Source organism: Pecten maximus, chromosome 9 (assembly GCF_902652985.1).
Source record: "Pecten maximus chromosome 9, xPecMax1.1, whole genome shotgun sequence".
In the NCBI taxonomy this organism is placed as follows: Eukaryota; Metazoa; Mollusca; class Bivalvia; order Pectinida; family Pectinidae; genus Pecten; species Pecten maximus.
In genome coordinates, this window is record NC_047023.1 from 32,303,025 (window position 1) to 32,447,203 (window position 144,179).

Below are 144,179 nucleotides of genomic sequence, written 5' to 3' on the forward strand. Positions count from 1 at the left end.
AGGTTCTGTAGTTCTTAAACTAAACAACGTAACAATTTTCGTTACCGCAACAGATTTGTATTCCTGATGTCGTCACAAAAGACCACGTGACATACAGCACACAACAAAAGAGTAGTTCGGGTCAAAGTCCAAAAGCTCAACTAATCAAATTACCAGAATGTAATATATCACTAGTGGTATATCGATGTAGTCAATGGCCCAAGAGTGGAATAACACAGCGTATTGTGGTAGAAGTGTTAGACTAAGCTTATACATTATTGTAGTACAACATCCATGCCTCGTCTCTATAATCTTACAATAATACGTTTTCTTTGCCACGAACTTGTAGTTTACCTGATATTCACTACGATTCTCTGACGCAGCAGTCGTTAGTTAGTTGTCTCGTAAACATGCTGGCATGTCAGTGTATTCTCTGACGCGGCAGTCGTTAGTTAGTTGTCTCGTAAACATGCTGGCATGTCAGTGTATTTTTAGTATTTCGACCTCTCACTGAAATATGTAAAGGATTTTCTGATTTCGGTTCGGCAACGCTCGAAAATGTAGTCATGTTTCTAATTGTAGATTTGATATGTTGTTATATCAACACTAACGCATGGTATCGTTACAGTAGTTAATTGTAACTATATCTATATAGTTAATTTTCCATTGTTTGTACGCAGAATGCGGCTTTCTGATTGGTTGAGATTTTTTTTCATACCACGATGAAAAAAATTCCGAGAATGGCGCGAAAAATGTGACGTCACAATACGACAATTGACGTTGCGTATTGATTTGAGAAAAAGAATCCCATATAAAACCAGTAAAATTGTACATAAAACATGTTTTAAAATAGAAAATTATTTTCAAAAATGAATTATAAGCGTTGATATAAATTATATTTTAGTTTATTAGGGGTATGAAAAAAATTGTGTTTGCAAACTTCTGTAAGAATCCGCTACACGGATTCATACAGTTTGCAAACAATTTTTTTCATACCCCAATGAAAGTAAAAAAAATGACATCAATGCTTAAATAAAAAGACTATTTCAATTATCATTGATTGTTTAAAGAAATTCGGGTATATTGGGGCTTTAAGTCAAATTCTTAAAATGAGAACTTAGGTGATGACAATGGAACTACCAGGCATGCCAAGAATATCAGACACGCCTGACTTCATATCGCACAAGACAATAGGAAATTTCCCAATGAGACTATGACGTCATGATCTAGGAATGGGAATTTAAGAACATTAACATCAGTTTCTCTGTTGGTGAGTCTTTGATTTAATTGATTTCAAGATCTATAGAGTATGTATGGTTGACATGGTCAATATTGTTTTTGTTATATAAAGGTAACATATTTGTGAATATATAGGTAACAAACTAAAGAACTTTGCAAAGTCACTATTTTCTGTTCAGGTAAGTTCTTTATTAATCAGATTCGTAAGAAAACAGAAACAAATCGGCCAACAGAAGGGACACTCGGTTATCATTGGTATGTAAATTGTTTGTGTAAGGATTTTTGTCACCAAAATCAACTAAGAGGTTGTCGACCAGAAATTCAATAAATTCAGTTTTCAAGAATGATCATCTCGATAAGTTGTCCTCTCCTCCACACCCACAATCCAATATCATCTGTGTACGTGTTACATCATAGGGACCGTAGGCATAAGTGTCGAAATACGGGGACCATAAAGAAACAACTGGCATTTGGGAGTCAGAAAATAAAAAAAGGAAAACGGCAAACAATTCGCTAACAAACCCATGTGTTCCTGAAGGATCAAAACACTTACACATATAAGATATTTTTTTTTTATAATTCATTTTTTATTTTGAAATCATGGTGTATAATACATATACATGTATAATCACATACACATAACAACCAGCGACATATAAGATTTAGATAACCAACGATGTTTAGTTCTCTTGACGGCACCAGGTATTTTAGTCAGAGGGAGTTGAGTTATCTAGACGGCGCCAGGTATATATCGTCTGATGTTTGATTTGGTGCTCAGCCCATTTTAGGGCAAAACTATCTATCAAATATTAGTGTTCTCTGAAAAAAGATATAGAAAACATTAGTGATGTTTTATAATCACTCAGACATATTTTTCTTCTCTTCTTAATTAATAATCTATTGATAATTACCACATTCCTACGTGAGGTTCTCCTTAAATCATTAATGCATCATTAATTAAAATCTTTGCATTGTTTTCTTTCCTTTCAGAATTGTTATCTCTGTACACTACCGGACCGATTAATGGCAAGTATAGAGTGGCTTGTTTTCATTCCATAACTCTCTCAACAAGCTTATTTTTGGACTAGGTGTATCAAATACTTAAGTGTTTCATTTTCACTTTCGGATATATCGATATGTTGTATTTTTATAATATGACCACATCGGGGATACAGTTTTATAATGAAGCATACCTCTAATCGAACTTTGAAATGGAATAAAAAACAAGGATACTCACTTATTTCAGCCGTTCTTTGTTATTTTACTTGAAAAAACTTACCCCCCCCCCCAAAAAAAACCCCCCACCAGACGAAGCGCAACTAAGCTTAATGAAAAGTGCCAGTGTCAATGTCCACACCAATGGTCTGCACTTATTGTTATTATCACTATTTCGGTTGTAGGTGTCAACATGGAAAGCTTAATGACTATCACGTTCCATTGGTTAATTTAGTGGATAGTGATAACGAATATATCTGACGAGTGTGTGTGATATTTGGTACCAATATATTGCCCACACAAATAAAATATTAATGTTCTTAACGAAGCAATTATCAGCACCTTTTGACACTATCGATTTTTCGATGTCACTGATTTTGAAAAATGTAATCAAATGAAAATCACTCGTATGACAGAATATTTTTTTTTTTGTTTTTTTGTTTTTTCAAGGTAAATAGCTTTACTTGAAGGATACGTATACGACAAAACACTTTTTGATGACGTCATATCACGTAAAATACCGATCTGAGAGAAAAAATCCGGATGCTATGACCAAGTATGTTCCGTCATCACATTTTGTACACCCTAACTGTTTCGTCACTGAATCAAGTAAACATGAGCAGCACACAAGATAAACTGTTTAAATATCTAAAAATGTCTAAATTTTATACACCCAGTAAATAATACATGTAAATGGATCATATCTCCGTATGATACAGGGCCAGTCGGACACGGTCAGCGTGTTAATAAAGACACCTTCTGAACATCCAGGTAATCAATATCAAAACAATATCTCATTATCAATTACAGACGAAAGAAAACTGTCACGCACACTCTTACCGGACACTCTTTTTTTTTTTTTTTTTTTCAAACAAACATTTTATTCACTCAGATTTATAGCAATATATTTCAATATTTTTCACTTGTGCTTTGCACTCGTGAAAATATCGATATTCTGTCATACTCGTGAAATATAGATGATATGGAACGGGAAACCATTCAATATCCTCTATATAATTATAAGAACAATGTCACGATTAGAATATTCAAATTATGTACTATTCTGATTTACAAGTACACGTGGTCCTAATTAAATGTTTTTTCTTAACATTCACGTGGCGTCAAGATTTGTTAGAAAGTCGTCTGCTGCTAGGCTTGTTTTTTAAGAATAAAAACTGAAGGTGAGGCATCCTTAAGTGAAAGTTTCATTGACAATTTGAGAATACACGACGCATAAAAGCACAAATCTGTCTGAGCTGTGAAATTGCCATTGGCATCCACAAAGGACTTTTTCTTATTTTAGGTACATACCGGTATTTTCCTGAAGTAGAGTGGTGTCATTTCGCTTCTCGGTATTAAATATCATGACATTTTCAATTTAACCTCTTCAAATATCATACTATGCAAGCTCGTATATGATATATAAAAAACACCATATTTTATAGGAAGATTATTTTGAAACTTTTGGTACTTAAATATTCTAAAAGATTGTTCGTACACGAATTCTATTTTATGACGTTGCTGTGATAATATCGCCTGAAGGATTCATATTATTTACTGTAAAGCATCAATCACAGTCGTGTAAATAGACTACCATATGGTCATAACGCAATGACAACACATTTGCATCTTGGGCTTGAATCTGTATTTCCACATTCAAATCACGACGCATTCGCTGTGAATACCGGGGATAAAATACAGTTAGACAAACATTGACAACTCCTACTTAAATAAGAAAGCAATAAATACAATTTGACAGAAATGTTAAGAACATTAGATGTTAAGAAAGAGTATCTAGATGATTTTCTGGTACCACTAGTGTCTCTACAGATAAGGTTTGGCATGCAATGATTACATAAGCAGAATGCTGAATAACATGGTTTTGTTTTGAAAATATCAATAGTGTACTCTTGTTTTTCTCCCAAAGATATTAGGCGTGTGTCCTACAAGGATTCTACACAGATTTGTGAATATATACATTTTGTCGGTTACTGGTCTACTGAAGATTACAACACCAATAACCACCTTATCAGTGGCTATAGAAACACATGCGTGGCCATACACAATTTATAGTTTTCCGAAAGGCTTCTTAACTGCCAGTGTGCCGAACGTTATTCGCGTCTAAAAGGATTAATTGGTGTTTTTATAGTAAAAAGCATGGGAAATTCAAAAAATATATACTGAAGATAGAATTATTTCCCTGACGAAGGGAAACTTAAACTTAATCCTATGAATTTTAATTGGCAATTATGAGATAGTAGAATACCACGACTTGGCTGTTTGGTTTTTAGACTTTGTATTGTGTGATTATAACGCAACAACTGTAATTTCAGTGACGATAATAAGATATTGGAGAACAGCCTAACATTGGGAGGACGCTTTCTAGGCGAAACACCAGAGCGAGTATCCTGTATAATGTAGACATGTACGAAATGATAAAACATATATCATGTACATGTATGATGCAGATCATATTATAACAATGAAGAAATATGAAATATACTGTAAGTCAATTTACATTTAATTGAGTTTGAGAGTACTACTACGACATTGGTGACGAAATTCCGACCTAACAAGTATCACTGTGGTTTTATACAATAAAGAAACCTTAAGACGTACAGTAAATGGCCTGTATAAAACAGCACACACCTTGCACGATGTCCGAACATCATCAGTACCATCGGCTCGATACTGAACGGTGGCACACTTACTTGGTTGGTCACGATTACTGATAAAATATAAACGAACGGCCATGAGACAATGATTGCGCGGAAAAAAGTATTACAGATACAAAATCAAACATGTCATGAAACCTGCTTATATTATTCTTTAAAATTTGTGTAGGACCTTCTCGAATCACATTCGAATTCAGCCGTTAAAATGTTTCATGATAAAACACAGAGGTCAGGAGTCCCAGTGCACAATAACATACAGATAAACAGACGTATTCGTTTCAATATCTCATGATTTTTCCTGTCAAATTTTTGATGATAATTATAAACTTTATTGTTGTTAAGTTATATGCGGCTAATATTTTGCGTTTGTCCAATGAAGTTTATATTTCAACATTTATGAGGTCATAACAACATAGGCTTTCTGGAGATATTTACAATAAATCGAGTTGACATCGTGAATGTTGAAAAAATAAATGTCATTTCTTACATTTTGTATATTTACGTCATGGTTATAAAGTGTCAGACAGATCTTGACAAGGTCACAACCACTGACACAACAACAACACAAACAAAATGTAGTACATTTACAACACTTGTTCTGTTAGATATTTGGAAATCACTTTTATGTTATGAACATTAAGAAGACCGTCACAACATTGGTCCCTGACATTACTACACACTGTGATGAGACTAATGTTGTTATAAGAAATGAATACAATACTGTTTTCAAGCATACTAGATGCTGATATTCTACATCCGCTGGGAACTTGTCTTCTCGCGGACTTCACAGGGTTCTCCAGCGGTTGCTAGGGAACTGATAAATCAATCTCATACTGTGGGGTAAAGACATCTGACACGCGCTATATGACGCTGCTCACAATAACGTAACGTCATCATTTCTCGTTGAGTAACCATGTCTTAAATGATGACGTCATTAATTTTGCGGCACATTCCAAGGAGGATTGCAGATGGCGCGCTGAAAAACTTTCATAAAAGCTTACATTTGCTTGCAAGTACATTATATATGAGAAAAATAATCAAACATAGGTCTGTTCCGCGAACAAGGATATCTCAAGGTTTCACACAACTAATTCAGCCAATCAGCTGGTGTTTCACTTGAACCAAGTCCCTGAAGAAAATGTATTTCTTCGGTTTGTAGCTACAATGTATTTCCTGAGTAAATAACACACGCAATGGGTACTTTATATATACGAGAATAAAGAGTGGGGTCTTGAGATTTTAAAAATCAAAAATAGACTCCTGGTATAAATAGAAACGTGTAGGATTTCAGGTGTAAAAAAGCGGGAATTCCCCAGGTGGGGATTCCCCTGCCCGTTTTAAATATCAGGGTTACTGTTTTCCAAGTACTGGTGAGCTCTTATATGCTATTAAACCTATCCAATAACATAATTTTTCTGGTAGGGAAATCTTCAATCTTTAATTTGATATCAATTTCAAAATATTTGAACTTCAAAAGAGCGATTGAGGGGATGAAGTCATTGGTCATAACATATAGTGAAATAATTAGTTGTGTGATACCTTATATCAACCCTCGTGTAAGAGTTTGGCTGCCCAGCACTCGGCAATCCTCGTGCGGACTGGCCAAACTCTTCCACTCGGGTTGAGATATCCTTGTCCACTGAACAGACACATGCTAGATTAAATCATTCTCGCTATATTTAATGACCACAAATAAAGTGAAAGTAAGCTGCCCACGAATATTAAGAAAATGGATCAAACAACAGGCATAGCCTATGTTCTCTCTTAGAGGTAACAACTAGTATATGAATAATATAAATATATACATACATGTATAATATAATGGGATGTAATTAGAAATTTAAGCATAAAGCATAAACCGAACAGACATAAAATAAGTTTGAATATATGAACAATATCTGAAAATTTCAATTATATATTTTATCTAAACTTATATTTTTAATCAATGTTTTTCAAAACTATTAAATGTTTTAGCTTCGAATCCAGCATCCAAGAAATGATTCCCTCCACCCAGGGGATACAGACCAAAAATGTCCATACTGGCTTAACAGCCACTGGTCATTCACCCATGAGCTTTTGGGCCAGCCATGGATATTGCATTCTGCATTTTTGTGAAGTTAGTTAAACAAAAATGAAATAATTTGGGCAAGATTGATGTTTTTGGTGAGTTCAATACAAAATGTAACTAAGTATATTTCTATCAAGGATTTTACATTATTTTAGAAGGAGAAATACTATAAAGATGATGTCAACATAAAATAAAAAAATGGTCCACCATGCATAATAATGTTGTTTATATTCATAAATCATTCTTATTGATTGTTTTACATGTAGTTATTACCTTAACATCATAATATGATATTTAGTATGTACAAATAAGCAACATACACCGCACAAAGCATATGTCCATCAGATCTGATGGATAGCCATTTTTGGATTAATGGGTAATTATGATAGTTATAAATTATTGTCAGTTTGGAATATAAGATATATTTATAGTTCTGACAAACTCAATTGTACATTCAAAAATATTTATATTGGTTTGTACATAGTATTTGATGTTATAGGGAAGTCCATCAGCATTTACTGAAAAGGTGTTTAATCAAAATATTTGGAAACAACATTCATATACCACGTCAATATGCCACCACTTATGAACTAGGAATGAATTGTGTAAAATAAAAAAAAAAAACAAACAAAAAAACAAAACAAAAAAAACAACAACACTTAGTTTTGTTATTAAGCGATATTTTGAGATTAAGCCATGTTTTTATTCCTACATCCACTGGGTGTTATAGTCTAAGGCACTGGGTGTTATACGTGGCAACTGCCTCTAAGCATTGTGTCAATGGTAAAATGGCAAATGTAAATATTAAATTATGAATGACACATCTCTAATGATTATTGGTTTTGGTATGTAAAAATCAAAATTGATCAATAAAAAAAAAACAAAACAAAAAAAAAAAAAACGAAAATTGCAGTAATTAATAATTATTAGGAAGCTCTGTAAGAATTTCAGAGCATATCTCCTTCTGATAATCAAGAACACCATTGATGAGCAAATCTTAGACAGCTTTTCATAATCGAGAACTCTATTGACATTCGTTAGCTGCATCTGTTCACATCTGATAAAATCAGCAGTGTGTTGTTGAAATCACGTAAATGAACTTTTATCCATGGTTTGATAATACACATTAAATCTACATGATGATAAAAAAAGCTGAAGGTGTATATTCCTAGGGCATTCGAGGATAATAAACTCTAATGCTATACAGTGAACCAACCGGGATCAATTGAGATATATTTTTTAAAAACGTTTTCTGCTACTGACTAGACATCGAGTTGAAAGTTAGAATCTCAATGTCCACTGCGAATATGGTAATGAAGGTTATGTGCCTCTAAGAATGTATACCGTTGTCCTTCTGCATTGGTGATAAATTTGTGTCGTCGGTATGATAAGTAGAATACAGACATATCATATAATGTTACCTATATCTAAAAAAACAATAATTACAAGATATAATACAATTATTGACATTGTTAAGATGAGAAAGATGATATTCCCCGTTGCCGAATATTAACAATTCCCTGTGTTAAACTAAACAAAGTCAATGGCTGTTTTGTTATATGAAACGATACATTATATACATGTATGTAATACCGTATTTTTTGCAATATAATTTCAGAATTCAAGAATTACTAAGAATTTACAATATTCATATTTGTAGAAAATACACTTCTAATAAATATCTATATTCAGTATGCTTGAAAGCACTGGCAAAAATTGTATTCATGTTTACAACATTTAACGCGATTGATGGACTATGTCCAGAAGCCAATGTTGTTATGACCTCATGAATGTTGAAAACAAAAATTTCATTCCTTAAAATAATACCAACCACAAGAGAATATCATGTAGTGAACGGCATTAAATTGAAACTTTTCATTTACCATTACAGGAATGACTACTGTCATAACACATGTATCAGTTATCACATTAAATGAAAAGACTTTTGCATTAACTATTTTGATTTTCAAAGTTAACGTCATCACCTTTTTTTGGGAAATAATCCCGGAATACCTTCACAGAAACTCCTTGCCTATGTATGTTTACTGTAATATTTTGTAGATCGGTATCCGAAATACAATCAAGATGTTTTATGTCACGCCCCAAAGCAGTTTCGCCTGCCCTGTTGTTTTCAATGGTCAGAGCATGATGTTCGTGTGTGATTGGCACAAATACTGAAGACTCGGGGAATTTCATGTCGCTATTCCAGTCCAGTTTATCAATTTACGGTGATTACCTCTCTTACTGGAATTCGCCGGTTTCAGGTTAACATTGCATTTTGTCAAGACCTATCGGAGGTGTTCGACCATGCAGAAAACGGCAAAAATTACAGTTATATAATAAAATCGGTTGATGCACTTCCATTCTACATTTTATGAAAACGTGGCATTTGTTTGTGGCCAATTTTCAAACTTCTCCTCAGCCTATGCACAATGTTGACCAATAGTGCCACAGACACTGTGTAGCAGGTGTAGTTACATACTCATCATTCGGTGTTTTATGTATATGTTATCCCAGTGGACACAAAACGTTCGGAAAACGTTCGGAAAACGTCCTATTCAGGTCACAACGTCCGGGACCTTCCTACAACGTTGTGAGAACGTTTTATGTCAAACGTTAGTGCAACGTTAGCTTTTGACGTTGTAACAACGTTGTAACAAGGTTTTAATGCAAACTTTGTGTATTTGTTGTTAATTTTAAACGGCTTGCAAGTTTACACAAATGCCAAAGACATACGGAACGAAAACATCAAATTTCATGATAAAGATAAATTTAATTATCTAATTTGCTCGAAATTTTATTTGTCAATAATGAATATGTTTAGATTGGTTTAAAAGCAACCTACGTCGCCTATAATGTGCCCTAATGATATAATATCGATCATTGATCCTTTCCTGATCCAATTTTGCTGTAAGACCTCCTTTTATACAAATAAATGTGATCAAACGAACTTACAAGGTTACGATAACAAATCGGTGTTACCTCCCTTTATGTTGCAATATATATCCGCCAGGGGGCAATACAAACATTCACATTCATTTCAAAAACATTTTTTTTAAACGACTTTAATTTCAGTTTTAACTGCATGAAAATATCATGTTTTGGTTGAAATCGTTGCAATTTTTTTCGGGAAAAGAAATAGATTGAGAGAAGAAAAAAGAGTATTGATATTTGCGCGGTAATTTTAACTTCCGGTTCTTTGTTCTGCAAACACACGTGGGCCGTACACACACACATTTCAATCGGACTGTTGACTTGCTATACTGGATTATGTATTTGCTTTCAAAATAACATAAGGAATCAGCTTTCTTCCCGAATACAGATCAGTAATTCAAGGTAAGTTCTATATGATTCGTATTTTGTTTATTACACTGCGTTTGATTTTGACTTGTGTTTATTTACGAACAGATCGGGCATGTTATGATTTATCTTCATGTACGTACGTACAACGGATGTACGTTTTTGGTATCACCGGGCATAAGTTTAGTTTCACGCATATTTGTTAACCGAGCACGTTATGATATATTGCCGAAAAGTTTACGGTATATCAATAATAATTGTTTTGATTGTTTTTCTATTTACAGATTAAATGGTGATAACTGGATGCACCGAGATAATCAGAGACATCAGATAGGAGTGATGGGAGGAGTGCAAGCACATGGACACATGGAAATAAAGACATTAAAATAATGTTTAAAAAAAATTGAGTTTTTGTTGTACATAATAGGTAACAATAGTAGAAAATAAAATAATACAACGTTGTGACAACGTCTATACAACGTAAATAAAACGTTGCCACATCGTAACTCAGTAACGTTGTGGGAACGTTGTATGAAAACGATCCCCAAACTTTCATTTGCAACCTTACTACAACCTAAATGCAACGTTGCATCCTGACGTAACTGCAACGTTCTCCAGACGTTGTGTGCCCACTGGGATTAATCACGTATTGGAAAGCGCCAATGACTTTTGTGTCATTTGTACAACTCTTTGGGATTTTTCCAGCGTCAATTTGAGGTTACACAAGCATAATCTGCTTTCGCATAGACATTTATACCGCCGGGTACAAAGTCCTGCTGGTACAGTAATACTACATGTTGACAAGGACATGTTAAAACTAGCGTGTGAACAACCAGAGCCAATTAGTTATCCCGTCTGCTGATCAGGCATGAACACATGACAGGCCTGACAGTTCATTGACACCCTGGTGGCGGCTAACCGAACAGTAATCTACTGAAATCCTACAGACCCTTCCAGCGTAATTCTATTTCCATACTTCTGAGGCTGTGAACGACATAACACGGTGATTTTACACTATTTACATACAACCTACTCTACTACACAATCTGCACTTCCAAAGACGTATAATGATAATTCAAGATATATTTTACTTATTCAGACTATTTGTTAGTGTATTTCTTTTAACAATCCTTCTTTTGTTTGTCTTTTACCTTTGTATTGTCCTAAAAAGTAAATAATTGAATATAACGTGTTATTCTGAATTAAGTGTTCTAGTTCGACATATTGATCATTAACACTACATGACACTCAGTACATAGCAGCTTGTTAAATGATGTCCGAATAGGATTTTATTGCACAAATATTTGCATTATCACCACTACAAGTAATTATGATATATTGGTCTACATACACAATCAATCAATTATTAAGGACAAGTGAATTATATCACTTAGTAAGCTAGTTGTATATTTTAGATGTCATATCGATGTAAACCCACTATCAACAGGTTATCAATGGGTAACTATTATTTCTATTCAAGATATTTCAATTGGTTGAAATGTAAAAAAATTATATCTGTGTCAGTAACGAGGTAAATAAAATGCATCGTTATGGATATCGTTAAAAGCAAAGGCGCAGCAACAGAACGACTTGTTCTAATCCAAGTTGAAATCCAGGACAATCTGAATGGAAAAAAACCTCCTCTGTTTGGTAAACATACTAAATGTTATATCATCACTTGGTGCAGTAATAATATGATTTTAACATAAAAGTTATACCTGCTATTTCATTGCTGAATGTAGCAAATAGAATGAAAATAGTTCCTATACTGCAGAATGAAGAATTCTTTCCTATCTGTATATATGAGGACTTAAATGCCTCTTTCAGATATTTCTATTTTGCATCATTAGATATAAGTTTTAAGAATAAATCTTGAATATCCATCATAATGTCTAAACTGCAACGACCTAAATACACATTAGCATTGTATCCTAAAAAGATTAATAGGATTCTACTTAAAAATCACAAACCTGCTTCATAGGACGTTAACTATATAATGGTGTTAATAAGACTAGGATTATTAGAACAAGAGTAACTAGGACTTGGGTCATAATGAATAGCGTTATTAGGACTAGGGCTATTAGGACTAGCGTTATTAGGACTAGTGTTATTAGGACTAGAGTTATTAGGACAAGCGTAATTGGGACTAATGTTATTAGGACAAGCGTTATTAGGACTAGGGTAATTTGGACAAGCGTTTTGAGGACTAGGGTTATTGGGACTAGAGTTATTAAGACTAGCGTTATTAGGACTTGGGTTATTAGGCAATTTATTAGGATAGGGTTATTTGGACTAGGTATATTTTGAAGGAAAATAAAATACATCACTTAATAACTTTCAAATTCCCAATGTGTTGCAGTTGATCATATGGTGTGTTCTAATGAAAAGTTTTCTTTTTCAAACTCACCATTATTATTCACCAGACCACACTATGATGGGAAAGTCACACGGGGTACTACATTTGTATATCTTGTTGGTATCGTAATGTAACTAAAAATACAATGGAAATAACCGTAATGAAAACTGATTTACAAAAACACATATCGTCTTGATCGCTTTGTCTGTTATTCGTGATTTACAGCATCACAGCTAGTATTGGCATTCGATAACCACGCAACTACCCTGTGAAAGTTCCTAGGTCACAGATGTCATGGATTTACGCCCTTCCCTACTCCGAGTCGTCAGCTAATGTAAAATAATGCTATGGTCTTAGATTGAAAGGTTTCTCCCTTGCTCTGTATCAAATGGCAACTTTGCCCTTTATTCGGCTTCCTCGAGAGTGTCAAATGTCAACACATCATACCGGTATTGGCGCGGTAATGCCTGTGGATTGACAGTCGATATTTGAACGCCTCATATTTGTCGAGTGATGCTTGCCCATACGTTGTACCTAATCTCTTTAATTGGTACATTGTTAATACAAGGAGGATTTATACTAATTGGGTTAGAATAAAAAAAAATACGAGTTGCATCCGACGCCTTGTATTCTGAAATCAAGCTTTTAAGCTTTTATCCGGAGGCGTCTTGACTAGCAACAAAAGGAGTATTTAGATAATCGAAGGCAGAACGGTAGCTCTGTCCATTGGGGGATTATTACGCAATATCGCCTGACTTTTCGTCTTGAGACATCTATTAAATGACAATCAGTACTGTGCTTTGCCAGCCGTACAAATCGGTACATATTCGTTGGACAAGATGGCGAAATAATGAAGGGTGGAAAGTTTCGTCAATGAAGGGGAAAATCGTATCGGAAATATGTCTATCATTTCTCGCGCCTCTCTTAAGAAAAGTCCCTAAGTTTACGTGCAATATTGTCGATCACTTTTCCACACTTCCTTCCTAGAAAACGTCAATACAAGCCAGAAGAGATTTTCTGATAAAAACTGATGGCACGCAGTCGCTTGACATAATCTCAACGACGGATCAGACTTAGCGGTAAACGTTGTAGAGATCATATGGTTTAATTAAACTCACTCGCAATGTGGAGCCATCTGATATCAAGTACATACTGTGCATATGAGTTTCTTTACCAATTCATCAAGTCCCAAAATATGTATATTTAATAAATTGGCAACCTGCGTGGATCAGATTTGATATATAGACATTGACTGCAATTGCATCTCAAACCACCACTACAAGCAATGTCCAGTAAATCCACGGAAAATATTACTAAAATAACCTTTGGGAAAAAATCAGTAGTAATCAGAAGTTATTGTTAAGAAACATACATTTGTATATAGATATGACTTACTAAACAAGGTAGTTCACCAACGGATTTATTGCACAGTATGAAGTCGTAAGCTCGATGGTCATTGCCATACTTTGCAGTTCCGTTTTTACTACCCAGGATCTAGAACCTTACATAACCTGGTTTTGACTTTCATGTCCGTAGTCTTCTATGAAGCATAATGCGCCTACCATGCAGGAACATGCAAGGTCTTATTCTCCTTGTACATTTCAATGGCGCCCGTGTAAATGTATATCTAATAATCTTGTTCATATTGATGTCTCAATTTATCGGTTGTCTCGTTTCTTAATCAAACAATTAGCAAAGGATAGTAAAAAGTTCAAATATTGTCTCAATCCTCAAGAATTTCAAATAAAAAAAAATATTTCAGTGGATAAATTAGCTTTAGTGGATTCGAGGTACTTATTCATTATTTTACTTTTGCATTTAAAGCGAGATTCTATAGATTACAAACCACAATAATTAATTTTTCTTTGTTTTCATGGTAGATATTCAAATCTGATTGGTCGAAAAATTCTTTTCATTCTTCTATGAAAGAAAATCCGAAAATGGCGCGAAAAATGTGACGTCACAATACGACAATTGACGTTGCGTATTGATTTGAGAAAATAATCCCATTTAAAACCAGTAAAATTGTACATAAAACATGTTTTAAATTAGAAAATAATTTTCAAAAATTAATTATAAGCGTTGATGTCAATTATTTTTTAGTTTCATCGGGGTATGAAACAAATTTTGTTTGCAAACTTCTGTTAGAATCCGCTACGCGGATTCATACAGTTTGCAAACAAAATTTGTTTCATACCCCGATGAAACTGAAAAAAAAATGACATCAATGCTTAATTAAGGAGCACAAAATCTGCAGGATTTAATCACGCCTACTGCACAACATGACTTCTTCTTATAACTTAAAAAAAAAAAATCTTTATAACTTTTTATAACTTTTTAAGATCGCAAATGAACCCATTTGAAATTCATTTAAAAGATAAATATTACCTCTTAGATTAAACCTGCACATTTTGAGTGTCCCAGTGAAGATTAGATTTATAGTCTGTATTAAGGCAATGCGATCGAACTAATGTCCTTTGTACATCTTATCGGCGTAAACACGTCCATGATAAATGTCTATACATGGAGGCACGTATGAGTATTCGATTAATCATCACCGGTAATTAGATATCTACGATTTCTATGGTCTGATATTGATCACGTGACATTAGAATATGACATATTAAATAACCTTATTACAAGTTGATTAAAACAGATTGCGAGCAATATATTTCCTTAAACGTTTTCAATATAGGAAGTCATCAGGGTATTTTGATCAATCAAACAAGTATTCAATAGAAGAGCTTTTTCTGAAAGAGTGTGGTTGTTGCCACATAAATAACAAAATTAATGAAATGCCTGAATGGCAAAGAAACAAGTTCTATTAAGATTTTTAAAACTATGTAAATGAAATTTTTCGTTCAGAATAAAAATAGACACATTTGTGATAAAAATTACTACATGAATGTTCACTGACGTCAGCCATACGATATATATTCCAATGTGAGGATAATAACCTTTTATTTAAGTTATATTGTTTAATCGGGGTTTTAATCTGTGGCACGAGTTTTCGTGAAGTTAAACACATTTTTGTATTGACGTCATAGGACAAAACGACGTCATGAACATTGTTCTCCATATCACGACACCAATGGGAATTATGTGAGAATTATGATCTGACAATGCAGAGCGGAAAAAAAATCATCTCGTGGATAAGATTGATTCTTGCTTGGCAAACCTGAGGATTGACATTAAGATTCTCACCCTGAGGATTGAAATATCTTTATCACGCCCTTAGGAATAGAATGGTTCTTTTTCGCCAATCTATTTCTTTCATGTTCCCAAGCAATTCTACTGATGGTTTCTCTCCGTTTGTAAATGAGCCAATCACATTGCGCAGGATAATTTTCATAAATATGTCATTGCATTTCTCAAATTCTATACTTTTCGGTTGAAATTTTATATTGTAATAGAAACAGTATGAGTTTAAATCAGATTGGATATCGCCGTATCCACTTGTCAGAACATCTATCCTCAGATTGGATATCGCCGTATCCATTTGTCAGAACATCTATCCTCAGATTGGGTATCGCCGTATCCATTTGTCAGAACATCTATCCTCAGATTGGATATCGCCGTATCCAGTTGTCAGAAGATCTATCCTCAGATTGGATATCGCCGTATCCAGTTGTCAGAAGATATATCCTCAGATTGGATATCGCCGTATCCAGTTGTCAGAAGATCTATCCTCAGATTGGATATCGGCGTATCCATATTTGTCAGAACATGTATCCTCAGATTGGGTATCGCCGTATCCAGTTGTCAGAACATCTATCCTCAGATTGGATATCGTCGTATTTACTTGTCCGAACATCTATCCTCCGATTGGATATCGTCGTCTCTTCTGGTCAAAACATCTATCATCAGATTGGGTATCGGCGTGTCCACATGTTTGCTAAATGGAACATTTACCTTCGGGTTGTGCGTTTTATACCCTCCTTTTAACTGCATGAAACATTCATGTTCAGTTTTGATTGTCAAAGTATCCATACATTAACCCAAATTGATGTGTTTCTTAGTTCGTGTTTTTAATCCTAATTTGTCGAACATCTAAGTGGATACTGGACCATAATGTGAAGTTCTTATATATCACTAAATTACATCAATATAGCCGTGTCAAAGTGGTTCACTAATTATTACCTGTGGTTAAAGGGCCTTTAACAGGCAGCTAATAGATTTCATTAATACGATTTGTTTATTCTTGATGACATATTGAGTCAACGACTCGTCTTACATATGGTCAAGTAAAAGTGTACATTATTTACAACATCATTACAATATTGATCTCAATAGTTAAATACAAATACAACAGGTTAAGTTAAAATATTAATTGGATACATAAATATGTAATACATGTAGCTGTAAATAGTTCAGTAGTAATATAAGGATGGACAAATATCACAGTTATATAATTTGAGATTGGCATATGGCACTAATGTTCCAGTTTCCTTGTAGCCTGATCAATCATGCAGAGGGCTCTGCTTCTTAACTCCTTGAAGAACATAGAGCCAAAGCTGCTTACAAACAACATTCCTTGCACTGTCATACCATCCACTCCTGGACAGTTCAGGTGACTGGAACACAACGGAATAAAGTATCTTGTTTAAGGTACAGCACAGTGCCCGTGCCGGAATTACGTTACAGGGATACCTAATACCAACAGTAAGCTTCGGCTTTAGTTAAAAACTGCTAAATGCAATATCAGCAATTAATAAGTAAACATTGCAGAAAATATTCCACGTGACACCATTCGTAACGTGCAATACAGCTGATGACTATCGGATAAAAAATTAACATTTAAGAACATGAGCTCTGAACCATTGAACAATCTTATGAAATTTGATCAAATAAATCCGATCCGTGACGGAATCGACCCAGATTTTGCTATTTAGGTTATATGCAAATCTAGATGTTCTTACTCGATATGCAAGCACTGTTTATTGGTATTTTAAGTAAAATCCGTGCTAGGATATACTTATTCCCTAAAATTGTTTCTTAAATATACGTTCAATCGTATTGTTTGTCAAGGTAATAAACAGTTGAATATTGTTTGTTCCGGTAATAAATCAGGTCAATACTTTGCTGAATGTTTTGTTTTATAGCAGCATGTTTTAGTCACACTGATATTGCACGTTGCGACCAAGCAATTTCATATCAAGAAAATCATAACTTAGATTATTGATTATATCCTCACCATAAAATAAAAATGAGATCATAGTTTCAATTATTTTGGAATCGTTGAAGACATGACTAAATTGATTCGCCCGCCGTTACCTTAATTACTATCACAAATATGACTGAGAGCATTCCTCAAACTATTAATGAGATGGAACGTTGAAATGATTTATTGGTATTTTAAACGAAATGGGATCAATCTAGGACCTGATACAACCATCCTGAGGATTGATAGCATTGGAGATATCATTTAGCGAATATCACGTTTCCATTGCGGAGTGACATGTTTTAATCGTGTTAAATTTTATATGGTAAACTAAATAAAAAACAAATATATACATAATTACCAATTTATAAATGACGTTTGTAAAATATACAGGTATTCCTCCTTAACCAAGAGGATGCCATACTTACTGTTTAAAGGACGAAAATGAATAAATAAATAACTAATTAGATAGATAAGTTAAATGAAATATATATATATATATTGGTCCTGACCTGGTAGATCCTTGTCTTTTAAAAGAATCGGTAAATATCGTTTGTGTCCACTTAAATAATCTCTTTAACAAGTAAATGAGTACTGGGATACTCCCATTCATAGTGAAATCTGCTAACGTTACCCATGTTGGCAACATGGATAAAAAGATAACAGGTCTATATTAACTTACTACAGACCAACATGTATACCACTGATTTTGGTAATTGGAAAATCAATGGAAAGGTGTGTCTTGAAATATGTCTATGATTTTTTGCAAACTTACTCCCTCCTATCCCCGTTTCAATCTGGATTTAGTCGCGGTGATTCACCAACCAATCGATTACTTGCTATCATTCATGATATATAATGGTAAGGAAATACGAATGACCTTTTGTGATATTAGTAAAGCGTTAGATCGTGGTTGGTTAAAAAGGTTTTCCATGTAAATAAAACAGCTTTGAAAATTGAAATTCGTTTTAGTTTGGTTTGAAAATTATCTTTCCAATCGCACACAAAGAGTTGCCACCAATGGTAAAAATTCAAATCTGTTAAATGTTAATGCTGGTGTTCCACAGGGCTCGATTATTTGTCCTCTTTTATTATTGATATACATTAAAATGTTTAATCCTTAAAACAGTAACCCTACTCATTAGTAGAAAAAACATAAAATGTTCCCCCTTCCTTGAAATATTAACAAAACTTATCTCTGAAGTTATTTCTCATACATATTTTGATATATTTCTCTCTGAAAATGGTCAACAGAACGAGCGCATCAACTACGTGTATTCAATATCTCAGATTTCGCCGAAAATAAATATGTTAAAGAAATTAAAATGTTCTCTGTATAGTCTCCAAACTATGTACTTCACTCTCATTTGACAAATATTTGACTACGGCGATATCATTTGGGACTGTCTTACTAAAGCTCAATCACAGTAATTGGAAAAGTCTTCAATTAGAAGCAGCACGCATTATCACTGGTGGTGCTACACTAACCAGTAGAGTTAAACAATATACCTAAACAGGTTGGCTTCCCTTCGAGGAAAAACATAATCAACACAAACTTATTCTTTTCTGCAAAATGGTTCATGGTCTTTAACATCATCTCAATATTCTTCCTCCGCGGAATAGAAATTATCACAACCATGATACTCGCATGGGTAGTAATTTCCGTCCTCCAGTGTGTCACACGAGTCTGTGTGATATATTTTATCTGTAATCAGTATCTGGAACTCCATGCCAAATGACCCTTCAATTCCAAAACTTAAAACCTTTCTACGCACGGCAACTAAAAAAATTCTAATATTTTACTTTATTGACACCAGACTGGTTCAAATTCACCACGCAAGTGTAGTTCCCTAAAGATTTATCTATTCCAAAGAAACTTTATTGATAGTCCTCTTTGTGCATGCCTGCAAGCAATTGAAACAAACAAACATTATCAATTACATTTTTGTCTATTTTCTCAACTACGTACTCGCACATTAAACGAAATTAACTTTCAATAGATTTACTCTTGTTGAGGAAGGAGGAGCTTTCAAATGATGTAAATGTTTGAATGTTTTTCAGTTTTATAGAATTTCATTATTCTCTGCAACAGATTTGAATACGCACTTTTAATCTAACAAATGATCCTCTATTTTCATATCATTTATTCTTATGAGCACGGGCAACTTCTCTCCTGAACACACATATTGAATATTATCTTTTTCTTGTGTGTAGATTTTAATGCCATCATTTTAAAAAGGAACTCTAAATGAGAACATCTAAATACATAAAGAAAATCATCTTGAATCCCAGAACAATATTAAAGGCGACTATTGGTATTGGGACTCGTACTTCACATATTGGACGCGTCTAAGACCTTAGTCACTTTTCCATTAGCCCTTATATTGGCTGTCGTCTCGTTTCCAATTGATTACAGCAGTTGCTCGACAGACCTATTCACTGAGCAATACAGAGATACGAGTTTGCTTCGTTGGTCAGCACGGAGAGACTGACACACCACTAAGCAGAATGCAAAACGACTTAACAAAACCTTCAAATCCATTGGGAAGTCTTAGCTGGTTTCATGAGTTTATATTTCTTACTAAATATCGACGAGTTGTAAAATAGAAACACAAAATACTGACACAGCTCAGCTGTCTCTCCTCCTAGGACCTGTTGATGATATTAATTTCCTGAAGTATTGATAAGTGTCTGTGTGCGAAGGAAACAAAAAGTATGCCGCAAGAATTCGTTAGGTCAGAATACGCCAATTAGTCCATACCTTTTATAACTTTTGTTTTACATGTACAACGATTTATTGGTGTTTTTCTATTGGATAAAATGATAAGCATCATTATCTGAAATTTTTTTTAATTTTTGAAAAAGCATTGTTTAACAACTGTTACTGTAAGTTCAAATCATTCTTTGCTACGACATTTTCGGCTTATACTAATGACTATGAATCGTAATACTTTAGAAAATATAAGTTCACGTTTTTTCCTCCTTATCCCTTTACCCTTTTGCTTTAATTCTCTTTGAACCCCCTTCTCGCTTTCCCCCTTCCTTTGTTTTTTTTTCTCAATATCTTTCAAAACGCATTGAAACAAACTAAAAATCATATTAAGGATTTTGACCGGTATAGATTTTTGTTGTATATGTCTACGTGTTATAAAAATACATACAGCCATATCTTACGATGATACTCAAGTATATTATCTCCATATGTCCCGACCCGTGTTGTACAGCAGCGTGTGATAAATTAGGGGGCGGGTAACGCATGGCATATACGATCTTTATCTGTCAAATGAATTAGTTGATATGTTTCATTTCCCCATCCTTGCCCATAAATTAGTCATCCACTTCAACCAAATTGGCGATCATCTCCATTCAACAGCAACAGGTTTCTCATCAACACTTTATGCCCCTTATTTGAATAAACTGAAGTATTGATTTGGATCATTGAATCTCCACTGGTATCGTTTCCTACTTTGATAATGTTTGTATGACACAATCGATCCCCTTGAGTCTCTTCTTAACTAGAGCCACACTACAAACCCGCACGCTGGGAAGAGAACTCTTTTGTATTGGAGGTCAAGTCCAACAAGTTGGATAGTGTTTATTCGGAGGCCCTCTCTATGCATTCACAACAGAGCATTACAAGTGGCAATCGTAGTCCCCAGTTAGAGGGAGAGCGCCGATAGATTCCGTAATCACTAATATTCTAACTTATGGATCCTTAATTAAATCAATAAGGCTGTGCTGTTCTGTCCGACTCACGGACGGCCGTTAGAATTGATCGCTATGCCATGAGACTAGTTGACAGGTTGGTATCACAAGCTGTTCATTTTGGTGTAACTGTAATGAACTTTCCCTACAGAACGTGTAATAAAACTAATTTGGATGAGTGGACCGCGTGATTGGCTGTGACATTCTGGGTCAAACTTTCTAGGAAATAAAAGTAGGGAATTAAGTACAAATGAATCCTTAATTTGACATGAAACCACTGAAAAATCTCCCGGGAAACCTATTAAGCAAATTATGAAAATATTTGAAACAGAATGGCCAGTTTCAAGGGATAACAATAGCGGGGATACACTCTTTGATAGGCTGTAAGTAAGTGGTCATAATGTCTAGCATGAACATGAGTGGTAGTTCAGGAGTTATAAATGATTGTAACAGAAGATTGCTTTGACACATAAAAGTTGTTACATACAACAGTACAATGCTAGACTATCCGCCCGAGACCTATGCACTTTTGGTTAAGTATTTGACCCGCCGTAACCTTACTCTGAAGCCATATGTCTTTTTTATTCATTTGGTATTGGACTGGTGACCTTTCAAACAAAATAATTCAAGTGTTGACTCTCTCTGAACGATCAATGCCTACATACACAGGCATATTTTCCTCGAAATGAAGCGAATTGATTACAAAGATAGAGTTGATCATTGTCTTTGTTTAAATGTATTCTGGCATTACCAATACTTTCCTTCATCACACAGAGCCATCTGAATTCCTATTATATGTGTTCTCATATTTTGAACATTCTCTTCACGATGGATTCATAAATATCAGACTTTATTTGAGTACCGTAACATCTTTCCTGTTATCGTTATGGAATCCTGATAATGAAGTAGACTTCATCAAGGAAAAGACACAGAGAAAACTAGTATAAAATATCAGCACAAAAATGATTTACACTGACAGTCTTTAAAAGATAATATACCAAGAGTTCCGGAATGGTAAGCGTCGTTTTCGGCTTTATCACCGGCACTGGCACGTAAACACTGTGTAAAGTATGATATCTTTTAAACTATAAAATCATTACATGTATGGTATCCTATATTATTTCAAAGTGGGGCATGTATAGATCACAGTTTATTCTCAGGTTTCCCAAAGTTTCTGTTGTACTATTTGCTATTTGTACAGCTATATTTACACTCTGTGTTTATATCTTGCTAGTAAACCAAATTCATGAGAGTGTACAGTATATATACTACAACTTACATTGATTCGGTCAATGGAGGAATAAAGCTCAAGGTGTTAAACAATATAGGTTATATAGGTTAAAACAATAACCGCCAGTTATTTTCGGCTCCGAGAGCTTTCGAATGCTAGCATTTAATTGCATAAGTTACCACAAAAAATAAAGCTACTTCACAATCTATGAAAGTAAAATTCTATAATAAAAAACTGTCAACACAAAATTATTATAAGCACTAGAAATGCAAGACGCGACAACATTAAAAGTCCAGCATTCATAGATAAATCTCATGTGAAAAATCGACATGGTTTCCGGTTATGTATGTATACTGGACTTTAGTTGTGACGTCATTCATTGATGTCAAAGGCCTACCTTGCTCCAAAATCGAACCCCTGTGAAGTTAGCGACATTGATGTGACCGGCTAGACTGGAATCTGTTTCGAACGAAATATCCTTGGAATCGTTTTCACCTACTGCCAAGACGACTTTCATTTAGAATATAAAAGCTTGTATTTCTCTGAAATTAACGTAAATTCAGTCGATAGAAGCATAAGTGCTTCCGAGGAATCGAGTACAATACCCGTTCAACGCCGCATCATTTCTAAATGATAACCGTATATCATTGCGCAGAAAAACGATATCTACAAACGTATATAAACGTATATAAAATTTAAGATAAAGCCAAATTTGTGCAAAAATGTGTTTGCTATTAATAACGACAAAAGGGACTATATCATTCCTTCTGGAATTTTCGGCTGTCCGGTATCTGAACGTGATGACGTCAATGATAGGTAAGCGGCAAATTTAAACGCGTCAAAAGGTACCGTAAAAACAAATTAAAAAAAAAAAGAATAATAATATAAGCATTAAACATGTTACCAAATGGTAGTGTACAGTTGATATCAGTTCAGTTTTGGTGACAGACAAATATTTCATGTCATCCGTTAGGGCAACATTCTATTTATCTTATTCAGTTCAATGCTTAAATAAAGAAAAAATGACAAGTTCATTATCTAGGATATGAAACCATATATATGTATAAGCATACCACTACATGTTCAAAATGGGTATTATGTAGATACTTTACATATGATAACGTTCTCAGTTATGACTCCCGGCACACTGACATGGCGAATATCGGATCGGTAATCAGTGTGACGAACGTCAGAAGTTAATTGACCTATGTACTTGAATATATTGTCTGTGGGATAGTCTTGGTTAATTATTATTAAACAGGAATTGCCTAGGTTTGTGTTATAATTAAAGACATGATGATTTGTTTGCTGCTACAGTCAGTTAACCAAGAATCCTACACAATACAAGACTTTATCTGATGTTCGGTCGTAGCGCCTCAGAGTTAATTAAGTGAGTACTGTAATTTTACTGTGAGACAGCTATTCCATGCCAGTGTCGTCAGAATATCAGACAGACGGCTGTTTATTACTGTATCTTAATTAACGATTTCACATCCGCGTATTTTCAATTAAATTCTTGGAAAGTCTACGAGGGAGCTTAATATAGCCCCTGGGAAGGGCACTAAATGGCAGTGTCTCTGACGTGTACATAAGTTCACGTCGCTGTGCGACCAGTAGGATAAACCTTACTCAGCAATTGCACACTTGTTTCACATCATCAGGTAAATCTAGGTGATTTTGTTAGTTACACAATTACCAGTTGTATACGAGAATGATAAATTTGGTTGAAAATTATATATCCTCACCGGTAACATCAATACCAGCGATGAAGCTACCTTTGATATTGACCAATCAGAGCGATGATTCGTATTAACTGTGTTATTGGCCAATCAGAGCGATGATTTGTATTAACTGTGTTATTGACCAATCAGAGCGATGATTTGCTTTATCTGTATTATTAGAATCTGACAACAGTTAAGTTAAAAAGCTGATGATAATTACAAAAGTTGTTTGAACTGTTGATTTAGTTTTTATAAAGTTGATATCTTTAACAAAGGTAAAACTACAGCTTATTCTATTTACTTACGTTTATCAAAAACATATCTCCTCTTAAAACGTCAAGACTTCAACGACAGTTTAAACTTTTAAAACTGATCCGGAAAAGATAAAAAAACTCTCTAGTTTTCTTTTTCTTTCTTTTAATATTTTCCTGAAGTTTAGTGATTTTGACATATAAATAATAAAACAATGTCATGCATAAGAATCAATGAAATTTGTGAATCGATAGTTTGATTTTATTGAATCATCTATTTGACACGATTGCCCAGAGCGCACATTTCTAATAGAATTCTCAGGAGATGTAAATTATAAGGCATTCCAAAAAAGGATGAAAGATCAAGTAAACCATCATGCAAATATGCGCAATATTCAGTTTCAGTTGCCATGTTATCGATAGTATCCCGGCATTGTTAGAGGTTTTTGGTTTGCCCCTACAATCACATTTTTAGTTTTATTTAGGTAAGACAAAGTTGAAATCCTTTGTCATATGTTTTCATCATCATACTCTCTGTTATATTTAGATTACGATCCAGTTTGATGTCTTTCATACATGTATATTTAATTCATTTGAATCTTCGATCAGTAGTCCGTCCAGTAGTCCACAGTTTTGTTGTTTGTCTTTTACGAGGAATCATCTTTGTACTATATTAATGCTGAAGGTATTTTGAATAATAATTTATATATATACTGAACAACAACAGAAACTTAAGCATTAAACCATGGTTCACAAATAAATTTATTAGTTGGCAATCGAACAATACATTCCCTAGCTAACAATAATATCCGATTAGTTGTTTGTAGGTTTACTACATGATTAATCGTGTTTTCAAAAGGTACATTAAATCAGTGCGGTTTAACGATTTATAATTGGTTTCAGCCATTCATCTACTGTGTATTGGTATTTGGGTTTTGACGAAGTCTATTTGCCAATCACTTAGGCAAAAGATCGAGTGGTTAAGATGTCCCGGAACATTCTCACTAGCCCTCCGCATATGGATGGGACCAATCATCGTGTATTTATTTGGGTGTGAAATAAAACAATTCGTCCCCTTCCTATGTTATCACAATTCCACCCAGTATATATGTAGGTGTAAGCACTTTATTGGTCTTAAGAAATAGAAACAGACATTACAGACAGTAAAATATGGTTCCCGATTATTCAATCAACAGAGACACCTATACCATGGCATTAGAGGTTGGCCGGTACTAGTATGCTAATATATTTGAAAAATAACGTTATTGTTGGAATAGATCAGATCCTTGAAGAGTCGACTTTATCGATTAATGTAATATATAAGTCGAGACCAAAATGGGTACAAACCGACTTTGGAAGACACCAAAAACAAAGTTGGTACAAACAGACTTTAGATGTCACCAAAAACAAAATGGGTACAAACAGACTTTAAATGTCACCAAAAACAAAGTGGGTACAAACAGACTTTAAATGTCACCAAAAACAAAATGGGTACAAACAGACTTTAGATGTCACCAAAACAAATGGCGGAAAACTATATCATTCCTTCTGGAATTTTCGGCTGTCCGGTATCTGAACGTGATGACGTCAATGATAGGTAAGCGGCAAATTTAAACGCGTCAAAAGGTACCGTAAAAACAAATTAAAAAAAAAAAGAATAATAATATAAGCATTAAACATGTTACCAAATGGTAGTGTACAGTTGATATCAGTTCAGTTTTGGTGACAGACAAATATTTCATGTCATCCGTTAGGGCAACATTCTATTTATCTTATTCAGTTCAATGCTTAAATAAAGTAAAAAAATGACAAGATCATTATTTAGGATATGAAACCATATACTGTATAAGCATACCACTACATGTTCAAAATGGGTATTATCCATCGCTGTGTAAATACTTTACATATGATAACGTTCTCAGTTATGACTTCCGGTACACTGACATGGCGAATATCGGATCGGTAATCAGTGTGACGAACGTCAGAAGTTAATTGACCTATGTACTTGAATATATTGTCTGTGGAATATTCTTGGTTAATTATTATTAAACAGGAATTGCCAAGGTTTGTGTTATAATTAAAGACATGGTGATTTGTTTGCTGCTACAGTCAGTTAACCAAGAATCCTACACAATACAAGACTTTATCTGATGTTCGACCGTAGCGTCTCAGAGTTAATTAAGTGAGTACTGTAATTTTACTGTGAGACTGCTATTCTATGCCCGTGTCGTCAGAATATCAGACAGACGGCTGTTTATTACTGTATCTTAATTAACGATTTCACATCCGCGTATTTTCAATTAAATTCTTGGAAAGTCTACGAGGGAGCTTAATATAGCCCTTGGGAAGGGCACTAAATGGCAGTGTCTCTGACGTGTACATAGGTTCACGTCGCTGTGCGAGCAGTAGGATAAACCTTACTCAGCAATTGCACACTTGTTTCACACCATCAGGTAAATCTAGGTGATTTGTTTTAGTTACACAATTACCGGTTGTATACGAGAATGATAAATTTGGTTGAAAATTATATATCCTCACCGGTAACATCAACACCAGTGATGAAGCTACCTTTGATATTGACCAATCAGAGCGATGATTCGTATTATTTGTGTTATTGGCCAATCAGAGCGAGGATTTGTATTAACTGTGTTATTGACCAATCAGAGCGATGATTTGCATTGTCTGTGTTATTGGAATCCGACAACAGTTAAGTTAAAAAGCTGATGATAATTACAAAAGTTGTTTGAACTGTTGATTTAGTTTTTATAAAGTTGATATCTTTAACAAAGGTAAAACTACAGCTTATTCTATTTACTTACGTTTATCAAAAACATATCTCCTCTTAAAACGTCAAGACTGCAACGACAGTTTAAACTTTTAAAACTGATCCGGAAAAGATAAAAACCTCTCTAGTTTTCTTTTTTTTCCTTTTAATATTTTCCTGAAGTTTAGTGATTTAGTTTAATGAAATTTGTGAATCGATAGTTTGATTTTATTGAATCGTCTATTTGACACGATTGCCCAGAGCGCACATTTCTAATAGAATTCTCAGGAGATATAAATTATAAGGCATTCCAAAAAAGGATGAAACATCAAGTAAACTATCATGCAAATATGCATAATATTCAGTTTCAGTTGTCATGTTATCGATAGTATCCCGGCATTGTTATATTTAGATTAAGATCCAGTTTGATGTCTTTCATATATCTAATTCATTTGAATCTTCGATCACTAGTGCGTCCAGTAGTCCACAGTTTTGCTATTTGCCTTTTACGAGGATTCATCTTTGTACTATATTAATGCTGAAGGTATTTTGAATAATAATTGATATACATCTGTATATACTGAACAACAACAGAAACATAAGCATTAAACCATGGTTCACAAATAAATGTATTAGATGGCAATCGAACAATACATTTCCTAGCTAACAATAATATCCGATTAGTTGTGTGTAGGTTTACTACAGTACATGATTAATCGTGTTATCAAAAGGTACATTAAATCAGTGCGGTTTAACGATTTATAATTGGTTTCAGCCATTGATCTACTGTGTATTGGTATTTGGGTTTTGACGAAGTCTATTTGTCAATCACTTAGGCAAAAGATGGAGTGGTTAAGGTGTCCCGGAACCTCCTCACGAGCCCTCCGTGTATGGATGTGACCAATCATCGTGTATTTACTTGGGTGTGAAATAAAACAATTCCTCTCCTTCCTATGTTATCACAATTCCACCCAGTATACATGTAGGTGTAGCACTTTATTGGTCTTAAGAAATAGAAACAGACATTACAGACAGTAAAATATGGTTCTCGATTATTCAATCAACAGAGACACCTATACCATGGCATTAGAGGTTGGCCTGTACTAGTATGCTAATATGCTAAACCGACTTTGGAAGAAAGCAAAAACAAAATGGGTACAAACAGACTATAGATGTCACCGAAAACTAATTACGAAAACATTAACGACACCACAAAAACGGAGGCAGATTCAAAGAAAAAAACAAGGCATTGCAATTAAGGATAACATCGTACATCGGCGAGAGTCGCGAATAGTTATGGATGATTGTCCGTCAGTGAATAATAAACTATGAATTATTGATATGAAAAAAACATTGATTAACGGGACATTTGATTGTAACACCGGCATCAACTAACTAACAAAATTAAATTCAAGATATTTTTCCATAATGTAGACTGATTTTTTTTATCAAATTTTCTCTGAAGAACTATTACCTTTGATCTACATAAGCAATAACAGATACGAAATAAAGATGAATTATGTCGCTCTCTACACGATGGGCTACCCCAATAAAAAGAACACCTAATATTCAATACGGAACAAGCAAGTGCACGACATTTGCATGGTGCTGGTTTATATTCTTGCTTTTTCTAAATTCAAATGCACTATCAACACACTATTCACCGTTATGTATTTTGTACCTTGTGAATTAGTACCCTTGGATATTGTGTACCCATGTATATTTTGTACCCCTGAATATTGTGTACCCTTATGTATTTGTACCCTTGCATATTTTGTACCCTTGTGTATTTGTACCCTTGTGTATTGTGTATCTTGGTGTATTTTGTTCATTTTAGTGATGTGCTACTTTTGGAATGCAATATGTTATGAAGTCCTTTATTGAACACTATAAATTCATTGAACTCTTTGAAATTATTTAATTACTGTATGGCTATTTCGTATCTCTGCATCCTGATTTTGGCATCTCCTTTGATCTATACCATAATTTTGTTTTAGTTGCCTCCTCATCAACACTCCAGACTCTTAGTATCAATAACGAGTCTTAGAAGGACGATACAACCGTATAGTGTACGATAATGTTTTCTCTGTTGTATTTAAAGCTGAAATTGTGTCTAAAGGTGTTGATATCTTGTGTGTCTATGAGAATGTTATTTAAACTCCTTTGAAATGTTACAGTTTATTCTGAGTTCCTTCTTACATGTCTTTGATTTGTTTTGTTATATCTCATTTCTCAGTTTAATTTGATAAATGTTAACTTTCCTTAGAACTTTGCAGCAATGTACACGTCGTGTTTTCTTCCATATACAATGAAATATGTTCTTTGTGCCAAGTGAGGTATATGAAAAATGTCTATGTAAAACATTCCTTAAAAAATAGGAGTTATACATGTAATTTTGTAAAATATACGTGCTAGTTCACAAATACTGGGTTAATTAACAAACAATATCAGTTTTATAGTACATTCGATAACAAAATATTTCTTTTATGATGTTTCCTTGGCACGACACTCCTGAAAATACGAAAATGATAACGTATATCGATCTGGATTAATAAATATAAATGTCTGTTAACAACTATTAGATTTAGACTTGAAAGAACATTTGAACAACAACGGGGACATGGCTATAAGAATACTTTATCACTTCAACACTGATCTGTTTAAGTAGTTTAAACAGGTACGTGATGTGTAGTTGTCACGGAATGGTACACGCCAGTAAGACATTTATCCTGGACTTAAAAAGACTGAGTGTTGATATATTCTAACCCCAATATCTGTAAAAAAAAAAGACAATCGTAAAGGAAACTTTCATCTTAAATAAGATAGATCATGTAAGAGAAATTATACAAAATTTCATAGGTCTCGTTTCCCAGCGTTCTTATTAATGGAATCTTGGACAAAACTCAATCGTGCAATATATTCATCCAATTGATACAATTGACATGCAAAAGTATATCAATCATAAAGATATCATGTTGATGGCGGCGGCGACGGCGATGATGATGATACTCTATGTATCAGTAAAATTTCAAAAATAAATAAATAAATAAAGATATCATGTATTGAGATGCGACACTCTATTTCATGAGAGTTATATATTAACATCCTCTATCGGGGAGTGATATGTTAACATCCTCTATCGTAGAGTTATATATTAACATCCTCTATCGTAGAGTTATATATTAACGTCCTCTATCAGAGAGTTATATGTTAACATCCTCTATCGTAGAGTTATATATTAACATCCTCTATCGGGGAGTTATATGTTAACATCCTCTATCGTAGAGTTATATGTTAACATCCTCTTTCGGGGAGTTATATGTTAACATCCTCTATCGTAGAGTTAGATGTTAACATCCTCTATCGTAGAGTTATATATTAACATCCTCTATCGTAGAGTTATATATTAACATCCTCTATCGTAGAGTTATATGTTTACATCCTCCATCATAGAGTTCTATGTTAACATCCTCTATCGTAGAGTTATATATTAACATCCTCTATCGGGGAGTTATATGTTAACATCCTCTATCGTAGAGTTATATATTAACATCCTCTATCATAGAGTTATATGTTAACATCCTCTATCGTAGAGTTATATGTTAACATCCTCTATCGTAGAGTTATATGTTAACATCCTCTATCGGGGAGTTATATATTAACATCCTCTATCGGGGAGTTATATGTTAACATCCTCTATCGTAGAGTTATATGTTAACATCCTCTATCGTAGAGTTATATGTTAACATCCTCTATCGGGGAGGTATATGTTAACATCCTCTATCGTAGAGTTATATGTTAACATCCTCTATCGTAGAGTTATATGTTAACATCCTCTATCGTAGAGTTATATGTTAACATCCTCTATCGTAGAGTTATATGTTAACATCCCCTATCGTAGAGTTATATATTAACATCCTCTATCGTAGAGTTATATGTTAACATCCTCTATCGGGGAGTTATATATTAACATCCTCTATCGTATAGTTATATATTAACATCCTCTATCGTAGAGTTATATGTTAACATCCTCTATCGTAGAGTTATATGTTAACATCCTCTATCGTAGAGTTACATGTTAACATCCTCTATCGGGGAGTTATATGTTAACATCCTCTATCGTATAGTTATATGTTAACATCCTCTATCGTAGAGTTATATGTTAACATCCTCTATCGTAGAGTTATAGCTTAACATCCTCTATCGGAGAGTTATATGTTAACATCCTCTATCGTAGAGTTATATGTTAACATCCTCTATCGTAGAGTTATATGTTAACATCCTCTATCGGAGAGTTATATGTTAACATCCTCTATCGTAGAGTTATATGTTAACATCCTCTATCGGGTAGTTATATATTAACATCCTCTATCGTAGTTATATATTAACATCCTCTATCGTAGAGTTATATGTTAACATCCTCTATCGGATAGTATATATTTAACATGATTCCTTGAAGATGACCCCATGGTGTGGATTTCCGTTTATTTATCATTACTGAATACATTTTGATGCTTTTGTTGTCATATCACAGACGATGAGTATGTGAATACTGTTAAAACAAGGGTACCCACTGTTGTTTCCTGATCCAAATCAGTAGCGTGTGAGTCCACCCCTGGCATCAGTCACTGCTCTTACTCTCCTACCCCATCAAGGTGTTTATTGCCCTTTGAGGGATATTATCCCACTCCTATAAGGGCCTGCACGAGTTGAGCGATGTTATATGAGACATTGACGTGTTTCCTAACCCTCCTGTCTAGCTCGTCCCACAAATGCTCGATGGGGGACATATCTGGACTGTATGGTGGCAATTAAGAACACTAACATAGTTTTGTGCCAGAAAGTCACAACAAACCGTGGTAACATGGGGCCTCGCGCTGTCCTACTGTAACGTAAGGTTACGTTGATGGATAAGAGGAAGAACGTGCGGTCTCAAGACCTGATCCCGATATCTTGCTGCTGCGATACATCCCTGCCCATACCATAACAGACCCTCCCCCGAATATATCGCTTTCCGTTACGAAAACGTCAGAATATCGCTCAATACGACGTCAATAAACACGTTGTTGTCCATCTTACATGTAAAACATAAATCAAGATTCGTCAGTAAACAATACGCGTCCCCAATGGGCCACACGAAACCGATTAGGTGCTTGTGCAAGCAACCATTGCATTTGACGTTGGCGTCACCTCTGCATAAGTGACAGATCAACATTGGGACGTTGTGGCCTATGAAACTCCCGCAACCAATTTATAACTGTTCTTTAACACAATTGACGACCATGAGTGCCGACGATTTGACGTGCTGTCTCCGTCGTCGTCTGAAATCGTTTATGGAGATGCGAGAGACGTAAATCTCCACTTGACGTTGCGATGTAATGCGCAGGCGTCCACTCACTGGACGGTCATCAAATATCCATATGACTGTGACGCTCCCAACTATACGGGTATTGTTGTCTCATGTACACCATATTGCTGGGCTAGATGACGTTGCGAATGTCCCTGTATTATCAGAGCAATGGCCCTACCCCCTATCGACTTCACTCAGTCGCAGCATTTCGCTGTACAATCGCTTCGGACAGAAATGTCGTGTTCTAATGTTCGATTTGTAGTGCTTTGCCATCAAATATGGTGTAAAAGTCCCCCGTATGCACGCTTTCCTAAAATATCTGTTTAAAGCATACAGCGTCGAGCATGGTCATGGTCGACTGAATTTTAACTGAAGAGCATTTTTACAGTGCACGGAGGTAGCTCAGTGTGAAATTTAATTGAATTTAGACCACGTGTCTAAAGATTATATTGGAAAAACCGAACTTGCGTTTCTTTTTTCCGCTAGTATTTATGTAGTAATCAAGACTAGAGGCAATAACAACACTAACACTGTAGACATATAACTTCATATCCCATAAGTAAATATAAAACTTTCCGATACAATATAACGTTGACCAAAATTTCCAGTAAACTTCATTAACTTGAATCCCTGGTAGCCTTGTGCTGTGTTTTCTGTCAGCGATCCATATCTGTCACGAAAGTCGTAGTTTTTTTAACAACCCAATAATTATCGAATCGCCTGTTACATGCAAAAGTTACAGGCAAGGGATGACTACTTAGAAATGTCTAGAAAAAGATTATCAAGAAAGTCGATGACTTTCATTAATGAAGGGAAATACTGAGGCCGCCAAGAGAGAATCAAAGTTTGTTCCTATATTTCAAGATTAAATCTGGTCACATTTATCCAAATATTACAATTCGAATTATCAATTGAACTTTGTATTGAAATGAAATAAAACAAGAAATGAATATTTTACATGGGGACTTCCAAAAGAATAAGACCATGCGTTCCGGGAGCGAGGGCGTCGTACAAGGATACTAAGACCAGGCAATATATTCATATAACCATTCTCAGACTCGAGCTCAAAATAATTCGCTTACAAAACTTTTTCTTTAAGCTCGCTTTAATCATGAAAGAGCACATTAAAAGAAAGTCTTAAACATGAAAATAATATCCGCCTCATTTTGTTTTCGAAATTCCTTGAAATCATTTAAAAATTAGTTCGGATTTGGAATTTATCACCGTATCCTAGATTCAGCACAAAATGTAATTTTGAATTTGAGCATGAGTATTATTATATTATCCACTACTTCATCGCAGCCAACTATACTCTACTAGGTAAGGTAATGAAATGTGCTCAAATTGAGAACAATGGCAATGGGAGCTTGCCAACGAATCAACAAGCTCAACACACAATACCACACAAGACGAATATAAATATTAAACCTCATTTGTTCATTTTACTGCCTTTGTTTGCTGTGTACAATAGTGTGCTTAAATAAGAAAATTGTCTTTCCATAATATCTGTTGATAACCCGGTAACTATAGAATGGATATAATTAAGAAAGTTCTTCATACAATCCCAATGAGATGTAGTGTAAAAGGACAACAGTTCAGATTAGTTATGGAATCTACAAAGTCACTTTGGAAGGAAGCTGTCGGAAACGGACAACATCTATACATCATGCACGAGGGTGTCAGACACAGAGGAAGGTCATGGGGTCGATATCGCCACGGTCTACTGCCTCATCCATGGCGCGTGATCCCAGTGCTGAGTCTTATCTGAGGCGTAGACATGTTCAGGGCGCTAATTAAGAGCCTTCTATCAGATTAGTAGGCCGATGCCGAGCCATAAATCACTGTAAATAGAGGTAGACCATTGAGAGTTGGAATGAAAGACACATCGACCCTAAACACATAGAGTAACTCTTTGACCTTTATGCAATTCTTATCAAAGCACTACCCTCTTCATAAACGACAGTACTGGTTATGTGAAGGTACCTTTTATGTCACCAATAAATTCTATGGTGTACTTCTGGATAATACTTGTGTATCTATACCTTGTCTTTGTGTTTGAATGCATGTGTGAGCATTGACGTGGCGACATTCCGAACCCAAAGAACCGTTGCTTTAACACTCCCTGCGCCCACTCTCCGACAGATGACTGGCAGGTATACATTATTCATGTCGTTTATCTAAACGTAGCATGAGTGTCCTTAATAATGTGTCAGGAGGGAGGAAAAGGTTGAACAACTAGTTGTGAAGTTTATTTTTTCAACTAAAAAATGTCCGCCAATTTAACACAAACGACATACAATAATCGCAATGAAGGGATGAATTTGGAAACTGTCGAATTTAGAGAAATACATTTTTAATTCAAGCTTTTAAAACAAAATCTTTTAACCGTCTGTTTTAAACGGAATATAATACACCATGCCGGTTGGTGTAAGTACCATCACTACCTATAACCACAGTATATCACGTGACTGAAGAAATGACGTCATACTTCCTTTTCTATCAAGCTGATGACTAGACAGACAGCCGTGTCCAAACAGGAAGGTAATGTTTGTTAATGCCAAGATCATGCCAAGAGGGCAAATGTCAAGAGGACAATGGCCACCAGGTTCTTTCTGGTCAAGAGGACCTTATGTTTTATCCCAGTTCGATGTGTTGAGGTCAGCTGGCAGTCGATGAGCCAATCTCGTGGATGACAAGAGTCTATGCTGTCATTTCGAAGTTGCCAGGGTGCTTTTAAAGCTGATTTTATACCAAGCATTTGTTGAATTAGAGGAAACCATCGGCTATTGTGCATAGTGATAGTAGGTTAATATTTTTTTGAATCCTGCAGTAAACTTCCATAGAGTATATAATTTGATTTGGTTTTATTTGTTTAACATCCTATCAACAGGTAAGGTCATTTAAGGACGGCCTCCCGTGCTACCTATATGCATGTGTGTGGTGAGTGTGTATGTGTGTTTTGGGAGGTTGCGTTATGTTCGTGTTAAGTCTCCTTGTGAAAGTCCGGACCTTTTGCCGATTTATAGTGCTACTTCACTGAAGCACACTACCGAAGACACCCAGCAGGACAGCCCACCTGGTCACATTATACTGACAACGGGCAAACCAGTCGTCACAATCCCTAAAATGCTGAGCGCTAAGCAAGAGTAGTGACTACCATTTTTCAAGACTCTGTATGTCTTGGCCAGGGGACAGAACCGAAAGCCTTCCTCACAGGGGCGAGCGCTCAACTAAAGGCTGATACTATAAAGTTCTAGTAAGATGTCAAATATATTAAATCCATTGACAATGCCATGAAAACTCTATTTACTGGTTCAATTGTACCCCACAAAAAAATTGACATGTTTTCCTGAACTCGATTCTGTGTACATTAATTCCAACTTCCAAACATCGACTTGTACTTCTGATACATGTGGGAGGACCGTGGAGAATTGTATCTTCAGCTGATAGATTCGTATTTGTCAATAATTCAAAGCCATCCCGTTCGCATGCCATTGTTTCGTTTTATTATCTAGTCGAAAACACGAATTATAGGCTTACAATGCAAGGTCGTCTGCTATTCACGGGTTGGTGGCAAGTGTCTATCGGCCCTGCTCTGTATGATAGTGGACACGAGAATCCATAGCCAGCCGATCATTTTACCCTGGTATTATATACCACATTACCTCCAATCAATAGACTTACCAGAATTACATTGTACAAAAAGCAACAAGATAACAATTTTAACCCTTTTAGTGACAATACCAGTGCGTTTGGTTGTATCTATTAGGAATGATTTCAAACAACTGGAGGTCAAAAATGGAAAACATTTCTATAATGTAAACATCGTTCATCTTTATTGTAGCTTCCTTTATCAACAAAATTATAAATCAATGCCATATATAAAATCGTTGTATCTTTGCATGCCGACTCCTCGTGCGGTCGAAGACAAAGTACTGTAAATAAATAACGGCATTGAGGTCAATTACTGGGTTCTCTCTGTATTGAATTGTGTCCGATATGTTGTAAAACATTAGTAGACATTTGTATACAATGTCTCCCTATCGTGACCATGGATGGTCTCTTTTCTTGTTTGTTAACCATCAACTACTCACTTACAATGTCCTTTCCCGCGCCAATAAACAATCTTCATCTATTTGCGTGTTAGTGATACCGCCCCGGGGGGCCGGACTGAATGGCTAAATGACGTGATGGGTATTGTTCGCTGGACCCTCGGTCAGAAGTGATCTTAGCATGTCATATGGCTCCCTTTGACCACCCATCACTTGTGGGTCATTTCATGTTTCATGGGCACCTATTGGAATCATTCTGCCCTTTCATGAGGAACTTTACATATAATTGGACAATTATTACAAACCGAACTAACTTAATTAGCGCGTGTGTATATAGGCGGAAATACGGAAAGACGGTGATATACGCCAATTTAGCGTATAGCCCGCCGCGTCACGCCCCGCAAAGGAACGACTGCGCGTGCTTCCATAGGGATATGTTGGAGAGTCTATTCACTCTACTGATGGAATAAATGCAGCATACTATATCCCGGACTAACGTGCAGTCCAGCGAAACATTGGAGGCTCCACAGCACTCATGCGATTACGCACACATGGGTTTTAGTAATGGAGAGTATAGGCTCCCGGAGACTAACAATGTGTAACGCTGTAATTCTATAAGTAATAGTTACGTACTGTACCAGTCGAACATATCATACAGAAATTCGTGATTTTGGTTAATGCTTGGTTTATAACGCAATGTGACCCATATAGGATTGCGTATGTTTTTACTGTTAGCCGTTCCAGATGATGGGTGAATGAATAAAAAATTGATATTAAAGTCAGATCCTGGGACAATTGTAGTTTTACCAATATATCACCATGAATCATAAGACCATAGAGTTAAATTTAATTCATGGTTCTAATAATCCAGGATACGTAACTAAATATTATCATAGTTGAAAAATGCATATCAGCTATAATGGTAACATAATAATAGTTACACTGAAATACATAACATGTATCATAGTAACACCAAAATACATATCATGTATCATAGTAACAACAAAATACATATCATGAATCATAGTAACAACAAAATACATAGCATGTATCATAGTAACAACAAAATACATAGCATGTATCATAGTAACACCAAAATACATATCATGTATCATAGTAACAACAAAATACATATCATGTATCATAGTAACACCAAAATACATATCATGTATCATAGTAACAACAAAATACATATCATGTATCATAGTAACAACAAAATACATAGCATGTATCATAACAACAAAATGCATAACATGTATCATAGTAACACCAAAATACATATCATGTATCATAGTAACAACAAAATACATATCATGTATCATAGTAACAACAAAATACATAGCACGTATCATGGTAACAACAAAATACATAGCATGTATCATAGTAACACCAAAATACATATCATGTATCATAGTAACAACAAAATACATAGCACGTATCATAATAACAACAAAATACATACCATGTATCATAGTAACAACAAAATGCATAACATGTATCATAGTAACACCAAAATACATAGCACGTATCATAGTAACAACAAAATACAGATCATGTATCATAACAACAAAATACATACCATGTATCATAGTAACAACAAAATACATAACATGTATCATAATAACAACAAAATACATATCATGTATCATAGTAACAACAAAATACATAGCATGTATCATAACAACAAAATGCATAACATGTATCATAGTAACAGCAAAATACATAGCATGTATCATAGTAACAACAAAATACATAGCATGTATCATAGTAACACCAAAATACATAGCACGTATCATAGTAACAAAAAAATACAGATCATGTATCATAACAACAAAATACATACCATGTATCATAGTAACAACAAAATACATAACATATATCATAATAACAACAAAATACATATCATGTATCATAGTAACAACAAAATACATAGCATGTATCATAACAACAAAATGCATAACATGTATCATAGTAACACCAAAATACATAGCACGTATCATAGTAGCAACAAAATACATAGCATGTATCAAGAACACAAAATACATACATGTATCATAGTAACAAAATACATAGCATATCATATAACAAAACAATGATCATACATGTATCATAGTAACAACAAAATACATACATGTATCATAGTAACAACAAAATACATATCATGTATCATAGTAAACAACAATACATACATTATCAGTAACAAAAACAACTATCAATACACAAATACATAGCATGTATCATAGTAACAACAAAATACATAGCACATGTATCATAGTAACAACAAAATACATACATGTATAGTAAAAAACACTACATACAAATACATATCATGTATCATAGTAACAACAAAATACATATCATGTATCATAGTAACAACAAAATACATAGCATGTATCATAATAACAACAAAATACATACCATGTATCATAGTAACAACAAAATACATATCATGTATCATAGTAACAACAAAATACATAACATGTATCATAGTAACACCAAAATACATATCATGAATCATAGTAACAACAAAATACATAGCATGTATCATAGTAACAACAAAATACATATCATGTATCATATTAACAACAAAATACATATCATGTATCATAGTAACACCAAAATACATAGCACGCATCATAGTAACAACAAAATACATATCATGTATCATATTAACAACAAAATACATAGCACGTATCATAGTAACAACAAAATACATAACATGTATCATAGTAACAACAAACTACATAATTAGTAAGTCAAAGTGTGATTCGCACCACCTTTCCTGTAAATAAATTTAAACGGTGAATGATATTTGATAAGGTACGGTTTTGATATTCTGATACGAGTTAAGTTAATTACTGACACACTGCGTATACTTTACACTCTATATACCAAATACTGCCTCTTTAAGTTAGACGGCGTCTTGTAGCCAGACTGTACTGATCAAAATTCAAAGAAACGCATGATGAACACAAATTTACTCTAATGCCTTGTCAGCATCTAGTGCCAATATATATAAACAGATTCATCGATGATCACACGCGAATGTGCATGCTCTAACTTAAATCACTATTAGATTCTGTGGGGATCTATCAAGATATCCAGGGTCTCTTAATGAGAGTTTCAAAGGCGAAATATTTCTTCCTAGTTTGATCACTTTTATCCCCTATACTTTAAATTCAAAACGAAAATTAGCATATTTTCAATTACTTGGCCCCTAGATTGGTTTATTATAAGGTGAGGTTTCTCTAAGTGGATGAAGGTATTCGCTGATTGGTTATCTCATTGTATACCTCCTGAGACAAAGAGCATCTCACTTCCTGGTTAGAACAATTGCATTACGTGTGCTCGGGTCCTGACAACATAAACATTCTTTTGTTCTCGACATATTAGGTTACCTTTCAAATCAGATTTAAATTGAGACAGGTTAAGTAGTGATATATTGTAATTTATTTAATAATGATCATGATATAAACCCAAAATATACCTATTGTCTATTTAGCTTCCATGAACAGTAAAGCATATACAAATGTATTTCAAATTAACACTATAATTGTCAAAATCAAGTTAACAATGCTAGCAACATCAGTATCCTACTCCCCAGTAACAGCCCGACTGTCAGGGAGTCTCACGTGACAGTATCACAGTATTGTTGTATGTCCTATCATTATACCATTGTTGTATACCCTATCATTATATCATTGTTGTATACCCTATCATTATATCATTGTTGTATGTCCTATCATTATATCATTGTTGTATGTCCTATCATTATATCATTGTTGTATGTCCTATCATTATATTATTGTTGTATGTCCTATCATTATATCTTTGTTGTATGTCCTATCATTATATCATTGTTGTATGTCCTATCATTATATCATTGTTGTATGTCCTATCATTATATCATTGTTGTATGTCCTATCATTATATCATTGTTGTATACCCTATCATTATATCATTGTTGTATACCCTATCATTATATCATTGTTGTATACCCTATCATTATATCATTGTTGTATACCCTATCATTATATCATTGTTGTATGTCCTATCATTATGTTATTGTTGTATACCCTATCATTATATCATTGTTGTATACCCTATCATTATATCATTGTTGTATGTCCTATCATTATATCATTGTTGTATGCCCTATCATTATATCATTGTTGTATGTCCTATCATTATATTATTGTTGTATGTCCTATCATTATATCATTGTTGTATACCCTATCATTATATCATTGTTGTATGTCCTATCATTATATCATTGTTGTATGCCCTATCATTATATCATTGTTGTATGTCCTATCATTATATTATTGTTGTATGTCCTATCATTATATCATTGTTGTATACCCTATCATTATATCATTGTTGTATACCCTATCATTATATCATTGTTGTATGTCCTATCATTATATCATTGTTGTATACCCTATCATTATATCATTGTTGTATACCCTATCATTATATCATTGTTGTATGTCCTATCATTATATCATTGTTGTATGTCCTATCATTATATCATTGTTGTATGTCCTATCATTATATCATTGTTGTATACCCTATCATTATATCATTGTTGTATGTCCTATCATTATATCATTGTTGTATACCCTATCATTATATCATTGTTGTATACCCTATCATTATATCATTGTTGTATACCCTATCATTATATCATTGTTGTATGTCCAATCATTATATCATTGTTGTATACCCTATCATTATATCATTGTTGTATACCTTATCATTATATTATTGTTGTATACCCTATCATTATATCATTGTTGTATGTCCTATCATTATATTATTGTTGTATACCCTATCATTATATCATTGTTGTATACCCTATCATTATATCATTGTTGTATACCCTATCATTATATCATTGTTGTATGTCCTATCATTATATCATTGTTGTATGTCCTATCATTATATCATTGTTGTATGTCCTATCAGTATATTAATGTTGTATGCCCTATCATTATATCATTGTTGTATGTCCTATCATTATGTTATTGTTGTATGCCCTATCATTATATCATTGTTGTATGTCCTATCATTATATCATTGTTGTATGTCCTATCATTATATCATTGTTGTATGTCCTATCATTATATCATTGTTGTATGCCCTATCATTATATCATTGTTGTATGTCCTATCATTATATCATTGTTGTATGTCCTATCATTATATTATTGTTGTATGTCCTATCATTATATCATTGTTGTATGTCCTATCATTATATCATTGTTGTATGTCCTATCATTATATCATTGTTGTATGCCCAATCATTATATTATTGTTGTATGCCTTATCATTATATCATTGTTGTATGCCTTATCATTATATCATTGTTGTATGGGTTAACGACGTAAGTCTGTACCCACCGAATCATTTGAAAGCTCAAAACCATGAACGAAAGTATAGACGACCATGTCATGTTGTACAGTATATGGATCATAGTACCGTTGCTCATCCTTCTAGAACACCTGGTCTAACATGTAATAGCCATAACAATACATGTGTTCAATGCTGCCTTCGTTTTATCGATTTTCTGTCAGAATAACGAGTCCATTAACATATCGGTAGGTACATGTGTGACATTAGCATTATATTGACTTAATCAGAATTAATTAATTAATCAAAAGTCATAAATATAAATGTGACGCATTTGCAGAACATAACAAAGTAGAGAATCAAAACAAAGACAATCTTGAAACCAAATAAAGAAATGAAACACAGACAGAAAACCCTGATTGTGTTTGGTATCCGTGAACAGTATACCACCCGGATGGTAAGAAAAGAAATAAAGCCGACAGACAATAAAACGGATGTCTTTATACATAGAGTCCGTGGACCATCCTGGGACAGAACAGTCGTACGGTCGCTAGTCTTATGAATTTTTTAACTATTTGTTGAACATTCTGTGGTCTTTATATCCGATCACACGATATCGAGCCTTTATTTCTGACATTTACTGTACATGGTGACGATTTGATTTGAGATAAATTTCATGTGTATGTTAAGATATGGATATAGAGACAGTAATCTTCCCGCGTGCATCAATCAACTTAACCTAATATGTGTTCTATGTTGGTGTTTTTGGTAACACCTCCGCTGGTTTTATTGTATTTGATTTGTTGTATGTTGCAACGTGACGCCAATATTCGGTAACCGTAAGTGTCCTACATTATATTCCCCCATCGGTTCACATCACCGCCAGCCATTATTTGGCGAATAATGTTGTCATTCTTTAACGCCATTGTTTTGGGTTTTATGTTACAAAGTTCAAACTAAAAACAAAAAATTAGAGCTTTTCATGTATTCGAGAACAACTCACGCGCATCCAAATCTGACCGGAAGTCACTTATCAGCGGGCAATGCACGTCCACACAGTAACGATTTTTCTGACAATTCCTAATGACTGAAAGTTGCATGTAATTCCGTTGACCCTTGGTCACAGATTTTTCTGCGTCCCCTTATGATTGATACATGTGTCCTTGTGTAGAGTCTAAGTTATAGCAACGCAATGCCAGCGCGTTTCAAGTCCAATCAGCTATTCGGGATCGATCGGGATTTATCATTCCGGAAGAGGAACCTGTTAGATTGATGGAAGGTTAATGAAAACCGAATCCATTATATAGCATACAAATTTTGTTTGATAGCTGAAAATTGTACAGATTCTATATGTAATCTGCCGACACTGGAGCGCGCTCGGCGAGACGTTCACAAAGTGGTATATAGTTAGAGAAAAATCCTCTAAGCTGTCTGTCAGTAATGTCTGGTTATCAGAGCGATACATGACAAATATCTGAAACATACGTCAGTGCTTTTATATGATATATAGAGGTTACACAACGAGTAATATATGATATTTCGTTTTAACGTACAAGAAGCTCCGAACAAACTGCTGATTTTGAGAAAATATACAATAATGGAATATTGAAATCGAAATTTGATCTGAAAATTATTAAACATTATAAAAGAATGAAAGAAAAATAAAAGATTTTTGCTTCATCAACGAGATCAGCCATGCAAACGTAATGCCAAGCATCGGGGATGTCATATTCTCAAATTGAAATACTAATTTGCGACCAATTACCTTAAATATGTGCCACATTATGAGCATAGCCAAAACACCCTTCCAACAGGGAAAAGGTTGAAAGAACATTTCAAATGAAACCATGTTGACTGTCTTAAGTATGATCTACAACCTACACCTCCTTTAATTGTTCTGTTCACTTGTCCTTTACAAATCTAATACATAGATCATAAAAAACGGGTTTTACATATAAGTATGTAAAAGTCGGAAAACTGGATACTATATAACATCAAACGTTCCGTATGTATAAACTGTCGCTGTGGTTGTTATTGAACCACTAATATAAATGCAACGAATATATCTATTTATTACTGTTATGTTATTATTGGGCGGACCAGCCACGAAGGTCTGTCCCCACGAAATAATTTGAAAGCTCTAAACCACGAAAAAAAATACACACGAACATTACGTATAGTATCACTATCAAGAAGCGAAAAGTCACTTCGTCATGGTATTCAGAATAGCAGAATAAGAATGAATAATTTTAAAATGAGTTCTTCGTTCTTCAGTTTCAAATGAATTCTGCTTTTTGCGTGTGGCACACAATGAGTGTTAATAATAACAATATATTATGACATTTAAATGTTTTGATGAAGTGTTCATGATACTGATTTCCACAAAATGATTATTTATAAAGATTTCTATAATATCAAATTAGAGGTATTTTATAAAAATCTGGTACTCTAATTAATTGTAATACAGAAAGACTAGTAGACACTAATAGATTAGTAGACACTAATAGGTTAGTATATACTAATAAACTAATAGACACTAATATAATACTAATATACACTAATAGATTAGTAGACACTAATAGACTAATAATATACACTAATAGGCTAGTAGACACAAATAAACTAATAATATACACTAATAGGCTAGTAGACACTAATAGACTAATAATATACACTAATAAACTAATAGACACTAATATAATAATAATATACACTAATAGGCTAGTAGACACTAATAGACTAATAATATACACTAATAGGCTAGTAGACACAAATAAACTAATAATATACACTAATAGGCTAGTAGACACTAATAGACTAATGATATACACTAATAGACTAGTAGACACTAGTATACTAATAATATACACTAATAGACTAGTAGACACTAATAGACTAATAATATACACTAATAGGCTAGTAGACACTAATAGACTAATAGACACTAATATAATAATAATATACACTAATAGGCTAGTAGACACTAATAGGCTAGTATACACTAATAGACTAGTAGACACTAATAGGCTAGTAGACACTAATAGGCTAGTAGACACTAATAGGCTAGTAGACACTAATAGGCTAGTAGACACTAATAGGCTAGTAGACACTAATAGGCTAGTAGACACTAATAGACTAATAATATACACTAATAGACTAGTAGACACTAACAGACTAATAATATACACTAATAGGCTAGTAGACACTAATAGACTAATAATATACACTAATAGGCTAGTAGACACTAATAGATTAATAATATACACTAATAGACTAGTAGACACTAATAAACTAATAATATACACTAATAGACTAGTAGACACTAATAGACTAATAATATACACTAATAGGCTAGTAGACACTAATAGACTAATAGACACTAATATAATAATAAAATACACTAATAGGCTAGTAGACACTAATAGACTAATAATATACACTAATAGACTAGTAGACACTAATAGACTAATAATATACACTAATAGGCTAGTAGACACTAATAGACTAATAATAGACACTAATAGGCTAGTAGACACTAATAGACTAATAATATACACTAATAGACTAGTAGACACTAATAAACTAATAATATACACTAATAGACTAGTAGACACTAATAAACTAATAGACACAAATATAATAATAATATACACTAATAGGCTAGTAGACACTAATAGACTAATAATATACACTAATAGACTAGTAGACACTAATAGACTAATAATATACACTAATAGGCTAGTAGACACTAATAGACTAATAATATACACTAATAGGCTAGTAGACACAAATAAACTAATAATATACACTAATAGACTAGTAGACACTAATAGGCTAGTAGACATTAATATACTAATATACACTGATATACTAAGAGACTAGTAGACACTAATAGACTGATATAGACTTATCGACTAAGAGCCTAGTAGACAATAATAGACAAGTAGATATTAAAAGACTAGTAGACTAGTAGACACTAATATTCTGGTAGACACTAATATATTAGTAGATACTAACAGACTGGTAGACACTAATAGAAAAGTATACACTAATAGACTAGTAGACACTAATAGACTGGTAGACACTAATAGAAAAGTATACACTAATAAACTAATAGACACTAATATACTAGTAGACACTAATAGACTAGTAGACACTAATATGCTAGTTGACACTAATAGAAAAGTATACACTAATAGACTAGTAGACACTAATAGACTAGTAGATACTAATATACACTAGTAGACACCTGTAGACACTAATAGACCCTAATAGACACTAGTAGGCACTTGTAGACACTAGTAGACACTTGTAGACACTCGTAGACTAATAGACAGTAGTATATACTAGTAGGCACTTGTAGACACTCGTAGACTAATAGACAGTAATATATACTTGTAGGCTCTTGTAGACACTCGTAGACTAATAGACAGTAATATATACTTGTAGGCTCTTGTAGACACTAGTAGACTAATAGACAGTAATATATACTTGTAGGCTCTTGTAGACACTAGTATACTAGTATACACTAGTAGACACTTGTAGACACTAGTAGACTAATAGACAGTAATATATACTAGTAGACACTTGTAGACACTCGTAGACTAATAGACAGTAGTATATACTTGTAGGCTCTTGTAGACACTAGTAGACTAATAGACAGTAGTATATACTTGTAGGCTCTTGTAGACACTCGTAGACTAATAGACAGTAGTATATACTTGTAGGCTCTTGTAGACACTAGTAGACTAATAGACAGTAATATATACTAGTAGACACTTGTAGACACTCGTAGACTAATAGACAGTAATATATACTTGTAGGCTCTTGTAGACACTCGTAGACTAACAGACAGTAGTATATACTAGTAGACACTTGTAGACACTCGTAGACTAATAGACAGTAGTATATACTAGTAGGCTCTTGTAGACACTCGTAGACTAATAGACAGTAGTATATACTTGTAGGCTCTTGTAGACACTAGTAGACTAACAGACAGTAGTATATACTAGTAGGCTCTTGTAGACACTCGTAGACTAATAGACAGTAGTATATACTAGTAGGCTCTTGTAGACACTAGTAGACTAACAGACAGTAGTATATACTAGTAGGCTCTTGTAGACACTAGTATACTAGTATACACTAGTAGACACTTGTAGACACCAGTAGACTAATAGACAGTAGTATATACTTGTAGGCTCTTGTAGACAATTGTAGACTCTAGTAGAAATTAATTCATTCTAATGGCAGACTAAACCTGTCAACATATCTCATAACAGTGTAAAGAAATGTGTCAGGTGAGAACAAAGCGATATACTCGACATATACACAACATCATTACCAGTATATATTGATGCATTGTCAATGGATTGAGTTACGCAAATAGTTTTATAAACCCAGATTTATTTTGGCTTGCTTAATATCCGCGCCCTATTTCAATGTTTCTACACGAAACAATGCTGAGCATGCTTTCATTGCAAGTGCGCCATACCAATAATATTATACTGTAATATGATAAATCTAGATAAGTAATGTGGTGATATATCAAATTTTACTTCAAACATTACGTTTTTTTGTGTATTGTCACTCTGAAATAACACTGATAATTTTGATACTAATGTATCAGTTCTATCACAGTAAGGAAAATATCGAATATTCTCACAGAAATTACCAACAAAATTAATAAGATAGATTCACTGGACTGCAAACTTTATATATAACGGTATCAAAATGTAAGGAAAATCTATCTTAAGGTCAGCCCTTATGTACCTTTGTGAATGTGTGTAGTTGCATGATGTGATGGGCCTTTGTCTCTAACATTGTGTGACAGTGTTGGTAGACCTAGGTACTAGAGGAGTATGGATTGCTTCCCCTGACATGTTATTTCATCAGTTATTCAAATATCCACATATAACTTGGTTATGAGGATGGTAGCTTCACTGTATTTAACTGTTCACACACCTGTAGTGAACATTGGAGTAGCCTATGACTTCCAGCTTCCCCCTCAAGTATAACGTATCAACAATGATATTGTTAGTACCTAGCTTTAGTGTTCATGACAATTGGCATCAAGATGAATTATTGACAGAACTGTGGTATTCAACATGAGCAATTCGAAACAAATAATTGGATCAATATCTAGAAATGTGCTTGACGATCATGATTTTTCACCTCATTAAGATTTATCAAGCCGATTTTGACAACAGCTATTTTTCATCACACACACGAGTTCATGTTATGAAAATTGCAGTGATAGAGTTCCATAGCTCGATATCATGGAATATATGTGAATAACAGAGAACTCAGTTCCATACGCGTTTAACAAAATCATTTAAAAGTAAATCATATGTTGATTCCACGCTGTGTATACTTTCAATATCATTCGAAAAGCGAATCGCGTTTAATGGTAGGTGGTTAAAGACTTGTACACGGTTTGACCTCCATGAAATTCATAACGTTACATAGCCGCCATGCCCGAAAGGAATTATATTAGGTTTCAAAGAAGTGCCTTCAGAGGCAAAATGATACTTCCATGCGGGGTGATGATGTAATTCCGTGATCGACACGGGAGTTTGAAACCAAACACACAATCCAGAAGAGGGAAACCACTTGAACAGTCTGGGTTTCGTAAACGTTTCAATACTTATATGTGAATATTTAAATGAACTAAAGTGCAAGGACTTGGAAAATTTGTCTTTAAATTTCATGTCCATTATTCAGAAATAGAAATGCAATTTGATGATCTAATTTTGTTCGAATGAATACTGGATATGATATTATTGCCCTGTCATTTGTCTCTATCTTAAACGAGAATATTAAAATAATAATTTCATAATCGTTTCATAATATACAGGCATGCAGGCACTCTTTAGTGCTTTGAAAGCCCTTATATCGCTATACGGAAAACTTATCTATTATTCTACCATGTTTGCTATGTAACGCCGGTTTTGATTGGTTTAAAACCATGTATTGTTTTCCAATAACCCACGCTCGTGCCAATAATACACGGTCGTGAGTCACGGCTATCACAATTTTAAATATCTAATATTCACCCGTTTCTTAAAAGGTTACTATAGCCAAGTGGGCTAATGGGTTAGTCTTTACCCCTGAGGCCCAATGTATGGGATATTAAAATTTTATTTTTAAGATAAAAAAAAAAAAAAATGGGTTAGTCTTTCAATAAATGTTAATCACGACGCGAGTTCGAATCCTACGGAGGCCCCCCCCCCCCCCCCCCCCCCCCCCCCTTTTTTTTTTTATCTTTTTTTTTAAATTTTCAAAATCAATGCCATATGATAGATGCTCTTGATCGTAGTACTGTATTGCCTGTATATTTCATCAACAAATAATGCAATACTCAAGAAATAAGGTTTTCCCGGGTTTTCTTTGCTGTTTTTCTATTAGAAAGAGGTCGATCTCAGTACTAAACAGTACATGGTAGAATAGAAATAATCAACTTTGACTCGTGTATTGTTGCAGGATATACAACTCGGACGTTATTAATTTAATTGCAAAATATCCTCGTCCTCGTTGTATATCCTGAAATAATACACGAATCATCGTTAATTATTTCTTAAGTATGCATTGATATCCAACATTTTTTCCTTTATATAAGTAAGAAATGCAACTTTATTGGATATGTATATATAAATAGAGTAACACAAATAACGAAGGAAGATTGACAACTTTGTGACTCGGAGTTCTGACCGGGCGTGGAACTCACTATCTACGGCTCCAAATCACCTATAACTATCCAGAACTACCCGCAGCTTATATATGTATATAATAAAATTGTTAAGTATGATCCCAACGGACGAATACATAAAGGAAAATTAAAACTCGACAAGAAGTCTAAAGCGCTTTCGTCGCATCTTGGCAATTTTTCAGAGAAGAAAACAAGGATATTTAATTGTGTCTTCAGCAATACCAAATATATTTCACGAGTGGGGCTAATTTTTTTTTAAATATTTTTCACGAATGCGCATTACATTAGCCGCACGAGTGAAATATATTTGGTATCACTGAAGATAATGGTAGATATTCTGTTTAATACATTTTTTTAAGCAAACTTCACCGAGGCAGCTTTGTTGGTTGTACGCAATAGTTGATGCATTAGTAGCTAAGTATGTAAGGTGAGGATACTGTTATATAAGCAAGCAGAGAACCGTATATGTGTTTATCAATATCAAATGAGAACAATAACAGGTTTAGTATTATGGAATATGTATACGTAAAATATCGGCACACTAAAATATGTTCATGCTAAAACGAAAAAGTGGAGCCTTAAACAGAAAGATGTGATGGCGATCAAAACGTAAATCGTCCAATATGTAAGTAATATGTTATCAGTCTTAATACAATTATATGTGTGTTATTAATCTTAATACAAGTATATGTGTGTTATTAATCTTAATACAATTATATATGTTGAGAACAGGTATTTTCACGTTTGTATAAGCAAAATATCCGTAAGGACAGTAAGATGATGGGAGTCGGGGATATATTGTGCAATTGCTGTTTTATTTCATCAAATCAGTAGATTTTTATGTGACGGAACCATCAGCTCAATAATAATTATTCACATTTATTGAAGATATTTTGAAAAAAATAGGAGGCGGATTTCAACCCGAAAATCGAAATCTGTTGCTATAACTATGATATGAAAACGCAAGTGGTCTCAGACACTTTACTTAAGTCATTATGTATCCTATAAATGGTACTGACAGAACTGACAAGTGCGTGTGGGTATTCCCTGCTTGATTCTGATTAATTATATAAATTAGAGGAGAGGGTAATGAAGATATAAATCCCTCATTGTACGCGTTTGTAGAGGAATGTCTTTATTTCCAGAACATGATTGATCTGCCTACCTGGATATTAACTAATCTATTAAGATTGTTTTACCACGCGGTAATCAGTAATGTAAGTGTTGAAGTTCATATTAAGTTATCGCATGTTACAATGCGTTTCCGCTCCGAAGAACAAAACACACCACTGACTTTCCTGCCCCCCAAAAGAGAGCCAAGGCCATACTCTAACTTAAGTTCCCTGTTGACGTGTTTCCTTGAATTTAAATTCGTAATATCCGCGTGATGGTACGATATTCCAATACACTAATTGCGTTACATGTTTTGTTTTTTAAGCTGTTATAATAACATTGCAGTAATTAAATTCATTATATGCTGCCTCTTTATTTCGAATCGATAACAAGCAATCTGCATTAGCACTATATTATGTGGGAGGAACAATCAAATAATGGTTAAAAACTGATGACTCTAATGTTACTACATTGTAATATCAAAATAGCTGGAAGGTTGTCTTGCATTTCGCAGATTACACTGACATATGATAAAACATGATATTTACCTTTTTTCATCAAGTGGGACAGTCCTGAAGCTTCCCTACGATACGTTGGACTGTCCCATAGATTAGTATTTTACCTGTCAATACTAAGTCGTTCCGATCATTCACATGGTGTCTTTGTTTGACATCAATCAATGATATGGTCAATTCGTAAACCACAGCGACATCAATCATTTGTCAGATCGAACTTTTACCCTGGTACAGTACCAACAATTACATCACAAAACAAATGTTAATAAATGGTAATGTTATCCTTACAAGTGTGTAACAAGACAAGCTTGTAAAGTTTCCCTTAAATTAACTCAAATTAACTCGTCCAAGATCAATCTTAGTATAGAATTCATCCAGGAAGATATATTTGCGATAAGGTCTTGACAAACAGTAACCTTTAATTAAACTTTTATCGTTTTAAAGTACCCTTATAAATAATCAAGGTCAGGCAGGTGGCCTAGTGATATTTGGTTTAAGATAATCATTCTCCAATACACTTAATACGTCCCAGATGTATTAGCTATGGCAGAGTTTTTTTTTAAAACCTGTCGCATGCACTAAGATTCTTAGAAACACACATGGCGGGTTTATACAATTTTACGGACTTAATGCATCTAATACTAATACTAATTTGTATCCTGCCATATTGATGGCTACTTACTGTTTGTATTAAATGGATTGGTGTTTAAAAAATTGACCTGAGTTCCTATGTACTGGGTAGGACTGCCGCAATCTAATACAAATGGTAGACAAACCATTGAACTAGATATGACATCCGGTCCAATCATGTTGTTGACGTCTAGATATTTACAGAAGAGTAATATTTGAGTGAAAATAGAACAAGGAGGCGTTCAATTACCTCAGTTTTCTCTTTGAGGCTGTGACATTCAATTAGGATGTATTTACGTTGCGAGTACAGTTGAATAAAGCATACGATAACTACCGTTAAGTGTTTTTAATGAACCCTATTTCCTAATATAGACTTCATACGTTTTTCTTTTTCAATCACAGCGTGTCATTTCACTGGTCTAACAGTGGTTTTGGTGACTTATGTAACTTATTATCTTTAGCAACTTACAGAAAATACCCACCCCACCCTCGTCGATTCTGTTATCGGTAATTGAGCCAACATTAACTCTTTTATATCACTGATCCAGTTTTCCCACGATCAAACCAGTGTTCTGGAAGACGGAAACCAGTGTTCTGGAAGACGGATTTCCTTTTCCTATTCAGACGTGTCCCTGTTTTACAGTTAACCAGTCGTTTTCCAGCCCGTTTAGCAGCTGGATTAGCGATGCTGACTTGCTTTAACTTATTTCAGTCGGTATAGCACTCCCCTATTCAAGACTCGAAGTATTTCGACGAAGATAGTGGTCGATTATAGATACGTCACACAGAGCGATATATTTGATAAACGGTTTTTAAAGTAACGTTTCCTTGGTTAGAAGAGCTGCGTAGCAATTTCAAAATTCCGCCATATTATTGTCGATTTTGATATAAGAATTAGCTTGATTTTTTACGTTATGGAATCATGACGGATAAATGTTTTCTTCTTTCTTCGTGAATAGTTTATTAAGATACTTTTCTATCGTCATTAACGTATCTTGCAAAAGAAATTAGATAACGTCAGAGTTCAAAATTATAGTAAACATTCAGAATATATCTGTGGCGTGTGAAAGTTTTCACAAACCTGGTAATTCAAGTTCCTTTATACAATAATGACAAGCAAAATTATAAAATTATAGATAATCGAATATCAGAATAGTATTTAGAATCAGTTTTAGTTTTCAATAATTGCTTAACTCTTTATATAGTAGTGTTATAAAAATTAGTATCTTAAAACAGTCTTAAATGAAAAAAGGACTGATATTATCCCTAATACGCATATTGTTTTTATCTTTGCATGTGAATATTATATTACTAAATTCACGGCAAACCCTATACCATCTTCGTAAGGGGGTTGTTGAGCCTTGCATAAGTATATTATTATGAAAATACCTGTACTTTCGTAATACTGATATGTATGATTATGTATGTTTTGAATTTTAGCTCCGACATTGACGTTCGAAGTAGTTTATATAGATATTGAGATGACGACGAAATGACTCGAGCATACAGTATTCGTCATCAACATACATTATGGGCATTTAATTGTATATAGTGTGTGAATTTCACAATAATAACTCGTAAAGATAAATGTTTTGTACTTTTTATTGATATCAGTCATAAGCATGTTTCGTTTGTTAGTTTCAACTCTTCAAACTGTTGCGTATACATCAACATTGTCAATCCTGGTGATCACATAACTCATCTCCAACGTGAATGTCAAAAGAAATCATGACAATTTGTTGCCACGAATGTGAAGTATTTATTTATTAATATTATATTATGTGCTAGTCAATGAGCATAGAATACTTATATTTCCAAAACATCCAACTTCTGTTTAAGGCAAACTTACCTGCTATGTCATTGGGTTCACTTTCAGTTTCCATATCAAATATGTAAGTTGAATTTTTGAGTTCATCATGATTCATTTATACGTAATAAAATAACTGCAGAGCCACTGCCTTACCGTAGTTAATGGTACAAGTAGTTTTTATTGATCAATGCTGATATCTTGTACATCAACATGGTTAAATTCCCGCTGGAACACCCCTTCAGTTTCGACCCTTCACTGCTCTATTTATAACAAACATCCACTGTCGTAACATTGTCATTTCGTAGTTCAAGACGTCTACATATCAATATAGAATGAAATGTTTTCTTGCAAGACCAAAGCACTGCAAAATATGACAAAAAGCACAGCGTTGTGAACGTCATGATATTTGTCAAGATACTCTCTTCTCTTATATTCGTGCCCAGCTAACAGTCTAATCCTATTGACAGGCTATGGTCAGTAAATCTAACATGCGATATATTCATATTTCAGCATTACCTAATTAACGGGTTTTCACATGTTTTGTTATCAGGTCATGGAGCATCATACAATGACTTTACATGCTTCCGAGTTTGTTTTGGCGTCAACATGGAAGAACGTTATTAATTTTCACAATATTCTTAAAATAAATAGATATATATATATAAAAAAAAAAAAAAAAAAAAAAAAGGTCACGCGCCCAAAAGGATTGTTGTTAATGTGTAGATATGATATATTGATGCAATCTCATACATTTACATCATAGGTATTGTATGCTCTATCTGCGCTGTAGAATATTTCATATCCCAAAGAGAATATATTTGGTATTCAAGGCGAGTATGCCTTGCAAATAACTAACATAGAACATGCATTTAATCAGTATATCATATACGATCATTATTTGAAAACCAGATACTTTCCCTGTGCTATCTTAATAAATAAAAAAGACAGAGGTTAGTTTATGAAATCATTTCATATCGATGTCGGGATCATTCGCCACAAGAATTGTTTTTTTTTTCATAATAAGTCGAAAAATAGTTTTACAATAATGATAAACATTGAAACAATTAAAGGAAAATTCCTTCGTTCGGATATCAGAAACGTGCAAAATTTCAGTTGATAAAATCTATGTCCGATTGAGGACTATATGAGCTTTTGTGCCTTACAGTAATGAAAGTGACGCAGAATGTAGAAAAATAAAGTTTCGTACACAAATACCGTCTGTTTTTGTGGTAATTAGAGATACTTCGGGTCGAATTGAGAATTTTAGGATTTAATACTTGAAGCTCTTTGGTTTCCCTTAAGAGCAAAAATGTCGTATTAATACAAAGATGATAACTTTTACAACTTGGGAAAAATACACATTTCCCATTACGTTTCATTTTGGCAACCTACACTTTATTCAAACAAAGTAAATGGGACAAAGGTGACGTTTTTAACACCCGAAACAAATATCTGCATACTCAATAGCAGAAAATGAGCTCAACTTACAACAACAAAAAGATAAAGTGACATTTCACTTATCATTGTTCTGTGTCATTTTCTAGAATTTTTATCTGCACATGATTAATAACCCATTCATTTTCAATTGGTATACATGTAGTATACCTGCTCTATGCTTCTATGCATAAGTTGTACGTATGCATCGACTTATTAATTAACAATATAAATCACAATTACTAATAACTACATAACTACTAGTTTCTCATTTAAAAAAACAAAACATTGATGAGACTTATTAATTAACAATACAAATCACAATAACTAATAACAACTAATTTCTCCTTAACAACAACAAAACATTGATGTGATGCTCGACTTAGGAAATAATTAAATTCTGATGAAATATAAATAAACTATCGATTATGAGTGATGAATGTTGTATCAGTTATGATGTAATGAGTGATGAATATTGTATCAGTTATGATATAGGCCTAATAAGTGATGGAATGTTGTATCAGTTATGATGTAGTGAGTGATGAATGTTGTATCAGTTATGATGAAATGAGTGATGAATGTTGTATCAGTTATGATGTAATGAGTGATGAATGTTGTATCAGTTATGATGTAACGAGTGATGAATGTTGTATCAGTTATGATGTAATGAGTGATGAATGTTGTATCAGTTATGATGTAATGAGTGATGAATGTTGTATCAGTTATGGTGTAATGAGTGATGAATGTTGTATCAGTTATGATGTAATGAGTGATGAATGTTGTATCAGTTATGATGTAATGAGTGATGAATGTTGTATCAGTTATGGTGTAATGAGTGATGAATGTTGTATCAGTTATGATGTAATGAGTCACGAATGTTGTATCAGTTATGATGTAATGAGTGATGAATGTTGTATCAGTTATGATGAAATGAGTGATGCATGTTGTATCAGTTATGATGTAGTGAGTGATGAATGTTGTATCAGTTATGATGAAATGAGTGATGAATATTGTATCAGTTATGATGTAATGAGTGATGAATGTTGTATCAGTTATGATGTAATGAGTGATGAATGTTGTATCAGTTATGATGAAATGAGTGATGCATGTTGTATCAGTTATGATGTAGTGAGTGGTGAATGTTGTATCAGTTATGATGAAATGAGTGATGCATGTTGTATCAGTTATGATGTAATGAGTGATGAATGTTGTATCAGTTATGATGAAATGAGTGATGCATGTTGTATCAGTTATGGTACAGTGAGTGATGAATGTTGTATCAGTTATGGTACAGTGAGTGATGAATGTTGTATCAGTTATGATGAAATGAGTGATGAATGTTGTATCAGTTATGGTACAGTGAGTGATGAATGTTGTATCAGTTATGGTACAGTGAGTGATGAATGTTGTATCAGTTATGATGTAATGAGTGATGAATGTTGTATCAGTTATGATGTAATGAGTGATGAATGTTGTATCAGTTATGGTACAATGAGTGATGAATGTTGTATCAGTTATGGTACAATGAGTGATGAATGTTGTATCAGTTATGATGAAATGAGTCATGAATGTTGTATCAGTTATGATGTAATGAGTGATGAATGTTGTATCAGTTATGGTACAATGAGTGATGAATGTTGTATCAGTTATGATGTAATGAGTGATGAATGTTGTATCAGTTATGGTACAATGAGTGATGAATGTTGTATCAGTTATGATGAAATGAGTCATGAATGTTGTATCAGTTATGGTATAAAATATATGTATCACGAATAACCATATTTTTTTATATAAAAACTGCTATACTAAAAATGTGGTGTGTGACACAATGTTGAAATGAAGCAAACGGATTTTGAATAGGAACACAATACTTAACACTACCATAGAGCGGAATAAGCATACTGTGAATAAGACATGGTAATTCCAAAAAAGATCTAAATAATAAAAAAGGCATACAACAAAATGCAGTCTGTGGAGTATTTGCAGATATTCATCATACATGTATACCGTTTTCACAATTTATTCCATTTTGCAAATAAATTAAAACATATCCATATTTCCAAATTTGCGGCTTTGGCGAGTTGAAGAAAATGTTCCATTTGGAAATGTTATGTTCATTCAGAACATTTTTGGTGACAAACTCCATTTTAGTTACCAGTGTCCTATTGCGTGCTGATGTAAGTGATACAATCATTTTGATATCACGGGATGCATATTGAATCGCAAATATTAAGTTCATTGAAAGCATTTTGAATTATAACGACATTATAAAATGTATTTTTCACAGACATACAATACCTTTTCACAGTAAGGATGGAAACGCTGATTTCTATCTGGATGTCAGGTTCGCTTATAGTAAATGAACGATGATTAAATCATTATGATCAAGGATAGATTATAAATCAATTTCTAAACTGTTTTTGTTCGGATCTGACATTAAAGAAACTATCGATATATCCTAATTAAAATATACATACTATTCTAAATAGCAGGTGTTAATGTACCTAACTAAGACATTAGAGGTGTGAAATACAAATATATGGATACCTTCGTTCTACGTCTGTATGGTAATGTTACATGTAACACGAGTGGGCGGAGTATGTTGTGACGGTAAGCAAGACATGAAAAGACTGATCACTTAAAATATAGATATCTAAAACACAAACTGATGTTTTCATTCAAACACTCACATTCTGTTTCTGGTTTCAACTAGTATAGGAATCACTCACATCCGTACTGTTTTTGGTTTTTAACTAGTAATGAAATCGTTTTCATCTGTACTGTTTCTGGTTTTAACCAGAATAGGTATTTTTCACATCCGTACTGTATTTAGTCTTAACTCTTATTTAGATCTATCTCTTTAGTCATGGGACTAATGACAAGTATAATGAATGAAGAGATGAATGTGATGCTTAGAAAAACCCAAAAGAAGAATTTGTCCATCACTCTGGCAACCTCTTGCCAGTCGTGTATCGTTCTCCGTTCTGAAATCGTCTGCTCGTATGTTGACATAACATGTTTAAAGTATGTGACCACCTCTCGATCAAAATTAGTCCTATTTGACGTTGATGATGACATGTTGATATTTTGATTCATAACGTCATTAAGAGTGTCATCACTTACGTCACCCAGGTCCCCGTGGATCTTCTCGTGTTTATTGTTAAGTAAAAGGGACTCGTTGTCTCTCGCCTTGAAAGCCGCGTAGGCCGAATTCGACGTATAACTTCCGGTATGAGAGGCGTATGAATTTTCGTCGTGAAATTGAACCTTTAAACAAAGCACCTTGGCTAAGATAAGGACTATTCCCTTCAGAATCCTTGGTGGTCCCTTGGACAAAGATCCTTTATGGTGGATGTTTAACACAAACACGGAAAACACTACAGAAAGACCACTCATAGCCATGATCACTGTTAGATAAATACCTGAAACAAACAGAAAATGAAAAGAAATAAAACAAACGCAATTTCAATTTTCATTTCCAATAATATTCACTTACTGAATATATGATTTTTGTTTAATTAAGACATTTTGGGGAATATAAGATCCTGTTAATGGAATTAACATTTATTTATTTATTGCAGATATGAAGATTAAACATGCATTTCGAAGATAACATCCTCGTCATCTTGGCCAGTTAGCCGTTGCCTCAATTGCGACATAATGATGTAAACTTGTTTCGTAATCAAGATAATCAATATGCAGTGTATAATCAATATATGTTTTACAATAAAATTTTGTTTAGAGAGGAATAATAACACTTTATATTCACCGAACGAAGGAAAATATTCTTTTTTTACAATAAACAAAACACCTCCGCTTAAAGGAAGGACCTTTGGGATTATGGCAGTTTTACGTAAAAAAATAATGGAGGATTTACTTTATTACTATCACTAATTAGGATCCAGTCCTTTTATGCTATGTCAACGCTACATAACTTGATGGTTCACTCATTTTACTAAGTAATGTCGTTACAGGAATGGTGTTAGTTGTCTTTCCCTTGGCACAGGCAGGTTTCTCTATTTCACTAGCAAAAACAGATTGTGCCTTTAAACTGTGGATGCTATTGGAAACTTGATATTCCTCAGACAAGACAATAGCCACTTACTTATTTTCTTAAGTGAATCAACGCAATGACAAGCAATTCTCATTTTAAATGAAGATCAAAACAAATTACTTTGCCCGTATCACGGTGTTCAACCACTACGTAATGACGCCAGAGTAGGCATGGATCAGTATTTGTTGCCATGCTGTTCGTCATCCTGACAGAGCCCATGTGTACATATTGTTTTACAGACAAAGGGCAGGAGTAACACACCTTTACCTCGTGACCCACTTTCATGACGAAGGTATATGAAAGAGATTCGCACATGTACTTTAATCGTTAATTCTAATTACGAAGAGTGGGTTATGGATGGGGTATTGTGATTGAGAGTACACGTGTCTTAATAGCGTACGGGCCGCTCGGCAATCAGCCAATAAACAATACTAAAAATCTCCTCCGGGACAACTCCACCAATATGACATACAACCTGAAAGCAACGGTGACTCGTCCACACACAATACTGATTCAGTTTAAGGAGGTAAAACAACGTGCTCATATCCAGCATCAGGTTATACAACCCTGAGTGAAAGACCTCTATCTAACAATGGAAGTATTGCAAGGATGCTATGGCATTTGATATTTTATTCTTAATTCAAAGATTTTGATAACTTTTATTTCATCCCTATACCATCCATACCAAAACTTAATGGATTTTGAATACTACTCTAATTTTCTGCAAAGTGAATACGTTCACGGAGTGATTATTCTTTTCAAACTATGACGCCTGGAATTTTAAGGCTCTCTGTTCAGAACCTAGCACTACTTGGATTTGAAAAAGATTTACATTGCGGGTTCCTGGATGGGACACGAGACATTCGCTCTACCGGAAAATCCGTATCAATTATTCTGTCATCAAATGTATCCTTTTTATTGCTTTTACGGTTTGAATTACACGTTGTTCTGATTGTATGTGGTCACTTGACAATCATTATATAATGATTATAAAATATTTGTTGCAGTCAGACTTGCGCTTCTACATTGAACTTTTACTACATTGTTTTGGAAAATACTCTTGGGATGATGAAGACAATTGAAGAATTTTATGGTCGCCATAGTGATATCAGTTGGGAATATTCTATTTCCTTGTGCATTATGAAGTTTTACTTATCTTTTCCCGTCGGTTTAAGGATTTTGAGTTAGAATCATGATTGTTTAATATATTTGTCTTCTCTGTTGTTTCAGCTGATCAAGAACATTAAGAAATCATTCTACATATGTTATGACAACAGGTAACCACTATATACAGTTTACCTCAGTTTAATCTTCTTACATTCAGAAATAGGTTAATGACACTGATATTACAAACATTAATACGGATCATCAAATACGCCATGCTTTATTTCATAGACACATAATGTATCCCAGTAAAATCGTGATGACGACTACAACCGTTCCAATAGTCTCCATCAAACCTACGTTTCCTGAAGTCCTGTGTTGGTTTTCGTCAACACTCGTCATGTTTACGGAAATAATGATATTGTGTGAGTTTATAGTGAATGTTGTCCCTACAGCCCAGGTGATCTAACCATTCGGCATGGCCAATAAACCCTTCGTTATACACCATCGATTGATCTGAAGAGAAACTGAAGGGCATTGTTAGCTGTCAAGATAAGCTCTTCAGTAAATTGAACATCGTATGGTAAGAAGCATTAATTGGCCAAGAAAAGGGTACGGCTATTTCCATTACGCAAAATGACTATTTGAAATTGAAAACCAGAAATTCAATCATTCGCCGATTTTAACATTTTCGCTTTCGTTTTCATCTTTCAAAAAGGGAAACATTCGCTATATGAAAAAAGAAATGAAACCCAGCAAAAAGAGTGTCTTTCTTAACTTGTCAAATATGAACAAATGATTGCTAGATTTATTTCCAATGATAAAGTGATCTACCTTGTAATAAATACGAGTAGAATGATATTTCACCAGGTATGTCATAAAGATATCAAAACTTATTTCGGCATCAATGTATTGCAAGACTATTATTTCACCGCCTGGCTGTGTATTAGAATTGATACTGATATGTTATCCCGTAACACGTAGTAATTACTGGTTTGTTTATGGCATATAAACGTATAATGACGCCTTCTTATATCGTGTTTGGAATGATCAATTATATGTACGTAACATAAAACATATAATTTATGCACATGTATATTGATATTATATTGTTTGAATAAATTGCATTTGAAATAATATCAATCTTCTTTTTCAACCGAAATACATTTGCAATTCTCAAACCAATTTATATTCGATTTGAAAACACATAAACATTATAACAAAATTGTCAAATGTGATTAAGATTTGTATAAGAATTGTTTAATCAGTACAGGAGTTTCAGCAGAAATACAATTACGTTGGGAATAGAAATTTTATATTCGTAATAAATTACTGAATATGCAGATGGAACCTTGTAAAGTCTGTTTGCCTCCAATTGCTATGCCTATAGATGGAATGATGAATTACGAAAAACAGTAAATTATTTCTGACAAATTAAAAACTCATACAACAGCAACGCATAGCATAAACCCTTGCTAAAATCAACTCGCGAGAATTCCAATTTTGAAACCACGCTTATAACTAATATCGCTAATGTGACATATAAAATAACACAAAGTCTTAAAATAGATTTCAAACAATCTGAACAATTCGAATTATTCGGTTCTGTGAAAATCTTCCCTGATCTTGACAAAGACGCCATTCATATTATGATATTTCGTTTAGAATTAAGAGAAGCGTATGTTCTTGCGTTTAAACGATAGCATGCAGTCGTCTATTTGATGACGCTTCAGCAAATTATGACAATGCCTTCCTGCAGGAATATCTTGGACAATGATTTACACGACTAGGTGAAGAAGTGTTCAGATTAGGAGATCTGAATAGTTTCCAACGACCTCATTAACAAGTATAATAGGGGATAGTATAAGGGGCCCATTCATTGAGATCATGAAGGTTCTGTTTTCGTGATGTTCTATTGGTTTACCAGACAATCTTTGATTGGTTTTATGATGTTTGTTTTTGTTAACCTGAAGTTTTCAGCCGAAAAAGATATCCAGCACGTCCAACATATTGTTGATGGACATGTCACAATTGTTTGAACAGTTCGTATAAGCGTACAAGGTTACAGAAATTAACATTTCGCGTCTTATTAAGTATTGTTTTCGAGAAAAATAGTTAAATATGATCAAAATCATAGCTTGATCTACGCTCCCGTTCCGATATTATTACATATTCCTATCGAATTTGGTTATGTAGATCCTGTATACCTATTGCGATTTTATACATGGCTATCTGGAAAAAAATGACTAAGCAAAGTTAGAAAAAATATGTTACTGTAAAACCATCCTCAATACAATACCGTTCACATACCATTCAAGACTATTAGTGCATTTTATGTAAATCGTAAGAAACTTTAAGGACAATGATGTTTGTTGTCAGACATATATCGTTCACTTGCATCTGATAGGCTGAAGGTGGTTTAGTATGTTAAGCTTAACACGAGTTCTGTATGGCAATGCTTTGTTTAAATATAACAATGGTATAATTCTGATCGTTTTCAGACTGGAACACATTATGGACCCCTTCTTAATAGACAGACAGCATCTCATAGTGAAAAAAAATCAGAAAACGTTTAAACGTTTAAAAAAAGAGCATTCATATTTTATTAGCAAATCCATATTTCAAAACAAAGATCAGAGACTGAATACAGATTGCGATGGCAGCAGAAAGAAACCGGAGCCCTGCTGACTTGTGAAATCAATATCTAACGTTAAAATAAAAATAAGAATTTAATGCTTGTCTTTTCCTGTCAGATTTCTAATAAATAATTGATAGCACTGTTCTCCCGATGGACATGAGCGAGTTATAATATGATTAATGATTCTACAGAACGCTGTAAATTAATTTTAATTCACAGAAAACACTAGGAGTACCAAACGTATATCCACACTATGTAAGAGACGATAGTTCTTGTAAAATCTGGACACGTATTAGCAGAATTAACGTTAATAAATATATATATAAAAGAGTAGTTTAAACATATGATTTCTCGTGAATAAACCAATTCAGTACCTCAACGGAAGATGATCAACATCTGTTTAATAGCCCTTTCAAATATACTGTATAACATGAAATATTCATGGGTTTTTTCTTTCGCGGTTTCCAGCTATTTAGTTTTTGATTCGCTTTCGTGGGTATCCCATATAGATAAGTAACAGTCTAGTATTTTAACTCAATTGTTTCTATTGAATGTCCTTATTACTTGTTAAACACCAATATCGTGAATTTGAGTTCACACCATACATTAGATGCTATACCGTAGACAACTTTCTACTTTATTTCAGTTATTATGGCTTATAATTTCAGAACCATATGTACAAATGCTGTATATACTCATCGCATTCCCTCTTACTTTTGTACAGGATCACAAGGGTCGTGAAAGACTATAGAGTATAAAGTACTTTATTTAGTTCTGTTTGTTTGTATACAGAATTGGATATCAACAAGGATAACATCAATTTTACCTGACATTGGCAGAGAGGAGAATGTGATCCTATTATTAGAAAGTCTTTAACGACCCTTGTGATCGTGTCTAAAGTAAAAGAGAATGCGCTGAGCAGTTCCGGATACGTTATTGTATGATAAGTAAAATACTAAATTTCAAACATTAACATTACCTTGGAAATTTGAAGCGTCAGTCCGGATACATTTTCTAAATTAGTCCCTTTGCTCTTTTTTTGTCTCATTGTTTTAATTGTTCACTTCAATTTGTAAAAACAGTAAACTTTCTTCCTGACAATTTTTGTTATATTGCATAGTATAAAGGTCATTGAAAATATCACCTGTTGAGGCCATGTAGACTGGACCCTGTCTCTAGAATATTAAAATTATAAATAAAATTGAGGTTTATGATTTTGGTCCCTAGGATATGTCTGATTCTAAGTTTCAAACTAGGGGCAGATAATCTAGTATTAGAATTTAGCTTGACAATTCTTAACAAAAAGAACTGGTGGCAAGTCTATAGACCTTTGGGTACTGATCATTTCAAACGCAATACTGACATTATCACACGAGCCAAGCAACATTTTATCCTTAAGAAGAAGCATAAATATTGTATGAATGTAATGTGCTTTCTAAATGTATTCTTGAATGGTGTTGATTGCTTCTGGCAAATCACGTATATGATCTCTGTTGCTATCTAATGGCTTTGTCATAAATATTCAGTAATTGTATTGATGTACATCCGTTCTATATATAACAGTGTTCCCTCTGCAGGAAAAACATATTTCCTCTCCCAACTAGGCTGTCTTACCCTATGGAACTAAGTATCCGTAACGTTCACACACAATGAAAATATCGGAACAAACCGTGGATAAACATTTAAACGAATAATAAAATAAACAAATAAATAAAACTACAAAAGCTAGACACAATGACCACCTTGAGGTACGCCTAAAGATGCCATCATATGTTGCAGAAGGGTAAACGCCCACACATCATGTGGCTGTCACAGTGATCCAAAGAATGTAGGTCAACACTGATAGTATAAGACACCTTCGTCATAACGTTGGAATTTATGGTCACCGCTACGTTTGATCAGTATGAATATCACCCTTATGTATAAAAAGATTATGAGGTACCCAGTGGTTATCTACTGTATCAGCTTGGAAAGGGTTGCATTAATTAATGTATTTGTTTGTTATCGACCTTGTAGATAGACTGTATAAAATGTTACAAAAAAACAAAACAAAAAATAAAAAAATAAAAACAAAAACAAAATTTGTCAGGGTTTTCATGTTTTAAGCTATCAATATTCCATCAAAAGAAATAATCAACTGCACTATATTGGAATCACCCAGTATGTTTACGATTTCCTTTGGGGAGCTAAAGGCCAGAAGCCGATACCCTCACAAGTAAGTAATTTAATACCAAGGGATTTTTATTTAATACACCGGATATACGATCCCGTGTCGCAATCTTCTTTTTCTACGTGATAATACCTATTGATAGGCAATATGTCTGAAGGCCAAACTATTCTATTTAATCTAGATATTTGGTAGGAATCTAGTCCAGTTGATTATTCTGTCAGGGGCAGAGTTACTGACAAGACCATACGTTAAAGCAGTCATTCCATACATTATGTGAATGCGATAGAAACCAATAACGGTATTGAACGTGTGTGGCATATGATCTGTTAGTTATACACATTGCTTATGTATAGTATATCAACGCGTTAACCCTAAAGAGACAAATACACAATATGATGATGATGTCATTTGATAGTTTTTAAGTGTGGCAACGTAAAACTATTATCATAATGAAAATGCAACTCTTGATACAAAGCTGATATTTCAGTGTTGTCGGACTACAAAAGCGTCCATCAGCAAACCTGATGCCGTAATCATATAACCTTAGCTGTAGCGAGGACGATCCACATCTAACTTTGAAAGAAAATATATACAGACACTAACAATTCAAGGTTTGTTTTTGTTTTTAGTAGCTTTGCCTGAAAACTCAAATCTTATTTTCGTTTGTTTTCATACGAGGCTGATTATATTAAAGTCTTATCAGAACAGGGACCTTGCAATCGCACCTTCAGGAATACAGGCCACGTGATTTCTTTAAATAACAACTACAGTATCAACCATGTCGATCGGATATACCTCATAGAAATCAACCACACTACTGACTCTTCAACATCAGCCGCTTCAGTCAATCTTTTATAGCATTTCCATTCAAAATACAAACTAAACTGTTAAGACTTGAAAAAGCAACAAATAAACCATTAATAAAACTAACCAACTCTGTCGTACAACATACACGACATGTTGTCGGTTAGTAGGTACCATCAGACGTATGGCCGTTCACTGAGGACTCAGTATGAGTATGTGACGTACAGTAGGTACCGTCAGACGTATTAACGTTCACTGAGGACTCAGTATGAGTATGTGACGGACAGTAGGTACCGTCAGACGTATAAACGTTCACTGGGGACTCAGTATGAGTATGTGACGGACAGTAGGTACCGTCAGACGTATAAACGTTCACTGGGGACTCAGTATGAGAATGTGACGTACAGTAGGTACCGTCAGACGTATAAACGTTCCAGGAGGACTCAGTATGAGTATGTGACGGACAGTAGGTACCGTCAGACGTATAAACGTTCACTGAGGACTCAGTATGAGTATGTGACGGACAGTAGGTACCATCAGACGTATGAACGTTCACTGAGGACTCAGTATGAGTATGTGACGGACAGTAGGTATCGTCAGACGTATGAACGTTCACTGAGGACACAGTATGAGTATGTGACGGACAGTAGGTACCATCAGACGTATGAACGTTCACTGAGGACTCAGTATGAGTATGTGACGGACAGTAGGTACCATCAGACGTATGAACGTTCACTGAGGACTCAGTATGAGTATGTGACGGACAGTAGGTATCGTCAGACGTATGAACGTTCACTGAGGACTCAGTATGAGTATGTGACGGACAGTAGGTACCATCAGACGTATGAACGTTCACTGAGGACTCAGTATGAGTATGTGACGGACAGTAGGTATCGTCAGACGTATGAACGTTCACTGAGGACACAGTATGAGTATGTGACGGACAGTAGGTACCATCAGACGTATGAACGTTCACTGAGGACTCAGTATGAGTATGTGACGTACAGTAGGTACCGTCAGACGTATAAACGTTCACTGAGGACTCAGTATGAGTATGTGACGGACAGTAGGTACCGTCAGACGTATGAACGTTCACTGAGGACACAGTATGAGTATGTGACGGACAGTAGGTACCGTCAGACGTAAGAACGTTCACTGAGGACTCAGTATGAGTATGTGACGGACAGTAGGTACCGTCAGACGTATTAACGTACACTGAGGACTCAGTATGAGTATGTGACGGACAGTAGGTACCGTCAGACGTATGGCCGTTCACTGAGGACTCAGTATGAGTATGTGACGGACAGTAGGTACCGTCAGACGTAAGAACGTTCACTGAGGACTCAGTATGAGTATGTGACGGACAGTAGGTACCGTCAGACGTATAAACGTTCACTGATGACTGAGTATGAGTATGTGACGGACAGTAGGTACCATCAGACGTATGAACGTTCACTGAGGACTCAGTATCAGTATGTGACGTACAGTAGGTACCGTCAGACGTAAGAACGTTCACTGAGGACTCAGTATGAGTATGTGACGGACAGTAGGTACCGTCAGACGTATAAACGTTAACTGAGGACTCGGTATGAGTATGTGACGGACAGTAGGTACCGTCAGACGTATGAACGTTCACTGGGGACTCATTATGAGTATGTGACGGACAGTAGGTACCGTCAGACGTATGAACGTTCACTGAGGACTCAGTATGAGTATGTGACGGACAGTAGGTACCGTCAGACGTATGAACGTTCACTGAGGACTCAGTATGAGTATGTGACGGACAGTAGGCACCGTCAGACGTATGAACGTTCACTGAGGACTCAGTATGAGTATGTGACGGACAGTAGGTACCGTCAGACGTATGCACGTTCACTGAGGACTCAGTATGAGTATGTGACGGACAGTAGGTACCGTCAGACGTATAAACGTTCACTGAGGACTCAGTATGAGTATGTGACGTACAGTAGGTACCGTCAGACGTATGAACGTTCACTGAGGACTCAGTATGAGTATGTGACGTACAGTAGGTACCGTTACACGTATACACGTTCACTGAGGACTCAGTATGAGTATGTGACGGACAGTAGGTACCATCAGACGTGTGAACGTTCACTGGGGACTCAGTATGAGTATGTGACGGACAGTAGGTACCATCAGACGTATGAACGTTCACTGGGGACTCAGTATGAGTATGTGACGGACAGTAGGTACCGTCAGACGTATAAACGTTCACTGGGGACTCAGTATGAGTATGTGACGGACAGTAGGTACCGTCAGACGTATAAACGTTCACTGAGGACTCAGTATGAGTATGTGACGGACAGTAGGTACCGTCAGACGTATAAACGTTCACTGAGGACTCAGTATGAGTATGTGACGGACAGTAGGTACCGTCAGACGTATAAACGTTCACTGAGGACTCAGTATGAGTATGTGACGGACAGTAGGTACCGTCAGACGTATAAACGTTCACTGAGGACTCAGTATGAGTATGTGACGGACAGTAGGTACCGTCAGACGTAAGAACGTTCACTGAGGACTCAGTATGAGTATGTGACGGACAGTAGGTACCATCAGACGTATGAACGTTCACTGAGGACTCAGTATGAGTATGTGACGGACAGTAGGTACCATCAGACGTATAAACGTTCACTGAGGACTCAGTATGTATATGTGACGGACAGTAGGTACCGTCAGACGTATGAACGTTCACTGAGGACTCAGTATGAGTATGTGACGGACAGTAGGTACCGTCAGCCGTATAAACGTTCACTGAGGACTCAGTATGAGTATGTGACGGACAGTAGGCACCGTCAGACGTATGAACGTTCACTGATGACTGAGTATGAGTATGTGACGTACAGTAGGTACCGTCAGACGTATAAACGTTCACTGAGGACTCAGTATGAGTATTTGACGGACAGTAGGTACCGTCAGACGTATGAACGTTCACTGATGACTGAGTATGAGTATGTGACGTACAGTAGGTACCATCAGACGTATAAACGTTCACTGAGGACTCAGTATGAGTATGTGACGGACAGTAGGTAACGTCAGACGTATGATCGTCACTGAGGACTCAGTATGAGTATGTGACGGATAGTCGGTACCGTCAGACGTAAGAACGTTCACTGAGGACTCAGTATGAGTATGTGACGGACAGTAGGTACCGTCAGAGGTATGAACGTTCACTGAGAACTCAGTATGAGTATGTGACGGACAGTAGGTACCGTCAGACGTATCAACGTTCACTGAGGACTCAGTATGAGTATGTGACGGACAGTAGGTACCGTCAGACGTGTGAACGTTCACTGGGGACTCATTATGAGTATGTGACGGACAGTAGGTACCGTCAGACGTGTGAACGTTCACTGGGGACTCAGTATGAGTATGTGACGGACAGTAGGTACCATCAGACGTATGAACGTTCACTGGGGACTCAGTATGAGTATGTGACGGACAGTAGGTACCGTCAGACGTTTAAACGTTCACTGGGGACTCAGTATGAGTATGTGACGGACAGTAGGTACCGTCAGACGTATAAACGTTCACTGAGGACTCAGTATGAGTATGTGACGTACAGTAGGTACCATCAGACGTATAAACGTTCACTAAGGACTCAGTATGAGTATGTGACGTACAGTAGGTACCGTCAGAGGTATGAACGTTCACTGAGAACTCAGTATGAGTATGTGACGGACAGTAGGTACCGTCAGACGTAAGAACGTTCACTGAGGACTCAGTATGAGTATGTGACGGACAGTAGGTACCGTCAGACGTAAGAACGTTCACTGAGGACTCAGTATGAGTATGTGACGGACAGTAGGTACCGTCAGACGTAAGAACGTTCACTGAGGACTCAGTATGAGTATGTGACGTACAGTAGGTACCATCAGACGTATAAACGTTCACTAAGGACTCAGTATGAGTATGTGACGTACAGTAGGTACCATCAGACGTATAAACGTTCACTAAGGACTCAGTATGAGTATGTGACGTACAGTAGGTACCGTCAGAGGTATGAACGTTCACTGAGAACTCAGTATGAGTATGTGACGGACAGTAGGTACCGTCAGACGTAAGAACGTTCACTGAGGACTCAGTATGAGTATGTGTCGGACAGTAGGTACCGTCAGACGTATTAACGTTCACTGAGGACTCAGTATGAGTATTTGACGGACAGTAGGTACCGTCAGACGTATAAACGTTCACTGAGGACTCAGTATGAGTATGTGACGTACAGTAGGTACCGTCAGACGTATAAACGTTCACTGGGGACTCAGTATGAGTATGTGACGTACAGTAGGTACCGTCAGACGTATCAACGTTCACTGAGGACTCAGTATGAGTATGTGTCGGACAGTAGGTACCGTCAGACGTATCAACGTTCACTGAGGACTGAGTAAGTATGTGACGTACAGTAGGTACCGTCAGACGTATAAACGTTCACTGAGGACTCAGTATGAGTATGTGACGGACAGTAGGTACCATCAGACGTATGAACGTTCACTGGGGACTCAGTATGAGTATGTGACGGACAGTAGGTACCGTCAGACGTATCAACGTTCACTGAGGACTCAGTATGAGTATGTGACGGACAGTAGGTACCGTCAGACGTATGAACGTTCACTGGGGACTCAGTATGAGTATGTGACGGACAGTAGGTACCGTCAGACGTATGAACGTTCACTGAGGACTCAGTATGAGTATGTGACGGACAGTAGGTACCATCAGACGTATCAACGTTCACTGAGGACTCAGTATGAGTATGTGACGGACAGTAGGTACCATCAGACGTATGAACGTTCACTGGGGACTCAGTATGAGTATGTGACGGACAGTAGGTACCGTCAGACGTATGAACGTTCACTGGGGACTCAGTATGAGTATGTGACGGACAGTAGGTACCGTCAGACGTATGAACGTTCACTGGGGACTCAGTATGAGTATGTGACGGACAGTAGGTACCGTCAGACGTATCAACGTTCCAGGAGGACTCAGTATGAGAATGTGAGGGACAGTAGGTACCGTCAGACGTATTAACGTTCACTGAGGACTCAGTATCAGTATGTGACGTACAGTAGGTACCGTCAGACGTAAGAACGTTCACTGAGGACTCAGTATCAGTATGTGACGGACAGTGGGTACCGTCAGACGTATAAACGTTAACTGAGGACTCATCATCAGTAGTTGACGTACAGTAGGTACCGTCAGACGTGTGAACGTTCACTGAGGACTCAGTATGAGTATGTGACGTACAGTAGGTACTGTCAGACGTATGAACGTTCACGGAGGACTCAGTATGAGTATGTGACGTACAGTAGGTACCGTCAGACGTATAAACGTTCACTGAGGACTCAGTATGAGTATTTGACGGACAGTAGGTACCGTCAGACGTATAAACGTTCACTGAGGACTCAGTATGAGTATTTGACGGACAGTAGGTACCGTCAGACGTATCAACGTTCACTGGGGACTCAGTATGAGTATGTGACGGACAGTAGGTACCGTCAGACGTATGAACGTTCACTGAGGACTCAGTATGAGTATGTGACGGACAGTAGGTACCGTCAGACGTAAGAACGTTCACTGAGGACTCAGTATGAGTATGTGACGGACAGTAGGTACCGTCAGACGTAAGAACGTTCACTGAGGACTCAGTATGAGTATGTGACGTACAGTAGGTACCATCAGACGTATAAACGTTCACTAAGGACTCAGTATGAGTATGTGACGTACAGTAGGTACCATCAGACGTATAAACGTTCACTAAGGACTCAGTATGAGTATGTGACGTACAGTAGGTACCGTCAGAGGTATGAACGTTCACTGAGAACTCAGTATGAGTATGTGACGGACAGTAGGTACCGTCAGACGTAAGAACGTTCACTGAGGACTCAGTATGAGTATGTGTCGGACAGTAGGTACCGTCAGACGTATTAACGTTCACTGAGGACTCAGTATGAGTATGTGACGTACAGTAGGTACCGTCAGACGTATAAACGTTCACTGAGGACTCAGTATGAGTATGTGACGTACAGTAGGTACCGTCAGACGTATCAACGTTCACTGAGGACTCAGTATGAGTATGTGTCGGACAGTAGGTACCGTCAGACGTATCAACGTTCACTGAGGACTGAGTAAGTATGTGACGTACAGTAGGTACCGTCAGACGTATAAACGTTCACTGAGGACTCAGTATGAGTATGTGACGGACAGTAGGTACCATCAGACGTATGAACGTTCACTGGGGACTCAGTATGAGTATGTGACGGACAGTAGGTACCGTCAGACGTATCAACGTTCACTGAGGACTCAGTATGAGTATGTGACGGACAGTAGGTACCGTCAGACGTATGAACGTTCACTGGGGACTCAGTATGAGTATGTGACGGACAGTAGGTACCGTCAGACGTATGAACGTTCACTGAGGACTCAGTATGAGTATGTGACGGACAGTAGGTACCATCAGACGTATCAACGTTCACTGAGGACTCAGTATGAGTATGTGACGGACAGTAGGTACCATCAGACGTATGAACGTTCACTGGGGACTCAGTATGAGTATGTGACGGACAGTAGGTACCGTCAGACGTATGAACGTTCACTGGGGACTCAGTATGAGTATGTGACGGACAGTAGGTACCGTCAGACGTATGAACGTTCACTGGGGACTCAGTATGAGTATGTGACGGACAGTAGGTACCGTCAGACGTATGAACGTTCACTGGGGACTCAGTATGAGTATGTGACGTACAGTAGGTACTGTCAGACGTATGAACGTTCACGGAGGACTCAGTATGAGTATGTGACGTACAGTAGGTACCGTCAGACGTATAAACGTTCACTGAGGACTCAGTATGAGTATTTGACGGACAGTAGGTACCGTCAGACGTATAAACGTTCACTGAGGACTCAGTATGAGTATTTGACGGACAGTAGGTACCGTCAGACGTATCAACGTTCACTGGGGACTCAGTATGAGTATGTGACGGACAGTAGGTACCGTCAGACGTATGAACGTTCACTGAGGACTCAGTATGAGTATGTGACGGACAGTAGGTACCATCAGACGTATCAACGTTCACTGAGGACTCAGTATGAGTATGTGACGGACAGTAGGTACCGTCAGACGTAAGAACGTTCACTGAGGACTCAGTATGAGTATGTGACGTACAGTAGGTACCGTCAGACGTATGCACGTTCACTGAGGACTCAGTATGAGTATGTGACGGACAGTAGGTACCATCAGACGTATGAATGTTCACTGGGGACTCAGTATGAGTATGTGACGGACAGTAGGTACCGTCAGACGTATGAACGTTCACTGGGGACTCAGTATGAGTATGTGACGGACAGTAGGTACCGTCAGACGTATAAACGTTCCAGGAGGACTCAGTATGAGAATGTGAGGGACAGTAGGTACCGTCAGACGTATTAACGTTCACTGAGGACTCAGTATCAGTATGTGACGTACAGTAGGTACCGTCAGACGTAAGAACGTTCACTGAGGACTCAGTATCAGTATGTGACGGACAGTGGGTACCGTCAGACGTATAAACGTTAACTGAGGACTCATCATCAGTAGTTGACGTACAGTAGGTACCGTCAGACGTATAAACGTTCACTGAGGACTCAGTATGTGTATGTGACGGACAGTAGATACCGTCAGACGTGTGAAGGTTCACTGAGGACTCAGTATGAGTATGTGACGGACAGTAGGTACCGTCAGACGTAAGAACGTTCACTGAGGACTCAGTATGAGTATGTGACGTACAGTAGGTACCGTCAGACGTATGCACGTTCACTGAGGACTCAGTATGAGAATGTGACGGACAGTAGGTACCGTCAGACGTATGAGAGTTCACTGAGGACTCATTATGAGTATGTGACGGACAGTAGGTACCGTCAGACGTATACACGTTCACTGAGGACTCAGTATGAGTATGTGACGGACACTAGGTACCGTCAGACGTATAAACGTTCACTGAGGACTCAATATGAGTATGTGACGGACAGTAGGTACCGTCAGACGTGTGAACGTTCACTGAGGACTCAGTATGCGTATGTGACGTACAGTAGTTACCGTCAGACGTATAAACGTTCACTGAGGACTGAGTAAGTATGTGACGTACAGTAGGTACCGTCAGACGTATAAACGTTCACTGAGGACTCAGTATGAGTATGTGACGGACAGTAGGTACCATCAGACGTATGAACGTTCACTGGGGACTCAGTATGAGTATGTGACGGACAGTAGGTACCGTCAGACGTATCAACGTTCACTGAGGACTCAGTATGAGTATGTGACGGACAGTAGGTACCGTCAGACGTATGAACGTTCACTGGGGACTCAGTATGAGTATGTGACGGACAGTAGGTACCGTCAGACGTATGAACGTTCACTGAGGACTCAGTATGAGTATGTGACGGACAGTAGGTACCGTCAGACGTATGAACGTTCACTGGGGACTCAGTATGAGTATGTGACGGACAGTAGGTACCGTCAGACGTATGAACGTTCACTGGGGACTCAGTATGAGTATGTGACGGACAGTAGGTACCGTCAGACGTATGAACGTTCACTGGGGACTCAGTATGAGTATGTGACGGACAGTAGGTACCGTCAGACGTATAAACGTTCCAGGAGGACTCAGTATGAGAATGTGAGGGACAGTAGGTACCGTCAGACGTATTAACGTTCACTGAGGACTCAGTATCAGTATGTGACGTACAGTAGGTACCGTCAGACGTAAGAACGTTCACTGAGGACTCAGTATCAGTATGTGACGGACAGTGGGTACCGTCAGACGTATAAACGTTAACTGAGGACTCATCATCAGTAGTTGACGTACAGTAGGTACCGTCAGACGTGTGAACGTTCACTGAGGACTCAGTATGAGTATGTGACGTACAGTAGGTACTGTCAGACGTATGAACGTTCACGGAGGACTCAGTATGAGTATGTGACGTACAGTAGGTACCGTCAGACGTATGAACGTTCACTGAGGACAGAGTATGTGTATGTGACGTACAGTAGGTACCGTCAGACGTATAAACGTTCACTGAGGACTCAGTATGAGTATGTGACGGACAGTAGGTACCGTCAGACGTACGGACGTTCACTGAGGACTCAGTATGAGAATGTGACGTACAGTAGGTACCGTCAGACGTATTAACGTTCACTGAGGACTCAGTATGAGTATGTGACGGACAGTAGGTACCATCAGACGTATAAACGTTCACTGGGGACTCAGTATGAGTATGTGACGGACAGTAGGTACCGTCAGACGTATGAACGTTCACTGAGGACTCAGTATGAGTATGTGACGGACAGTAGGTACCGTCAGACGTATAAACGTTCACTGAGGACTCAGTATGAGTATGTGACGGACAGTAGGTACCGTCAGACGTATAAACGTTCACTGGGGACTCAGTATGAGTATGTGACGGACAGTAGGTACCGTCAGACGTATAAACGTTCACTGAGGACTCAGTATGAGTATGTGACGGACAGTAGGTACCGTCAGACGTATAAACGTTCACTGAGGACAGAGTATGTGTATGTGACGTACAGTAGGTACCGTCAGACGTATAAACGTTCACTGAGGACTCAGTATGAGTATGTGACGGACAGTAGGTACCGTCAGACGTATAAACGTTCACTGAGGACTCAGTATGTGTATGTGACGTACAGTAGTTACCGTCAGACGTATAAACGTTCACTGAGGACAGAGTATGTGTATGTGACGTACAGTAGGTACCGTCAGACGTATAAACGTTCACTGAGGACTCAGTATGAGTATGTGACGGACAGTAGGTACCGTCAGACGTACGGACGTTCACTGAGGACTCAGTATGAGAATGTGACGTACAGTAGGTACCGTCAGACGTATTAACGTTCACTGAGGACTCAGTATGAGTATGTGACGGACAGTAGGTACCATCAGACGTATAAACGTTCACTGGGGACTCAGTATGAGTATGTGACGGACAGTAGGTACCGTCAGACGTATGAACGTTCACTGAGGACTCAGTATGAGTATGTGACGGACAGTAGGTACCGTCAGACGTATAAACGTTCACTGAGGACTCAGTATGAGTATGTGACGGACAGTAGGTACCGTCAGACGTATAAACGTTCACTGGGGACTCAGTATGAGTATGTGACGGACAGTAGGTACCGTCAGACGTATAAACGTTCACTGAGGACAGAGTATGTGTATGTGACGTACAGTAGGTACCGTCAGACGTATAAACGTTCACTGAGGACTCAGTATGAGTATGTGACGGACAGTAGGTACCGTCAGACGTATAAACGTTCACTGAGGACAGAGTATGTGTATGTGACGTACAGTAGGTACCGTCAGACGTATAAACGTTCACTGAGGACTCAGTATGAGTATGTGACGGACAGTAGGTATCGTCAGACGTATAAACGTTCACTGAGGACTCAGTATGTGTATGTGACGTACAGTAGTTACCGTCAGACGTATAAACGTTCACTGAGGACTCAGTATGAGTATGTGACGGACAGTAGGTACCGTCAGACGTATAAACGTTCACTGAGGACAGAGTATGTGTATGTGACGTACAGTAGGTACCGTCAGACGTATAAACGTTCACTGAGGACTCAGTATGAGTATGTGACGGACAGTAGGTACCGTCAGACGTATAAACGTTCACTGAGGACAGAGTATGTGTATGTGACGTACAGTAGGTACCGTCAGACGTATAAACGTTCACTGAGGACTCAGTATGAGTATGTGACGGACAGTAGGTATCGTCAGACGTATAAACGTTCACTGAGGACTCAGTATGTGTATGTGACGTACAGTAGTTACCGTCAGACGTATAAACGTTCACTGAGGACAGAGTATGTGTATGTGACGTACAGTAGGTACCGTCAGACGTATAAACGTTCACTGAGGACTCAGTATGAGTATGTGACGGACAGTAGGTACCGTCAGACGTACGGACGTTCACTGAGGACTCAGTATGAGAATGTGACGTACAGTAGGTACCGTCAGACGTATTAACGTTCACTGAGGACTCAGTATGAGTATGTGACGGACAGTAGGTACCATCAGACGTATAAACGTTCACTGGGGACTCAGTATGAGTATGTGACGGACAGTAGGTACCGTCAGACGTATGAACGTTCACTGAGGACTCAGTATGAGTATGTGACGGACAGTAGGTACCGTCAGACGTATAAACGTTCACTGAGGACTCAGTATGTGTATGTGACGGACAGTGGGTACCGTCAGACGTATAAACGTTAACTGAGGACTCATCATCAGTAGTTGACGTACAGTAGGTACCGTCAGACGTATAAACGTTCACTGAGGACTCAGTATGTGTATGTGACGGACAGTAGATACCGTCAGACGTGTGAACGTTCACTGAGGAGTCAGTATGGGTATGTGACGGACAGTAGGTACCGTCAGACGTATAAACGTTCACTGAGGACTCAGTATGAGTATGTGACGGACAGTAGGTACCGTCAGACGTATAAACGTTCACTGAGGACTCAGTATGAGTATGTGACGGACAGTAAGTACCGTCAGACGTACGGACGTTCACTGAGGACTCAGTATGAGTATGTGACGGACAGTAGGTACCGTCAGACGTAAGAACGTTCACTGAGGACTCAGTATGAGTATGTGACGTACAGTAGGTACCGTCAGACGTATGCACGTTCACTGAGGACTCAGTATGAGAATGTGACGGACAGTAGGTACCGTCAGACGTATGAGAGTTCACTGAGGACTCATTATGAGTATGTGACGGACAGTAGGTACCGTCAGACGTATACACGTTCACTGAGGACTCAGTATGAGTATGTGACGGACACTAGGTACCGTCAGACGTATAAACGTTCACTGAGGACTCAATATGAGTATGTGACGGACAGTAGGTACCGTCAGACGTGTGAACGTTCACTGAGGACTCAGTATGCGTATGTGACGTACAGTAGTTACCGTCAGACGTATAAACGTTCACTGGGGACTCAGTATGAGTATGTGACGGACAGTAGGTACCGTCAGACGTATAAACGTTCACTGAGGACTCAGTATGAGTATGTGACGGACAGTAGGTACCGTCAGACGTATGAACGTTCACTGGGGACTCAGTATGAGTATGTGACGGACAGTAGGTACCATCAGACGTATGAACGTTCACTGAGGACTCAGTATGTGTATGTGACGGACAGTAGGTACCGTCAGACGTATGAACGTTCACTGAGGACTCAGTATGTGTATGTGACGGACAGTAGGTACCGTCAGACGTATACACGTTCACTGAGGACTCAGTATGAGTATGTGACGGACAGTAGGTACCGTCAGACGTATGAACGTTCACTGAGGACTCAGTATGTGTATGTGACGGACAGTAGGTACCGTCAGACGTATTAACGTTCACTGAGGAGTAGTTTGATACTAGTTTGTTGTAGGATGATATATACACCAGTGGTTTGCTTTCCGTTCAACAAGGACGACATGGTGTAAATCATATTATATACCGAGGAAAAGAGTATTGGTGTTAACTTTATGACAGTTGTATCGATCTGTATTATAAACATGTGCATATTATCAGCAATTACCGATACATTAGCGGAGTAATGTCCTCCTTAACAAGTATATAAATTACATTAAGAGGATAAAAGAGACATTCCCAGCCATGGACGTTTCAAATTGGCATCAGAATCACATCGTTCTTGTTGATTTATTATACTGATTTAAAAAAAAAAATTTGTGTACATAGCTATTGAAACTGGTGTTTTATACTTAAGTTGTTATACTACTTAAGGATTTGAGGATATAACTGTGTCGATACTGCTGACATGGGTAAACATTATAGTTTGTATCACATTCGGTTATGTTTATAGCTTAATTGCACCGCTCGCCTCTTGTTTCGTAGAACATAACAATATCCATCATGCCCTTCATGTTTCAACAGTAAATTTCTTTTTGCCAAAAAAAAAAAAACACACCAAAAAACAAAAACAAAAAACGAAGGGTTCTATTTTTAAATTAGAGTTTGTTGAACTTATTATTCTTTGTATTGTATTTGCGCACATCAAAATACCGCTCTATTTTACTCAAAATATTAAAAAGACAGCCTTATAAAAATCGAGGGCTTTTTGAATCAAAGATTTTATTTAGCTTAATCATGTTTTGCTTCTAGAAATAGTGTTGCGTTCGTTTACAGTCGTTTTCAGCAATGATAATATACCCACGGGGTAAAGGATATACTGTTTTAGATAGTTTAATGGAATTGGATGAAAAATAATTATCATCAAACCGTAACTGATATATATAAACTTACCAATGAGAGGTATATATTCTGACGTCGGAGGCATATTCTCAGCAATTAGTAACATGAAGACGGAGAAGGCCAGAAGCACCGTTAATCCAAGAGTGACTTTTTCTCCCGAGTCTGGTGGCAGTAGAAATCCTGTCAGAGTAAGGCTTGACAACAACATACACGGTATTATGACATTAAAGGCATAATATAACACTCGGCGTCTCAAATGAATGTAGAATGTTACATCCGGAAATGGCTCCGGGCAACATGGGTAATATTTAACGTTGCGGACTACTTTTGTATCGATGAGCGTCCATTCCCCGTTATCTACGTAATTTGACGTATCGACCTCCATGGTTCTATTTGTGACGTCAACTTGGAATCCGTCGTATGCCCACGATCCCATTTTCAGTATACACACTTGATCGTCAAAAGGAAAATAAGTGATATCCATTTTGCATGAACTACGCATTCGTACAATTGGTGGCCAGAATACGTTTCCATTCTGTTCTACCATAGCCAAGCTTTTCATATATCCTTTGTTATGGTTGTCGACGCTGCAAAAGAAACAAATCAAAATTATTACCATAAAAAACAATAAAGGAACATAATGTATGTCAATTAGTGCATTATTCACTATAATTTAAGTTTTATTTTAACCGATGCATGGCCGAGAAGATCAAGAACTGTTTTTTTTATTAAAAGAATATGGTCAGGAAATAATAAATTAATTGTCATGAAAATTGACATGATTTTTCTTGCTCTTGTACCACCATTTGTTTTGTTGAAGAAATTACTACGCCGTTCTATTCTCATTTTCTTTATATACAGACTTCCTTTTTGGACGTTAAAAGGGGGTTTATTTCAACATAGCACTGATATTCGTATTTAAGTTGAAAAACTAAAGGTTTTTTCAGTGACAGATTATGATCAATAGTAGATTCGATTCGAACTCTTTTTTCTTTGGATAAGGCATTGGCAAGTATGACTAAGTAGAATTCTGGATGTAATTGAACTTCCGATGGATACTTTACTGCTAATTGAGTAGTGCATAACGGGAAAAGAGGGAGGAATTTCATAAATCTAATAGAAAGTTGCAGCATCACATCTTTGTGATAAACAAAAGAAATGCGACTATTTACAGAGTCTGACATGTTATACGATTGGGTCTTATTACTCCTGCCATCACTTACACTATACATTGGGTAACCATTACCCAGAGCTCAATTGGTACTCTTTGTTTACAATGTTATTCTAAACATTTTATAGTAATCAAGATTATACGAATTTGGTTGTCCCATTTCAAATGTACTTTAACACTGTCAGAAGAACAATGCAACTGCATATCAATTACTATCTTTAGAAATCCAGACCAAATATACGGAAAACCATTTCAACGATAAATTACACGAATAGATGATATGTACTAAAATGGATTGTCAATCGTCGATGTAACAGCGATAACGCGTTGATTTGATTGCGAACAAAAGCTTGAATGTAACAATGTATGTCTATAAATCTCAGAAAAACACACAGTTGTGTTATATTGATATAAACGAGATATTTGCATCCATCTATAGTAATTGGACCATGCTTATTTTATGTATTTATTTTGAAATCGCGAAGTGAATTTTAAACCATCAAATTGGGATGCGTTCGTGTATATTTGGATCCATTTTTCGCCGCTGTTTTTAATAGTCGCGGTGTGTGATTATATAGTTATAATTCACTGAGAAGGTAATGACGTACTTCATGATCTCTCTGATACATGCTTTCTTACAGACTTCGATCGACACAGCGAAAGTTTCCACCAGACTGTGTCGTAGTTCTCAATGGAATAGGACTACTCATCACGTTCTACAAAACATGATCGTGGTATCCGGAGCTCACAACTCAGAGTATATGACAATGATAAAACATCAACGTTAAATAAAGGCATTGAACGGATCAATTACAGGGGAGACAACTGTGTGCTTATGATGTATCGGGGACGAAATGTTGGACTTGTTCTCTTTTTGATAATTTATGATAGTTTTGATATTTGAAGCAAACTTATTTTAGTCAAAGATTGTTTTAAATGTTAACAATAAAATATTACTGTATATATTTTGTAGAAGTATTGTATCCTCCCAAACTTGAGTGGTTTAAAACACAGTTCATATGTTTGTTAATTTTTAATAAAAATGAAGCTTGTGTTTGCTGAAAACAAAGGATTTAACAATTTAATATCAGAATCCATGTGCTTCATTGTGCTGTGGATCGCGTCAGGAAATACACAGTATAAGCATATATTGTCAATAACAAATGATGTAACGTTAGCTTCCGTTGCAGTTAGTGAAGTTTCGTGTTTTTATCGCTACATGTATAATGCCCGTTGCCAAATTAACCAATCTAGATAATATGACACCTTTATCAAATACAACACGGATCTCTGATTGGGCTTTGGCAATTGCAGCCAACTGCTAAAATTGATTTTAATGAAGCATGACAGTCTATATACAGACTTAATGCATAACAATTGATGAAAATCACACATTATCCTATATAGCAAGGGGGAGTACCCTGGGAATCAATAACAACTTATAGTATTTACCTACCACCGTAAATGTCCTCCTAGTGTCTGTACATACTGTATTGAGAGTAGTTTTGCGTGTTGCTGTCAATTTTGTAAATCCAATTTTTTTTTAAATTATTCCCCGATCTCTCATTTATAATGGCAGTGGGATGCATTCAGAACTAGAATCCATTAAATGCATGATAGAATGAGACACTTTAAGCTGCATAAACTACTTATCGGCAGTGGGCATGTTCCATATGACCTTCCCCCGGGAATTTGCGCCGGTGACATATTTATCGTCCCACGATTGAGTAAAGGCTGAGTTAATTACGAGTATGACCTTTACCAATTTGACGATGTATGCCAAATTGTAAAACTATAAAATGCAAATATGAACAATATCTGACCTGCGTCAAAATCATCATTCTTTGTAAATCTTAGGAATAAAATAATGTCGCAAGTAAAGAAAGCATTGTACCATATCTCCCTTTTACACATTCGTGAAAAACACATGTTTTTCCCAATAAAAAAGATTGCAAAGATACACATTCGTCAAAAGCACCCGTTGTAGCAAGTGAGATTCACCATAATTTAATATACTTGATAATTTTTCCATAATGGAAAAGTATAAATGAATACAAATATGAGTGCATATTCTTAACAGGTCCAACCATTTGCAAGCATTTAGACATTACAAGCATTTTAAAGGCAAACGTCATAGACTAGAAATCATCTAACACTGTTATGAAACAGTAATCACTATTCTTAGATGATCACACACACGAGAAAAAAACGCGAAACAATCGTTGAAAATGTGTAACAAGTGTCTGGTGCTGTCAAGATTAAGACACATCAGCAAGAAAAAATAGTAACTTGTTAAATTGATACTAGAATAGCAATATCAGAATGTAAACCATATTTGTAGTGTAGAATACGGAACGACAGCATGAACACTGGCAACTGTTCTATAAATACGACAATTGTGTTATGATTTTATATATATTCTATACCAAAAGTATCAAGGGTGTAACTGTCAATATCATATCTAGGCCATCCCTGCAATCTCCTGTAATTACCCGTAACGTTATTAAATTACTGAATGTAATAACCAATTTATAATGTTGACATGTAATAACCAATTTATAACGCTGACCTCAGGTGACTTTAATTCCGAATTAATTTCGATACAATAGTACGAGGTCATCTACCTCGACTCGCCTGTTCACTGTTAATCTGATCGTAGTGCGTATTGTATCATATGCTCCATGGACAACCTATTAACTCTTGCGTGAACTTGGCCCGCTAATGTCAATAGGGTATCGTAGATTTTAGATAACAATAATGTCTGATAGCAAGACCTACTTCTAATGGCGTTTCCTAGACTATGAAGCAACGTGATATCAGACGAGATCGCAGAGAAACGTGATTATTTAGCTTACGTGGGTTTTTTTAAATTTTCCCTTCTGATCAGTCAATAAAATTTTATGTTTAATATTCTATTGGATTTCAGTATATGCTAACCTTAAGTTATTTGAAACTTGAGAATTGACATTTGTATTAAAAATCATTGCACATGGTTGCATTTTTGTGTATTGCTAACAGCTCAGTATGTCATAAAAAAAACTATTCAAACAAAATAACTACTGTTTTACAATTAAAAGATGACGTTGACGCATTTTTAACTGAAACATCAAACGTGTGCATTCGTTCGTTTCATTGGTTTTAATCAAAATTTGTTTGTATTCCGAGTTTTTCTATTTGTTTTCATATAAGGCTATGAAAGGGTGTCCTATATCTGACAATATTATCATACAATTTATAGAAATGATTTGATATAATACAAGTGATCCAATAATAAGGTAACGTCATATCATCAATACAGTTAATGATCTGAATTTCAGCTTCGAAATATGTTTTGGTACATTTCCGTAGGATGGTTGAAATAACCATTAAGTTTTATACTGTATTAGGATGGTTGAAATAACCATTAAGTTTTAACTGTATTAGGATGGTTGAAATAACCATTAAGTTTTAAACTGTATTAGGACGGTTGAAATAACCATTAAGTTTTAAACGGTAATAGGATGGTTGAAATAACCATTAAGTTTTAAACGGTAATAGGATGGTTGAAATAACCATTAAGTTTTAAGCTGTATCGGGATGGTTGAAATAACAATTAAGTTTTAAACTGTATTAGGATGGTTGAAATAACCATTAAGCCTTATATTGTATTAGGATGGTTGAAATAACAATCAAGTTTTATACTATATTAGGATGGTTGAAATAACCATTAAGCTTTATATTGTATTAGGATGGTTGAAATAACCATTAAGCGTTTTACTGTATTGGGATGGTTGAAATAACCATTAAGTTTTAAACTGTATTAGGATGGTTGAAATAACCATTAAGCTTAATACTGTATTCGGATGGTTGAAATAACCATTAAGCCTTATATTGTATTAGGATGGTTGAAATAACCATTAAGTTTTAAACTGTATTGGGATGGTTGAAATAACCATTAAGCTTAATACTGTATTCGGATGGTTGAAATAACCATTAAGCTTTATACTGTATTAGGATGGTTGAAATAACCATTAAGCGTTTTACTGTATTAGGATGGTTGAAATAACCATTAAGCGTTTTACTGTATTGGGATGGTTGAAATAACCATTAAGCCTTATATTGTATTAGGATGGTTGAAATAACCATTAAGTTTTAAACTGTATTGGGATGGTGGAAATAACCATTAAGCTTAATACTGCATTCGGATGGTTGAAATAACCATTAAGCCTTATATTGTATTAGGATGGTTGACATAACCATTAAGTTTTAAACTGTATTGGGATGGTTGAAATAACCATTAAGCTTAATACTGTATTAGGATGGTTGAAATAACCATTAAGCCTTATATTGTATTAGGATGGTTGAAATAACCATTAAGTTTTAAACTGTATTGGGATCTGGTTGAAATAACCATTAAGCTTTATACTGTATTAGGATGGTTGAAATAACCATTAAGTTTTAAACTGTATTAGGATGGTTGAAATAACCATTAAGTTTTAAACTGTATTAGGATGGTCGAAATAACCATTAAGCTTTATACTGTATTAGGATGGTTGAAATAACCATTAAGTTTTAAACTGTATTGGGATGGTTGAAATAACCATTAAGTTTTAAACTGTATTAGGATGGTTGAAATAACCATTAAGCCTTATATTGTATTAGGATGGTTGAAATAACCATTAAGTTTTCAACAGTATTAGGATGGTTGAAATAACCATTAAGCGTTTTACTGTATTAGGATGGTTGAAATAACCATTAAGCTTTATATTGTATTAGGATGGTTGAAATAACCATTAAGTTTTAAACTGTATTGGGATGGTTGAAATAACCATTAAGTTTTCAACAGTATTAGGATGGTTGAAATAACTATTAAGTTTTAAACTGTATTAGGATGGTTGAAATAACCGTTAAGCCTTATATTGTATTAGGATGGTTGAAATAACCATTAAGCTTTATACTGTATTAGGATGGTTGAAATAACCATTAAGTTTTATACTGTATTAGGATGGTTGAAATAACCATTAAGCCTTATATTGTATTAGGATGGTTGAAATAACCATTAAGCCTTATATTGTATGAGGATGGTTGAAGTAACCATTAAGTTTTATACTGTATTGGGATGGTTGAAATAACCATTAAGTTTTATACGGTATTAGGATGGTTGAAATAACCATTAAGTTTTATACTGTATTAGGATGGTTGAAATAACCATTAAGTTTTATACTGTATTAGGATGGTTGAAATAACTATTAAGTTTTAAACGGTATTAGGATGGTTGAAATAACAATTAAGTTTTATACGGTATTAGAATGGTTGAAATAACCATTAAGTTTTATACTGTATTAGGATGGTTGAAATAACCATTAAGTTTTAAACTGTATTGGGATGGTTGAAATAACCGTTAAGTTTTATACGGTACTAGGATGGTTGAAATAACCATTAAGCGTTTTACTGTATTAGGATGGTTGAAATAACCATAAAGTTTTATACTGTATTAGGATGGTTGAAATAACCATTAAGCCTTATATTGTATTAGGATGGTTGAAATAACCATTAAGTTTTATACTGTTTTAGGATGGTTGAAATAACCATTAAGCGTTTTACTGTATTAGGATGTTTGAAATAACCATTAAGTTTTATACTGTATTAGGATGGTTGAAATAACCATTAAGTTTTATACTGTATTAGGATGGTTGAAATAACCATTAAGTTTTAAACGGTATTAGGATGGTTGAAATAACAATTAAGTTTTATACGGTATTAGGATGATTGAAATAACCATTAAGTTTTATACTGTATTAGGATGGTTGAAATAACCATTAAGTTTTATACTGTATTAGGATGGTTGAAATAACCATTAAGTTTTAAACGGTATTAGGATGGTTGAAATAACCATTAAGTTTTATACTGTATAAGGATGGTTGAAATAACCATTAAGTTTTATAGTGTTTAGGATGGTTGAAATAACCATGAAGTTTTAAACGGTATTAGGATGGTTGAAATAACCATGAAGTTTTATACTGTATTAGGATGATTGAAATAACCATTAAGCGTTTTACTGTATTAGGATGATTGAAATAACCATTAAGCGTTTTACTGTATTAGGATGGTTGAAATAACCATTTAGTTTTATACGGTATTAGGATGGTTGAAATAATCATTAAGCGTTTTACTGTATTAGGATGGTTGAAATAACAATTACGTTTTATACTGTATTAGGATGGTTGAAATAACCATTAAGCGTTTTACTGTAATAGGATGGTTGAAATAACCATTAATCTTTATACTGTATTGGGATGGTTGAAATAAACATTAAGCCTTATATTGTATTAGGATGGTTGAAATAACCATTAAGTTTTCAACAGTATTAGGATGGTTGAAATAACCATTAAGCGTTTTACTGTATTAGGATGGTTGAAATAACCATTAAGCTTTATATTGTATTAGGATGGTTGAAATAACCATTAAGTTTTAAACTGTATTGGGATGGTTGAAATAACCATTAAGTTTTCAACAGTATTAGGATGGTTGAAATAACTATTAAGTTTTAAACTGTATTAGGATGGTTGAAATAACCGTTAAGCCTTATATTGTATTAGGATGGTTGAAATAACCATTAAGCTTTATATTGTATTAGGATGGTTGAAATAACCATTAAGTTTTATACTGTATTAGGATGGTTGAAATAACCATTAAGCCTTATATTGTATTAGGATGGTTGAAATAACCATTAAGCCTTATATTGTATTAGGATGGTTGAAGTAACCATTAAGTTTTATACTGTATTGGGATGGTTGAAATAACCATTAAGTTTTATACGGTATTAGGATGGTTGAAATAACCATTAAGTTTTATACTGTATTAGGATGGTTGAAATAACCATTAAGTTTTATACTGTATTAGGATGGTTGAAATAACCATTAAGTTTTAAACGGTATTAGGATGGTTGAAATAACAATTAAGTTTTATACGGTATTAGGATGGTTGAAATAACCATTAAGTTTTATACTGTATTAGGATGGTTGAAATAACCATTAAGTTTTAAACTGTATTGGGATGGTTGAAATAACCATTAAGTTTTATACGGTATTAGGATGGTTGAAATAACCATTAAGCGTTTTACTGTATTAGGATGGTTGAAATAACCATTAAGTTTTATACTGTATTAGGATGGTTGAAATAACCATTAAGCCTTATATTGTATTAGGATGGTTGAAATAACCATTAAGTTTTATACTGTTTTAGGATGGTTGAAATAACCATTAAGCGTTTTACTGTATTAGGATGTTTGAAATAACCATTAAGTTTTATACTGTATTAGGATGGTTGAAATAACCATTAAGTTTTATACTGTATTAGGATGGTTGAAATAACCATTAAGTTTTAAACGGTATTAGGATGGTTGCAATAACAATTAAGTTTTATACGGTATTAGGATGATTGAAATAACCATTAAGTTTTATACTGTATTAGGATGGTTGAAATAACCATTAAGTTTTATACTGTATTAGGATGGTTGAAATAACCATTAAGTTTTAAACGGTATTAGGATGGTTGAAATAACCATTAAGTTTTATACTGTATAAGGATGGTTGAAATAACCATTAAGTTTTATAGTGTTTAGGAGGGGGTTACAATAACCATGAAGTTTTAACGGTAGTAGGAATAGTTGAAAATACCATGAAGTTTATACTGTATTAGCTGATGGGAAATACACCAGTTAAGCGTTTATAGCTGTATTAGGATGAGTGAAAATAACCATTGAAGTTTATACTGTATTAGGGATGGTGAAATACCATTAAGCCTTTAATTGTATTAGGATGGGTGAAATAACCATTGAAGTTTTAAATTGTATTAGGGATGGTTGAAAATAACCATTAAGCGTTTACTGTATTAGGGATGGTTGAAATAACCATTAAGTTTTATACTGTATTAAGGGATGGTTGAAATAACCAATGAAGTTTATATTACTGTATTAGGGATGGTTTGAAATAACCATTAAGTTTTAAACTGGTATTAGGATGGTTGCAATACCAATTAAGTTTTATACGGTATTAGGATGGATTGAATAATGGAAAAATTTTATTTTTTTTTAGGTGTTGAAATAACATTAATTTTTTTTAATTAAAAAATTAATTTTCTTATTAATTTTTTAAAAAATTTTTAAAAATTTAAAAATTTTAAAAAAATTTTTTTTTGGGGGGAAAAAAAAATTTTATTTTTTGGGGGGAAATAAAAATTTTTTTTTATGTTAATTAAAACCTTAAGTTTTTAAAAATTGGGGGGGTTGAAATAACCATTAATTTTTTTTTGTTTGGGGGTTTAAAAAAAAAATTTTTTAAGTATTGGGTTAAAAACCTTAATTTAAAAGTATGGGATTAAAAAAACCATTAACTTTTTTAGGGGGGTTTTTAAAAATTAATTTTTTTAAATGTTGGATGGGTTTAAAAAACCTTAATTTTTTGGGATTAGGATGGTTTAAATAAAAATTTTTTTAATTTTGGGGTTTAAAAACCTTTTTTTATTGGGGTTTTAAAATCCATTAAGTTTTTAAAGGGATTGGATGGTTGAAATAATAAGTTTTTTAGTATTAGGATGGGTTTAAAACCATTATTTTTTTACTGTTTGGATGGTTTAAAAAACCTTAATTTTAATTAGGATGGTTTGAAATAACCTTAATTTTAAAAAATAAGGTTAAAAAAATTGTTTTAAAATTAGGTTTTAAAACCTTTTAAAATTAGGATGGTTGAAATAACAAATTTAATTATTAGGTTTGGGGGTTAAAAAATTTTTGTTTTTATGTTTAATTAACCCTTTTTAAAATTTTTTTTTGTTTAATTTTTTTAAAATTTTTTGGGTGGTTGAAATAACCATTAAGTTTATGTAAGGATGGGGTTAAAAACCTTTAAATTTTAACGTTTAGGATGGTTAAAAAAAGTTTATTTTAGGTTTTAAATAACCTTTTTGTTTTATACTTTTAGGATTTGGGTAAAAATTTTTGTTTGGAGTTGAAAAATTTTAATTTTAAAGTTTTGGGGGGGAAAAAAATTGTTTTTTTTTATTTTAAGGGTAAAAATTTTTTAAGGGTTTTTTTTAAAAATTTTTTTAAAAAGGTTTGAAAAAAATTAATTTTTTGATTAGGGGAAAAAAAAAAATTAGTTTTTAGATTAAAAATTTTTTAACCCAATTTTAAGGTTTTAAAATTTAAATAAAAAAATTTTAAAAGTTTAAAGGGGTTTAAATAACATTAAATTTTATTTTAGATGTTGAAAAACCATTAAATTTTAAAGTTTAAATGGTTGAAAAAAATTTTTTTTACGTTTGGATGGTTGAAATAACCTTGTTTTTAGTATTTAAATTTAAAAATTTTGTTTTTTAGGTTAAAAAATAACCTTTTTTAAATTTTTTAGGGGTTTTAAAACCATTAATTTATTTTTGAGGTTGAAAAAAACCCTTTTTTTTTTGGGATTAGGATGTTGAAATAAACCCTTTTTTTTTTTAAAGGTTTAAAAAAAATTTTTTTTTTATTTTTTTGTAAAATTAATTTTTAAAAGGTATTAGGAGGGTTAAATAACCATTAATTTTTTTATTAGGATGGGAAATAACCTTTTTTTAAAAGTATTAGATTTAAATAACCTTTAAATTTTTCTGTTAGGGGGTTTTTAAATAACCTTTTTTTAAGGTTTAGGTGTTTAAAAATTTTTTAAATTTTTTGGTGGGTTAAATAACCCTTTTTTAATTTTTTTAGGGTTGAATAAACCCTTAAGTTTTTTTATAAGGGGGTTTAAAAACCAATTTTTTTCTGTTTGGATGGGTTGAAATAACCTTAATTTAGTATTAATGTTGAAATAAACCCTTTAAACTTTATGTATTAGGATGGTTAAAAAAAATTATTTTAAATTTTTGGAGGTTTAAACCCTTTAAGTTTTCGTATTGGTGGTTGAAAAACCATTAATTTTTTTTTTGGGGGTTGAAATACCCTTAATTTTAAAAGTATTGGATGGTTAAATCCATAACTTATATGTTTTGGGGGTTGAAAAACCCTTAAGTATTTTAAAGAGGGGTTTAAATCCTTAATTTTTTAGGATTTGGGGTAAAAAAAATTTTTTTTTTTGGGGGAAAAAAAAATTAAAAATTTTTTTGGTTTTAAAAAAAAATTAAATTAAATGTATTGGTGGAATAACCATTAGTTTTTAAAGTATTGGATTTGAAATAACCTTAGTTTTTAAAATGATTTGGGGTGGTTGAAATAACCATTAATTTTAATTTATTAGGGGTTAAAAAACCCTTAAGTTTTTTAAAAGTATTGGAGGTGAAAAAAAATTTTTTTTTAAATTTAAAAAATTGGGGAAAAAAATTAATTTAATGTAAGGTGGTTGAAAAAACCATTAATTTTTAAAATGTTTGGGGTGGTTGAAATAACATTAAGTTTTTTTCTTTTTAGGATGGTTGAAAAAACCATTAAGTTTTTTTTGTATTAGATGGTTTAAAAAAAGTTTTGTTTGGGGTTTTAAAAAATTTGTTTTTATTTGGGTTTAAAAACATTAAGTTTAATATTGGATGGTTGAAAAAACCATTAATTTTTAAAAGTATTGGGGGGTTTAAAAAACCATTAATTTTTTTTTTTATTGGGGGTTGAAATAACCTTAATTTTAAATTATGGAGGTTAATAACCTTAAGTTTTTTAAGTTTGGATTGTTGAAAAACATTTTTTAAATTTTTAAGGTTGAAAATAACCTTACCTTTTATTTTATTAGGTGGTTGAAAAAAATTAATTTTTTAAGGATTGGTTTAAATAACCTTTTTTTATGTTTGGTTGGAAAAACCCTTAATTTAGATTAGGTTTAAAAAAACCAAATTTTTTTTTAAGGGGGGAAAAAAAAATTTTTTTTAAGGTTGAAAAAAAATTTTTTAAAGGGGTTTGAAATTTAAAAAAAAAAATTTTTTTAAAAGTATTGGAGGTTATAACCTTTTTATTTTGGATGGTGAAATAACCTTGTTTTTTTGTTTGGATTTAAATAACCATTAAATTTTTAAAGTATTGGATGGTTGAAATAAACCTTATTTATAGGTTTTTTTTGAAATTTTTTAAGTTTTATGGAAAAATTTTAAAAAGTTTTTGATAGGTTTTTCTATTGGTATGAAAATTTTTTAATTTAATAAATTAAAATTTTTTTTCCCTTTTTTTTGAAATAAAAAGGTTTTTGTAATTTTTGAAAAAAAAAGGGTTTTTTTTATTAAAATGTTTAAAAAAAAAATTAAATTTTTTTAAATTTTTTAAAATTTTGGTTTGAAAAAAAAATTTTTTTTTTTTTTTTTTTTAAAAATTTTTTTTAAAAAATTTTAAAGGGAAAAAATTGGTTTTTAAAATTTTTAATTTTTTTAAAACCTTAAACTTTATTTTTGGGTGGGAAATAAACTTCCCTTTTTTTTTGGATGAAATAACCTTAATTTTCTGTATTAGGAGGTTGAAATAACCATTAATTTTTAAATGTTTGGGTGGTTAAATAAACATTTAAATTTTTAAGTTTGGAGTTAAATAAATTAATTTTTTTTTGGGGGTTAAAAACCATTAACTTTAACTTTTGGGGGGGGAAAAAAACCCCCTTTTTTTTTAAAAGATTAAAAACCCTTAATTTTTACTTATTTGGGGGGGTTTAAAAATTAATTTAATTTTGGGGGTTTTTAAAAAACATTAGTTTTTAAGTATTGGGTGTTGAAATAACCATTAAGGTTTAATTTATTGAGGTTAAATAAACCCTTAAGTTTTTTAAAATTTTTTTTGGGGTTTAAAAAAAATTTTAAATTTTGGATGGTTAAAAAACCTTAATTTTAATGTATTAGGGTGGTTAAAACCATAATTTTTTTTATTGGGGTGGTTAAAAAATTTTTTTTAAAAGGAGGTGAAAAAAAATTTTAAAATAAATGGGTTAAAAAACCTTTGTTTTAAAAATTTTTGGGGGGGGTTGAAAAAACCCTTTTTTTAAATGTTTGGATGGTTGAAATAACCATAAGTTTTAAATGATTGGTTTTAAAAAAATTTTAATTTTTTTTATTTGGGGTTAAAAAACCTTTTTATGTTGGAAGGGAAAAACCATTAAATTTTATTTATTGGGGTTTTAAAAAAAAAAATTTTAAATGTTTGGGTGGGTTAAATAACCATTAAGTTTTGTTAGGATTGTTAAAAAAACCATTAAGTTTTTAATGTATTGGTGGTAAAAAAAAGGGTTTTAAATTTTAAAAGGTTTAAATAACCCAAATTTTATGTTTGGGGGTTAAATAACCATAATTTTTTTTTGTATTTGGGGGGGTTTTAATTAAAAGTTTTAAATTTTAAAATTTTAAATAAAAACTTTGATGGGGATTTAAAATTTAATAATTTTATTAGGAAATTAAATAACCTTAATTTTTTATTAGGGGGGGTTAAATAACATTAAATTTTTTTTGGATGGTTGAAAAAAAAATTTTGTTTTTTTATTTTTAATAATTTTTTTTTTAGTTTTGGGGTTTTTAAAATTTTAATTTTTTGTTTGGGGGGGTTAAAAAATTTTTTTTTTGGGAAATTTAAAAAACCTTTTAATTTTTTTGGTTTTGGTGAAAAACCCTAATTTTTTAAATTTTAGGAGGGTTAAATAAATTTTAATTTTAAAAGGGGGGAAAATTTTTTTTAATTTAATTTTTTTTTTTAAAATTAATTTAAGTTTTAAATTTAAAGGGTTTAAAAAAAAATTAATTTTATTTTTTTTTTTAACCTTAATTTTTTTAAAATTTTTTTAAAAAATTTTTAAGTTTAAAAAAATAAAAAATTAAGGTTAAATAATTTTTTTATTTAAAAAAATAATTTTTTTTTATTGGTGGTTTAAAAAACCATTAAGTTTTAATTTTTGGTGGAAAAAATTTTTTATACGGGATAGGATGGTTGAAAAACCATTAAGTTTTTACTGTATTGGAGGTTTAAAAAAATTTTTAAAAAAAAGGGGTTTTTTAAAAAATTAATTTTTTAGGTTTGTAAAATTTTTTAAAATTTTTTTTAAAAATTAATTTTATTTTAAAATTTAAATAAATAATTTAAAAAGTATTAAGGGGTTTAAAACCCCCTTTAAATTTTTTAAAAGTTTAATGGTTGAAAAAAATTAAATTATTTTTGGGGGGAAATTTAAATTTTCTTTTAAATTAAATAAATTAAAAATATTTATTTGGGGTTTAAATAAAAACCTTAAGCTTTATTATTGGGGGGGTTTAAAAAAAAAAAAACTTTTGGATGGTTTTAAATTAATTTATTTTTTGGATGGTTGAAATAACCTTAATTATTAATTAAAATTTTTTTAAATTTTTTTAAAAAAAAAAATTTTAAATAACCCTTAAATTTTTTTTTTCAAAAAATTTTTTTTGTAAAAGGGGGTTAAATCCCTTAATTTTTTTTTTGTTGGGGTTAAATTTTAAAATTCTTTTAAATTTTGGGGGGGTTTAAAATAATTTTTTTAAAAAAATTTTGGGTTTTTAAAAACATAATTTGGGTTAAGGGAAATTTTTTTTAAATTTTTTTTTTTTTTTTAAAAATAAAGTTTTTTAAAAATGAAAAAAGGGGGTTTTTTTTAAAAAATTAAATTTTTATATCTTAAATTTTTTTAAAAAATTTATAAAATCAAAAAATTTTTAAGGGGAAAAAAAAGGGTTTTTTTAAAAGAATTTTACTTTTTATACTGTATTGGGATGGTTGAAATAACCATTAAGCTTTATACTGTATTAGGATGGTTGAAATAACCATTAAGCATTATACTGCATTGAGATATTGTGTTATTAATTTTATTAATCAATATCATAAACACTGTGGAAGATATCAAACCTGATATCAATCATAATGTTGATAATAACATTTGTATCCTTGACAGATCAGGGAAGTGGTTTTTTCTATACGGTGTCAGAAAAAAGGACTGCTTACTTTACAGTACATGTGAAGTCATTAAAGAAATTGTTGCCTCGTCATATCTGTACTGAAATGTTTCCTTAAATGTACAATTGATACTATATTTTCATGTAAAAAATTCTTAGCAGATATTAGCAGAAAACATCAAAATGCGTTGAGCAGCCGATTCAAAATGGTGCAGATTATTTTTGTTGCGTGACGTTTGATTTTGTTATCTATTTCTACAAATAAAGAATAGGGCGAAAAAAGTGATGGTTTCAAAGTTAATGTATACACTTCAACCGCCAACGATACATTTATAACGTACACTATAATATATAAGCCATGGGTGATTTGTATGTTATGTTTCTTAATCAAAGACTGACTATGATATACAATATACATAGTATATATGTATATAAATGTCCAAAGGAACGTGCTTACCAGTAGGGTATATACTAGCCTCTATAATAAATTACCTACCTATTATATAAAACAATATCTGGTAACCAAAGCAAGTCACACGGAATTCTAAAAATCTTTATATGAGCAAATTCTGAGACATTCGTCCATTGTAGTTTCTCATCCACCCACTCCTGGTCCAACCAGACGTTCGTTGTCAATATTTGGTTCTTCTCATCCTAAATTAGAAACAACAATTACGTAGTAGCATAGAATGTACGATACTTAGCAATTAAGGGTCCCCATCCTTTTTTAATCGAACACAGATAGTATAAATAAAAGTGTAATTATGATATGGCAGTAAGATTAAATGAAGAAATAAATATGATCGTTCAATTGAAAAATATAGACAATTTAAATGACTTATATATTTTACTTAATAAGCACTGATTGACATTCATTAGGAACGTCAGTACTAGCATGCAATAAAATGCCAATGAGAAGGAGAGGAATTATATATGTGACATACTTTCTATCATACTTCTAGAAAATATACTTCAATATCTTGTGAACTTTCGACGCGATGCAATTTGGTCTCTTTACTTCATTCATTTTCTTGTCTACCAATGCTGCTATGTCCAATTAGCGCCGAGGTCAACCCGCAACAAATATAACAAACAAACAAATATAAACAGCTTAAGATAGGTCAGATCTCCGAAGCTTTATCGTTTACCAAGCTTATACATGTTTACATGCCAGGTTTATACTGCCAAAATGTTTTTCTCAATATGTATGGTATATTGGTCAATGACATACCACGTCAAGCACTTGAGTTAGGGTGATTCCCAGTCGTATCACGACAGGTGTTTTGGCGGAGAAGACAGGGCGCGATGACCGGTCATACGTTTTCATTATCCGATACAATAGTCGTTGTTCCTCTGTCATGTCTTTCTCTGGAATATTTTTCGGATCGAATAATCCACGGCCGTCTCGGTCTGAAACAAAATCATGTATATCAAGTACAGTCTGATAGTTTCGATCCAAAATATCAAGATTTACATTAAATATGATCTAGTCGTCGTTGTTTGAAACAGGAGTTTTTACATAAAACATTGTCCTAAATCCTCTTGGCCTCTAGCGTATAGCCAATCAAAGTAACATGAAAACATTCTTGAAGACGCAAAAAAAAAAATGGTGGGGATAGGCATTTCCTATACCACACGCTGCACCTGTCTAGGTGCCCACGTCTAATTAAGAAAACTACTTCGGACATCCCTAACATCAGAGTAAAATGTTACATAATATATTACATTGGATATGCGTTAATTCACTAGTCATGCCCATTCATCACATTTAAACCTTGTGGAATCACAATATTTCTCATACTGAGACATAACCAGCAGTTAAGCTCGCTCTGCCCTAGTCACATTGATAGTTTCGGTACCGCACCCCATGAAGGCTGATGAATCAAACGACGTCTTCTGACAGCAAAGTCATTTGTGTACTAATTAGCTTTTATAGGACAGAAATAAACAACACAAGTTGTCTCTCAAACTATCTTCCAGTCAATCCTTTAAAACACTATACAAGGAGTGTTCGTGTGAAATGGAGAATATCTGAGCATAATAACGTACTTGAGATATCAAATATTACAAACATAATATTTTCTAATATTTTCATACGCTTACCTTCCTTCTAGCCGGATGACGAAAGAATATGTATCCCAAGTAACCTCTGTTATACTGTACAGTTGATTTTATCGGTGCTAATATTTCGCGGTTATTCTACTCGGACATTTGTTGCGTTGTTAAATATCGTGCAATCATTCATTGTAAACATTCTCCAATGCTATGAATTTGCTTTTTTTTTTTATAAATGACCGAAATAAATAGCGAAATGTTATCCCTCGAGGAAGTTACATGTATCAAGTTTAGAGTAATGAATGCATGTATTCATACTGCTAATTAATAATTGTGTAAATAAGAACTGATCCTTTTTGGATAGTTTTATCCCGAGGTGTACAGATCAGGGATATTCTTCCAAACGCTTCCATATTATATCTATACCATGGCTTAGTGACCTTATAGGAAGTGTCTAACAACACTTGGCAGATTGACAAAATCCGGCACGGCGTCTGGGCATAAGTAATCCGTGTCTATAAATGTTTTTTAAAAAGCATTATCAGTCTGGAAATTCCATAAACTATGTTTTCTTGTTGTAACTCCAAACCATGTGTGACTATATCTGGTCATTAAGGAATAGTCAACATGTTAAGACAACACAAGAAAACGATGGTTTTATCTTGGTTTATACATTCTTACTCGAGGCATTTTCTTTCTAATATATTTCCATTTGTTTGATAAATGTAATCTTTTTATAGACACAAATACATTAGGTTGAAATTTTAGATCCTTCAAACCAAGAATTACTGTTATGGATTCCAAGATTCCCCGCAGTATGCTCCTACCTAAGATGTATGAATTCCATTACTGGTGTGTGAGAAAACTGACGAGGCATTAGGGCCTTGCCATTAGCGTGGTTGTCCCATATATACTTATCTCAATAGACTGCGACAAAATGTACTCTCCAAATTTCCTTCGAACACTTTCCATTAGAGAGTTTGTTTGATTTGACTGGTCCAGATATACTATATGTTGGTGTGGCGATTTAATATACCCTGTATAGAAGATTCCGTCTACCTATAAAACCGTCTAACTACTTAAGACAGACTAAATGAATATTTCTGTAGCGTACTAACACTGATATCAGTAAGATGGTATCACATTAACTGGCGGAGACATGAATGTACTTATACTGAGTATTGTCTACATTCTAAAATGTCAGGAAGGTGGATTATATCAACTATACTGGATATGGAGTAGGTAGTTTCTGGGCTTGGCTGTATGGCAAGCTAATAAGTATTTACCCCAATACCTAGCAACCGTTTTATATGGGACTAATAAATGTATTTTATGTAATAAGTATGAGATACCTAATACGTCTAACAATATCTGAACAAAACATTGGTTTGACCTAGGTAATGTGTCTCCCCATATGATGTATTACATGTGTGTCTATGTATGTGTAGTATTTGTGTGTCTATGTATGGGGTATTACATGTGTGTCTATGTATGTGTAGTATTTGTGTGTCTATGTATGGGGTATTACATGTGTGTCTATGTATGTGTAGTACATGTGTGTCTATGTATGTGTATTACATGTGTGTCTATGTATGTGTATTACATGTGTGTCTATGTATGTGTAGTACATGTGTGTCTATGTATGTGTATTACATGTGTGTCTATGTATGTGTATTACATGTGTGTCTATGTATGTGTAGTACATGTGTGTCTATGTATGTGTAGTACATGTGTGTCTATGCATGGGGTATTACATGTGTGTCTATGTATGGGGTATTACATGTGTGTCTATGTATGGGGTATTACATGTGTGTCTATGTATGTGTAGTACATGTGTGTCTATGTATGTGTATTACATGTGTGTCTATATATGGGGTATTACATGGGTGTCTATGTATGGGGTAGTACATGTGTGTCTATGTATGTGTAGTACATGTGTGTCTATGTATGTGTAGTACATGTGTGTCTAGGTATGTGTAGTACATGTGTGTCTATGTATGTGTATTACATGTGTGTCTATGTATGTGTAGTACATGTGTGTCTAGGTATGTGTAGTACATGTGTGTCTATGTATGGGTATTACATGTGTGTCTATGTATGTGTAGTACATGTGTGTCTAGGTATGGGTATTATATGTGTGTCTATGTATGAGGTATTACATGTGTGTCTATGTATGTGTAGTACATGTGTGTCTATGTATGGGGTATTACATGTGTGTCTATGTATGTGTAGTACATGTGTGTCTATGTATGGGGTAGTACATGTGTGTCTATGTATGGGGGTATTACATGTGTGTCTATGTATGGGGGTATTACATGTGTGTCTATGTATGGGGGTATTACATGTGTGTCTATGTATGGGGTATTACATGTGTGTCTATGTATGGGGTATTACGTATGTGTGTCTGTATTGGGTGAGGTATGTATCTCTGTTCCGACGGACTAGGAGAAATATGGATGCCACGTTTCTGGTTGTAATGTTGCTTTGATAAGCTATGAATCATATAGCACACGGAGCAATTATTGTTTTATGATCGTTTTACCAATAAAATATATATCCGTTTAAACGTATCTTGCAACAAAAACACTTTACAACAGTAACTGTATTATACCTGGAAGCTCGGGCCTGATATTGGCTGTTCCTAATCAATCCTCTTAATCCTTCGATTGTCATTGTAAAGCTGGCACAGGACACAGGAATAACCCTTAGAGGCTCAACTATACAATTAAATGTTTCTATGTATTATTGTTTTTAACTTTGCAGTATATTTATCATATCGATTGATTTACAAAAGACGCACAGAATATATATAAAAAACAACTATAAACTTACCAATACAAAAACTTTCAGTGTTTGTAAAATGATTTCGGCGAGTAAAATAAGCTATAACAACACAAATGATCCTCAAATATGTGTAGAAATGTTCTCAGCCAGATCAATGGATTTATTAATCATGGATTTGAAAAGCAATAAAAAGTAATGGCATGCATATCGGGTTTTCTTGTGACTAATTGTGATAAAATCCATTCAAGATCTTGACACTTGAGCCGGGAAAAAAAAGAAAAAGAACTCTACACATAATAGAATTGATTTATTTTATAGTGTTTTGTGTCGGAATGCTAGTGGACTTCTGTCAATTAAGGCATGTCCTGTCGTGCCACGACGATATATCGAATACAGGCTTACAAATTTGATATACAGAAAGGTCAGTCTTGAATTCTGCATGCCATCGATGGTAGTATTTGGAGCAAATGCGTAAACAGGATTACGGTCTGATCCCCTCAGCAAACTGACAATAAACTACCGCAACAGCAAACATAAATATCGAAAAACCCAAACCCAAGCTATTGTGATTTATTGGCGAAACATAAATTTCAGACATGGTGAACTAATATATGAGGATTCGTTGTAAGATGGTATCATAACCGGGACGGGAACAAACCTATTTTATGTGCATTGTATGTACAGGGATTACAACTTGCCCAGACTTTATACGACACCGTAGCATGCAGTTGTGCTGTATAATAAACGTGCACCATTATGTTCATGTAAAAGTACACGCACGTCTTTGGCTTCAGTTGCGTACTTTGTCACATTCGACCCAGAAATAAAGTCATTGTTTCATGTACACACGTAATCTCACACGAGAGCACACCTAGTCCCTTTCTACTCACTTCCTCTTATAATAACACTGGACTATGTACAGATAATTAGTTTTAATTTCCTGATCAATGTCTGGCGAACCAGGATCTGTTCTATGTTTGTTAACCAATCTAGAATTAGCCTGAGATAGGGATTTCGGGATAATGTAATCAAAAACACCAGTTCCGCTACTGAGAGCTATGCAAAAACACTGTCACCGGGCAATGCACTTTACCACAAAACTGGCGATCATGCCAGTGCATGAACTACATTGGGGAAATAGACTTTGATAGGAAATGAAACTGTTATGGCTATAGTATAGGTTTTGTAAGGTAACAAAATTAGCAGCTTAGGTTTGTCTCTTGTTGAAATACTAAATACGAATTAAACTGAAGATACCGGTTTAAATTATTGTTCACGTGGCACAATTGAATAGAAGAAACAATACAGACCATATAAATGGAGAATTCTATCAGACAGCTGTTTCGTCCTTTTTTAGAATCGTCAGTCATGTGACAGACCAACGATTGAGAAATCTAGGGACGTTTACTTCATATGATCCTCCTATACATTTTGAATCAATCGTTCAAAATAAATACAGGCACATAAGATTAAATGATAATGTTTACTTCCGGCTTTGCCAAAACAACTGATGCGTGATATATAAAAACAACAGACAGGTACAATATTACGCTCTATTTAGATATCAAGTTCACACTGGGATATTGGTCTTTATTCCTAGTGTTGTGATATAGAAACACATCTTGACCGATGTAAATGCATATGCTATGGCATGCTTTACTGCTAAGATAACAGGCAACAAACCGTTTATCCAATAGTATTAGCTGTCTGGAGACGCGCTACATGGCCTTGCTATCTTCGGTAAACATTTGGTTCTCTTCTTACTACCATATTGTTAACATTTCTGGTTGGATACCGTGTCCAGTCACATGACATGCATGTTTTATCTACATTCCCTGCCGCGTATTGACCATTTTGTAGACTTACAGACTGCAGATAGAATACACATCGGAACAATTCGCCTTCATATCAATTTCAGGTTGTACCACAGGGCGCCATTTTGACAGGCCATATATCCGATAGTTTCGCATTTAAGGTTTAAGTGCCAGTACATCCTGAATTTCGGTCTTGATTATCCTAGGATTTGACTACTTTATGTATCTGCGAGTGTTTGTTGGTTCCTAGTGAGCTACAATAGTTTTGTACGTGGAAATCATATCAGCATAAATGTTTTTTTTCTACTAATGATATGACTCATGCTCCTGTAACAACTGCATGTCATGCTGTCTTCAAATTTTATTGCGTTTCTTCTTGTTGCAGAACTGGCTTTAGTGTCACCTATGAGAATCACCTGCTTCTTTTTTTACCTGTACTTGTACGAGTTAAAGTGCATTGTACAAAAGTAATGTTATAGCGGCCCCCTAAGGCAAATCTATCAACTACAACACTATTACCAAGAAAAAAATACCTCACACGTCAACTTGTATCGGGCTTCAGATAAACAAGTACGCTGTTTATTTTACCAGTATTTGAAATTCCTGAATAGTACAGACTCGTTATAGCATTATTATCATCTTAATACTTATATTTTAGTAAAAACTGCAACCAAGGCTTCATTCGCAAAATAGATATCCTTTTCTGGACGACTATTTGTTGTTATAATAAATTATCATGTAGTTTGCAATGATAATGACACGTATCTCTGTCAGTGCGCATGTCTTTTTACTTACGCGAATAGCAAATGATATCCTTAAACTCACAATTGTTTCTGCTGAATACAACTATATAAAATGTCAAAGATATATATGATTCTTTGGCTAATTGTTTTGTGTTTTGCTATCCATTTAAATGCAGTTTTAAGTATGACACGATTACAGATGTATCTGTACATATGATAACATGTTTCCTCACACAATATACATGGTTTTCTATTTAATGCACAGAGAGAGCGTCTGTACATTACTTTTTAGATCGGCAGACGTGTAAGAACAATTTATAAATGCTACAAAAATGCATTGCCTTGTTACTCATCTATAACCATAACATTTGTATTGTAAATTATTATAAGAGCATACTATGTATTCGGACACTCGTTGAAATTATAACATACAGGATTTAGATACTAAGAACGTCTTTATAGAAAACAATTAAGGTTGTACCTAGGTCAAGAGTCTCCTCGTTCATACTTTTGCTGTCACGTGACGAGACTGTACGTCAGGACGATGTTATTAGTTACCGGTCAGACAGTAAATACACCGGAGGAGAAACATGCCAACGTCAGTGTGTTAGAAATCACAGGCGCCGTAAGGACTGCGCGTGCAATTTAATTAGAAATTCAATCACCAACTAGACATTTATTTACATTTCCTTGATTGACATGTTTAACCAATCACATCTCAACATTTAGTAATAGCAACGAATAACATTACTAATTAGAAAGTATGTTTCACTAATACGTATCAAAGCATGTACATGTAGCTATCTTCTCTTTATGTTTTGTTCAAGGTGTCCCGATGTCGTCATGCACGTGATCAATGTACTCCCGGTCATCTATGAAAGTAGGAATAATTACATTAGTGGTTAGCCTACCTTATTTATTGGTTCACAATGATAATGTTTTCTAATTTGGTAGAGTTATGCTGCGATATAGATCTAAACTGGCAGAAACTCGTTAAATGGTAAACTTAATCTTTACGCTTTGTCTGCAGAACATGATCGAACTGTTGGAAACCGTTAATGAAAATCTGTGGGAGCTGCTGTTTAGCGCTAACACAGATCATGGATACTTTGATTCTGCATTTAATCGATGGTCACCAAATTATTCTTTATCCCGTCATCGTCAAGTTTTAAGGCTTAGATATCAATATATAGTATAATTTGGTAGTACGATACAGCAGAGTCAAATACGAATCAAACTACGCCATGCAGTTGCTTCAACCTTCTAGGACTTGTCGGTGGTGGCAAGAGGGGCTATGTGTTGATGCAAGGAAGCAAACACAAAAACAAAACTAACAAAAAACACCCAAAATAGGGCAAAAGACACAAAGTATTGATTGTAGGTGAAACCGACACAAATTATTGATGGTAGGTGAAAAAGACACAAATTATTGATGGTAGGTTAAACCGACATAAATCATTGATGGTAAGTGAAACCGATACTTATTGATGGTAGATAAAGACACCAATTATTGATGGTAGGTTAAACCGACACAAATTATTGATGGTAGGTGAAACCGACGCAAATTTTGGATAAAAGGTGAAAAAGACACAAAGTATTGATGGTAATTGAACAAGATACAAAGTATTGGTGGTAGGTGAAAAAGACGCAAAATATTGATGGTAGGTGAAAAAGACGCAAAATATTGATGGTTGGTGAAAAAGACGCAAAATATTGATGGTAGGTGATGGATGGTAGGTGAAAAGAACCGCAAAGTATTGATAGTAGGTGAAAAGAAATGAAGTATTGATGGTAGGTGAAAAAGAAACAAAGTAGGTGTTACATATCAATATAAGTATTACTTGTATATACGTTTGTATATTTGAATTTCGCGCGCTAAACTGTAACTTAACTTTTACCTGCGAGAACAAGATGTGCGCGCATGCTTGTAGGAGAACAGAGACAGCCATATACGTGTCAACACGTTTGATATCGGTAATACGGAAACTTGTTTAACACGCAAACTACAGCTTGCGGTGAGTACCAAAACCCGTGAAATATGTTATGATGTTTATTTGTATATAATACCTGTTGTTATTAGGCTTATATAAAGCTGTGTGGATAGACAGTGATATTGTTACCTGTGTCGGTATGTAGACTATGTGCCGCGGTATGTGTGTACACGTACAGGTGCACGGTAGTGTTGTTTACTATTCCAACTTTGTATCGCTAGGTAGGGTGTTTATTATCTTATATGTACGTGGTAGTGGTAGGAATATAAATATATTATGCATAATTAGTATAGTTATGAACAAGTTGTTTATACAGCGCACGCTCGTGTATTACCTGTTGTTACAATGGTATCTATTATTAGCCATTCCGCGACGGACCATTAAGGTGTCTCGTACCATACATTTACCTGTAAATATATGGGGTCCGATTCGGGATATTTTGTCAGTGTATTATTGTATATAGATAAATATTCAAGCTACTATATTGATTGTGATTTGTATACTTGTACGAGGTAATAAGACACTATATAGTGGGCTGTATATTATTTAAGGGTATATCTCTTATTGTAGTGTATATCCGGTCATGTGACGATAGCTGTCACACTGTCACACTGACGAGTGTGGTATTCCTTGGCCAGTGAGGTGCCTCTCCAGGATGGTCAGCGACCCTGTGCATTTGGCATGATCATGGAGGCAGGTCAGGTTGCTTTAAGGTTCCGGGGATATGGTGGCTCCTCAACCCCTACATAGGAACGTTGTACAGTACAGTTACTGTTGTGATCACATCGATGTGGATGACAGCCTACTCGATGATGAGACTGTTTATTGATATATTAGGTAGAACTCTGTCTACTTCTTCAGTAAATATATAGATGGCCTCTAAACAGTGAAGGAATACAGTCCTCCAATGGTTATATAAATGTATCTTGCCATATGTATTATTGTGTGTTATTTTAAAGTATGGAAGTGAGAGAGACTGGTATATTTTGTCATCCTGTTTTGTATATGATCATTGTTTGTATATAAAAGTGTATATAGTGTAAATCAACTTGTTTCTGTTGTACTTGTGGGAACTAGCAATTTGCTCATCCCGTTACAGTAGGGATGGTAGGTAAAAAAGAAAATAAAGTATTGATGGTATGTGAAAAAGAAATAAAGTATGGATGGTAGGTGAAAAAGAAACAAAGCATTGATGGTATGTGAAAAAGAAATAAAGTATGGATGGTAGGTGAAAAAGAAACAAAGCATTGATGGTATGAGAAAAAGAAATAAAGTATTGATGGTAAATGTAGGTGAAAAAGACACAAAGTTTTGGTTGTAGGTGCAGAACACTCAAAATGCACATCTTCGTGGCACCACACTATTCTCGAATGAAATACAGAATTACCTGAATGAAAATGTGTATTCACTCCCCGGACAATAGGAGGCATACTCATTGCGTGTGTTTTAACAATGTCTCACGTTGAAATGTTTCTTTTAAACTTTTAACTGAACTCCATATTATTCAGCAACACTGTCACAGTGTCACTTGACAATAAAACTAATGGTTAGACTTTTAGAATAATAGAAAACGGCCCTCTTTGTGTACCAATCAATATATATTTTGTACGAGCATGATTTTGTTTCTTATACTTTAACGAGTAAGAATCACGAGAGAAAATATTGGGAAAATTCTATAACCGAGAGCAATTTGTATAATATACTGTCTTGGAATCCATTGCATTTTCTGTTTACTTCATTTCCGGAAACGATAAATAAAACATTTGTAACCTGTTGTCGCATGTTTATCTCACGATCGCAACGCTGTTTACATGTGTTATCCATTTTACCTCACAATACAAAAGTGCTAACAATATTGAAGATATATCAGCACAGTTTAAATGTTTCTTGGTAATTGGAATTTGATCAACTGCGATTTTCCTGGTTTTTAATGGTATGGAACTCTTTTATTTAGGAGGTGCATACATGGTGGGAGATGTTCTCCCCTAAAACATTTACATACTGCACTACTAACAATATATATTGCTGAAACATGATAATAAATGGTCGTCAGTGTCCAAATGGATTAAAACGAAAAATGAAATGTCACACATGAAACATGCGTGTATCCCTTCCCACATTCCGCATTCCAATCGATCTTATTAACGGTAACTCGTCGCTGTGTAAGTATACACACTCGTCAAATTTTTCAGCATTAAACGTTTATAACAAGCGTTAAAATGTGGCCATATAAACACAATTAAGCTAAATGTTACCAGATTATATCAATAAATCTGTTTGCTTTCCTCTGTGTTTCAGTGGCCGTTAATTGGCTTCGTGTGGACACGCTGTATACACATCTTTAAAAGTTCTAACCTCTTATCATTGACCAGATTCACATATACACTCAGTGTTGTAAATATTCACTGTAAGGAATTACAGAGCGTGTTCAGTACAAAGTTGACGTGCTCATGGATAGATAACTGAGATAAAATCTCCGCGTGAATAAAAAAGATAAGCTTGGATATTTATATTATTTTAACACCAAACATATTCTTGTGTTATATTCCCAACACATTTGTATATTATGTAAAGATGTTTTCATTGCTAAAGTGATAAAATTACACCTGAGTCAACTTAACACAATGATACGTGATGACGTAAGCAATTTCTATTTGTTCATAAGTTTATCTATGATTGGTTTAGTGAGTACCTGTATAAACATATCTTGCTGGTTTATATATAATCATCATTCTAAGCTTACCTCTGTGTAGATACCAAATTTTGTGATCAAAGGAGAAAGAATGGTTTCGTTAGGTTAAAAAGACAAGCTGTTTAAGTTATACCGCATTTCATTTCATTTTTATTCATTTTTATTTGTTTGCGCTTTTTTTTTTATTAAGCTGCATCTAGACATTCAATAGCAAAGGAAATGTGACTCACATGTTAAAAAAACGCAGTAAGACACATAAAGTGGCAATTTCTATATTACAACATATGGTCATTGAATTCATAAAATTCATATGTTCAGTATTCTTGGGTAGTTTGATAAAGAAGGTACGGCTAGATATTTAAGCTATTTATAAACACACGGGGACCGCCGTTTAGTTAAATTCTTATATCTGTTGAATTATATTTTAGTTTCTATTGAAAAGTATTTTTAGAATTGTCATGTTTCCTGTAGATAATGAGATAATAAATACATATAATCGGTATTAGAGACCATACACATTAAAGGTAACACACGTTCCACTAGAAAGTAGTACGGATTTCCTCGAACGACTTAAGAAAGTCTTATAAAAACGAAAAATAACGGAACAAAACAAAAAGTCAGAAGTATATAGATTATGTAACCAAGTAAACTATAATCTTACTTTCATGCATTTCACTCTCCATCTGTCAATCTTTGATGGAGTTATATGCAAATTGAAACTGTTTTGAAAAGCGGTACTTGGTGCTTACAAAGTGTCTACGTAAAGCAGGCAATTCTTAATTCTTCTTTCGGTGCAATTTATTTGACAAGTTGTTGCCTATATCTGTTACTTTTAAGCAATTTGGCGAATATCTAACGAGTGTTCTGTTGTACTTGACGGCGAGATAAATGCTCTTTCGGGAAATTTGTCATAGCTTGAAATGTTTTACGCAGCAACGTGCGTTTAAAGTGGTATATACAAGCAAGATATATAATTTCATCGTGAATATGTTGTTAAGTCATTTACATAATCGCATAATTGATGGAATGTTTGTACTTTTCAGGTTATTGAGTCATATAAGTCTTTGTTGATAATTCGCTCAAATTCTTTTTCATATTTTAACAAACAGACATTAGAGGTTTAAATATAGGGGTTATAGCAGTTAAAACATCATTTACGCATCTTAGTTATCTAAATATTGTTGTATCTATTCGTCAGAAGATCATTTAAGGTGGCCCCGATACCAGTATGATTCCCATCACAGGACGACCATACACTCTAGGGACCAGGTCCTTACGAACCATTAGGCTTGTAATGAACGTATTTATTAGAATTCCGAGAGAGGATGTACACTCATGCGTTTGTACTACGTAGAGAAGCAAATCCCGAAGGTATCTTTTGTCCCTGGGTTATAGCCAGTTAAATGAGTGCGGGGAGGCTGGTGACAATAGAAAACTAACGTATCTTCTCAAATGGAACAAATTTCCATGACATTTACACTCAGTTAACTTTTACGGTGCTGTCATGGTCTTAACACTAGATAATTAATTTCTTCGGCTGCTTTGTAACATACAGACACGTACTACATTTAACACGCTGGGTCAATGCTGTTTAGAATCCAGTTCAGATCTAGCTGATTAAGGTCATGTGAAGGTTTTCACTGTTTTTCCTTAGTTGAATCATTTGATATTCAAATATATCAATCCTGGTTTAGTAGAAAAACAAAGAGGGTCATGGCAAGAAGGTATATATGTTCGAGGTGCGACCCGACAATACCCAAATTGTAAAGGATGTGTTACTGGCGGACCACGACGAAATAACATTTTTGTCTATACAGTGAGTAGAACACGTGCCATTGTGGACACTATCCTGGAAATCAGCAAACGATTAAAAACCCTATCACTATATTTCTGAAAAAAATGTTTACCTCCATGATTTAAGACGATACATTTTGATGAATATAGCATGGAAGAAAATTATTATTGTGCGCATTGGTCTAATATAATACGTAATGAAGTTGACCAATCGTAAAACCACCACGTAGAAGACACAAAAACACCACTTGTAAAAAAAAAAAAAAAAACACAAAAATACCACCTGAAGACTTACGTTTGCAATTTCCATGATTCAGTTATATGTTCAATTAAATAGTTTCATGGGCTGATGAATTGTGTTGCTCTTGAGACAAATTTAATGAACTGCGACTGCGAAGCAGTTTATGTTGAATTTGCTGAAAGAGCAACCCATTACGTCACCCCAATAAATCGACCAAGGCAACAATCAATCCTTATATTTTAATTAACACGGATTTTCCTAACAAATTGAAGAGGTACAAGTACCAGGTAAAGAAATAGTCCTTCATTAGATTATTGTCAAACTGTATTATTAAGGCAAAATGCGACAACGCAACACATTAACCATAAAACAATATAAAAAAATAGCATGATTTAATTGAAATATTAAGTTAGTTGTTGAATTTGAAATGTATTATAAAAGAATATTATAGAAGAATAATGACTACACTGAGTTATCCGGTTGTCTCCCGCTTCGATACGAACTGAGCAGCCATCTTTTCATTTCGAAATATGTTACGTAGTTGGCTATGACCTTGATACGAGCTCTAAGCCTGCAAGTGATTAAAAGGTGATGCTTCATTTATTGCATGTTTACTGATAGTTCTTTTTGATCGAATGTTTGGTTAAGCACAAACCATTAGACTTGCACAAGTTCTAATAACAGAAGACTTGTACCTCTTCATTTTTTTTTAGGAATAATGCGTGTTAATTGAAAAATAAGGATTGATTATAGCTTTGGTTGATTTCATGGGGTGATAAATGGAGTTGCTCTTGAGACAACTTCAGCATGAGCTGCTGTTGAATTTGTCTAAAGAGCAACTCAATCCATCACCCCATGAAATCGACCAAAGCAACACTCAATCTTTAAATGAAAAAGGCACTGAGATTGCATAAAATAATGAGTCTGTCCAAAGGATTTATTGAAAAATAGTTATAAAGCAAAAATGTGTCGTGGCAAAATGTGTATACGAGACTATTCCAGATCTCAATGTTTTGCTCCTATTGAACTGTTACACTTTTGTTCTGCCGGAAGAAACGTTCAACAGTACACGTCCTTGAATTGATAATATTTCAATTCCTTTTCCCCAGTGGATTCATTTACGACATAAAATCGGTAAAGCTTCGTGGATTATTGTCAGCGCAATGTTGGCATTCAATGGTCTGATCTGGTGCGTACTAGTAATTAAACGCTAAATGAGTAATGGTGACCGCCTAGAGGGGGGTAACATTTTCTGCATTGACATTAGTTGCACGAACCAGCCTTAACAAGACTGTCCTAAAACCACCGAATGATACAATTATCACCCATTATAGAACCTAACCAGAGCATGAACATGATCGCACATGATTGAATGCCATCGTTAAATATTGGTACGTGACGTCATCTCCTATGCACAGCGCCCTCTGGGAGTGTGTATGGTTGATACTGTCACGTTCAATCTTTATCGTAAGGAGACCGCTAATAATCTACAGACCACGCATCTCGCTAAATATATAGACGCTAAATCATGTATCACTCACAAGGAATATCTCAACCAAACATTGTATTATAATATATTTCAAAACTGATTGTGTTTACGTAATGTGAAATACAAGATATATGAATATATGACCCTTAAAAACAAGCATTGCCTGAAAGCAAGTCTGGACATTTTAACAGTGATTTTATCTCTAGTATCCTGAAATGGGTCTCCGTATATTGTACATTGATATGGATAATGCTTTTCCTAAATGGCCAAATGGGAAAAGCATTTCCTAGGAAACGCCTTGGATCCGATGACACAAGAAAAGGTTTTCTTTTTCAACACGTTTGCGTAACTGGTACAATGTGCAGTTAAAGTATGATTGTTCTGATTAGTTTGGTAATTATTATGTAGTTTATCTAAGGTGTGTTTCATTTGTGTAATATTTTTATTAAAAACGATAGTACTAGAACACACTTAGAAAGTGGTCCATAAACCACGATATTGCTGTGATAGAACGAAAGAGTTTCCTGTTAAAAAAACAACACAAAATGAATTCAAAAATTACGAAACAAGTGCAACATGTAAGAAACGACAATAGTTTTACAACAAGAATAATTTTCTTAAATCATCAAAGTCAGATGAAAATTTTCGAAAACGGAAGTATGTTTGCTTTGTCTTATAATACTTTTGGGGGGAAATAAAACTTTTATTTTTATTTTTGTGCTTTCCGATGAAAAAAACCTATTCAGTTAGATACCATGCAGAACACAGCAACTCTGCGATAAGCCAAGGACACCGTGTTAAAAGCAATTTGTCTTCAGTTTGTCATGCAAAACAAGACACCAGCCTTGGAATATCATATCGAGTATTCAAAAATCAATTTAAGACAAAGAGATCAGTATATCAACTCACTTGACATATGGTACTACATGATAACTTTCATATGCTTCAAGTTATACTATGAAGGAGCCGTGTATGAAGTACCATCAGAAAAAATCACACATTTCGACTCGTAGGCTAATGCATTTTTGCGACATGCTCCATGTTTAAACACGGAGGTATTGTATATCTATTATACACTGTAGGCTAATGCGACCACTCCAAGATATGTTTAACTAATATCTTTCTCAATACGTAACAACGTATACAACCAGATGTAACTTAAAATTAAAGTGGTCTCCTGAGAACAATTACATCGATGGTGTGTTTCTTGAGACACTATCCAGTTTTTGAATGAAAACCAGAAAACATAATGTCTCTGGAGACGCTAGCCAGTTTTTAAAAAAGAAAGCCAGAAAACATGCAAAGTAGTACAAGTCAAGCATGATGACATACATATAAAAGATGTTTCCATAGCTTCCAGGTTTCTGGTTTCAAAAATGATTAAGAAATTTGACATTTGATAAAATCATTATGGCATGCAGAATACATCACTCTTTGTCACAGTTTATATATATATATATATGCACTGGTATTTACATCAACACACTTCGTTTGACTGTCTTGCACAATTACACGGGTTTTTTATTACATATATACATGCCTAGTATATCGTTATCATTATTACAAAGCACTCAATTTGCTTTAAATATGTGATATAGTCCACAGGCCATTGGTGAAGTTATTTAATTTACAACATTTTGTTCAATGCAATTTCAATACACGATTTAGCGGTATGTTGTGTATGCATAGACCATAATCCTGATATACTTTCGACACATATGAAAACATGCTTGGTGGACTGTAATTACCGTTGTTCCTTTTTTGAGAACATTTCGTGGATTTCATGAATTATTAATTTAGGTGTGAATATCACGTGTACCATGGAAAGAGAATGTGCAAATGAACTGTACTTTACGCCAAAATCGATTATACGGGTCAAAATATGAATAACATGAAAAGGTACTGCACATATTGGTATACTGTGTAATACTGGATGTCATGACAAACAGTATTTAATCTGTCTTAAGGTTCATTTAAATATACACCCGTTAGCAATATTTATTACAGCTAGAATTAATTTTCTATTATCGTAAAACAAATAGATATGGCCTGATACTTAAAGTAAATAATACATCAAATTCAGTAAGACAGTAATTCATTTCACCGAGAAGAAAATCAAATATATACTCATTTTCCGCATAGAACTACTCCCGATAATCAGTATAAATAACCTCACACAACCCAGGAGTTTCCCCGACCACTATGCAATATCGCTAATAATGTAGTATATATTTGATTACGCCATATACGCTCCCTCGCTATGAGAAGGGTATCAGACATTTTGCGTGCCAATCAAGAAGTCTTATATCCGACAACGATTACTCTCATTACTTTCAATGTCGTATTTTATAGAAGAAATTGCGAATACAATATGCCCATTTTTATATAAATTTCCTTTAGTGATCAGGTAGGGTACGCCCCGGAAATGAAGTTGGAATTGGTTCCTGTTGCTAGTATGCACAAGCTATTGAACTATCCCTATGGAAACAACAATTATATTTTTTTCTATTTCGGATTCTTTCGTTGAACACAGATAGGTTTAAAGGATAGGACTTAAGGACAATTTTGCATCAGAGATGAGATTGAATGCATGTTTAAGAACGTATTTATTCTAAGCTTTAAGTTTTTATTTAATGTTGAATTTTATGATTGAAAATGCACTCTGTATAACATTTTATCATGTCAGATTTATTAATCAAAACTTGGCGCGAAAGGATAAAATAATAAGGATAATAAAAACACATGAAGTAAGTCACCGGGAACTTTAGGCGATCCCACCCAAATCAAGTGTTATTTTATCAAATATATTAAGTTGAAGAGAGGAATAACTTACATTTTAAAAATAAATTTTCGTGGAAAGGGTGTTGAAAAAGCGAAGAAATCCTCTCAATATTTGGGGTAAAATAATGATGGACTTCCCAAAAGACACCAGTTGACAACATTGTAGACCTGAAATTGCGAAATCTCCACTAGTAGTAGACCTACAGGCCAGACAAACAGTTCTACAGAGGGTTTACATAGTCATACTTTTTAAGATCGCCTCAATTTGGATTCGACACATCTAGTTATTGATGTCTTCGGTGTCTCTTATCTGGACCTGATAGAAATCTTCTAAAAAGAAAAAGAGAAAGAATACAACGCAATAGATAAATAAAAAGAAAAGAAAAAAGGAAACCATATCCCCACTGCTCAGGCTAAATGAAGAAAGACATACCTACCAAAAAACCCCAAAGCTTAAACATCGTCCTGTTTCTAAATTTATAGCCAGTAGGATACTGTATAGTAAAGAAAGGTTAATGATACTATATACGGAGTCTTTTTGTGGCATTATCTGATTAAAGGATGACATTAATTGTCTGTACAGGTTTGATTTTACGTACAACTCGGTTGACCTTAAAGTCACCATACAATGAAGACAGGGGATATTGGATTTAAAACAATATTTACTTTATTCACCGACAGTACTCATAGTTGTGCACATAGATTAGCATAGAATTACAATTTCAATATACATATGTAAATACTTAAACAATATCACTCGCAACGTTCTCAAATTAGATATAGACTCTCATGCTACATATGTTTTGCATTCTAGGCCAATAACACGCAAAAATTTCTTCATAATTTGATAAAATATTTTCATATACATAACTACACATTTTTAACACATGGACACAAAATCCTCTCCCGCTTCAGTTCCATCTAAATTAAATGTCAGCATCCCCAGTTAATAATAAAACTAACACCAGACCAATTACAGTTTAGAACAGGCGCCTACAGTGGGTCTTTTTATTTGTGTAACGTCACGATTGCGAAAGGTAAGCCTGTTATAATGCTTCTATATAGCTGTTTGACCAAGTTAATTTAATGTCAAAGAAACCTGACTGTGAACATTGAGTAACGGATACGATAATGACCTTCTGTGATATTGCTTTGATTATCTATTTCCAGAGACACTAAAGATCTATTTGAAATGTTCACGTTACTATTTTGGGATCGTTTTGTTCACAAATGACCATCATGAAAAAGGTTAAAATCATATAAACCATTGGGAGTAGCAAATTGTCTATGGCGAGGTCAGTTGCGTTGGCTTTCCATCAACAAAGCGGCTCCCTTGTCGAAATCTCTCAAAACAGTTCCCTTGTCGAAATCTCACAAAACAGTTCCCTTGTCGAAATCTCACAAAACAGTTCCCTTGTCGAAATCTCTCAAAACAGTTCCCTTGTCGAAATCTCTCAAAACAGTTCCCTTGTCGAAATCTCACAAAACAGTTCCCTTGTCGAAATCTCTCAAAACAGTTTCCTTGTCGAAATCTCACAAAACAGTTCCATGGTCGAAATCTCACAAAACAGTTCCCTTGTCGAAATCTCTCAAAACAGTTCCCTTGTCGAAATCTCTCAAAACAGTTCCATTTTCAAACGCAAGTCTGCAGTTGTATTTACGCTCGGAACAATCCATTCAATACATTTGTATTTTCCAATTTTCATTGCCTTGAGAGCCTTTTTCATTATATCTTAAATCCACTGAACATTCTTCATAAACTCTTTTGAGTTCGTGTTTCAAATATAACAAGGTCAAAGTCACTGTTATTATAAATAGGAAAATAGTTTTGTCATTGCTGTAGCGGCTGACTGAATTGTTAGAAGATGAAGTTGCTAGATTGATATGTGAATAGACACTGCTGGATTGATAACAAAGAAATACCAACCTCCAACCCAACCTCTAGTCCACCGCCATCCACACACATCCTCATTTGCCCACCCCCGCCCTTCGGCGTTCATATATTGAACCTCATGGCTGATGCGTGATAATTACGGCAGATATATTTGGCACTTGGGGCAATTGTATCGCTTCCAATGTGTTGTTGACAGATAACGATGACAGAATAAGTTGACGATAGAGCTAACATCGCGACAAGTGTTAATATGTTAATGTCATGGCCTGTTTTATCTTTACATCATCTTTTGTGCAGCATCAGATAGATGAAACAATGCCCATCCTTTAATGAGAACACATATATTGAATAGCTGGTGGCTCTATCAGATTCTGTGATAACTCGTCCGACATTGCTAACGATAAAACATGTTCGAGTGTAGGATCTCCCTAATTAGACTATGTTGTTTGTTCATCATATATGTCATTACATAATCATGTCGACCTTGAATAGCCTCACTACTACTTCTCCTTGTATGACTAGATTGGCACCGCCACGGAAGAGTCCGCATGCAAATAAGGGTAGTTAATAGAACACACCACCGGCCTCAACTCACACGTATTCTTAACACAAATAGGAAACAACAATTAATTGCAATGAATAAATTGCTTGCTGCAAATGTAAAATTTACTTTAACGAGTCGAGTTATCATTCCCGAGCAGATACGTGATCGGAAATCAATAGAATATGACCCCCGTGAGGATAACATACCCCCGGGAAAGACCATGGCCTACTACTGCCTCTATCGGAGAACAAAATACATGGTTATCAAACTAAAAGCCTTAACGTGGGGAATAATTAGATTATGCCATTGTTCATGCAAAATCATTTGATTAAAATAGATACTGTTTCTGTAAAAATACCAATACAACATGGTATGAATATGAAAGCTATCCGTCATAACAAAGAACGCTGTCGCACGGTTGTTGCATCCGCGTCCTGTTTCAATACCGATCTGGTAGGATGTTTAACTTTTCATTGGAAACATAGGGAGGTTGTTCTCCCGCAAGAATACATTTATAATATCGTTGTTAAGGCGGAAGTTTATTGTGTTGGCACTGTCCAATATTCTGTGCGATTTGGTAAAAATATTTTTATAAGGGTCGTAATCTACCGACTTCTCAGGGTGGTTTACTACGCCGGACAGGTGAAGGTATGAAAAATGTTTTTCTGCGCCTGCCTGATGCTCAACAATGTTTGGGAGGTAAACAAAGCTGGTCAGTATAATAGACAAGGAGATATGTTATGCCGATATGTGTCTGCGATATTACATTTCAGTGAACGGCATATTAAAGTGGCTTCCGAAGGGTCACACAATTAGGCACTACGCTGATGATCATTCAGTGCTGATAAGACATTTAAGAATGACAAATCTAAAATGACACCACCAGGGGACTGTCAGCCCAAACCTTGCCCATCGGGGAACTGTCAGTCCAAGAGGTGGCCGCAACCATTTGGCTGGAAGTGACCAAACCTTACTCCACGGGGGGACTGTCTGTGGCTGGAATTAACCAAACCTTACCCATCGGGGGACTGTCAGTCAAATAGGTGGACGCTACCATTTGGCTGGAATTAACCAAACATTACCCATCGGGGGACTGTCGGTCCTAGACGTGGCCGTAACCGTAAAGCTGGAATTAGCCAAACATTACTCCATCGGGGGACTGTCGTTTTAGAATTCAGGTTTTTATATAAAGTATATAATTTCCGTACATTTCCTATTAACTATCAAATTAGTTTTGATTCTCAAACGAGACATTACTTTTGAGCCTACGTGGATAGTGGGGAAAAGATACATTTTGGCATGGTTAATATAGATTTGTTTTATTGAATTTATATAAATTCATAAATTAATATCATTTTAAAAAAGGTCTTACCTTATTCGGGTCAGTTTGACAGAAAAAAGATGTCAATTTTACATATACAGATATTAGATAGACGTTTATCATTTAAGGTAGGATAATGGTCACATGATTATCGTGGTTTTCTTTGGATAACTGACCTTGAACCAACCAGCTGCAGTCAGACTGGCGACAATGGTGAACGATTACGACGCAAAACAAATTGATGTGTTGATGGCATGCAACCTCAGTGATCATGGAACCTTGGATATACTTCAACTGATTACCTTAGCAGTAGTTTCACATCTGATATACGATAAGGTCGAATCGGGGCTGTAAACAAACTCCAAAATTAGATCAGAAAAAAAATACTTGCAGAGACTTTCGACATTAACACGAAACCGCAATTCTAACTTTTAATCGAAAAAAGCGAGGGTACAAAATAGGAAAAGCTTGCTGTGGAGACATTTGATTAAATACGCGGAGAATATCAGATGCTCCGGAAGGGTAAACGTCTTCTGCTTCATCAACAGACCTCACCATACAAATATAGGTAAATTCCAGGTGCAAAGATAGATATCTATGTAATACCATGTTTTGCGTCAATTCAAACAATTATTTTTATTTTTATAATTATGATATACCTATCAAAGGAAAAAGAAAAAGCCAGTAGTGTGAAGACAATACTAATACGATTAAGATGATAAGTCAGTAGTGTGAAGACAATATCAATAAGACTAAGATGATACGTCAGTGGTGTGAAGACAATATCAATAAAACTAAGATGATAAGTCAGTGGTGTGAAGACAATATTGATAAGACTAAGATGGTACGTCGGTAGTATGAAGACAATATCAATGAGACTAAGATAATATGTCAGTAGTATGAAGACAATATCAATGAGACTAAGATGGTACGTCAGTAGTGTGAAGACAATATCAATATGACTAATATGTAAAGTATAATAAACTGATAAGACCGAAAGAACTTTAATATTATTTGTTTCATATATTTCATTAAACTTAAAATACATCCTTTCCCACAGATTATAACCTAATCCGTATAACTTTATATGTACACAGTCATTATTACCATATAATTATATTACACGTTAATCATTGTAAGACGTACAACTAGAAAACGGCACGTCGATTCCACCCTGTCATCACTTGAAGAACACTGATAATTCGGTCAACTATAGAGTATAACACTGGTTATCGATATCACAGTCGGATTACGTCATTTCAAAGAAAAAAGTCCAAAACAAACCCAAACCTAAAAGTTTATCTGGGACACAGTATTGTGTAATTTTACTGGTGCTACATGACACTAATGGAGAAACTGACTGGTTATTATAGATATGTGTGGAGAACCAATTCAATTAGATATTGTGACACAATGTTTCAGATCCAATCGATTTATTGCACACTCCGGTCAACTCTGTTAAACTATCAAATTTCAAAAAAAAATAATGACACGTTTTTCTTTTATAGATGCATATGAATTCCAATAGAAGTGTTTTGAAGGAAAAAATACTATTTTCAAGGAAGTTAAGATTGTCAAACGTCACCATTGTCTGTGGATTGATCAAACGACTTAACTGATTGACAATACGAAATGGTGTTTTCTGTTTTCTTTGCCATTGCTACCAACAAACATCAACTGCGACTCTGTTGGTCAATATTATATACTTGTTGGCTGATCTGGTCGGTCTAATATTAAAGGAATATTTTAGGAGTTCGATGAATACATTGAGATTTTTTCCCAGCGAAATTCGGCGTATACTATAGCCGTCTATTTTTCTCGGAATTTCATTCCCAATGTCATGGTTCTGAATTTGACACCTTATATTCTTCACCTTGTAATAATTAAACAAAATAAAAGGTAAAAGGTAAAACATATATTCGGAACTCGTGTCAGATATTTTCAAACACAATATAGGTAACTGTAAATTGCAAAACGTCTATTCCTGCTGGACTGTGTACTTTGTGATAATGTGACATATTTGATGTTACTGCTACATATAGAGTCAAACTTATATTTACATTAATGAAATAGATTGGAACTCCAGATGGGTATAATGTAATATTCGATAATTTCCCAAACTGTGTCGACATGACTAAAGGGGATAAATAAATATGTTTTAAATCGCAACATAATGTTGATATCTGTGTGAACGAATATATCTTAAATAACAAATAATATATCGTAAATAATCCAAAACAAAATAAAAGCACGAGGGAAAAATAACAACAAAAATATAGATTTAATGGAGACATTAAAACAAAAATGAGACGTTTAAGATGGGCAAGCGTTTTCTGTTTCATACAAATCTAGATTAAATCCAAGTTGTTAAGTCACATTCTCAAAACGAGGGTGGTGACAACGGAACCACTAGGCATATCAACAAGCATTGGACACGTCTGACCTCATATCGCTCAGGGAACGAGGAAATTCCCAATTAATTAAGATCAAGGTGTTAGCCATAAAACTTTCTCACGAGGAAATTAGCAAATCTTTACGATGTTAGACTAACATCATGCTGTTGGTTTACGTTATGATGATGTTTACGTTAATATGATGTTTACGTTGTCTATGACACTGATGCCGAGGAGGAATAGGAGAACAGATCAGCCTTGACACTCCGACCTGTACTGATTAAACTCATTCGGCCGAGGGTAATTCGACAGCCAGACGATTCACCGAGAAAATATTGAGTTTATCTGTAAAATCCGGATTAAACACATAAATCAGACAGATTACACACTTTTTATAAACCCTTGCCTCAAACGTCAAGGTTCAATTAACATAGCTCATGACATTACAACGCCACGGAATCTTCCAAATGTCATTGGTTATCCATGTCAAGCTGTAAAACAATGAATCAATTCGTTTTCATTAAAGAAATTCTAAAAATAATGTGCACTTGTCAACATTAAATATCAAAGTAAACACTTGGCATACATGGTTAGTAATTGCAAAATAGTGAACTATCGCCTGTGATAGCGATGAGAGTTACATGTGTACTTAACGAGATGTACACAATCTGTACTTAACGAGATGTACACAATGTGTACAGTTTATAACACTAAGTCATGCTCATGATTGAGGGCCTGTTGATCAAAGCTTGAGGATCGATTGATCAAATCAGATATGTAATGTACCTGATAGTTTTAAAATATACCAGCGCTATGCCATAGGTTCCTTACCTTGGCATCATATATAGAGACTTGGATCAATACAAGTGGGATGAAAATTAAAACACATTTCTTAACTTCGTATCTTAAACTAAATTGGTAAAGTGAAGTAAAATATCAGCATGAGATTAACGCACTCCTAAAACGCCTTTTTTGTGCAATCAAACTATTATATATAACATATATTATCAAAATACCAGGAATCAGAGTAAAAAGTGAATGAATGATGCATTGAATACAATAATGGTATACCGCAAAACAGTTTAATTACCATAGAATCCACCAAAGATAGAACGCCAAACTAGCGTTGTAGTATTTATATCAACTAAATGTGAGTCAAGTGTTTTATGCCAATTTACATCAATGTCTTAAAGTTTCGTTTTAAGTCTTTCGCTCATATAGATATAAGTACATTTGTACCTGCTATAAAGATCTCCACTTTACGACGTCTATTTGAAGACAACCGTTCCCGTCCCAGCCAAAGTAAGGTTTCCTATTAGAATTTTTGTCACGTCTGTCATTTCATTCATATAAATTTAATTGTACTTCAAACTTACAAAACAATCACTAAACTTTCGTTTATATTATAATCTCAATAACTAAATTTGCATTCATATGCCCTATACCCTAATTCCAGACACTAAAGCATTGAACAGTTACCAGATTCTAGTTTACAGTCGACATGAATGCAATTAGTGTGACAGATAAACAGAATTTCCTTTATTTATATACATGCTGTATTCCTACATTGTCGAATCATTGAAAATTTTGCACGCGCTCTCATGTGCTACACTTTATTTCGATTACGCCTATAGGCAGATGCAACACAGAATGTAAATATTCACTTTAAAACTACTTAACAAAGAACAATGATTAATATTGACAAAATCAAACATTACGTAGCATTAGCAACCGTCGGAAGCTCCTTGATGATGTTTTTGTTTATTTTTTATTTCTTAATATTACAGCAGATGAAGTTAAGAAGGAAAACCATAGCTATCGTGTCTTTTGTGTCACTAGTTCACAAAAACAATGCTAATTTTCGCTATGTCGGATTTTGACTTTTATGTGTGTATGGAATGAGGCGTTGTGGTCTTATGGTAGGACGCAGGGCAACGTGACTGAAGGGTCGCTAGTTCGAATCCCGGCGCGGTAGTCTAGTCGTAAGACGCAGGGCTACGTCACCGAAGGGTCGATAGTTCGAGTCCCAGCACGCACGGGCATTGTTTTGTAGATGTTGGTGCCGAAAGGACATGTAGATGTTGATGCCGAAAGGACAGCCTCGGCAGTATGGTCCCAAGGGAGTTGAGAAAGACATTGGCGGGTTGTTAAGTTCCAAACCAACGTATGATTATTTGTTAACCACTTTGAGACGACTGTGTTGCTGTGATAAAGCGCAATATAATAACTTCAAATTTTAATTATTGACCACCTTAAGTATGTAAAACTATGTTTCACAAGGAATATATCACATTTAAACAATAAAAATGACTCACAACAGAGTTCAGTATAGTCATGGACTAGACAATATCTGACATGTCTATCACATATCTGGACAAATATCGCTCAAAAAATACCAAACTGTCATATGCATTTGCATCAAGGCCCGTACCGTTTGTGTGATAACTCGATCGAATGCAGGTGGAACATTGTCGATAATTCCATTCGGTGTTCGCATGTACCGAATAACTGCATTAGTGGAAGTCTCAAATAGATTGAGAGAGACAAATGGCAAGCAATAAAATAGTGTGCCACGGCCAATGCTGATTTAATCATTCGGATCAATGATGGGTGCTTTAGGAAACACATCTTGATGGTCTTTTCTGGGGAATGGAAATTATTCTGACGGGTGACATTTTCAAATTCCTAGGAAAGTGGCAATTTGTAATGACATGATCAAATTTCTGACTGTAATTTAAACAGTTTATAAAGTGCTCTTTTTTCTGGTTATTAGCACTGTTATAAATCTGAACTTAGCTGTCAAATGATATCCATTCGGTTTTCTTGTGAGTAAAAAAAGTTGTTTGGATGTGTGGCCGCGCCGTAAAAATTAAACAACAGCCATTGATCTCTGAAAGCAATCAAACAATTAAACAAAAGCAGAAAAAACTAAATCTTAAACAAAACCAATGATTCTTAATGTGCCTATATATGTATTTGCTTATTTAGTTTGTTGACATATCCTCTTGATAATCCGTATTACATCATTGAATGGAGGTGTTAATATTCATCAAAGAGAGGTCGGACGAAGTGACTGGAATAAAAATTCCAGTTAATCATACCAAACCCTAGAATTATCATTAATATTTCACATAACCTTGGTTCTGAACAGGGAAATATTTTTAGAAATAAAGATTAAATTACCTTAACAAAGAACAATACCCCATTGTCACCACAAATCAGAACCGTAGCGACTTTATACAACAATCTACTCAGACCAACACCACGAATACACAAAAAACATATAAACCTATATCACTGATCAGACAGTTCGTGTGTACTTCGTTATATGGAACTGAACAGTTTTGTTATGAGAAAAATGCTGCTAACCCCATGATTTTATGTTTAAATAGCAACAAAATTCTAAAGTAATAGGGCTATTTCTGAATCTCTCGTCGGCGACACTGCCATCAAATCGGTTTAAATGTGTACAAAGTGCGATCAACATAAAAAATAGTATCGCACTAAATGACGCACAACAGGTTTGTATAACCTTCAGGTCAACTTTATATGTATATACATGTGTGTACAAAATTAATGTTGCTATATTTCTATGACAAGAGTTAGTCCTAAAAAATACTGCAGAGATGCGAACGTGTTTCAAGATGATCATATACCGTTTGAATAAAATGCTTCTAAATCCTAGCGATATTGTCGCTGTTTTATCTACAAGATAACACGGACACGTGATTTTTAAAGTACAAGGTCTTCATTCGGTTTAGTTTTCATGGAAGCATCGGATTAATTCAGACTTAGCACCTTGTTTATAGACGCCGATAGAGCTATACGCATGCGTGGTGTGACTGTAGAGTTCACAGGGACAACGAGTGTTTGACCATTTCATTAAGATGTATCGGTCTCCACATAATCAATGTTTTGAGCCGTAAGAGGTCTAGACCAACCTCGCAAATTAGCTTCATTAAGATAAATCAAATAATCTTAATCAAGTGTTTAAGGTCTAGAGCTTCAGCGAAACAAGGCCCTCCAGAACGTGTAGGTAAGTCTATCAACCTTCGTATCATTTAGTTACAAAGTACCTGCTCTTTTCTTGTTTTGTTTTTCTTTTTTTCTTGTGTTTTGTTGTTGTTTTGTTTTTTTGTTTTTTGTTTTATTTTTTGCTGTTTTTTTTTGTGGGACGGGGGGGGGGGTTCACATGACTGAATTGTATTATTATGATAGAACATCCTCTTCTAGATTTAATATGTTTGCTGACTTCGATTCCCTTCTCTTTCCTTCTGTTTTTGCACACATTTGACCCATATCACTGACACCTATTGATAATTCGTTATGAAGTTTGTTACTTAATTCCCTCCGAAATATGACATTTGCTTGTGACTTTTTTATAATCATCTGAGTAAATCGTTGTGTGATAGAACCAACAAAACGACATACCTTTCATTAGAATGTTTGTGAGGTTTTTTGTTATTTCCCACGCCTGTGATGGCTGTGTGTCAATGACAGAATATATATAAGAACATACCACCGGACTCGCAAAGGCGAGAAAGACCTGAGTTTTATACGTGAAACACAATAACGAGGAAATTCGCACGGAAGCGTGAGACATTATCTGTAGAAATTCTTATATAATTGAAAGGTAACGACATATTGATCATCCTAAAATGAAATCGCACGGTGTCAGGGGTCCAGTTGGACATTTAATGATATTCAGATTCTCGTTTATATAGTAAGAACACGAAAAAATGTCTAGATTGGTGATCCTTAACACAATTAATCGTCACTCTTACGGAGGTTTGGGAATACCACACGTGGAAATGATGTTGTTAATGGCGACATTTACCAAAAACTTGAGATTTGAGAAAACTGTACTCGACGTTCATTACACAAAGCATGTGCGTAAAGCGATTTTACTTTACGTAATATACAAACTGATGTAGGAGGATGACGTTAAGGTCTAAGTTAAAATAATATAAACATGTTACACAAAATATGCCAATGGGTGAGAATGGAGTCATACACTGTATATATAGAGGTCAATGGGTGAGAATGGGGTCATACACTGTATATATGGAGGTCAATGGGTGAGAATGGGGTCATACACTGTATTTATGGAGGCCAATGGGTGAGAATGGGGTCATACACTGTATATATGGAGGTCAATGGGTGAGAATGGGGTCATACACTGTATTTATGGAGGCCAATGGGTGAGAAAGGGATCATACACTGTAAATATGGAGACACATAGGTGAGAATGAAGCCATACACTGTATATATGGAGACCCATGGGTGAGAAATGGGTCATGCACTGTATTTATGGAGACCCATGGGTGAGAAAGGGATCATACACTGTAAATATGGAGACCCATGGGTGAGAATGGAGTCATACATTGTATATATGGAGGCCAATGGGTGGTAATGGAGTCATACACTGTATATATGGAGGTCAATGGGTGAGAATGGGGTCATCCATGTATATATGGGGGCCAATGGGTGAGAATGGGGTCACACACTGTATATATGGAGGTCAATGGGTGAGAATGGAGTCATACACTGTATATATGGAGGCCAATGGGTGAGAATGGGATCATATACTGTATATATGGAGGCCAATGGGTGAGAATGGGGTCACACACTGTATATATGGAGGCCAATGGGTGAGAATGGAGTCATACACTGTATATATGGAGGCCAATGGGTGAGAATGGGGTCACACACTGTATATATGGAGGCCAATGGGTGAGAATGGAGTCATACACTGTAGATATGGAGTCCCATGGGTGAGAATGGAGTCATACACTGTATATATGGAGGTCAATGGGTGATAATCGGGTCATACACTGTATATATGGAGGTCAATGGGTGAGAATGGGATCATATACTGTATATATGGAGACCCATGGGTGAGAATGGAGTCATACACTGTATATATGGAGGCCAATGGGTGAGAATGGAGTCATACACTGTATATATGGAGGTCAATGGGTGAGAATGGAGTCATACACTGTATATATGGAGGCCAATGGGTGAGAATGGGGTCACACACTGTATATATGGAGACCCATGGGTGAGAATGGAGTCATACACTGTATATATGGAGACCCATGGGTGAGAATGGAGTCATACACTGTATATATGGAGGTAAATGGGTGAGAATGGGATCATATACTGTATATATTGAGGCCAATGGGTGAGAATCGAGTCATACACTGTATATATGGAGGTCAAAGGGTGAGAATTGAGTCATACACTGTATATATGGAGGCCAATGGGTGAGAATGGGGTCACACACTGTATATATGGAGGCCAATGGGTGAGAATGGGATCATATACTGTATATATGGAGGCCAATGGGTGAGAATGGGGTCATACACTGTATATATGGAGGCCCATGGGTGAGAATGGAGTCATACACTGTATATATGGAGACCCATAAGTGAGAATGGAGTCATACACTGTATATATGGAGGCCAATGGGTGAGAATGGGGTCACACACTGTATATATGGAGGCCAATGGGTGAGAATGGGATCATATACTGTATATATGGAGGCCAATGGGTGAGAATGGGGTCATACACTGTATATATGGAGACCCATGGGTGAGAATGGAGTCATACACTGTATATATGGAGGCCAATGGGTGAGAATGGGGTCATGCACTGTATATATGGAGGCAAATGGGTGAGAAAGGGATCATACACTATAAATATGGAGACTAATGGGTGAGAAAGGGGTCATGCACTGTATATATGGAGGCCCATGGATGAGAAAGGGGTCATACACTGTATATATGGAGACCAATGGGTGAGAATGGGGTCATACACTGTATATATGGAGGCAAATGGGTGAGAAAGGGATCATACACAATAAATATGGAGACCAATGGGTGAGAAAGGGGTCATGCACTGTATATATGGAGGCCCATGGATGAGAAAGGGGTCATACACTGTATATATGGAGACCCATGGGTGAGAATGGAGTCATACACTGTATATATGGAGGTCAATGGGTGATAATCGGGTCATACACTGTAAATATGGAGGCCAGTGGGTGAGAATGGAGTCATAGACTGTATATATGGAGACCCATGGGTGAGAATGGAGTCATACACTGTATATATGGAGGCAAATGGGTGAGAAAGGGATCATACACTGTAAATATGGAGACCCATGGGTGAGAAAGGGGTCATGCACTGTATATATGGAGGCAAATGGATGAGAAAGGGATCATACACTGTAAATATGGAGACCCACGGGTGAGAAAGGGGTCATGCACTGTATATATGGAAGCCAATGGATGAGAAAGGGGTCATACAATGTACATATGGAGGCCAATGGGTGAGAATGGAGTCATACACTGTATATATGGAGGCCAATGGGTGAGAAAGGGGTCATACACTGTATATATGGAGACCCATGGGTGAGAAAGGGGCCATACACTGTATATATGGAGGCCAATGGGTGAGAATGGAGTCATACACTGTATATATGGAGACCCAAGGGTGAGAATGGAGTTATACACTGTATATATGGAGACCCAAGGGTGAGAACGGAGTCATACACTGTATATATTATGTAGTACATTGTTCTGTTTTAATTATAACTATTAACTTGATATGTGTTGAGAAAAAACTACTTTTCTAACATAGTGACCAAATTATTTAATTTGATTTAAAGTAGTTAGTGAAAATTCGACGACCAGTGACGACCGCAGACACATACAAAGAAACAAAAGATACCAATTGGTTTAGACACACACAAAATTGGTTTAAACACACGCACTATAATACTTGCCAATAACAATAACAATCAATTGGTAGAACAAGCATAAATAATGGTGAGATTACGTTTAATGTATGACTTATAAAACACCATATCCTTCTACTACAACACAATGAGCTTCCCATTTTCTCGACAAAAGTTGACTGCTAACAGAAAAAGGGGTTTCGAGAGATGCAGGCTGATGAACACTGCGTGGAAGTTCAAAGATACCAGTGGATAATATTTCATTTCCTTAAAAAATATAAAGTCAAAGATGTTCAATGTTCGTTGCTATACCTGGTGGTTCCATTATCACCATCCTTAATCTTTTTTTTGTGAATGTGATAAATACAATTTGACCTAGATTTGTATGTCGGATGTCGTCATGACCAAGATTTGTATGGCGGGTGTCGTCGTGACCTAGATTTGTATGACGGGTGTCGTCGTGACCTAGATTTGTATGGCGGGTGTCGTCGTGACCTAGATTTGTATGGCGGGTGTCGTCGTGACCTAGATTTGTATGGCAGGTGTCGTCGTGACCTGGATTTGTATGACGGGTGTCGTTGATGAAATAGAAGACGCTTACCCACGGGGACGCCTGGTCTTGTTCTTCTTGTACCTTTTTAAATGTATCCATACAAATATAAATTATGTTCATAATTCACACTGGATTTGGTCGATATAGTGTCAGAGTTACTGTTTCGTTTGCGTTTCGTTTCTCTGTACTTTGCTTCATTATATTATCACAGTTGGTGGACTGTGATTTAAAAAGGAGAAGCAAGGATTTATGAGTCCATGGAATTTTAAGGCATATATTATGTCACACACACCAAAAGTGCATTAGAACTGCTTGATAAAAAAACTATACAAAATGAGGCAGCACGCGCTGTATAATAAAGATGGCATTATCTAACACAGTAAACTATCGAATTTGTCAACATGATATAACTCGATGATGACGTGATGTAATTGAAAACGGAATAGCAACAGCATAGTTTGTATGGTGAAGATTAACTACATAGACAGGAGGGAAGACTTCATCTTATATCTATTTCTTTAAAATAAATTAAAACTTAAAACGAGAATAAAATGTTGAAGTGAATAGTTCTCGTGTGTCCACTGAATGTATTATAAATTGGAATTGCTTCAACTATCGAAATCCTTAGATGCCGCCTTCATATAGGTTGAGGTTTGTAGACACAAAACTTCAAAAATGTTATGGAGTTATGATTGCTTTTGGGATAGCAATTTATTGTTTCAAACTTGTGGGTCAATACAAATGATTCGCTATAAGCTGGATCCTTTATAAAAATTGAATGTCATATACACTTGATACGCTGACATGTTACTGTTAAGTTATTCGGGATAGGTGGGGAGGATGAGTCGAACATTTCCTGTTGTCGATAAATGTGTATAATTTGATGTCCATTCCTCTTCAGGTCGATTGCACACCAACGTATTAAGATATCATTGTAAATACAGACGATCTTGTACATGGATGGTGTTAGATGTTAGAGATACTGTCGAAGGCAGGTCCATGGTTCTATTAACTTTTGTTGACTTTATTTATACACTGATATACACTGACAGTGGATGCCCTAGCTACATGCCAGGTACTCCCTATCGATAAGGCGGGACCTCTCACCACAGACATGGAACACTCCTGTAACACCCTGTTGAGTGAACACGGTATATCGATGTTATACACTCTAAGTTCTTCCTCAGAGAATATACACGATCTCATATATTAACACGTTTATGATATACAGAAGGTGTATGATCTGGAAATATTTACATCTGATTCAAATACTTTGTAAATGATACAGAAATAAATAGAGTAGATAAAATATGTATAGAAATTCGTCCTACGGTTTCGTCCATTTGAGACTCGCCAGTGATGTAAGGGACATCATACAGCTGTTCGTCCTTTTGAAACTCGCCAGTGATGTAAGTGACATCATACAGCTGTTTCGTGATTCTAGCACTAGTCAGTGATGTAAGGGACATCATACAGCTGTTTCGTCCTTTTGAGACTCGCCAGTGATGCTAGGGACATCATACAGCTGTTTCTTCCTTTTGAGACTCGTCAATGACGTAAGGGACATCATGCAGCTGTTTCGTCTTTGAAAGACTCGTCAGCGATGTAAGTGACATCATACAGCTGTATCGTCCTTTTGAGACTCGTCAATGATGTAAGGGACATCATGCAGTTGTATCGTCCTTTTGAGACTCGCCAGTGATGTAAATGACATTATACAGCTGTTTCTTCCTTTTGAGACTCGCTAGTGATGTAAGTGACATCATACAGCTTATTCGTCCTTTTGAGACTCGTCAGTGATGTAAGGGACATTATACAGCTGTTTCGTCCTTTTAGGACTCGTCAGTGATGTAAGTGACATCATACAGCTGTTTCGTCCTTCTAGCACTTGTCAGTATTGATAGGGACGCAATACAGTTCTTTGTCCTTCAAGGACTCAATAATTTGACCGAAAGAAGAGGAAAAGTTGTGAAAATCAAAGAGGAAAATAGAGAATGTCATACATTGATCCAATAACTCAATTAATGTCGTAATTTTGCATAATAGATAATTAAAATAGATTAATGAATGACATATTCAGGAAAAGGTCCTAAGGAGATGTGATCAATAGGGATATCTTTCTTTATGAAGAAACATACCCTTACAACACACTTGGACGTATTTCACCTTGGTCTTTTTAATGGCCGCCGTATGTGATTAACTTTATATTTTCTAATACTGTCCTTAATTTTGAGTTAAAATTTGAAACTTGAAAGTTCTTTAATGACTCCCGTTCTGTTTTATTAATGTGAGCACTGTACAGGTTGTGATACTGTTTATCTACCACATATATTGCTCTACTTTACATGAAATGATATCTATGAATTTGCACTTTTAAATACATATTCCTAGTGTTAATGATTCAGTTTTAATTGACCATTCCTCGTGAACTGTCTCCATGGACAACCATTACTTGTAATTAATTGGTGTTATACTGGCAACGCGGTGTGAATCAAATCATATTTTGAAAAGAGTTCGATATGCTTAATATTTGAATGTCTTGTACGTTGAAAACCACAACTTAGTGCTGTTTGATATGAAATAAGCGGCATGTCAAACTTCGACATTATGGTAAAGATTCTCATAAATATCATATTGGTTGTGTCATATAACTTCTATCATATTTACTTTACTAACCTGAAGAAAATGTTCCAGAAGTGCCCTGAAGCTGTTTTGGGATACACGTTGAATGTCATGTTCTGATATTATGTTATATGTACACGTGGAATGTCATGTTCTGATATTATGTTATGTGTTCACGTGGAATGTCATGCTCTGATATTATGTTATGTGTACACGTTGAATGTCATGTTCTGATATTATGTTATGTGTACACGTTGAATGTCATGTTCTGATATTATGTTATGTGTACACGTGGAATGTCGTGTCCTGATATTATGTTATGTGTACACGTGGAATGTCGTGTCCTGACATTATGTTATGTGTACACGTGGAATGCCGTGCCCTGACATTATGTTATGTGTACACGTGGAATGTCGTGCCCTGATATTATTTTGTTTGTACACGTGGAATGTCATGTTCTGACATTATGTTATACACGTGGAATGTCGTGCCCTGACATTATGTTATACACGTGGAATGTCATGTCCTGACATTATGTTATACACGTGGAATGTCATGTCCTGCCATTATGTTTAACGGTACACGTGGAATGCCTCGTTTTGACTCTAAGTTATATTGTATAAGGGGAATATCGCGCCTTCATGCTGTGTTATGTAATAGACACGGGTGATTCTGTGTGATACGTTAAACATGTCGTGATTTTACGCTTTGTTACTTACTTCTGTAACGCTGCTGTCATTTACACTCAGTTTGAGGGGCCGCGGTGGCCGAGTGGTTAAGGTGTCCCGACATTTTATCACTAGCCCTCCACCTCTGGGTTGCGAGTTCGAAACCTACGTGGGGCAGTTGCTAGGTACTGACTGTAGGCCGGTGGCTTTTCTCCGGGTACTCCGGCTTTCCTCCACCTCCAAAACCTTGCACGTCCTTAAATGACCCTGGTTGTTAATAGGACGTTAAACAAAACCAAACCAAACCAAACCAAACACTCAGTTTGTCTGTTCCATTTTACATAGATCGCATTAACCTTGTATGAGGCCAAGGTACACTAGACGGCTAGTTAATTCCAGAATAATATGACCGATTTTCACAAACACGTGAAGCTACTGAATGTTGTCACTGAAAATGCGTGTTTATTCTCTTTATTGGGTTCTAAGAACACATTGTCTATGCTGAGTGTTAGGTACTATATATATCATGTCCCCAGCAGCTTTTTTCTGACGGGCCAATCACCGGACAATCTATTTTCAGCCACGCGCTTTAAGCAGGAAATAGACATGTTACGTACACCAGATGAAGCATAATGTTTATTTCTTTCTTGGTTAAGGTATTCGTCTGAAACGACAAAGGAGTGTGGAAAATATCGAGGAAATAATTAATTTTGACGTATGTATATACTTATGGTTTATAAGTTTTAGCGGTCTCACGTTTTAGAACACTATCAATTTTGCTAACAAATGAATGGGGTATTGAATTGTTACCCGTAGTATCCGTAGACAGTATTTTAAAATGTTAAATTGTGTGTCAATCATGACGCATGCCTAATAGTGTAACATCTATACTCCGTTCTTCTTATACCATTGCTATTTATACTACGGTCGAACCACAGGGGCCTGTAAAAACCAAGAGTCGAGATCAATATCAACATAACACTGTTATATTTATATCGATCTCGACCCTATTTTTGAGTATAATCATTATCACTACAAACCTTTGTAGCTCGCTAGAACAGATGTTGCTTCACACTGGAACCCAAGCGTCAAATCGCCACGCAAACTTTCTTAATTACTTATAATGTAAACAATTGATATATTTGACTAAAAGGTCGACGTGACCAAAACAATCTATATTCATTTATCTCCAATCATGGAAACAATCCGGTCAATTCTGTTAAAGCTCGGAATTAACAATTCCCTCACCGGAAGTAACCCATTCATTTTCGTTTTCTAAAGAGAACGACAGGGCCAATTTAAACGCATTTGTATATAACAAGACCATGTCCACGTTGGAGCTCGAACTAGCAATCTCTATCGTTCTAGACGGACACCCTGCGACTGTTTGCCTCGGTAACTTTCTCAAGAACGGAAGTTGCCGAGATGTGACGAAGAACTCTTCCACTATGGACTAAAGTTGTATGTTTCGTCACTATTGTTCGTAGGCGCCGTACGATAGCCTATGCCTACCACCTTTTAGACGAAAAAATAAAATTAAGTCGTACGAACAAGTTTAACAAGTCGTGTACGCACTAGATAAAAAGTCACACGAACGAGTTAAATAGTCACACAGGTACCAACGAGATAAAAAGTCATAATGTACCAACGAGATAAAAAAAAAGCACACATGTACCAGCGGGATAAAAAGTCATACATGTACCAACGAGATAAAAAGTCATACATGTACCAACGAGATAAAAAGTCATACATGTACCAACGAGATAAAAAGTCATAATGTACCAACGAGATAAAAAGTCACACATGTACCAACGAGATAAAAAGTCATACATGTACCAACGAGATAAAAAGTCATACATGTACCAACGAGATAAAAATCATACATGTACCAACGAGATAAAAAGTCACACATGTACCAACGAGATAAAAAGTCACACATGTACCAACGAGATAAAAAATCATACATGTACCAACGAGATAAAAAGTCACACATGTACCAACGAGATAAAAAGTTACACATGTACCAACGAGATAAAAAGTCACACATGTACCAACGAGATAAAAAGTCACACATGTACCAACGAGATAAAAAGTTACACATGTACCAACGAGATAAAAAGTCACACATGTACCAACGAGATAAAAAGTCACACATGTACCAACGAGATAAAAAGTCACACATGTACCAACGAGATAAAAAGTTACACATGTACCAACGAAATAAAAAGTTACACATGTACCAACGAGATAAAAAGTTACACATGTACCAACGAGATAAAAAGTTACACATGTACCAACGAGATAAAAAGTCACACATGTACCAACGAGATAAAAAGTCACACATGTACCAACGAGATAAAAAGTCACACATGTACCAACGAGATAAAAAGTTACACATGTACCAACGAAATAAAAAGTCATACATGTACCAACGAGATAAGAAGTCACACATGTACCAACGAGATAAAAAGTCATACATGTACCAACGAGATAAAAAGTTACACATGTACCAACGAAATAAAAAGTCACACATGTACCAACGAGATAAAAAGTCATACATGTACCAACGAGATAAAAAAAAAACACAGGTACCAACGAGATAAAAAGTCATACATGTACCAACGAGATAAAAAGTCACACATGTACCAACGAGATAAAAAGTCATACATGTACCAACGAGATAAAAAAAAACCACAGGTACCAACGAGATAAAATGTTACACATGTACCAACGAGATGAAAAGTCACACATGTACCAACGAGATAAAAAGTCACACATGTACCAACGAGATAAAAAGTCATACATGTACCAACGAAATAAAAAGTTACACATGTACCAACGAGATAAAAAGTCATACATGTACCAACGAGATAAAAAGTCATACATGTACCAACGAGATAAAAAGTTATACATGTACCAACGAGATAAAAAGTCATACATGTACCAACGAGATAAAAAGTCACACTTGTACCAACGAGATAAAAAGTCACACATGTACCACCGAGATAAAAAGTCATACATGTACCAACGAGATAAAAAGTCACACATGTACCAACGAGATAAAAAAAACACAGGTACCAACGAGATAAAAAGTCATACATGTACCAACGAGATAAAAAGTCATACATGTACCAACGAGATAAAAAAAACACAGGTACCAACGAGATAAAAAGTCATACATGTACCAACGAGATAAAAAGTCATACATGTACCAACGAGATAAAAAAAAACACATGTACCAACGAGATAAAAAGTCATACATGTACCAACGAGATAAAAAGTCATACATGTACCAACGAGATAAAAAAAACACAGGTACCAACGAGATAAAAAGTCATACATGTACCAACGAGATAAAAAGTCATACATGTACCAACGAGATAAAAAAAAACACATGTACCAACGAGATAAAAAGTCACACATGTACCAACGAGATAAAAAGTCATACATGTACCAACGGGATAAAAAGTCATAATGTACCAACGAGATAAAAAGTTACACATGTGCCAACGAGATAAAAAGTCATAATGTACCAACGAGATAAAAAGTTACACATGTACCAACGAGATAAAAAGTCATACATGTACCAACGAGATAAAAAGTTACACATGTACCAACGAGATAAAAAGTCATACATGTACCAACGAGATAAAAAGTCATACATGTACCAACGAGATAAAAAGTCATAATGTACCAACGAGATAAAAAGTCACACATGTACCAACGAGATAAAAAATCATACATGTACCAACGAGATAAGAAGTCACACATTACTAACGAGATAAAAAGTCACACATGTACCAACGAGATAAAAAGTTACACATGTACCAACGAGATAAAAAGTCCAAAGGTTGGGTAAAACGCCTATGGAGATTTAACATTAGCATCTGCCCAGCTTAGAATTTCAAAATACGATAAATACAAAAAGGTATTGGTATAAGAAGCTTAAATCAGGAATGGCTAGTTAAAGAGTTTATTCTGTGAAAAATTAACTAACGTGAGTTGCATTATAAACAGTCGTTACTCACTGAGGAATATGTTTATTCTAGAAAGTTTATCCTACTAATGCTCCGAGTTCAGATTCTCTCGTAAATAATGTAATAAGAAAAAAAAACAAATACATTATTACAGAGTCTTATCAAGTCCATTACAAATACATGTAGATTTAATATGCCACCGAATAACACATAGACTCTTGTAAAACATTTCTTAGAGAAGTTTATCCTTGAAAGAAAGGCTAGTTCCTACGATGGCCGACAAGAGCCTGGCAAAATGAAATGAAAAAACTGTAACACTTTTTTTCATGGTACATTTTTTTCACATCTTTTTGTACCATTGTATGGTACAAAAGATGTGAAAGCGAAGTTGAAATGAGTCAGTCGCTTTTGTATCTTTTTGTACCAAAAAGCGGCCGAAAACAGCCATGGTACAGAAACATATGAAACGGCCAGACATAAGGGTGACTGAGTTTGACAAATGACTCCCAGATAAAACTGTCATCACATAGCCTGCCAATTAGTATCCGGAATGTCTGGCTACTAAATGATCCAATCGTCATTTATACTGATGTGGGGCCTGCAAAATGGTCAATTGTCTATTTTAACTTTTAAATGACCTTTCATTTTAAAAATAACGTGTTAAATAATAATAAAAACTTCTCGAGTAAAAGAAACTATAGACACCGATGGGTTTCGTTATTACGCTTTTAGCAGTGAAATATCGAAAATTAATCATTCTATAAAAGTGGAAAATGGAAAAAGTTAAAAGATGATCCGGTATATTTTGCTATGAAAATGTAATAAACAGCATATCTAACAGCATCTTTAATAATATCAAAAATGGTAAAAAAAGAAATGAAAAAAGTGTAACGCGGTACAAAACCTTTCACATCATTTTGCCGGCTGATACCGGCTATTGGTACATAAACATGTGAATGTAAGCTGTGTTTTTTCCTAAGTAGTTTATAATCTTTCTGTAACACATATAGTACAAAATGATTTGAATTTTCACATCTTTTTGTACCATGGTACACTTTTCTATCGTACAAAAAGATATGAAAAAACTGTACCATTGAAAAAAGTGTTACAGTTTTTTCATTTCATTTTGCCAGGCTCTTGTCGGCCATCGTAAGTTCCTTAAATAGCTGGTCAGAAATATGTGGTCTATATAAATAGCTTACGAGAAGGATTTGGTCATGTGTTACTTCGTGTTTATATCTAATATGAGGCGATATGGAACACATGCTGCTATTTTCCCTCTCACTCCATGGTTTGTTTATACCTCATAAAATTAAATTATAGACGTCTTTATGGCTAAAGTCATTTCGTATTCCAAACATTTAACAATGTAAATATTTCAAAATGAAGACAGAAGTTGTATATAATACTTATACATGCTATCTGCCAATCGGAAGAGTTAAGTGGTTTGGCCGGAGTCTGTAGACTGTATAACTGCCCAGTCCATTACTCATGTTTTAATATACACACGTAATGGACTATTATGTAATCGATTATTGGAACATGTAAAACAGTTACTGCATCTTCATTTAATTATTTCATGATAGTACATATATGAATATACATTATCAAACAAATGATTTATTCTTATTCAGACTCATTTCCTAAATAAGTGTTTTGGCTGGACCTTAAAAATATATTTAAAGAAGAAATTGTCAATCTTCGGTTAGATGCACACAGGAAAATGTAATTTGGGAATGTCTTTTTCGTATGCACAGGGAAATTATTTTCTTGCATACTTCGCAGGATAATCTCGTGGATCGGAAACTCTTTCTTGTGCATACTTATTTCATTCCCTGTTCACTGTTTAATTTGATAACGTTATCTCAATCGTTCGTCTGACTATACGTAAAATGATTAAAATATCACATAACTGGCCTGTTACGCTATTTTATATCATACGGCCATGTCATAAAAATCATGAGAATATTATTGCGACGTTATTTTCAAACCATAACTTTTCTTTTTTTGTTGTTCATTGGTGTGTAAACTGCAATTTTATCTATATTCTAAAAGACGCGTGTCATGTTGAAATATCTGCTTTAAAAATGCAGTTCACACACCGGTAAACAACAAAATGATCTACATGTAATACACGCCTTGTCACTATGATCATGTCAGGATATCGGGCCGACCATCACTGCGCCATTGAAACGTACTTTTTACGAACGCCGATGTTCAAGTTCAAGTTCTTTATTGACTTTGAGTCTTCCGACTCATCAGTATCATATACATGTACATACATTGTAATATACAAATTTTACATAACATTGACAACATCAGACAAAACACACAAAAAACATAAATTCGTGCCAGAGACAATATACTCGGAGAGCATAACTATGTTAAAGAAGCTCTTTTGACATTTGCCACTTTGATGTATTTGGCCATTTTTTCTAAGTCTTTGGTATTTTGCCCGTTAAATAATTGTATCAATTTCAACATACTTGGTTTTTTAAAATAGTAACTTTTCAAATATTTCTTACGAATATCAGAATAACATGGGCATTTTAAAATAAAATGAAATTCATCCTCGACATCATTTAAATTACACACAGAACAAATTCTCAAATGTCGCTGGATATTTTGATAACGACCTTTTTCTACATTTAAATCATGAGCTGACAATCGAATTTTAGTAATTTCTTTTAAGTACCCTTTCCCTAATGGTTTTCTCAAATAACCCTGAATACCAAATTCATTGTCAAGACATGTATACAAAAATCCCTTTGAAGATGTTCTAATTTGTTCTATGCAATCCTGTCTGTTAATATCTAAAAGTCTGTCTTTAATTACAATGGAAGAAATATTGTCAATATTTTCTGTTTGCCATATATAGCCTAGGCCTATTCTATATAATTCGTTCTTGATATTTAATACCCATTTATCCTTATGCTCTAACATGTCTTTATAACATGATCTTAAAATACAATTATCAGTGTTTATTATTTTTATCCAATATTTAAAAATTCTTAATTTCCTTAATAATGTCAATAGATATCTACCTAGCTCTAAATAAACCATAGCATTACAAGTATTTTTCCGTACACCGAGTAATTGTTTACAGAATGAAGTATGTACTTATTCAACATCAGGCGCTTTATGAAAGCCCCATATTTCTGAACCATAACTTAAAATACTGTTAACATACGTATCAAAAACTGATAGTTGAGTTTCAATATTAAAATAATTTTTACGACATACATTCAAAATTGAAAACAAAGCTTTTTTCCCTTGATCTGCTACTTTTTGCTGTGTTTTTCTAAAAGTCCCATTGTAATTTAGCAAAATACCCAGATAATTGAATTCGTTTACAATTTCCAAATGACATCCGTGGCGCAGTGGTATAAGCTGCGGATATCTTTGGCTAGGCGATTGGGTGCCGTAGATCGCGAGTTCGAGGCCCTGTCACAAAGTCATAAAGTTGTCTTCCTGCGTCAATTGTGTTACTATGTTATATATCAGATTAGCACAATGGATCATGTGCACTATGTGTTGGTGATCCGAAGGTTAAGATTTATGATATGTGTACAATTCCCGTCCATGTATGTAATACATTGCGATCCGGGTATTCATATCATCTAATAAACGACTTGTCATTATGATCATGTCAGGGTATCAGGCCGACCATCATTGTTTGTCATGAATCCTGTATCCAAACTGATGAATCTTATTGAGAAATTATTTCCTGTGCTTATTTTTTGTTATTAATATTTATGCTATTCAAAAAAAAAAATGGATAACCGTCATTCATTCGACGTTATACGCAATAACGGAACAGTCCATAGTACATTGACGCCCGTGTTCGATCCTCTATTTATGACCTTTTTCAAATGTCGGAAAACGCCGTGTAACGCGTGGGACTTCCTTGTTTCATGTACGAGAAAATGTCACCTCACACCGGAAAAGTTTGTGTTTACCTGTCCAGAGAAATGCATAATTGGTACATGTACAACTACGCTACACTAAGTGAACTGAATAAGGATCATTCGGTGAAGACGTATATGAGCTATGTTAATTAACCTGACACATGGTACAAGCTTGGCGAGTCACGATATCCACGATATAAGTGTTGTCAACATGAAGAACTGGTGTCCTAGAGTGCGCTATGACGTCATTCTACAAACGTTGCCAATAACACTAACAAGTTTAATCCACTTTCAGCTTTTTACACATCGAGTTGATGACATTATTTCCGCGTCGGTTAACGTTTTGTGGCGTCCTGTGTTCAGCTGGGCAGTGAGAAAAATCAGTTAATCAATCGAGCACGTGTCAGTCAGTCAAGTACATATACTTTTTGATCTTTGATTTAATGAGCATATCTATAAATGTTTCTTTCTTCTAACATTGACAAAAGAAAGGGAATATTTAGAGTATATCTACTTTTAAACTGAAATTACACCTGAAGAGATATAAACTATAAATACCTTAATAAATAAATTACAAGAGACCCTTACAATAGTCTACATGTTTTACGAGTGCGAAGTAGGAGTGAAAACTATCAGAGTATTAGCCACACGAGTGAAATGTTTCTGGTATTACTGCAGATACTGTTAGATATTCTGTTTATTATATTTCTATAGCAAAATCTACCGGGCACCTTTGAAGTTCTCCCATTGTCGTTTGTAAGCAGTGTTTTGATTGGTCAAATCAGAAAAGTACAAATTTAATAACAGAGGAAAAAGTGATATTTTCACGAATGAATAATTTTCGATTTTTCACTGGTAAATACGTAATAAAGTGGTATATTCAGTTTGTTTCGTTTCGGGGTCAGGCAGCTCATAACTACGGCAATCTGACCTTCAACGCTTTCCCAGACAACGATAATCATCATTTCGTACGGTTTTACTGGTAGTAAAATTTGTTCTCCAATGGTCAAGTGTGAGGAAGACTCGACTTTATTCCGAAACCATCGAATGTATCACATCTAAAAGCACGTGTAATGGTATCACCAAATAGTTTGGGTCTCTAGAGATGACGGTTGATGAAGTCTAGAGACAAATTGTATGGTCACCATCGTTTTATCTTGTTGTGTGACGTGAAGTTCGACGTCTTAAAACACTCGATGATATGCTCAGCGGTTTCATTGTCGCTAGTGCTGTTCTCTACGTAACCAGACATCACCAAACGTGTGACAGTTCTCAAAACTGCACACTTATATGTTCTATGTGGCAGCATTTATATCTTCTTCTTTTTTAAATGATACATTGTATAGTAACTGATCTAAATATCAATTTGATTAACTTGTAAGCTATTGGATAGAGTGGAAGATAACAAACAACATCTCAAATAAACTAGATGTCTTCCAGACGAGATGCCTACGAAGAATCCTCAAAATATTCTGGCCACATACCATCTCCAATTCAGAATTATACAGGACTACAAATACAGCACCGTTGTCTCAGGAAATAAAGAAAAGGAAATGGCGATGGATAGGACATATATACAGGAAACACCCAGACACCATCACTAGGGTAGCACTGAGATGGACACCATCAGGCAAAAGGAAGAGAGGAAGACCAAAAGAAACCTGGAGGCGGTCTGTAGAGAAAGAAATGAAGGAGATAGGGTGGACATGGGGACAAGTACAAAAATGGTCCCAAGACCGACATCACTGGAGAACTCTGGTAACGGCCTTATGTGCGTCAACGCACGAAGAGGATTAAGTAAGTATTGGATAAAGGCTTTGTGGCTACATACTAAATGTCGTTAATCAAGTCTATTTAAAACAGAATACATCGCTTACAAATCTATTAGGTTTCTCTCTGTGTCTCTCCCCTCCCCCTTTTTCAAGACATTTTGGGGTTTTTATGCTTGATTTTGACCACAAATGAAGTCCGATTATTTAAGCATTGAACTGTTACCAAATGGTAGTATACAATCGATATGAATACAATTTGGGTGACATATAAATAGAATGTGGCCGTTAGGGCGACATGAAATATTGATATGTCACCCAAATTGTATTCATATTGACTGTATACTACCTTTTGGTAACAATTCAATACTTATATAAACAATCATAAAGATTAATTTTATTTACTGTAGGTTATGACGCGTTTAAATTTGCCGCTTACACTGACGTCATCAAGTTCAAATACCGGAACAGCAGAAATTTCCAGTAGAAATAATATAGTCCCTTCATGTCGTTATTGATAGCAAACACATAAAATGGTTTTTTTAGCAAATTTGGCTTAATTTTGTTTTTCATATACGTTTACAGATATCGTCAAATTGTTCACAATTGCATAATTTCTGATTGCTTAAAAGCAAAGCGGTTTTTCTGCGCAATGATATACGGTTAACATTTAAAAGTGATGCGGTGCTGAACGGGTATCGCACAGGACAGACTCGGATTCCTCGGAAACACTTATGTTTCTATCGATTTGATTTACATTTTTTTTTTCAGAAGAAAATCAGATCTAAATTCTAAATGAAAGTAGGTAAAAACGATTCCATGGATATTTCGTTCGAAACAGGTTCCAGTTTAACTAGTAACATCAGTGTCGCTAACTTAGCGGACGATGTTCAACTTCACAGGGGCTTGATTTTGGAGTGAGGTAGGCCTAGGCTTTGACATCAGTGAATAACCACAAAACTAAAATCCAGTAGATATCTATACATACACAAACGGAAACCATCGACTTTAACTTTTTCATGTATATACATGTATATGTTAATACTGTGCTTCTGATGTTGTCGTGTCTTGCATTTCTGAAAATTCGGAAACGAGCCTCTGTGAGTGTAACGACATTGACAATTTGATGAATTTCGTATAGATCAAGAATGGCGCTTATGAGATATTACCCTCATAACTTGTGAAGTTGCTTTATTTTTTGTGGTGGCTCTCTATACCGAAAGTAACTGGTGGCCATTGTTTTAACCTACAACACCCAGAGCTTTATTCCTAAACTGACCGAATCACTGTAAATTGTAGTATACAGTTTCATGAATACAATTTGGTTTACTAACGACATAAAGGCAAATGCAACACAGAATTTAAATATTCCCCTATATAGCTTGTCTTAAAGAACACATTCTACCATTTCCTGTGAAATCAAACAGACCATATTGTGAGTCCGCATTTTGAAATTACCACTAGAGAAAACCGGAATAATGCTCGCTTGATGCCAGGTAGACATTCGCTATATTTGGATCATCGGTGCAAATTCCCTAATGAACACAACTTTATTCGCACTCTGTCAAAATCAAGCTACTGGTACGGCGTTTTTGATTGGTCAGCGAAATTCTCCTAACCAATCGATTTTAAGTTGTGTTACCTTTTCGGGCATATCTCAGTATCTATTTCATACCTCGCACCACAGCATTTTACGTCATCAAGTGGTAACCACTTAAATTTGATTTTAATGTTCAGCGTTTAAATTCTATTCTCAGTTAAGGTAAATTGAAGCATTCTATATTTGATAAAAAAAATGTGTCATTTAGAAACTCATCACTTGTATATAAGAATTACTGATCTTTAATTGACATAAGTATAATAATATTAAGTAGTTTATCTATATCTATATCTATACCAAAACAGTTAGCCTAACCTTCACATTAAAACAATGTCCGCAGCATCATGAAATATGATATAAATAATCCACATGGAATGATGGCATTTTATATGGATTTATATCATGGAATGTCCTAAAATAAACCCGTCTATAAAACATGCCACCAATTTCGTTATTCTGGTGTTATCGTATAACGTGGGGATGTGACGATGTACCAATGTAGGTTATCGTATAACGTGGGAATGTGACGATGTACCAATGTATGTTATCGTATAACGTGGGAACGATGTACCAATGTATGTTATCGTATAACGTGGGAATGTGACGATGTACCAATGTATGTTATCGTATAACGTGGGAATGTGACGATGTACCAATGTATGTTATCGTATAACGTAGGAATGTGACGATGTACCAATGTATGTTATCGTATAACGTGGGAATGTGACGATGTACCAATGTATGTTATCGTATAACGTGGGAATGTGACGATGTACCAATGTATGGCTGGTCTCTCTGAAACAAACAGTAGACTCCAATGGGAGTATTGTCATGTTTCAACACTGGCGGTTCAATCATATATTTTACACCCCGTCAAACAGTATCAAATAGCCAGCGACGACATATAGGATATTGTATAACTAGTATGAGACAGTGGAACACTCTGATGTTCTCTGTAACATTACCGTACACTCAATTGTATCTGTCACGGTATTACTATACTAACACAATTTACCTAAAAACAGCGCTTAGATCGATTTCCGGAAAACGTTTGTTTGTCTAAAACAGATTTAGAACGTGCATTCCAGGAGACCTCTATTCAAATTCGGAAAAAAAGTATTGATTTCGATTTCGACATTTTGGTTCTTTAAACATATTGTTTTCGTCTCCGGCGTTAGTACACGTTTTTGCATGTCATTGTTAATAATCAATGAAAACAGATAAACAAATCACATGGAATTGTATATGGAAGTTGGCAAGACATTACGATACTTAAATTTAAAAATCCACGATTATTCTCCGTTTTATTGTATAAAAATGTATTATAATCTTATTTAAATTGAACTTCCGACAAATTATAATGTATGAAGTAATGGGGAAGACATACTTTTAATTGATTCTACACGTGAATGTTTCGTTTAATGCAGTGACAACCAGCCTTGGCCTTGTTTACACATGTGTCAGAAAATGATATTGTGTATGCATGTGTGTGTAGTGATATGCGGTTTTAAATTATCAATACATTTTCAAGTATGATTAAAATATTATCGGTTTTCATAAACAATGCACTTAACCTGTTAGAGTTGCCAGTAAGAATTACACTCAGGAATAAATTGTAGACCTCTACTCTTTAATATATAATTATAGAATATAGATTCTTCGGTGGCAAATGAAATATATATTTCAAACGTCGTTATATCTGCTGTACAATCCAAGGTATTGAGAAATAATTGGTATTCACTCTTAGATTGTAAACTAACATATTGATTTCATTGATATGCGTTTATTATATCTGTACTGGTGACTAGATTGATATACAGGATCGTAAGAAATAAAGTATAATAAATCAATAACAGAAGCATCCCTTACAGTATCTGGTAACCTTCAAAGCTATCGACAGGAAGCTGCAGAGATACCGAGCGAATATGAAAATAGAATTTATGAGACAGATCGCTTTAAAGTGTTTCCATTTAATGTTCACAAACCCTCTTAATGTGTTCAGGGGGTAAGGAAATCTCAATATTAAACAGTTACCCTTATGTCACCGTTCTGTGTGCATTGCAGCGATGCAAATTCACACCATG

At 35.0% G+C, this 144,179-nt stretch overlaps 2 protein-coding genes across 2 annotated transcripts; one reads left to right on the plus strand and one right to left on the minus strand.

The window, feature by feature from the left end:
* Positions 1–56,132: 56,132 nt before the first annotated feature.
* Positions 56,133–57,401, plus strand: LOC117333965 (keratin-associated protein 10-6-like). The gene has a single exon (XM_033893385.1). It carries the CDS (start codon positions 56,133–56,135, stop codon positions 57,399–57,401), a length of 1,269 nt encoding a protein of 422 aa, XP_033749276.1.
* Positions 57,402–58,438: 1,037 nt separating this feature from the next.
* Positions 58,439–96,122, minus strand: LOC117334951 (acetylcholine receptor subunit alpha-type acr-16-like). Its single transcript, XM_033894815.1, has 4 exons — positions 95,954–96,122; positions 95,219–95,376; positions 79,731–80,266; positions 58,439–59,047 (listed from the first exon to the last, which is right to left on the minus strand). The coding sequence occupies exons 1-4, from the start codon at positions 96,080–96,082 to the stop codon at positions 58,461–58,463; spliced, it is 1,410 nt and encodes a 469-aa protein (XP_033750706.1). The 5' UTR covers positions 96,083–96,122; the 3' UTR covers positions 58,439–58,460.
* Between the last annotated feature and the right edge of the window lie 48,057 nt (positions 96,123–144,179).

Bases quoted from the DNA above. Each gene is read 5' to 3' on its own strand.
- LOC117333965 (XM_033893385.1), top strand. From the start codon at position 56,133: ATGGAATGTTGTATCAGTTATGATGTAGTGAGTGATGAATGTTGTATC.
- LOC117334951 (XM_033894815.1), bottom strand. From the start codon at position 96,082: ATGACAGAGGAACAACGACTATTGTATCGGATAATGAAAACGTATGAC. The intron at 95,377-95,953 runs GTATGTCATTGA...TTTCTAATTTAG, and splicing joins TAACTCAAGTGCTTGACGTG to GATGAGAAGAACCAAATATT. The intron at 59,048-79,730 runs GTAAGTTTATAT...TGTTTGTTTCAG, and splicing joins AGAATATATACCTCTCATTG to GTATTTATCTAACAGTGATC.